Source organism: Geotrypetes seraphini, chromosome 8, assembly GCF_902459505.1.
Source record: "Geotrypetes seraphini chromosome 8, aGeoSer1.1, whole genome shotgun sequence".
Taxonomy (NCBI): domain Eukaryota; kingdom Metazoa; phylum Chordata; class Amphibia; order Gymnophiona; family Dermophiidae; genus Geotrypetes; species Geotrypetes seraphini.
In genome coordinates this window covers 173,431,367-173,575,545 of record NC_047091.1, presented here as the reverse complement: position 1 = coordinate 173,575,545, position 144,179 = coordinate 173,431,367, and positions in this window count along the sequence as shown.

Here is a 144,179-nt window from a genome sequence, read left to right as displayed (position 1 = left end):
TAAGAAGTGCATGTAGGGTCAGGCGCTGGAATGTGAGAATCTCGAAATGCTCACACCCATTCCATGCTTGCCTGACTCGCATCTGCCAACCACAGCGCTGTTCGCACTAGTTCTCTTTCTTCAAAGGTGTGAGAGATTGCAGCCAAGCGTTGAGGAAATCTGACAATGCTCGTTGACTTAGGGCCTTAGGCCAAGTAATCAACTTTTACATTATCATCTCTTGCCTTGTCTTATATCATGTACCAGTTTCAGTCCCTGCCTAAAGTCTTCTCATCCTGGCACTGCTACGCTTTGGGTTGCAAATTCTGTGCAGAACTCTTAATGCTGTCTTCTCTTGGAACTATGCATATGGTTTAGATCAGGAGTGTCCAACCTGCGGCCCCAGGACTACATGAGGCCCCGTGAAGTATTTTATGCGGCCCCGGTCAAGGGCGATGCAGTGTTTTCCTCTGCTGCCCCCAGGTATTTACCGTCTTGCCGGCTCCCTCCTCTGTCTTGCTGCAGCGTTTGCGCATTTGTGCGGCCCCCAGAAACATTTTTTTTGGCCAATGCGGCCCAGGGAAGCCAAAAGGTTGGACACCCCTGGTTTAGATCTTTTCAGTGATCACACTTAAATACATTGGATGAGAATTACTTCCCTCATATACAAACATCTGTGACTGTTCTGTGGATTACAGCCATTCTAGATTTTGTGAACCAGATCAAGAAATTCTAGCCACTATCTAGCCGATATTCAGAGAGACAGAGAGATGCCAGACCACAAAGGGGGAAGAAGGTAGCATGGAATATTTCTACTCCCTGGGTTTTGGCCAGGTACTAGCGACCTGGATTGGCCACGGGCTACTGGGCCTGATGGACCATTGGTCTGACCCAGTAAGGCTATTCTTATGTTCTGATGAGTTAACCAGCCGGGAATGGTCGCCAACCAGTTAACTCACATCTTCGTGGCTAATCTGGCATTTTCAGTGGCATTTAATTGGTTATAGCCCCTGTAAATGCCTGGTTAGCACCGAAAAATATGTTGAAGGTATTCTGGGGCATTTGGGGGGCATGACCGCTTAAGTCCCGATACTTGGAACTTAAGCGGTCAGGCTTAGCGGGTAAATAAGACCACATAAAAAGCAGGCTTATCTTTGCCTGCTATGCCATGGCCAGTTAAGTTTGAATATCATCTTAAATGGCTATGCGCTAGCTGGCATTGAAAAAACCTGGATATTCAATACTGGTCACCAACAATGACTTGGAACTGAATATCCAGGTTGAACACCTGTGGTGGTCATTCAATGTGCAGTGTTAGCTCATTTGGCATTCAGTAGTCCCACCTTTTTGATATAGCCTTCAATCCATAACCCTACTCCCCACTGCCCACCAACCCAGCCAGCAGATTAACCGTTCCCCTTAACTGTATCCATGGCATCCTGTTTGTCTGTCTTAGCTGTTTACATTGTAAGCTCTTTGGAGCAGGGACTATTTTCTTACTCTTTGTGACTCTGTACAGTGCTGCAAGCGTCTGGTAGCGCTATAAAAATAATTCATAGTAGTAGTAGTAGTGTGAAGAGTTTCAGTCTTTGGGAAGCAGAACTGAGCTTGTGATGTCATAATGCCTCATTCCACCAATAAGAGCCAACCTCCTCAGTGATGTCACAGTGGCTTGATTGTCCTGTACTCCCCTCTGCCCTTCAACCCAGCCAACAGATTAACCGTTCCCCTTAACTGTATCCATAACATCCTGTTTGTCTTGTCTGTTTAGATTGTAAGCTCTTTGGAGCAGGGACTGTCTTCCTTGTGACTCTGTACAGCGCTGCGTATGTCTGGTAGCGCTCTAGAAATAATTCATAGTAGTAGTCGTAGTAGTAGTATATTTGTTCATACCTGTAAAACTCTCCAGTGTCTTGCCAGGAAGGATCATCATCCATTGTGTTTCACAAGTCTTTTTTTGACTGTTCTTCAACCAAGTTTCTGGGTCTATTGAAGGGGTTCTCAACCCAGTCTTCGGGACGCACCTAGCCAGTCTGGTCAGGTCATGTAGCGGCCAATATTCATCCAGTGGCGGTGAGCATCTTTTTAGTTGCTGTCGACGTTATTCCCAGACATTCAATGCCGAGCCATGTCCGGGAACTGGCATTGAATAACCAGGTTTATACGGCTAGCGATCTCTTATGCAGTAAAGAGTGATATTCACGACTTAACTATGTAGCAACACCGCATAAAGATAGGACTGACTTTGCGCACTCCGATTTTATCACGAAACGTAGGGCTTTCGTTGCTGAATATCATCACGTAACTACATAAGCGCCAACTCTAACGCTGGACTGCCCAAAAAATAGCCAGCTTTGAGCTAGTGCCAGATTAGTTGATTTTGGTGCATGTTACATGGAGCACTTAGCTTCACCCACTTCCAGGAGACATTGACCTGGCATAAGTGATTAGGCCTAACTTTTGGTGCACCTAAGTTAAGGCTACCAACTGGATCCAGATTCCAGGGACGGGGTTTAAAACCAATGCATTCTGGGACCTGTAGTCTTGCTATTTGAAGGGAATGCAATGGGGAAATCAGTACGAAGAATTATTGCACGCAATGGGGGGAGGGGGGGAGAACCCAGGACTGGATCAACCCTGTCCTGAGAATCCAGATCCAGTTGGCAACCTTAATCAAAGCAGGTTTATGCCAATATTCTAGAATGTCTTAGGCACACCCAATTTATTTTGTAGAATTGGAGATCATCGTGAAGCCCAGTGGCGTACCAGGCTTGAACATCCCCCCACCCCGCCCCGCCCGCCCCAGGCAGTGTGTGGGATGGCCACAGTTATAGCATGCTCTCTGCTCCGATGGTCCCCTGCCCCAGAACAGAAAATTGACGTGGGAGGGGGCAGGGCTGCTGTGTGCAAACGGATCGTGGCCTTGAGACTGCTCCATGCACCCTCACACTGCTTGCACCGAGGGCAAATCGTCCGCACCACCCCGCCCTTGGTACGCTAGAGGTGATGCCTAATTAACCAGGTGCCAATAATGAGTTACGTTCTTATTTTAAAACCATGTCTATGCAGTTTTTCATGCTGATGTTTAATTTTATTAAAAATGTAGGGCAGGGGTGCCCAATACTTCGATCGCGATCAACCGGTAGATCGCGGAGGCAAAGTGAGTCGATCGCGGAGCCCATCCCGCGCTCCGTAACAGACTCGCGTTGCCTTCACAATCTACCGGGCCGATCAGCCTTCCTCTCCCCGACGTCAATTCGGCCGTCGGAGAGGAAGTTCCGGGCCAGTCAATCGCTACCTGGCTGGCCCGGAACTTCCTCTCCGACGGCAGAATTGACGTCGGGGAGAGGAATACTGGTCGGCCCTTGATGCAGGGAAGCAGGGAGAGCTTAGGGCGGCGGTGGCTTTGGGGCCTGTTCCCCAATGGCGGCGGCAGTAGCTTGGGGGAGGGATGGGAGAAAGAAAGAAAGGGGGCAGTCAGGGAGACAGAAGGAAAGAAGGGAAACAGAAAGAAAGAAAGGGAGCATGAAGAGAGAAAAAAAGAAAGAGAAGCAGGGAGAAAGAAAGGGCAGGGAGAGAGGAAGAAAAAGTTGGGGGAGGGAATGAGGTCTGGAGGAGAGGAAGCATACAGGCTGAAAGAAAGGAAGAAAGATTGAATGCACAGTCAGAAGAAGAAAGTGCAACCAGAGACTCATGAAATCACCAGACAACAAAGGTAGGAAAAATGATTTTATTTTCAATTTAGTGATCAAAATGTGTCCGTTATGAGAATTTTTATCTGCTGTCTATATTTTGCACTATGGCCGCTTTTTACTAAACCGCAATAGCAGTTTTTAGCGCAGGGAGCCTATGAGCGTCGAGAGCAGCGCGGGACATTCAGTGCAGCTCCCTGTGCTAAAAACCGCTATCGCGGTTTAGTAAAAAGGGAGGGGGGGTATATTTGTCTATTTTTGTATGGTTGTTACTGAGGTGACAGTGCATAGAGTCATCTGCCTTGACTTCTTTGAAAAAACCCCGGAATATAAATGATAATTCACATTTTCTCTGCATACAGTTTTTAAAAAAATGTTATTGTTGGTAGATCATTTTGACTTGGTCATTTTAAAAGTAGCTCGCAAGCCCAAAAAGTGTGGCCACCCCTGATATAGGGTTTTCCTTTACTGCTTCTTGCAGAAATCAGGGGACGCTGAGACTCATGTGCTCCAGATTTAGAATTGCAATTTAAAACTGGGGAGGTGCAAATGGACGATGCCCTGGGGTTAAGCATCAGTTTGGGTTTGACTAACTCGCTTCAGATTTTTGTTCACCTTTACTGACCCTGATTTAACCTGGCTTGGATGATGATCCAAGAGTCCTGGAGCAGCTTGGGCACGCTTGGTTTGCTTCTGCATACGTTTTAAAGTGAGTAATCTCTGATTTCACTCCAAACCGAATCAGCTTTTCCGTGTGATCTGGCACAGGCTTGCCCTACTGACAAGGTGAAGGAAGATTTCCTGTAATTGAACAAGTAACTAGAACCCTTGATTGTATTTTTATCCTTTCTTGAGGTGGCTTAAATGTATGAATGGATTATACCTAGGGTTAGCAGACGCCCAGATTTTCTCAAACATGTCCTCCTTTTGAGGACGTGTCCGGGGGTCTGCCCTCGTTTTGAAAAGCTTTCCTTCATGCAGGAGGACACCCGCGCATGTGCATGGCCAATCAGGGACTTTCTTAGGCTACTTCCTACGGAATATTGAGGGTCTGATTGGCTCAGACACCTCAGGCCCCTCCCAAGGGAGGCGCATTAGGCATCTGAGCCGATCAGGGCCTTAGGCCCTTTCCCGTGCATCACATGATGCACTGGGTCAGGGCCTAAGGCCCATTGGCATCGTGGGCTGGGCGGAGGAGCAGGAATTCTTTGCAGTTCCTTCTGCTCCTGACAATGACAAGGTATGAGCCAGGGGAGAGGAGGGGAGTGGGCATTGTGGTGGCAGGAGGGAGTGGGCATCCTTCCTGCCATTTTGGCGTGGGGGGTGTTCGGCATGGGGGGGAAGTATACGGCACAAGGGGAGGTGTTCGGACGGACGGTGGGTGGGGGGGGGCTTTTTTAATGGGACAGATGGTGCGCATTTATGTTGCGTAGAACATCTGGTCCCATTTTTTAAAAAGTAGAAGCCCTGACAGTATGCAGCCCCGCTTTAAACCCGCAGGCTCGCACTGCAGGGAAAGCGGCAGAGATCCAGAGCTTGGAGCAGAGAGCAGGACATGATCGGGGCAGAAAACAGGGCTGGAAGATTGGGGCAGAGTGCAGGGCGGCAATGGAGCAGGAGGGGCGGCAGAGACGTGTGCGACTGGTCCCCAGCAGTCGCTTCTTCTCTTGATCGGCCAGCCCAATCGGTGTCCCAGATTTGTATGGTGAAACGCGTCCCTGCCTACTTTGCATGCTGTTTCCCCTCATTTGCATGCACGGATCGGAAGCGGATTGCAGGAGAGGTTGGTGAATCGGGTCGGAGGGAAATCGGGTCGCAAAGGGATCGCAAACCGATTGGTACACGATCGGTTTGCTTAGTGAATCTAGCCCTCTGTTTCTAACGGCTCTTATTATATAACATTGTGCGCACATTTGCATACAAAGGACTAAATTTAGTAAATGGCGCCCACATTACTGCGCTGAAAAATGCATGCTGCGCACTATTCTATAAATGGTGCTCCAAGTTGGCCGCTGTTTGTAGATTAGCACGCAATGCCGGGAGTTGTGTCCAAAGTTGAGGCAAATCCTCTTGTCTAAGTTAGGCGCAGGTCCCTGAATTCTAGAATACTCTGTGCATCTTTAGTGTACGCCCATGACCCGCCCATGTCCCTTCCATGGCCACACCTCCCTTCTTCAGCTACATGGTAAAAAAATTTACACACACCTCTTTGTAAACTATCACAAAGCAAGATGTTTATGTATATCCAAAGTGTTGCCAATTAACTCCGACAATTGATTCTTAGTGCCTAATTAAGGACACAAATAGGTTTGCTACTCAGTTAAATTGCATGTGTAAATTCCCAAATTTGCATGCACAATTTTAAGTGCCTTTTATATAATTTTTTTGGGGGGAAGGGAGGGGGGGGAAGTATTTATTTGTGATATCTCATATCTAAGTGGTTAATGTGAGTGTAAGCGAAGGGCATAAGAAGTGATTTAATTAGAACCAGCGGACCAAGCCGATAAAAAGTTGTATGTGGAGAAGTAGAAACAGAAGACATTTACAGTGTCATTCAGCCCCAGAGAGACACTTTTAAGAGGTTTCTTGTGCTGCTATCATAAATATTATTTTATAGATGTTTTGAAGGAACTGTCGTAAAATCTTTCTAACTGATTGTACATTTTGCATGAGAACATAAGAACATAACATAAGAACATAAGCAGTGCCTCTGCCGGGTCAGACCACAGGTCCATCCCGCCCAGCAGTCCGCTCCCGCGGCGGCCCAAACAGGTCACGACCTGTCTGTATCACCAGAGGGGGCTCCCTTGCCACCTTGGTTTCTCATTTAAGTCCTGTCTTCCTATCGAAGTCCTAATCCTCCGGTCTTGCACATGCACGACCTGGTTTCTATACTCATTACCTGGTTAGCTTTCTATACTTGTGTTACATCCCAGTTCCTCCCTCAGTATCCTATGATCCCTTTATCCTTCAGGAATCCGTCCAATCCCTGTTTGAATCCCTGTACCGTACTCTGCCTGATCACTTCCTCCGGTAGCGCATTCCAAGTGTCCACGACCCTTTGGGTGAAAAAAAACTTCCTTGCGTTTGTTTTGAACCTATCTCCCATCAGTTTCTCCGAATGCCCCCTCGTACCTGTTGTCCCCTTCAGTCTGAAGAATCTGTCCCTATCCACCCTCTCTATGCCCCTCATGATCTTGAAGGTCTCTATCATATCTCCCCTGAGCCTCCTTTTTTCCAGAGAGAAGAGCCCCAGCCTATCCAACCTCTCGGCGTATGGGCAGTGTTCCAGCCCTTTTACCATTTTCGTAGCTCTCCTTTGGACTCTCTCAAGTAGAGCTACGAAAATGGTAAAAGGGCTGGAACACTGCCCATACGCCGAGAGACATGGTTTTTTTTTTTTAAGAGACTTTGAGACAATTCAAACTTTGGAACATACTCTCTGTAGCAGTGTCCGGCAAACTTTTTTACTCGGTGGCACAGTACGCTCCGGACCGCGGCTGGAGGGCACTCGGAAATGCGCGGATTTTGACGCGATGACATCACATGCGTGCATGACATCATCATGTCGACATCTGCGCATGCGTAAAGGCCCTAAAGGCCCAAGCCGCCAGTGTGTGTATGTGTGTGTGTGGGGGAGGGAAGGGGTGCTGGAGCAGGAGAGGCACGGAGAAGAGGAAAGGCACCGGTGAGGAGAAGAGGTGTGGGCGCCAGCTGACTGCCTACAGGTCGCGCCTCTCACCGGGAGAGGCATGCCCTGAAGGCAGCCAGTGCCAGCGCCTCCCGTGGCACACCTGGAATCTTGCCGCAGTACACCGCTCTATAGGTCAGAAGTTAAATAAAGGGGGAAGAGTCTTTTTAAAAAAAATTCTTTATTCATTTTCAAACTTACAATAAGTGTGATAATATGTCCAAACAAATTAACAATAAATATATCACTTAATAATCATCAATGGTACACATGATATGCTCTTATCTCCCACCCTTCGCTATCATATAATCAATACCTTATACAATAAGTGTGATAATATGTCCAAACAAATTAATAATAAATATATCACTTAATAATCATCAATGGTACACATGATATGCTCTTATCTCCCACCCTTCCCTATCATATAATCAATACCTTATACAATATGTAACAATAAAATTACTCCCCCTCCCTTCCCTCACAATTGAACTTGTATATTTAAGGGGAAAAAAAAATGTCATCTAATCAGTACAATACTTTGTTAATGGCTCCCACACATCTTGAAATTTCCTGAAATGTCCCCGCTGTATTGCAATAAATCTCTGATATCTAACAAATTGGGATCCTACTCTTACTTAAGATATACCACATAAGATCTACTTTATCTTTCTTTTTACATTTCTATATTTTATTTAATTCTTAACATTATATTTTTATTTAATTTAGTTTTTTTCCATTACATTATTATTTAGAATGTACATTTTGCTTTAAAAGTACCTATCTTTACCTATCTTATCTTATTGCATCTTTAATGTATATTTGCTGTAAACCGCTTCAAAATAAACTTACATTACATCTACTGATGATAAAAAAAATATACAAGGCTGGGGGAAATCCACATGAGAATTGTTTCCTAGAAAACTTAAAATGGTGTGGTGTTTCAAGTTTCTTAGGTTTTTATATACCGCCAATCAAGATTATCTGAGCGTTTTTTTCACAATCAGATACTCAAGCATTCCTAGACGACCGCAATTTGGTGCCACTCGATGTACCTGCGTCAGCACCGAGCGCGCTGCAGGTGCCCAAACCGAACTCTGTTTCGATTAAGAAAAAGTGATGATGCGACAGAACGCTATATGTCGTGGCGCATCTCTGCACGCACAATAAGGCACCGAAGCATTTGATGGACAGAATTTCTGCCCTACGAACCACAGCGCATGATGCGCTCGGCGACTCACGATGACCTGCATATCCCGACCGTGAAACAGCTGCAGCTACCTGCGTCTAGAGCTCACATGTTTTCGTGTGTGGGTCCTCGGGAGTGGAATAAGCTTGCGGGATATCCGCGACAGCAAACAAGTTTGAGTAGTTTTAAGAAAATGTAATTTTAGGAGGCTTTACATTACCATTGTTATGTTTTATTTTATTTTTTTTGTAAATCTTTATTCATTTTAAAGCCAAAAATAAGTGCAACATATGATACAATCATTTACACTATAACAGCACTTAAATTCAATCAGAATTATATTCTATGACAAATTCATATATCCAAGTTTCCAAGTTTATTAGATTTTAATATACCGACCATCAAATAAATATCTGGCCGGTTTACATTACAATAAAACATATAGATAAGAAAGAGGAATTAATATAATCAATATTTAGAAGTACATACAGTGTATGTTAAAACATAAAACATAGACGAGACAAACTTGATTGTGAGGGAAGAGGTTTGTAGGAGGGTAAAGTTTGTTAAGAGAAAAGGGAGAAAGAGGGAATGGGAAAAAAACATTTGGGTAGGGAAAAAGTCTTTTAGAAATAATTTTTGAAGGTTAAATAATTGAGAATAACAGAGAGAGTAGATACTAAACTGAAATGAGTGCATCACGGAATAGAAAAGTCTTTAGGCCTATCTTAAATTTATCCAATAGTTGTTCGTCGCGAAGAGGTTGTGGTAAAGAGTTCCATAGCATTGGAGCAGAGACAGCGAAATTTATTTTCCGTGTGTAGTAAAAATGTTTAATAGAGGGGATCAGAAGGAGATTTTGATTAGTGGATCTCAGAGTACGAGATGAACATTGGGGAATGAGGAGTTTATATAGAAATGAAGGCAGATGAGAGGATTTTATTTTAAAGGTCAAGAGAATAATTTTATATGTGATTCGGTGGGCCACAGGAAGCCAGTGGGCATCTTTCAGAACTGGAGTGACGTGATCAAATTTACCTAGTTTATAAGTGAGTTTTATAGATATATCATCCCCCCCCTTCTACTTATCCAAAAATTTGCACTCAAAATTAAAAAAAATCTTCCCTCCCACCCACTCACCCTGGACGTGTATTATCAAAAGGGGAAAATCAACAATCATTCCTTATAGAATTTTGTCAATGGCTCCCAAATATCCATAAACTTCCTATAATGTCCCTGTTGTATGGCCACCATACGTTCCATTTTAAGAGTGTGACATAGAGATTCCCACCCAAAAGTATAATTTAATCGATCCCAGTTTTTCCAGTTCCTCAAAATAAGTTGTATGGCAACCCCTGTCATTATAAAGAGAAAATATTTGGCTTTTAGCCCTCATTAACGTACCAAATAGGATGTTATCGTATGTCAATGCCACTGGATTTTCCAATATTTTGTTCACTTGATCTCAGATGGATCTCCAAAATGTAAGTATCAAGGGACAATAGTACAATAGATGATCCAATGTCCCAACCTCCAATGTCCCAATTGTTGTAATGTATGTGATTCTGTTTGTGTATGTACTCTATTGTGACCCGCCTTAGGAAAGGCGGAGTATCAATAAATACAGTACCCCCTCCAAATCTGCAGTTTGAGTACTCACAGATTCGGTTATTTGCGATGTTTTTTTTAGAAATGCTGCATCCTGGACCTTCCCCAGACCTTACCTGGTGGTCTAGCGGTGACACGGGGCAGGATCGATCTTCCTACGCTCCTGCCCCATGCAGAGCCGTCATCAAAATGGCTGCCACGAGTTCCCATTGTAGTCTCTCACGGCAGCCATTTTGATGATGGCTCTGCACGGGACAGGAGCGTAGAACGATCGATCCTGCCCCTTATCGCTGCTAGACTACCAGGTAAGGTCTGGGGAAGGTCCGGGACACAGGAGGGAGGCGGGGGTGGGTCAGAGTCAGCCCTGAAAGTTATCCGCAATATTTCAATATTCGCGGGCCGGCTCTGCCCCTAACCCCCACGAATATTGAGGGTCTGCTGTAAATACAAATATAAGATTCATCTAAAACTTAGACTTTTTTTTTTGTATGCAGAATTTTGTGACGCTCCTTGTTGGCTTTGTATGGTGCCTTCTTTCAACAGTGAGGCTCATTTAGGGATCCAGCATTCGTGGTGACATCTCAAGCTGCCAATAGGAAAGGAAAATATTAGTGGACGTTTGTCAAAACATTTGCCGTACAAATACAAAGTTGCCCATGTGTGATTAAAAATAAAACTAAAGCGATGCCTTTATCACTAGGCTATTGCAGCTTGTACTCTAAAATGATATCACGAGAAAATGGAACATATCTTTAAAAGAGAAAACAAAATTCCTTGGGGTTCTTTTACTAAAACTGCAGGAAGCGCTTAGCGCACGTTAAACAGACTTATCGTGGGGCCTTCCAAAACCAAGGCAAACTGCCGGGTTTTGAAAATCTACTATTTTTGCCCATAAAGTGTCAAAATCTCTGAATGTTTAAGTGAAAAATATATAACTAATAAATTATTTAAACTCATCACATAGCACCCCGACTTGTCAACTTTCCCAAGTAATGGATTACTAACGGCACCTTTTACACAGGTGCGCTAGCGGTTTTAAAATGCCGCACGCGCTAGCCGCTACTGCCTCCTTTTAATTTTTTGGCTAGCGTGTGCCATAGCACGCGCTAATCTTGTGCGTGCGCTAAAAACGCTAGCGTACCTTAGTAAAAGGAGCCCTAAATGAACTAGGATCATACGAAGGCCATAAGCTCAGTGCATAGGACCTCTTATAACATATACCGTGGGCTCCTTTTACAAAGCTGCGCTAGCGGTTTTAATTGCCCCGCGCGCTGGACGCTAACGCCAGCATTGAGCTGACGTTAGTTCTAGCCACGTAGTGTGGGTTTAGCACACACTAAAATTCTGCGTGCGCTAAAAACGCTATCGCAGCTTAGTAAAAGGAGCCCTGTATGTTATTTCAAGTCCTCATTCTGACTTAAAGCAATGCCATATAATCATCTACATCAATCCCACCCTTAGATCTCCCTAACTTTATTAATTTATTTATAACTAGTCTTTAAGCCTGCTACATTAACGGGTGCTAGAATATATGTCTGTCTGTCTTTCTTTCTGTCTGTTTCTCCCCTTTGTCTGTCTGTCTTTCTGTCTCTCTCCCTGCCCCTGTGTCTTTCTTCCTTTCTTTCTCCCTCCCTCCCTCCCGCTGTCTGTCTTTCTTCTATCTGTCTCTCTCCCTGCCCCCTATGTAACAGCAGCATTTCCCTTCCCCCCACTTCCCTGTGCAGCAGCCGCAGCAGCAGCAGCATTCCCACCTCTCCATTTCCCTATGCAGCAGTATTTCCATCCCTCCACCCCATTCCCTGTGCAGCAGCAGCTTTTCCCTCCCCCCCACATCCCTGTGCAGCAGCTGCAGCAGCATTCCCCCCTCTATTTCCCTGTGCAGCAGCATTTCCCTCCCCCCACTTCCCTGTGCAGCAGCAGCAGCATTCCCTCCCCCTCCATTTCTCTGTGCAGCAGCATTTCCCTCCCCCAACCTACTTCCTTGTGCAGTAGCAGCAGAAGTATTTCCCTCTCCCTCCACTTCTCTGTCTTTGTAAAATATTCCTTAAAAATAAATATATTTTTAAAAAATTTACAGTTTTGCCTTGCCTTAAAGAAAATTTCTCCAAATGTGTGGGATCCAGGAAGACAAAATTCTCCATTTGATAAGAAATCCCACTTCTGCCGACATCTCCTTTGCCCCTCTGACTGATGAAAACTTCTCGTCTCATCCTAATGTCCTTGGATTCACTTAACACTTCCTCCAACTTGCTGTGTTACCTAGCTAATTCTTGCCTTCTCTGCTCATAGATGATGGTTGCCTTGCCCAAAATTGTTTGTTTACCTTCAGGGGGACAGACAGCCTGGAGCCTGTGTAAATAAATGTGCAAAAGGAGAAAAAAAAATCTTCTTGAAAAGATAAACAGTGGTGGCAAACGCCTGCAATTAGGCAGAAGCCAGACTGCAGAATTTATCCTTTGCTTTTCAGGTGCAGATTTATGGTTCTGTAGATGTTAGCCTATTGTCTGTTAAGGGGATTATATTAGAGAATGACACTGGGACAAATTTGTCCCGGCCCCGCAGGAACTCAATTTCCCCGTCCCCACAAGTTATGTTGCTGTCCCTGTCCCTGCCCCATTCCTGTAAGCTCTACCTTAACCGCACAAGCCTCGAACACTTATGATTTTAAAGTGTTTGATGCTTGTGCAGATGAGGACAGAGCTTAAGCATTGGTGGAATGAGGCATTATGACATCACAATCTGAGCTCTAGAATGTTGCTACTTAGGATTTTAAAGTGTTTGAGGCTTGTGCAAATGAGGACGGAGCTTAGGCACTGGTGGAATGAGGCATTATGACATCACAATCTGAGCTCTAGAATGTTGCTACTTAGGATTTTAAAGTGTTTGAGGCTTGTGCAGATGAGGACAGAGCTTAGGCACTGGTGGAATGAGGCATTATGACATCACAATCTGAGCTCTAGAATGTTGCTTCTTATGGTTTTAAAGTGTTTGAGGCTTGTGCAGATGAGGACAGAGCTTAGGCACTGGTGGAATGAGGCATTATGACATCACAATCTGAGCTCTAGAATGTTGCTACTTAGGATTCTAAAATGTTTGAGGCTTATGCAGAGCTTAGGCATTGGTGGAATGAGGCATTATGACATCACAATCTGAGCTCTAGAATGTTGCTACTTATGGTTTTAAAGTGTTTGAGGCTTGTGCAGATGAGGACGGAGCTTGCAGGAATGGGGCAGGGACAGGAAAAGAACTCGCGGGGTTGGGATGGGAAAAATTTGTCCCTGTGTCATTCTCTACTTGGGAGAAAATTGAATAAATAAATAGTGTGATAAGCTTCAGCCTCATAACCAGAGCTGGTATTGTGACATCATAATATTAGGCAGAGCAACTTCTGCCTATTGCTTGCGCCACCCTGGTTCCCCTCTGAATCACTTCCAGGTCACAGGGCCAGGAAGTGACGTCAGAGGGAAATCCAGCGCTGGTGCAAAGAGCATACTGGTGAAGCCTCTCATGCTGGCTAAGATTTAGAGATACAGGGGGAGGGAGAGCATGAGTGTGGAGTTGGGGGCGGAAAGAAACGGGGTGCAGGGAGGAGGGTGCAGGGTGGGGTGCCATCGCCCCAGGCGCCTCCTTCTGAAGCAAACAAATACTGTGCCACTGGATTCCGTAACTAAAGCGTGCAGGTCAACGATGCGCCGATAATGGCGTGCCGACACCTGCACGCAGGACAATTACGCACCGCTATTTTCAGAGCTTTTATAGCTTACCGGTAGTGTTCTGAGGAGGGTTAGGGGGTGGAACCCCCCAGTACACTTGTAAGTGGTCGTGCTCCCATTGGGGGGGGGTTAGGAGGGGTTCCCCCACTACACAGAAAACTTCCATTCGCTCGTTGTTCGGGAGTTTTCAGTGTAGTGGGAGGTTTCTCCCCAGACACCTCCTCATAACGCTACTGGTAAGCCATAAAAGCACTGGAAATGGCGGCATGCAATTGTCCTGCGCACAAGTGTTGGCATGCGATTGTCGGCGCACCATTGACCTGTGCGCGATTGATGTGCCACCGTGCCACTAATACCTGTTTCTGCTACTCATTTTGGAATGATATTGAGGCCTACATCCCCCTATATCCCGTTTAAGAGATCAATCTACCTGCTTTAAATATCAGCAGCAGTAGAAAAACAACTGCTTTTACATACAAGCAGCAGCGAGACCTACCGCAACCACCAAGAGCCCACAGACCCGATCCTGCCAGGAGTGTGAACTCCTCCCCCTGCAGTCCATTGGAGAGATCAATCTGCCTGCTTTTAAATATCAGCAGCAGTGGAGATCAACTGCTTTTACACCTAAGCAGCAACGAGACCAGCCACAACCACCGAGAGCACACAGACCCGATCCTACCAAGAGTGTGAACTCTTCCCCCCATGCAATCCGCTAAGAAGATCGACTGTCGGCTCCGGGCGGCTTTCCCGCAGAGGAGAGAATCCTGCATTCACCGTGGGCCTCATCTGGGGCAGCCTCCTTGGAGCGGCTGGGGCACGGGCAGTGTGTCTGGGAGGGAATGCATGGATGGGAGAACATCGCAGGGGAGGAGACATAGGCATCCTGGGACTGTCTGCCAAGTCTCTTCCCTGAAGAAGCCCTTTCTGGAAATCTTTAATCTTATCTATTGTTTTGCCTTTTGTCTTTGTTTTGTTCTATTTCTATCATTTAAATTTCTCCAGAATTCTACTGTTCAACGGCTCCCCCTTCTGCTTCTATTCCTTTCTCTCCTCTCTTCTACCTTCCAAAGTATTTAGATCAATGCTGTCTTGTTAAAATGTTTATTTTATTTTTATTTTTCCTCCAACTCTTCTTTTCACTTCTCTATTACCCTCCAGGTACTTTAGTTAGATTGTGAGCCTTCGGGACAGTAAGGGAATTTTTCAAGTACCTTTCTTATTTCTAATCTTAATGTATATTTTCTGTAAACCGCTTAGAACCTAACGGATGTAGCGGTATATAAGAAATAAATTACATTACATTACATTACAGTATCAAAAGCTGCTGAGAAATCCAGCAGTACTAAACCCAGAGGCAAATCTCATGCCCTGGTGTCTGTGATGATCGTCTAGTAGGGTATAAGGACCGTTTCTGCTCCATAACTGGGTTTGAATCCAGACTGGCATGGATCTAGCCAGTTCCTCTCCACCTCAGTGTCTCTCAAACTTTATTAGCTCTGGCATGCTAAACCGGTATTTTCCGCATTATATTGCCAGTTTTTTGCGCATTATATTCCGAAATACTGCCGGTATTTTCTGCATTATATTGTAAATGCTTTCTGTCTTTATCTGTTTTTAAGTCCATTATTCTAATTTGTATTTTGTCTGTATCCCATGTATTAGCTCACCTTGTTGTGAACTGCCTAGAACTTTTTCGGTATGGCGGTATATAAGAATAAAATTATTATTATAATAATAATAATTATTATTATTATTAAACTGAGCAAATGTTTTTTGGAGCCACACTGTAACTGAAATTATAAAATTGGAAAACCAACAAAAAATTAAATGTGAAAGCTATTTATTTAAAGTTCTTTAAACTCTATCTGGGTAATTATAACAACGGTGAAACTAAAGTAGATAGAATTGCTATATCAATGCAATGGATGAGCTTGGTTTTGAGTGCAAATTAACTCGAAACACAGCTCAATTGTTGGTATGCAAACACGCGTTTCATCACCCACCATCTGCAGTCGTTCTCTTTTTTTTTTTAAATTAAGTTTTTAAGGTAGTGGTTGGATACTCTTACCACATGCACGGAATTGTAGACCAGCCCTTGCAAATATACTGGTTGTCAGTCAGTCAGAATCCAGGATTTCCAGTTCATTGTTTTAGTCCATTCCATATAAGTTTACAATCTGCAATAACTGTCAACTAGATAGGCTATTTATTTGCAGATAATGCCCTCTCTGAAGGAGCTCGCCTATGGTCTTTAAATGAGACAGAACATTAACTGGGAGCAAATGTCCTCTCCAGAAGAGACCATGACAGTTATGAGGTAACTGTGATCGTTTTAGGTGTGCTCATAAAACCTAGCACACGCTGTAACTATTTCACTTCATCAGATTTCTTGGAACTGAACTTGGCATTTACCTGACAACCAGATGCCTGTTTCCAGATGGGACCATGTCTCAAACTAGAACTCCATGACGCTTGTAGTGCATAGCTTTACAGTTTATTTGAGTATAATTTCTGAAGCAGTAAGTGATTTAGTGGTAGATAAACTAGTTGGGACCTGGGTTGACCACTGTTGGAAACAGGATACTGGCCTTGATGGACCTTCGGTCTGCCCCAGTTCGGCAATTCTTATGTTGATATAGATGTATGAGCCAGGTATAAGATCAAGCCATTGTGACATCACTGATGAGGTTGGCTCTTAGGCATTGGTGGAATGAGGCATTATGACATCACAATCTCAACTCTAGAATGTTACTACTCATTGGGTTTCTGCCAGGCACTTGGAACCTGGGTTGGCCATTGTTGGAAACAGGATACTGGCCTTGATGGGCCTTCGGTCTGCCCCAGTTCGGCAATTCTTATGTTGATATAGATGTATGAGCCAGGTATAAGATCAAGCCATTGTGACATCACTGATGAGGTTGGCTCTTAGGCATTGGTGGAATGAGGCATTATGACATCACGATCTCAACTCTAGAATGTTACTACTCATTGGGTTTCTGCCAGGTACTTGAAACCTGGGTTGGCCACTGTTGGAAACAGGATACTGGCCTTGATGGACCTTCGGTCTGCCCCAGTTCGGCAATTCTTATGTTGATATAGATGTATGAGTCAGATATAAGATCAAGCCATTGTGACATCACTGATGAGGCTACCTCTTAGGTATTGGTGGAATGAGGCATTATGACATCACAGTCTCAGCTCTAGAATTTTGCTACTCATTGGGTTTCTGCCAGGTACTTGGAACCTGGGTTGGCCACTGTTGGAAACAGGACACTGGGCTAGATAGACCTTCCGTCTGTCCCAGTTTGGCAACTCTTATGTTCTTATCTTATTGTTTTAATTTCTTATTGCACTTTCTACCCAAGTAAGACTGGGGTAGATTAGCCAATCAGTCTTGGAGCCAGTTAGCAACTGTTTTTTTCTTGCTCTGCGTTAAGATTATAGAAACATAGAAACATAAAGGCCAAATGGCCCATCTAGTCTGCCCATCTGCAGTAACTATTATCTCCTCCTCTCCCTATTGGCTAAGGTTCTTAACATTTGCATCTCCTCTTCCTATAAGCTAATGCTATGTGCACCTGCATTGTGAGGTCATAGAACTGCCCATCCACAGTAACCATTATCTCTTTCTCTCTCCAGGAGACCCAAGTGCCTATCCCAGGCCCTTTTGAATTCAGACACATTCTCTGTCTCCACCACCTCTTCCGGGAGACTGTTCCATGCATCTACCACCTTTTCCGTAAAAAAGTATTTCCTTATATTACTCTTGAGCCTATCACCTCTTAACGTCATCCTATGCCCTATCGTTCCAGAGCTTCCTTTCAAATGAAAGAGACTAGACTCGTGCGCATTTACATTACGTAGGTATTAATAGATGGTGGATGTTGAAATGTGTGTTTGCTTGTCGACTATCGAGCCGCGTTCTGAATTAATTTGCACTCAAAAACAAGCATTGATTAGCAATTCTAGTCGATCTACTTTAGTTTCATCGTTGTTACAATTAGCCATACATAGCTTAAAGAGCTTTAATTAAATAACTCTCAAATTAATTTTTTTTTGTTGGTTTTGCAAACTTTATCATTTCAGTTATAATGTGCCGTGAAAAACATGTGCTCCGTTTAGCGGGCCAGAGCTAAAAAAAAGTTTGAGAGACACTGTTTTAGATGATGGCAGACAAAGACCTCCATGGGCCACTCGATCGCTCAACAAGATAAACTTCTAGTACCCCTGTATGATCCAATAACATATGCAGAATTGATTTTGAGGTCTTCTCACGGCACAAGGTAGCCGTGATTCTACAAACGGCGATGTTGTGTGATTGACACGTGATCGGCAGCCATTTTTTTCGGCACCCACCGATACCGGCACCGTTTGTATAATTCGGCCCTCAAAGTCGTGCTTGAAATCTACACATGAAGTCATTGAGATACAAAATTTAACAACAGCAAAATTTTCTTTGATGAACTGTTTACATATGTAATTATATGAACATATTATAAGTTATGCGTCCTCGTATAATGTGCAATTAACTGCAATTACTCTACTTTTTTGCTCTTTTTTCTGTAAAATGTAACTTTTATTATTTAGATGTGTAAATTCGCAGCTCCATTATTTATGTTGGAAAATCTCTGGCTGATTACATTGTGTATTTGAGCCAGGCAAAGAATATACAGAGCAATCATCTCCTTTTGGCTGAGGAATTCCCCCACCCCACCTCCCGCAGAAGTCATTTTACACTGGGAAAGGAGCAGCTCTAACTTATCTGAGGTAGAAACCAAAATCAAGCTTCACAATTAGAAAATTACAACGCAGCGATGGCGGGACTTAAACCTGTGATCAGGTTCTTTGCTTTGGTTTGAATCTGGTTACTATAACCATTAGGCTATTCCCCAATATTTTATCGTGCGGATGTCTCTAAGCAAACATTAAGTCACTCCATTCATAGTTTGAATGTTTTTGTTTGTAAATTAGATGTTCATGCTGGACACAGTCAGTACTTGAACATCCATTTTTTAATGTATTTTACGTATACATTATCTTCCGGCTCCACTCTTCAGCTTGAGTTTTCAAGCAAAGTTCTTGGCATCATCATAGACTCCTCTCTCTCCTTCAGTGACCACCTCAATTTCTTGGTAAAAAAATGCTTCTTTAGTCTTCATATGCTGAGGAAAGTGAGATCGTACTTTCATCATTCTCACTTCGTCGTCCTTGTTCAATCCACCATCCTCTCTAGACTGGATTATTGCAACTCCATCTATTTAAGCCTAACTAAAAAAAAACTCCATAGACTTCAGCTAATCCAGAATGCCGCGGCCAAGCTTATTTTCGCAAAAGGCAAGTTCGACCACGTCTCCCCACTCCTGTCCAAACTTCACTGGCTCCCAGTTCACTCCAGAGTCCTCTTTAAATGTGCCTGTTTAGCTTTCAAGATCCTACATGGCATCCTTCCTCCCGTTATCCCACTCTTCTGGAACTCCTCTAACCCTAATTCCACTAGATCCTCCCAAAAACTGAAACTATCATTCCCCTCTGCAAAACTAGGAACATCCCTCCCCTTTAGAACCACAGAACTCTGGAACAACTTCACATCCCCACTCAGAATTTCAAGATCCCTTCAATCCTTCCGCAAACACCTAAAAACTTGGCTCTTTTCAAAAATCTAACACCTCCCGCTCTTTGGTACCCTGTCCCTCTTTATCTTCCTAGCTCCTTTCCTATAACCCTTCATTGTAGCTCCTTTTCAATCTAACCCTGTAAACCGTGCCGAGCTCTATGCTTGTGGAGATGGTGCGGTATACAAACCTAAGGTTTAGTTTAGTTTAGTATAATAGGGTATATGTCAACAGAGCCAGCTCTATAATACATGAGAAATGGGCATCTTTATCTGCCATATAGACTTGGATGTCTATATTATATTAGTTGGACATCCTTTCTATAATTCTGTTTTGCATGTTTAAGCTTGTGTATTGGAAATATTTTTTTTTTTTTTAACTCAGAGAATAGTTAAGCACTGGAATGTGTTGCCAGAGGATGTGGTAAGAGCGGATAGTGTAGCTGGTTTTAAGAAAGGTTTGGACAAGTTCCTGGAGGAAAAGTTCATAGTCTATTATTGAGAAAGGCACGGGGGGGAGCCACTGCTTTCCCTGTATCGGTAGCATGGAATATTGCTATTCCTTAGGTTTTGGCCAGGTACTAGTGACCTGGATTGGCCACCGTGAGAACGGGCTACTGGGCTTGATGGACCTTTGGTCTGACCCAGTAAGGCTATTCTTATGTTCTTTTGTGAGCCAAGTATAGGACTATCAAGCCATTGTGACATCACTGATGAGGTTGGCTCTGAGGCACTGTGGAATGAGGCATTATGACATCACAATCTCAGCTCTGGAATGTTGCTCTCATTGGGGTTCCGGAATCTTGCTCTTCTTTGAGATGCTGGAATGTTGCTACTCCTTGGGTTTTGGCCAGGTACTAGTGACCTGGATTGGCCACCGTGAGAACGGGCTACTGGGCTTCGTGGACCATTGGTCTGACCCAGTAAGGCTATTCTTATGTTCTTAACCTGCCAAATTAAGGGGTCCTTTTACCAAGGCGCGCTAACCGATTAAGAGCACGCTAAAGATAGCCCTCGCTAAATCAGTTAGCGCACCTTAATAAAGGACCCCTAATTTTTGTCTTGGGATAGTTAGGGCTTTTATGATAGTGAAGTATTTTTTTTTTTTTAATACAGTCAAACCTTGGTTTGCGAGCATAATTCGTTCCAGAAGCATGCTTGTAATCCAAAGCACTCATATATCAAATCAAATTTCCCTATAGGAAATAATGGAAACTCAGACGATTCGTTCCACAACCCAAAAACTTTAATACAAAAAACTATACGTGCTTGTATTGCAAGACCTCGCTCGTTTAGAACAGTCACTACGCTCCCGCAGCGTCCGAGAGAGAAGAACCATCGGCTCAGTTGTGATGATGTGACGCGTGTATACTGTATGTACTTGTATTGCAAGACCTCGCTCGTTTAGAACAGTTACTACACTCTCGCAACGTCAGAGAGAGAAGAACCATCAGCTCTGTTGTGATGATGTGACACGTGTATATTGTATGTATTTGTATTGCAAGATCTCGCTCATTTAGAACAGTCACTACCAGTGCTCCCTCTAAGCGGGCGGGTGTTGTGAGCAAAATTTTTTTCGCTGTGCGCTAAAAATATCGGGCGCCAGCAAGTTATGAGCCAACTCGCCCGATTCTCCTCTCGCCGCCCTGCCCGCCGTGCGCTGTGACGTGAAACTTGTGCGCTGGATGTAATATTTTGTGCGCCAGCGCACGCCAGCGCAGCTTAGAGGGAACACTCTTGCAGTGTCAGAGAAAACTATCTGCTCAGTTGTGATGTGCGTATACTGTATGTACTTGTATTGCAAGACCTTGCTTGTATATCAAGTCAAAATGTAATAAAATGTTTTGCTTGTCTTGCAAAACACTTGCAAATCAAGTTACTTGAAACCAAGGTTTTACTGTACTTTTATAAATCTGTTTATTTTTGTTCCTCACTTCAGACCTTGTTGATAGAAGCAGGTTATAAATCCCATTTTAGACTCTATTAAAATTAAATTAAATGGAGGTTCATTATTTGAACTTCACGACTAGTTGGGTAAGCAGCTGTTATCTACAATTCAGGGCTCATTTTTGACTAGAGATGCAACATTGTTTTGAACAAAGAGAAAAGCTTTCTAGGCCAGCCATAAAAACAACTACAGTATATAACAAGAGCAATTTTGAAACAAGCCAAGTATGCATATTAATTAAACACATTTTCAATGGGAAAGTATCTGCATCTTTTTCTGTTGAAAATTACTCACTGGAAGCTACACACATGTATGTTTACATATATCTGCCCTTTGACATGTATAAATTTTCCATTTTATTTTGCATGTATGAGTTAGGAAAGTTACATAGAAACATAGAAACATAGAAGATGACGGCAGAAAAGGGCTATAGCCCATCAAGTCTGCCCATCCTACTGACCCTTCCTCTTAAGTCTATACCTAGTGACTATTTCTTCAGATTGACCCTCTTAGGGATCCCCTATAGGCATCCCATTTATTCTTAAAGTCCAGCACACTGCTGGCCTCGATCACCTGCGCTGGAAGCTCATTCCAACGGTCAACCACTCTTTCTGTGAAGAAATACTTCCTGATTATCTCCATGAAATTTCCCGCCCCTGAGTTTGAGCGGATGCCCTCTAGTGGCAGAGGGTTCCCTGAGAAAGAAGATATCATCTTCCACCTTGATACGTCCTGTGATGTATTTAAATGTCTCAATCATGTCTCCCCTCTCCCTACGTTCTTCTAGAGTGTAGAGCTGTATTTATTTAAGTCCAAACCCTGCTCCAGCACTGTCCCAGGAAAGACCTGTGCCAGGATCAATAAACTTTTGCATAGACAGAGGCCAAATTGTATAAATGGTGTCCCGATTGAAAGCGGCAGTAGGCGTCCTACCACTGTCTAGCTAGCCAATCAGGACAGATGTTTGAGGCAGGCCGCATACACTGTAGGTGTCTGTCGCGGTTGAGGGAGAGGCATGGGGATGGAAGGGGCCTTATGAGCCTTGGCCAATCAGGGCCGTAGGCCCCTTCACGATGCACCCCAGGATACACCGGAAAGGGGAAGGCTAAAAGCCAAATGGCCCATCCAGTATAAGTTATATTTATTTATTTCATTAATTCAGATTTGCTCTTCCACTTACCCAACAGAGAAACAAAGTGATTTACAGACTCATGTGAAAAGTAAGAAAAGAATTATAATACATTGAAAGAATAGAAGTCATTCATACTCAAAAAAAGAGTGAATAGAACAGAGGCTAAGGGAAGGAAAAAGGAGTGGTAAAGCAGGTGGAGGAGGAAATAGGTGTGTGTGTGTGTATGGGGGGGACGGGGACGGACGGACGGAAGGAAGGAAGAAGCGTTCACGGACATATGTAACTCTAATACAATTTACATATTTATAACCTTAACAAAGTTCTTTGAGGTTTACAAATGATAAGAAGTGGAGACAATATCCAGAATTACAAACATAGGGGCGTCTTTTAATATGGCGCACACTCTAAATGCTAGCGTGTCCATAGACTACGATAGGTATGTTAACATTAAGAGCCGCTAAATCGGCTATTGTGCCTTAGTAAAACATAGTGGTCTCAAATTTGCGGCCCAGGGGGACCCAATGTGGCCCGCCAGGTACTATTTTGAGGCCCTCGGTATCATAAAGAAAGATTATGGAAAACCTGTGCCCCAAGTGTCCGGCGGTCGCGTTCTGGAATGTTGCCCGCCTCACTGCTGTCACCTCACGCACGCGCTTTCCTGCGTCTGTACGCGACTGTCCTCTCCACTCCACCTCACAATCGCGTACAGACGCAGGAAAGCGCTTGCGTGAGGTGACAGCAGTGAGGCGCGCAATATTCCAGAACGTAAGGTGACCGTTGGAGGCAGTGCAGCTTGTGCGCGTGTACGCCATCTCGTGAACTCTCGTGAAATTCGCCACCTCTCCTGGCAGTCAGGGCAGGATTAATTATTCGAGGGCCCCTAGGCACCCAAGTACACTGGGCCCCCCTGGCCCTGCCCTGCCCATGCACCGCCCCTACCCCACCCATGTCCCACCCCCCATTTATCTATTTTCTTCTTTACTTCTTTATTTCCACTTGTATTTCTTTTTTTTTTTTTAAATTCAAAACAAAGATTAGTATACCAGTGCACAGTTTTTCTTCTATGCAACTCCCAAACTTCTCTGAACAAATCCCCCCCTTTCTTCCCTTCCCACCTACTTACCCAGGAATTTAACTCTGAACCCTTTCCATGCAGGAGATCGATCACACCGCCCTCTCCCGGCATCGCCATCAACCAACCTGAATAAGTGACGTTGGAGAGGGTGGACTGGCAGATGCAAAGAGTTGCTGCAAGGTCCCGTGATGACTGCGTCTGCCGGTCCAACCCCTCTGACGTCATTTACCTCTTCCCTGAGCAGAGCCGGCAGATATAGTCATCACGGGATCTTGCAGCAACTCTTTGCATGTGCCGGTCCACCCCCTCCGACGTTACTTATTCAGGTTGGTTGATGGCGATGCCGGAGGAGGGCGATGTTGTCGATCTCCTGGGGGGGGCAGCACTGCTGATCTTTCCGGGGGGGGGGGGGCAGCGCTGCTGATCTTTATTGGGGGGCCCCGTTGCCAAGGGAAAAAAAAATGAGTCCTCTGTTTCATCGGGCCCCCCTGACAACTTCGGGCCCTAGGCACGTGCCTACTTGGCCTATTGGTTAATCCAGCCCTGCTGGCATTGGCTGCTTGATATAAGATGGCCATCATGTCCGGTGCTGGAGGAGGTGAGAGCTGAAGGCAGCTGCGGATGCAACCGCCGGAGACTTAAGACACAAGTTTTCCATAAATCTAATCTAATCTAGTCTTAGATTTATATGCCAGGTCAACTCCCGATGGAGCTCGACTCGGTTTACAAGTAATTAAAGACCAGCAAAAAGCAAACAAGAGCATAGGAGAAAGTAAGTATTGTAGGGCAATCAATTCATTTAATCTTTAGGTAAACAGTTCAAGTATTGTGTACATAGAAAAGTTTTTAGGACTTTACGAAATTGTTGTAACTGACCTAACAATCTGACAGAATCAGGAAGCCCATTCCACATTTCTACCAATTTATAAGGAAAAGATCGACTGAGTTTCCCGGCCGATTAATTCCTCTGAAGGAAGGGAACAGTAATTTGCATCTCTGTGTATTCCTCAAATGGCATGATCTAAGGGTATTCCAGTATAAAGGGACCAAAGGATCAAATATTCCATAGAGAAGCTTAAAAATGACACAAGTGCATTTAAAGTGGATGCTAAAATGGATTGGGAGCCAATGAAGCTTTCTCAACAGAGGGGAGACATGATCGTACTTTCTCTTCCCAAAGATGAGTTTAGCTGACGTATTCTGTATTAACTGAAGTCTTCTCAAACTACCCTGTTTGATACCTAAATATACAGAATTACAGTAGTCCAACTGGGCAAGTCCAACAGACTGTACCTGCACTGAAAAATGATCTTGATGAAATAACAATCTAACTTTCCTTAACATACCAAAGAGTTTCTCCCAAAATAATTGGTCCAAAATCTTGCCTCTTGTAGTTGATACTTTGATAGTTTTTCACTTTCTGCATGTTGCTCTGCTTTCAGCTGTGTAGAGCTGAAATCATCAGAAGCAGTTAAGGAAAGATTTATAAACCATAGTTTATACAGCTTTCCTTAATTGCATTTGATCATTTCAGATTTCAGATAGTCAAACAAAAACTGTAGACAATGTACACGATGCAGGCAAGAATTTATTGTATCAAATTTAAAATGCAGTAATATAAAAACCTTTTTACCAACCAAGAGACCCAACACGGTCCGTGTTTCGGACAACATGCCTTCATCAGGGATCCATGGTAAATAAGGGCGAATAAATGGCAGATGGACTTCAATGTAGGAAAATGCAAGGTCATGCATTTAGGGAGAAAGAACCCGATGTTCAGCTACCAAATGGGGGGATTAGTGTTAGAGAGAAGTAGCCTTGAAAGAGATTTGGGTGTACTGGTGGACACAACAACGAAGTCAACAGCACAATGCGCAGCAGCCGCGAAGAAGGCAAACAGAATGTTGGGTATTATTAAGAAGGGTATTACGACCAGAACGAGAGAAGTCATCCTGCCGTTGTATCGGGCAATGGTGCGCCCGCACCTGGAGTACTGTGTTCAGTGTTGGTCACCGTACCTTAAGAAGGACATGGCAATACTTGAGAGGGTCCAGAGGAGAGCGACACGAATGATTAAAGGCATGGGAAACCTCTCATACACTGAAAGATTGGAGAAACGGGGGCTCTTCTCCCTGGAAAAGCGGAGACTCAGAGGAGACATGATAGAGACCTACAAGATCATGAAGGGCATAGAGAGAGTAGAGAGGGACAGATTTTTCAAACTTTCAAAACATAAAACAAGAGGGCATTCGGAAAAGTTGGAAAGAGACAGATTCAGAACGAATGCTAGGAAGGTTTTCTTTACCCAACGTGTGGTGGACACCTGGAATGCGCTTCCAGAGGACGTAATAGGACAGAGTACGGTACTGGAGTTCAAGAAAGGATTGGACAATTCCCTGCTGGAAAAAGGGATAGAGGGGTATAGATAGAGGGCTACTGCAGATCCTGGACCTGTTGGGCCGCCGCGTGAGCGGACTGCTGAGCACAATGGACCTCGGGTCTGACCCAGTGGAGGCATTGCTTATGTTCTTAAGGTATAAAATATACCGCAAGAAATTAAGATAACAACTGATAACGCCCCGCACCGACCAAGATCTACCTTCCGAGTGGGGGGAAAAACCGGAGAACATGAAAAAAGCGAAAAACACTGCATTTTAAATTTGGTACAATAAATTCTTGCCTGCATCGTGTACATTGTCTGCAGTTTTTGTTTGGTTTTCCTGTTCCAGTGGTTTTCCTGCAGATTTGGTTGGACCTTTTTTTTGTTGCTCTTAGATTTCAGATAGTCCACATTTTGGATTTGTAGGTTCTTACCTCATGCAATGTCATTTCTTTAATATGACATTAACCATTTTTTTTCTGCGGCCCTCCAAGTACCTACAAATCCAAAATGTGGACCCCGCAAAGGGTTTGAGTTGGAGACCGCTGCTTTGACATGTATTCACTAAACAAAAGTGTTTTCAAAGCCATTTTAAAAACTTTTCTAATTACTCGCCGAACTTACACGATCTGGTAAATTTGTCCGCAGTTTAGCGGCTTGATATGCAACTGTGGAAGTGAACTCACCCATGCCCCACTCAGGCTCTACCCACATATATGTCCCCCCCCCTCACAGTTGCGCACTCTGCTGCTTGCGCAGTAAAATTGCAGAATACCGCCTAGCGCCCAACCGACCCTTATGTGTGCAAATATAACATTCATAGTAACATAGTAGATGACGGCAGATAAAGATCCGAATGGTCCATCCAGTCTGCCCAACCTGATTCAATTTAAATTTTTAAATTTTTTTCTTAGCTATTTCTGGGCAAGAATCCAAAGCTCTACCTGGTCCTGTGCTTGAGTTCCAACTGCCAAAAACTCTATCAAAACCTACTCCAACCCATCTACACCCTCCCAGCCATTGAAGCCCTCTCCAGCCCATCCTCCCCCAAACGGCCATATACAAACCATGCAAGTCTGCCCAGTACTGGCCTTAGTTCAATATTTATTATTCTTTTCTGATTCTAGATCCTCTGTGTTCATCCCTCGCTTTTTTGAACTCCGTCACCATTTTCCTCTCCACCACCTCTCTCGGGAGCGCAATCCAGGCATCCGCCACCCTCTCCGTAAACTAGAATTTCCTAACATTGCCTTTGAATCTACCACCCCTCAACCTCAAATTATGTATCCTCTGGTTTTACCATTTTCCTTTCTCTGGAAAAAATTTTGTTCCACGTTAATACCCTTCAAGTATTTGAACGTCTGAATCATATCTGCCCTGTCCCTCCTTTCCTCTAGGGTATACATATTCAGGGCTTCCAGTCTCTCCTCATACGTCTTCTGGCGTAAGCCTCCTATCATTTTCGTCGCCCTCCTCTGGACCGCTTCAAGTCTTCTTATGTCCTTCCCCAGATACGCCAGATACATGTAGAAGTTCTAGAATTCTATTATCTTTACATGAAAATGGCGCCTATAGTTAAAACAGTACAGTTCTAAAATGCGGGGGTTAATTGAAAGCACATATTCCATCGGCGGTTCTAGGAAAGGTGCTTTCTCTGCATAAAATGCTGCTTACGCTATAAATATGCCTTTTAAAATTAGCCCCTAAATAACTTGAGATGTAAGTAAAATGCAGATTAAATTCTCTCTCTCTCTCCCTTTTTTACTGCTCAATTATGCATCCTAATTTAATATCCTAACCAACTACACTCCATGTTGATTTTTGTAATTTGCTACTTCAAAGAGAAAAACACAAAACTGTCATTTCTCTAATTGCATGCATTCTTCACCCCTATTAAGTTACTCTTTTAATATCTCTCCATTAAATAAATTTTAAAAAAATCTGAAGATATAATGTAGCCACATAGCAGAACCCCTTTTCCTAAGCCTTATGTTTTATTCAAATCTTTAGGTTACTTTTTTTTTTTGGGGGGTGGGGGGAGAATATCTCCTAGTTCCAACATGCTTGTGAGATCAGCACAGTCGTACTTGAGAAAGATGGTGGCGTTTCAACACTTCATCATCTGAGCAGCGGAAATCTGTTGAGATGCAAACTGGCTTTATAATTGCTGAGAAAGTTGCAAATTTTGGGTCTAATTTAAGCCCTTTCGGGCGACAGCTTCGATGGGTACAAAAATGAGCGGCAGTTCACCGTCTCCCCTGAAAGTGATTAAACCTGTCATATGACTTTTAGTCGCAGAGTTGTGGGAAGATGTACAGGAGTTCTGAAATGGTACACATAGAGCAGAGCACTCTCCGTCCCCGCGAGCACTGCCTATACATCTCATTTCTCGGTCCCTCCTGCTGGCTTATCATTCAGCTGAATCAGTGCCCCTGTCATTTTAATATACAATAATCTTTATTTGTATACCGCCAATACCTCCATGAAGTTCACAGCGGTTTACATAACTAATTATGGTGATACAAATTTAAAACTAGTGTTAGGAATTATTAGTAACAAATTCATGAAATAGATAGGTCTTTAGGTCTTTTTTTGAAACATTTAAAATTAGATCGCTGGTTAATATTAGTTGGTAATGCTTTCCACAGTTTTGCTGCTTGATACGCCCAAGTGGGGTTAAAACTTCTATTGTATCTAATGTTGCTAATACCTGGACACCGAAAAGTAATCATTGTTTCTTACGTTCAAAGATGGATTATTAGAAAATATAACGAGATGTAGCTTATAACCAGGAGTTGCTCCAAACCATATTTTAAATAGAAAACAGAAAATTCTGTTGGTCCTGTAGGGATGGGATTGATACATTAATGTTATTTGAAGGTCCTTATTGTGACTGCTTGTTAGAATAAGATCTGGTCGACAATCTCGGCTTTGTTTTCTATCCGAGAGCCTTTAACTTATTCAATAATTATTCTGGGAGGTTTCGATTTACAGTCTATGTTGAGTTCCTCTGAGACAAAATTATTGAAAGCCCATCCTACTGGAACAACCGACTAGCTCAATCCACCTCAACCAGACACTGGAGAACCTACTCACTATTCACACACCCGCCAACCCAAAATGTCAAACGAAGAAAACTATATGACAATCTAATGGCCACCAAAGCAGCAAAACTAGACAGACAAATCACCAATCTGCTGTCCTCGATCACAGACTACAAAACCTTCAAGAAAGAAACTAAAGCTCTACTCTTCAAAAAATACCTAAAACCTATATAACAAGACCAATTCCTTCCCATACTCCACCACCTCACTCTCTTACCCCTTTCAAATCTAAAAAGTTTTAAACTACCCAACATATATCACCTCAAATTCCCGACAATCTCTTGGTAATTCATATGTAATCCCTATGTCAATTCTCATGTAAAGTTATAACTCTTGTAACTTCCTGGTAAATCTTATGTAATCCGCCTTGAACCGCAAGGCGGAATAGAAATCACTAATGTAATGTAATGTAATGTAATGTAATAATTATTACCATTAAAACTATTTTAATTAACTGGAAGGATTTTTCTAATTGGAATATAACACATGGGGCTCCTTTGATCAAGGTGCGCTATAGGGGTTAGCGCGTCGGACATTTCATCGCGCGCTAACCCCCGCGGCACACCAAAAAACGAATGCCTCGTCAATGGAGGCATTAGCGACTAACGCGGCAGGCGGTTGAACGCACGGTATTCCGCACGTTAACCGCCTACCGCAGCTTGATAAAAGGAGCCCATGGTGGAATACTTTGGGCTCCTTTTATCAAGCCGTGCGAGTGGTTTAACGCGCATAATAGCGCGCGTTAAACCACCGGCCACACTAGCTGCTGCCGCCTCCTCTTGATCAGGCGGTAGTTTTTAGCCAGCGCGGGGGCTAGCGCCCGTTAACCCCGCTAGCACGGCTTGATAAAAGGAGCCCTTTATTCAATGAAGGGGTCCTTTTACTAAGGCGTGCTAGCCGTTTTAGCGCACGCTAAATATTAGCATATGTTAAACGCTAACGCGTCCATTATATCCTATGGCCGCATTAGCATTTAGCGCACGCTAAACTGGCTAGGACGCCTTAGTAAAAGGACGCCTAAGTGTGGTAGTTTGAGACAGTTTAATAAGGTATGGAATTGTCTAGTCAAAGTTACAGAATGCTGATATATTTAACCTTTTCCTATCGTAATAAATTTTACGTTACGCTGGTTTTGTATTATTCACCGTTATCATTTATGGCTATTGTAAACGTAATGTAAATAAATCATAAGTCTGTAAATTCAAATATTTTCTGTTCCTGGCTCTTTATTAGTCCATACAGACTGTTTATCCATGATGGCAACGACATTTTTGGAATGTCCCGTCATCCGGGACACACGATAGGGAAAGGTTAATTTGTATTGTATATTGTGACACCCTGACTTTATTCATTTAGGGCCTCGTCTACCAAACTGCGTTAGCGATTTTAGCGCAGAGAGCCGCGTAGAATGGCCCGCGCTGCTCCCGACGCTCTCTGCGCTAAAACCACTAGCGCGGTTTAGTAGAAGGGGGGTTAGATTACCGATGTATTATATTATATTGTTTGTTTTGGTTTTATTCAAAAAATTTTCAATAAAATATTATTAGGAAAAAAAAAATAAAAAGAATAGCATAGAATTTATAAAGTGTTCTCCCTTCTATGGGTAGCCAGTGTAATTCACGTAAATAAGGTGTAATCTTAGCACTTTTCACAGTAGACTCAGCTTTCGCACTCAATTTAGTCACGGAGGAGTAAATTCTATATATGTTGCCAAAAATATAAGCGCCCAAAAATTGGCGCTTAGCATCAGATATAATAAAATGGTAAGCGCGCATGCGCACTCTAAAGTTGTGTTCCCTGATCCGTCGCGATGACAAGAGTGCGCATGCGCGCTTACCATGCATCGGGCTTACTATCGCCCCAGCCAGCCGCCGACCGCCTCCTCGAGCGAAGTGAGGAGCCAGTCAGGGCGGCACAAGGTCCATGCCCGAACCCGGCAATGTCTTCTGCCGTTGCTGCTCCGTGCAACCCCGGCTTCCCCACCATCCCGCGAGCCCCGGCCTTGGCACCGAGTGCGCATGCGCACTAAGGCAAAGGCGGTGCGGAGCGGCGGCTGCCGGGAGGAGGCCACGGTGGTTTGAGGCACCTACAGGCCGCGGCAGCCCTTCCCGGTCAAGGCATAATCTATAAATAGTAGGTAAAAGCACTATGCCTGACAGTATGATGCAGGACCTACTACTATTAGAACAATGGTCATCGACTTGGCAGCTCAACTTCAATGCTAAAAAATGCAAAGTGATGCACCTGGGTAAAAGAAATGTGGGCAGGACTTACACGTTAAATGGTGAGACCTTAGTTAGGACCACGGAAGAACGGGATTTAGGAGTAATCATTAGTGATGACATGAAAACTGTCAATCAAGTGGAAAAGGCTTCCTCCAAGGCAAGGCAAATGATGGGTTGTATCCGTAGAGGTTTTATCAGCAGGATGCCAGAGGTCATAATGCCACTGTACAGGTCCATGGTGAGACCTCATTTGGAATATTGTGTTCAATTCTGGAGACCACATTACCGGAAAGATGTGCTGAGAGTTGAGTCAGTTCAGCGGATGGCCACCAGGATGGTCTCGGGGCTCAAGGATCTTCCGTATGAAGTAAGGCTGAATAAATTGCAGCTGTACTCACTTGAAGAACGAAGAGAGAGAGGAGACATGATTGAGACATTTAAATATATCACGGGTCGTATCGAGGTGGAAGAGGATATCTTTCGTCTTATGGGACCTTCGTCCACCAGAGGGCATCCGCTGAAAATCAGGGGAGGGAAATTTCATGGTGACTCCAGAAAGTATTTCTTCACTGAGAGGGTGGTCGATCATTGGAATGAACTCCCACGGCAGGTGATTGAAGCCAACAGCGTGGCAGATTTCAAATATAAATGGGATATTCATGTGGGATCTCTAATGAGGTAAGGGCAGGAGGTTGGTGAGCAAACTCAGGGAGAAGGGTCACTGGAGTGGGCAGACTTGATGGGCTTTGGCCCTTTTCTGCCATCATTTTTCTATGTTTCTACTTTTACGTGTCTATGGTTTGCTTGGTGGGAATTAGTAATCAAGGTATTACATAATGAATCACATTGCTCAACCGAGTGATGGTAAGACATGGATGATATTTCTAGCTACTTTCATTCTCACATTACATCAAATGGTGCACAACTGCAGACTCAGTATGGGATGAGCTTGGGAGGCAGAATTCGTAGCACAGCCAATGTAGTGTGGTACTGAGCCACTCACCTACCTATGAAGAAACAGTTTTCACGGGTGGCTTTGGTATTTTGGCTCATAGACCTTCTGATATTTTGATTTCCGAATGAGAGTGACTTGGTGATCAGGGTCATCTCCATCACCAGGCAAGGCAATAGAATGTGTGTGTGCTGCTGGATAAGGGGAGCAGAGAAGGGGTGGTGGAGGACACAGGGGAGGTAAAAGGAATGGAGAATGGACAGGGGGAGCAGGCAATGGGTGGTGGTGGACAGCCAAGGAAAAAACAAGACAAAAATAAAGAAAGACAGAAATACAGAAAGCGGCTAAGGAGAGAGAGAGAGAGAGAGAAAAAAAATAATAATAAAGACAGACACACACACATATATTCTAGCACCTGTTAATGTAACTGGCTATAAGACTAGTTGTGCTATAAGCTACCTCTGGAGTTAGGCGCAGTTTATAGAATTGCCAGTACTGACCGTTTTTGTGACTAACATAGACGCAGGCTTTTATGCCAGTGAAAATTGGGCCTATATGCCTGCACCTGAATTATGCAAGGATCGGGCCTATATGCCTACGTTTCAGGAATGCTCATGACCCGCCCATGCGTCTCTCCTGGCCACGCCCCCTTTTGCGGCCTGTGCACTAGAATTTAGGTGCACCACTTTACGTAGAATACGCATGGAATGTTTACGCCTAAATTCTAATTAATGCCAATGATTTCTTGTTAATTAGCAGTTATCGGTGCTGATTGGTTTGTTAACCAGTTAAGATGCACATGCAAACCAGCAATGCGTGCAGGTTTGCATGCACAAATTTGGGCACAGTATGTAGAATCGAGGGGAGTGCCTTTCGGGGTAGACATGGTGAGAGCAATGTTTCAGTGTGTGTAAGGTTACCGGACGTCCGGATGTACCTGGACTTTACAGGACTTGTCCCGGCATCCGGAAAGCTTTTCAAAACCCAGCATTTTGGCCGCCCTGCCCCCCCTCAACTTGCTCTCATACTGAGAGCCATGTTGGGAGGGCATGCACGCATGCATGGATGCTAAGCGGTGACATCACGCACATGCATGTGACATCATCACATCTGCACATGAGCAGATACTTTCCCAACATGGCTCCGAGCATGAGAACAGGTTGAGGGGGGCGGGGCTGGGGGGGGTCGAGACTGGGGTGGAACGGGGGTGTGGCTAACGCTGTAAGTACCCTACGCTTACAACTCCCACTCTGACCTATTACAATTGGCTCCTTCTGCCTCGACAATTCCCCTCCCTTCATGCGCGCACTTATCGTTGCGCGCATGCGACAGAGCAGGACTGTCTGCATGCCAATGTCCTTTACGCTACTGACGGTGTCCCGTAGAATCACACCTATCGAATTAGGTGCACAACTTTCAATTAATTCCAATTAGTTCCAATTAAGAGATGTTGAGGGCCCGTATGGTCAATCTGCCCCTGGATCCAAGTTTGTTCAGTAAAGGAGGTGACGATGCCCCTGTTTAAAACTCTGGTGAGACCTCATTTAGAATATTGTGTAGAGTTCTGGAGGCCGCACCTTCAAAAAGATATAGACAGGATGGAGTCGGTCCAAAAAGCAGCTACCAAAATGGTCTGTGGCCTTTGTCATAAGCTGGGGAGAGACTTCAAGACTTCAATTTTCCCGGCCATGCCCTCCTTTTGAGGACATGTCCGGGGATTTGGACAGCTTTTCAAAACCCGGTACTTTGTCCGGGTTTTGAAAAGCTGTGTTGAGCAGAGCGGAAGTCTGCGCATGCGTGACCGTCACGTGATGATGTCATGCGCACGTACGTGTGCACATGACATCATTATGTAGCATCCATGCATGTTCGGCCTTCCACTCTGCCCGACGAGAGCAGGCAGCGGGAGTAGGGTGGGCTTGGGGCGGGATTAGGGCATGGATGAGTGGAACTAGGCGGACCTAGGGGTGTGGCTAGGGGGTCCGGATTTTCCAAAAGGAAAATCTGTCAACCCTATCAATATGCATACTTTGGAGGAAAGGCAGGAGCAGGGTTACCAGATTATCAGGAATGAAAATCTGGACCCATGGCCCTGCCCTAAGGCCCGCCCAATTATGCTTGCATCCTCTCTGTTCCACTCGAGCCATGGCCCATTCTGCCCCCAGCCCAAACCTCCCAACCTGTTTGCTTGCTGGCAGGTCATCTGCGAGGCCTCCAGAAACAGCGGCATCGCTATGAACAGGCTGCTTCATTGCCTTCCCCGCTGGGGCCTTCCCTCTGCCGCGTCTCTGTTGATGTCATCCGTGACGTGCCAGAGGGAAGCCACGGGGCAGAAGAAAGGCCCCGGTCGGGAAGGCAGTGAAGCAGCCCGTTCAGAGTGCTGCCACTGTTTTTGGAGGTCTCGGGAGCTGCTGCACAAGGGGATGGGTTAGAGGCGAGGAAAGGTGTTGCACATGGGGTTGGGGGAGGAATAGAAAGGAAAGAGGAATAATTGGGGTGGAGGAGAGGAAGGGAGAGATGATTGTTGTACATACAATAAATAAGACATTCCCCCCAAATAAGCCCTGGTGTGTTTTTTTGGAACACAAATTAATATAAGACTCTGTCTTATTTTCGGGGAAACACGGTACTTTATTTCCTTGCAATACTGAAGTAACATAACTAGAGCCTCCCTCCTCGCCCCTCCCCCCCAAAAAAAATACACTAAAATAGTTGCAAGCCCTTTTTTATTGGTCCAACTAAACAAATATATTTCTTGCGTCAAAGTGTTATCCCCACTTCATCAAAGCGATTAAAAATAAGCTAATGATGGCCTTGCGTATCGGATTACATCAAGAACCGGTGTTTGCTTAAAGAAAAGGCAGCGAAAAGATGGAGGAGTTTTTAAAGTCGACAGCTTGTTTCCCTTCTTGACCTTTCTTAACCTAAATGTTTTATACATTATGCAACAAAATAACATAGTAGGTGCCACCTTTTTTTTATAATATATTTGTGAGTAGATTTCAGACACCTCCCTCCGAGTCATCATAAAACCAAATAAAAGAACAGTGTCAAAGTACACCAGTAATTTGTAGGCCGGATTAGGTCATTAGAGTCATGACAACCACTTCATGTTTTCCTTACATTATAGCAAATAGACCTAAATAAATCATCAGTCAATCAAAAGGCGTGTGTGGCACATTGGTTAAAGCTACAGCCTCAGCGCCCTGAGTTTGGAGGTTCAAACCCATGCTGCTCCTTGTAACTCTAGGCAAGTCACTTAATACCTCCTTTGCCCCAGGTACATTAGAGTGTGAGCCCGCCAGGACAGTCAGGGAAAAAATGCTTGAGTACCTGAATAAATTCATGTAAACCGTTCGGAGCTCCCCCGGGAGAACAGTATAGAAAATTGAATAAATATGACGTGGAGCCACAAAACTTACAAGTCATTCCACACTTTTCTTTTCAATGAGGCAAATGCATCTAGTACATGGGCCCAAGTATAGGGAAACCAAGCCATTGTGACATCACCGATGAAGCTGGCTCTTAGGCATTGGTGGAATGAGGCATTATGACATCACAATACAAGGGGCCACTGAAAAGTTCTCAACCCAATCAATAAGAGAATGGAAACCAAGCCATTGTGACATCACCGATGAGGCTGGCTCTAAGGCATTGGTGGAATGAGGCATTATGACATCACAATACAAGGGGCCACTGAAAAGTTCTCAACCCAATCAATAAGAGAATGGAAACCAAGCCATTGTGACATCACCGATGAAGCTGGCTCTTAGGCATTGGTGGAATGAGGCATTATGACATCACAATACAAGGGACCACTGAAAAGTTCTCAACCCAATTAATAAGAGAATGGAAACCAAGCCATTGTGACATCACCGATGAGGCTGGCTCTAAGGCATTGGTGGAATGAGGCATTATGACATCACAATACAAGGGGCCACTGAAAAGTTCTCAACCCAATCAATAAGAGAATGGAAACCAAGCCATTGTGACATCACCGATGAAGCTGGCTCTTAGGCATTGGTGGAATGAGGCATTATGACATCACAATACAAGGGGCCACTGAAAAGTTCTCAACCCAATCAATAAGAGAATGGAAACCAAGCCATTGTGACATCACCGATGAAGCTGGCTCTAAGGCATTGGTGGAATGAGGCATTATGACATCACAATACGAGGGGCTGAGTGTGGCACAGTGGTCAAAGTAACAGCCTCCACGCTGCTCCTAGTGACCCTGGGCAAGTCACTTAATTCCCCCCATTGCCCCAGGTACATAAGATAGATCGTGAGCCCACCAGGTCAGACAGAGAAAAATGCCTGAATAAATTCATGTTAACCGTTCTGAGCTCCCCCTGGGAAAATGCTATAGAAAATTGAATAAATAAGTGAACTAATGCAGGCCTTTTGGGATACAGGGGTGATATTCAGGAGAACTTACTGGGTAGGAATGGGTCCTACCCAAAGAAGTCCTGTTAAACGTGTCCAACCTTCATACGATCTGGGTAATTCCAGGTGATCTGGCGTAGAGCTTGGATGGAGCCAGAATGTATCTGGTCAGCAATGAGACCCAGTCCATTGACTCCCAAATTCTATATTGGGCGCTAAAATTGTGTATGGAATCGAGCATGATTCTATAATGCTTGCGTAACGTTAGGCACTGATATCAAGCCATAGACTTCATCAGGGCCGATATTACTGATATTCAGCACTTTATAATTGGCTTTAATTGGGTTTAATTGAAAATTAGGCACCTAAACTCAAAAAAACTTGACTTTATAAAAAGTAGGTACCTAGCCCAAAGCTCCTATAATAAAAGTGGACATGGTTAGGGGCGAATCATGGGCGTGTTTTTGAATTAGGCACCTCTTTTTGAATTAGGTGCCGTTAGGCTCCATTATCAGCGTTTAACTTTAGACCAAGAAAACCCTGGCACGAAGCGTGAATCTACAGTACAACGGGCACCTTTTATAGAATCACGTTTGACGCTGCACTAATCAGTGCTGATACTGGAGCCTAACTTTAGGTGGACATTATAGAATCGGGGCCTAAGGGCTAGATTCACTAAAGGATAGTGAGTCAATCGCTATTGGCCGATTCCTGGTCGCTTTTTAAAACAGCGATTGATTCGCTATCAACTTTGCATGCAAATGATTTGTATGGAAGTGCAAATCATTTGCATGCAAACTCCAACTCAAAAGCAAAATAACTGATCGATTAAAAAAAATAAATAAATAAAGCCCCCCCCCCCGACAAAGTGCTTCTTCCCTCCCTGAACCCCCCAAAAATGCCCCCCACCAAACACCCCGCTTAAGACAAAAAGGCTCCCTCCTGCCATTGCAAACCCAGACGGGCTGGCCAACTCCCTCCCCGTACCTTTAAAAATGTTGGGAGCAGGAGGGGCCAATCAGGGACTTCCTTAGACTCCTCCCTAAGGAAGTCCCTGATTGGCTGAGGCGCCTCAGCCATTCAGGGCCTTAGGCCTCTCTCCATGCATCACATGATACACCGGGGCGTGGCCTAAGGCCACAGTTCATCGGAGGAGGAGGCTTGGAGAAGGAGGGATTGAGCACCCTTCCTGCTCCCAACGTTTTTAATGGCACGGGGAGGGAGGTGGGCCTGGCCCGGCTGGGTTTAGTGATGGCAGGAGGGAGTTGGCATCCCTCCTGTCATATTCATTCGCGTGTGGGGTCGGTGGGCAGAGGCAGATTTGTTTTTGGTTCGGAGAGGGGGGCAGTGTCGGGTTAAAACCATGGGCTTCCAATGCATTTTGCACAATATATAAAAAAGGAAAAATTCTTTTTTTTTTAGATATTCTGCTAAAAGCATTGCAAGCCCATGGTTTTAAAGGGCAGGAGAGTCGGCAAGGATAGAAGCAACTGGTCTTCAGCAGTCGCTTCTTTCCTGATCGGCAAGCCCAATCGGTTTAGTATAAATTGTTTAGTGAATCGCTACCTTCCCAAAATGTGCATGCCATTTCTCTCATTTGCATGCGCGGATCGGATCGGGAGGAAGGTTAGTGAATCGGGTCGGGGAACAAGCGGGTCGCAAACCGATCGGTACCCGATCGGTTTGCTTAGTGAATCTAGCCCTAAGCGACAATAATTGACCTCAACAAGGGCTAATTGGATCTAGTGCAAACGACTGACACCCCTATTCTATACATTTGGCAAACCAGGAGGGATGCAAAAGTTAATCCTGGCCCACTGCCTCCTCTGATTGGTGGTGATGAAATAGGATAAGTCAGGGGGGCAAGATACACTGGGCATGATTATAGCTCTGTATGGTCCTGGCCAGCTCTGCAAGCTTCTATGGCCGGCATCGTACATATTACGTATTGCAAAGCGAACTAACTTCGGCTGAAATCAAACCTCACGATCCTATGAATCGCTCGTTCTTTAGACCCAATGCTTCTCAACTGTAGCCTCGGCTCAAAAGCATAACAATGATGCCAACTTTGCATGTTTACACAAGCCAGACCTTGGCAACTACTTGTGATGAACTGTGATGTACGCGGTAGAGGCTCAGATTACAAACTGCTGTACATAGCGAGACACGTCCTGACCAAACCCTCTCTCACCCTTTCCTTAGAAACGATTAGACAATAGCTTGTGCTTTTCTGCAGGCAGGAACTGAAGCTGCTTTCTCTGGAAGCCCTTTGCAGATTTCCACAGGACTTTTTATACATGTGTTGGGGGTCATTAAACTAAACTAAAGCTTAACTTTGTATACCGAGTCATCATTCTGAGTAGAGAATGACACGGTGACAAAATTCATCACCGTTACCGTCCCCGCGGATAACCGCGGGAAACTATCTTCATGTCATTCTTTAAGGAGAGAGGGAAGAATAAATAGCCACAACCACTGACCCACAAGCTTTGCTTTGAAGAATGCTGGTGTAGAAGGACTGAGGTTGAAATAGACACTACAGAATGACAGTCTCTGGTATCCAGAGCAGATATTGTGATGTCATAATGCCTCATTCCACCAGTACCTAAGAGCCAATCACATCAGTGATGTCACAATGGCTTCATTATCCTTGGCTCACATAAGAATCAGAGTATGAATGGCCACAACCACTGACCCGCAAGCTTTGCTTTGAAGAATGCTGGTGTAGAAGGATTGAAGTTGAGATAGACACTACAGAATGACAGTCTCTGGTATCCAGAGCAGATATTGTGATGTCATAATGCCTCATTCCACCATTGCCTAAGAGCCAATCACATCAGTGATGTCACAATGGCTTCAATAAGAATCAGAGTATGAATGGCCACAACCACTGACCCGCAAGCTTTGCTTTGAAGAATGCTGGTGTAGAAGGATTGAAGTTGCGATAGACACTACAGAATAACAGTCTCTGGTATCCAGAGCAGATATTGTGATGTCATAATGCTTCATTCCACCAGTGCCTAAGAGCCAATCACATCAGTGATGTCACAATGGCTTCATTATCCTTGGCTCACATAAGAATCAGAGTATGAATGGCCACAACCACTGACCCGCAAGCTTTGCTTTGAAGAATGCTGGTGTAGAAGGATTGAAGTTGCGATAGACACTACAGAATGACAGTCTCTGGTATCCAGAGCAGATATTGTGATGTCATAATGCCTCATTCCACCAGTGCCTAAGAGCCAATCACATCAGTGATGTTTCAATGGCTTCAATAAGAATCAGAGTATGAATGGCCAAACCTCTGACCCGCAAGCTTTGCTTTGAAGAATGCTGGTGTAGAAGGACAGAGGATGAAATAGACACTAGAAAATGACATGGGTTTATTTCCTGCGGTTATCCGCAAGGACGGGGACGGGGACGGTGATGAATTTTGTCACCGTGTCATTCTCTAATTCTGAGAAAGCTTGGCTCGGCTTACAGCAATTTACTGAATCCCTCCAATATAAGGCCATTACTTCCATAGAACTTTTTATACATGTGTTTTTATCCACGTGCTCTTGTATTTATTGTGAATTGATCAAAATAAAAGTTTGTTTGTCCCAAGGCTGACGCGTTCTATCCCACTCCCCACTGATTTCCTCTGTCTTGGATTTTACGCAGGGTTTCTGTCCCTTTCACTCTGCTCATAATCTTCAGAGGAAGCACGCCATCAGTATGTGATGCTGAGAGGCCCAAACAGCAGATCCAGCAGGTTTCACTTCCTTAGTTTAATCCTTGTTTAAAGGTTATCCGTTAAAGTTAAATAAAACTACGGGTGTTTCCACAGTGACATCAATTGAAACGTCTGTGTCCTGACCTTAAAAGCAATGTCACAAGCATAATATTTAAAGTAAGACTTGGAAGGCTAATTATAAGGCACTTCATTGTAACAGTTGCTAAAGAGTTAGCAAAGAGCCCAGTTTCACTGGGATTTTAATTTCATTCCTGGAAAGATTAGTGCCGTAGCTCTGTCCATTGGATATTTTCCCTCTGAATAAAATCAGTCGATCAATCTGGCTCCTTGTGGATCGATTTTTTGATGGTCTGAAGCTACAGCTCTGGATTTTCTTTTTGCTGCTGAGTTCTGCAACTGACTTTGGCTATGATCAGTGACCTTGGGCTCTTTGCCCTTCCTAATGTGTTCAGATAACGTGCAGATGGATTTTAGCTCTTTGAAAAAGTTTCAGGAAGAGGCTTCACACGAGGCTTCACGGTAGCAGAACGAGACTTGGGGGTAATTGTCAGTGAGGACATGAAGACTGCCAATCAAGTGGAGCAAGCTTCATCCAAGGCAAGACAAATCATGGGGTGCATACGAAGGGGTTTCGTCAGCCGTAAGACGGAAGTCATTATGCCATTGTATAGATCCATGATGAGGCCCCACCTGGAATACTGTGTGCAATTCTGGAGGCCGTAGTATCGCAAGGATGTGCTGAGACTGGAGTCGGTGCAGAGAATGGCCACCCGGATGGTCTCGGGACTCAAGGATCTCCCATACGTTGAACGGCTTGACAAATTACAGCTATACTCGCTCGAGGAGCGCAGAGAGAGGGGGGACATGATCGAGACATTCAAGTATCTCATGGGCCGCATCGAGACGGAGGAAGATATCTTCTTTTTCAAGGGTCCCACGGTAACAAGGGGGCATCCGTGGAAAATCAGGGGCGGGAAACTGCACGGGGACACCAGGAAATTCTTTTTCACTGAAAGGGTGGTTGATCGCTGGAATAGTCTTCCACTTCAGGTGATTGAGGCCAGCAGCGTGCCTGATTTTAAGGCCAAATGGGATTGGCACATGGGATCTATTCACAGGGCAAAGGTAGGGGAGGGACATTAGGGTGGGCAGACTAGATGGGCCGTGGCCCTTATCTGCCGTCTATTTCTATGTTTTTATGTTTCTATGAGCTTGACCTTATCCCAGGTCAAGGAGTGAAGAAGTTTCTGTCTGTTTTGTTTTTGTTTTTTTTTCACTTTTGTCCAAAAAGTTTGGCTCTCAACCAAGTCCCTCAGGACACACCGAGTCAATCAGGTTTTCAAGATATTTAGATTTCCCAGACGTCTTCTTTTTGAGAACATGTCCAGGTGTCCAGATGGCTTTTCAAAACCCGGCACTTAAAATATCCACTTCCTATCTAGTTTTAGGGTAAGGTTTACATTATGATTATCGGAACCCTTTATATAACTAGATATCTGGAAGGCCCTGATTTGTTCAGACTCCTCAGGCCCCGTCCCTTGGGAGGGGCTTGAGGCGCCCCCTCCCAAGGGACGGGGACTGAGTCTGAGCAAATCAGAGCCTTCAATGTATGTATACCTTTCGCATTTCACAGTTGATGGGGCGGAATCGTCCTGCACGCACTTGTCTGTGCGCACAATTGTCAGGGCGTATTTGTCGGAGCGCATTTGTGGGTGTGCCGTGCAGGGGGGGGGGGAAAGAGAGTGGGAGAGGGGCACCACCACCCCGGAAGCCACTCACCCTTGCTACGTCACTGCCCAGACACTCCTGCTTTGGGCTCAGGCCCACCCAGTAGCTGCACATCTCTGATGGGGCTGGCAGGGATCCACAGACCCCACCAGCTGAGAACACCCAACACCTCTCCTGCTTGTATCTTTTAAAGAGCAGATCTTCCATGGCAACGAACAATGTGACTGATACACACTGCTCTCAGTGGTTCCACAGCCTTCCTTCTGATTCAACTTCCTGTTTCCGTATAGGGGAAATACGTCAGAAGGAATGCTATGGGGCTGACATGAGTAGCATAAACCCGTCACCTGTTTGCTGCCGGCGAAGGTCTGCTCTTTAAAAGGTACACCTGAGGGTGGAGTTGAAAGACCAGATTGCCTGTTGGGGAAGGGGGGGGAGGAGGTTGAGAGATTGGATCACCTATGGGGGTGAATATGCTGGCCACCCAACTTGGTCACAGGCTTACCCAAAACTGGGTGTCTGGCTACATCCCTGATCCACTCATCCTCCAAATAGCATAGATATTACAATAAACAAGCATTGCCAAGGGCCACATGCTCAGAGAGGTCAGGAGTGTTTGGAACAGTCCTGGATTTAAATCCACTCCGTCCTGGTGCATTATGGGACTTGCAGCACTAATTTCAATGGGCAGGATCAGACCCTACGAATCTCACACCGCTTCGGGGCTGTAAGTTCAAAACCAGGATTGGCCCTAAAATCCTCCAGCCTGGAACTGGGTAACTTGGCATCTCCGTGTGCTGCTGCTCCATCTGGAATCCAGTATGGGCCATATTCTATGTATGGCGACAAAAAAAAATCAGCGCTGACTAGAAGAGTGGTTCGCACGATTCTGTAAAAGGTACGCACATATGGCTACAAGATGTCCGGATTTATCCGGATCTTTTTTAGAGGACTCCCCGGGCGTCTGGAAGGCTTTTCAAAACTCAGCACTTTGTCCGGGTTGAAATCAGGGCTGAGTCTGAAGTGACGTCAGGCGCATGCGTACAATATTATCACTTTGCATCTGCGCTCCACGCTCAGCCCGAAGAGACGAGGTTCGCGTGGGGGCTGAATAGGGCGGGGCTGAGACTGAATGGGGTGGGCCTAGGGGGGGTAGAATAGGGCGGGGTCACACATCCTCTTTTTCCAGATGCAAAGTCTGTTAACCCTATACGCACCTTAAATGCACCAGTGCATGTCACAGTTTTTAGCTGCACCCATTAAAGCCAAGGAAAACTAGGCCTAAATACAGTCTAGCTGCCTAAGTTGTACGTGCTTAGGGCATATTCTTTAACAGTATGCATAATTTTTAGAAATGCCCACAATCCACCCATGCTCCTCCCATGGCCTTGTTCCCTTTTCAGATCTGCACACCAGAACAGACACTGAGCGCATTATAGAGTGAGACATAAGAACATAAGAGTTGCCGCTGCTGGGTCAGACCAGTGGTCCATTGTGCCCAGCAGTCTGCTCCCCCGGTGGCCCTTAGGTCAAAGACCAGTGTCCTAACTGAGTCTAGCCTTACCTGCGTACGTTCTGGTTCAGCAGGAACTTGTCTAACTTTGTCTTGAATCCCTGGAGGGTGTTTTCCCCTATGACAGACTCCGGAAGAGCGTTCCAGTTTTCTACCACTCTCTGGGTGAAGAAGAACTTCCTTACGTTCGTACGGAATCTATCCCCTTTCAACTTTAGAGAGTGCCCTCTCGTTCTCACTACCTTGGAGAAGGTGAACAAACCTGTCTTTATCTCCTAAGTCTATTCCCTTCATTATCATGAATGTTTCAATCATGTCCCCTCTTTTCTAGGGAGAACATAAGAACATAAGCAATGCCTCTGCTGGGTCAGACCTGAGGTCCATCATGCCGAGCAGTCCGCTCACGCGGCGGCCTAACAGGTCCAGGACCTGTGCAGTAATCCTCTATTTATACCCCTCTATCCCCTTTTCCAGCAGGAAATTGTCCAATCCTTTCTTAAACCCCTGTACTGTACTCTGCCCTATTACGCCCTCTGGAAGCGCATTCCAGGTGTCCACCACTCGTTGGGTAAAGAAGAACTTCCTAGCATTCGTTTTAAATCTGTCCCCTTTCAATTTTTCCAAGTGTCCTCTTGTTCTTTTATTTTTCGAAAGTTTGAAGAATCTGACCTTCTCTACTCTCTCTATGCCCTTCATGATCTTATAAGTCTCTATCATATCCCCTCTAAGTCTCCTCTTCTCCAGGGAAAAGAGACCCAGTTTCTCCAATCTCTCAGCGTATGAGAGGTTTTCCATCTCTTTTATCAAGTGTGTCGCTCTCCTCTGAACCCTCTCGAGTAACACCATATCCTTCCTAAGGTACGGAGACCAATATTGGACGCAGTATTCCAGATGCGGGCGCACCATCGCCCGATACAATGGCAGGATAACTTCTTTCATTCTGGTTGCAATACCCTTCTTGATTATGCCTAGCATTCTATTTGCTTTCTTAGCGGCTGTTGCGCACTGTGCCGTCGGCTTCATTGTCATGTCCATCATTACCCCCAAGTCCCTTTCTTGGTTACTCTCATTCAATAAAATCCCTCCCATCGTATAGTTGTACCTCGGGTTTCTGTTTCCAACATGCAATACTTTACATTTCTCAACGTTGAACTTCATCTGCCATCTTGCCGCCCATTCCCCCAATTTGTTCAAGTCCCTTTGCAATTCTTCGCATTCCTCTTTAGTCCCAGCTCCACTAAATAGTTTTGTATCGTCCGCAAATTTTATTATCTCACACTTCGTGCCTGTTTCTAGATCATTTATGAATATATTAAATAGCAGCGGCCCGAGCACTGAGCCCTGCGGAACACCACTCGTGACCAGTGTTCCCGCTAAGCTGCGTTGGCCTGCGCTCGCGCACAAAATATTACATCGCAGCGCAAAGTTTCTCTTCACAGCGCACACACGCGTCGGTAAGGTAAGGGGACGCATTGGGGGGATTGCACTTCCCCACAATTGCCATGCTTCGGTTCCTCTTCTTCCTTCCTTCCTCCCCCCCCCCGCGGGACCCTGCGGCACCATCAACTCTTACTCCCTCTAATGTCGGCCCTGCAGCTCCAGACTTCCTCGCACCTTCTCCCCTCCCCCTTTGGATCGCTATTATTTTAAATGTTATAGCCGCGGAGCTGTATCCATCAGTGGAGATGTCTAACCTCGGCCTGCCCCGGAACTCTTACTGCAACAGTGACTTCCTGTTCCTGCCTAGACGGGCGTCTGCTGCAGTAAGAGTTCCGGGGCAGGCCGAGGTTAGACATCTCCACTGATGGATACAGCTCCGCGGCTATAACATTTAAAATAATAGCGATCCAAAGGGGGAGGGGAGAAGGTGCGAGGAAGTCTGGAGCTGCAGGGCCGACATTAGAGGGAGTAAGAGTTGATGGTGCCGCAGGGTCCCGCGGGGGGGGGGGGGAGGAAGGAAGGAAGAAGAGGAACCGAAGCATGGCAATTGTGGGGAAGTGCAGAGCTGCAGGGAAGAGTGTTGCGGTACCCAGCTGGAGGGAGAAGGAAGATGAGGGAGGGAATTAAAGGAGATGCCAGGGCTTGGAGCGTAGGAGGAAGGTATGCCAGTCTAAGGGAAAAGGAAGGGGGAGATGTGAGAGCATGGAGGGGGAGCGAAAGATGGAAGAAAAGGAAAGGAGAGAGATGCCAGAGAATCAGGGAAGGGGAGATACCAGACTATGAGGAGAGGTGTGGGAGAGGGAAGGCGAGGAGAGAGATGCCAGACCAATGGGGTGAAAGGAGAGATGGAAGGGGGAGGCATACAGTTTCTGGAAGGGGCATAGAAGGAGAGAAGATGCCATATAGGGGAAGAGAGACGGCAGACAGTGGATGGAAGGAAGAGAGTTACAAGAAGATGAGGAAAGGAGAAACCACAGAAGACAAAGGTAGAAAAAAAATTTCTATTTATTTATTGCTTTAGGAGACATGTGTCACTGTTTCTGTGAAGCATTGTATGCAGAGTCCAGCTTCTTGCTGGTTCAATTTAACCTTTGTCTATGTATTTTTATTTTATCCCCCCTTTTACAAAACTGTGAAGCGTTTTTAGCACCAGCCTTGGTGGTAGCAGCTCTGATGCTCAGAATTTTATGAGCATCAGAGCTGTTACCTCCGTAGCTAAAATCCACACTACAGTTTTGTAAAAGAGGGAGGGGTTAGTTTGTGATTACATATTCCTTACTAGGCGAAGGTGTTTTCTGTGTTCTGTGTGTTCGAAAGACATGGTTTTCTGTTAGGATTGACGGTGTAGGATTGATCTGTGCTGGTCTGGCTTGTTTAGTTTTACAATGGGTGTATTGATGTACTGCTCACTGCAATATGTAAGATGCTGCCTTTTCCTAGGTACTCATGTGTGACGTGTGGTTTGTTACTAAAAATCATGTTTTTCTTACAGATGGGGGGGGGTGCCAAAAAATGATGGGCCCCGGATGTTACATATGCTAGGTACGCCACTGTATGTAAAGATACCAGAAAGCTGGCGTAGCAAAAACTTCTAAGTTTTGAGTATTTAACCCTCCCACAATCTCACGGGCACTCGTTTCAAGTTTATTGAGATTTTGATTTAAACGCAATATCAAATATTTTCAATGCGTATAACAAAAATAAATTTGGGGAAATAAATAAAACCATTTGAACCAGTGTTCCCGCTAAGCTGCGCTGGCGTGCGCTGGCGCACAAAATATTACATCGCAGCGCACACGTTTCTCGTCACAGCGCACGATCGGAAGAGGCGTACGGCAGATGGCAGGGCGGCGAGAGGAGAATCGGGCGAGTTGGCTCATAACTTGCTGGCGCCCGATATTTTTGGCTCACGGTGAAAAAAGTTTGCTCACAACACCCGCCCGCTTAGAGGGAACACTGCTCGTGACCCTCATCCAGTCCGAGTAGTGGCCCTTCACCCCTACCCTCTGTTTCCTACCCGCCAACCAGTTTCTGATCCATCTATGTACGTCTCCGTCCACTCCATGGTTCTTCAGTTTCCGGAGTAGACGTTCGTGAGGCACCTTGTCAAAGGCTTTTTGGAAATCAAGGTATATGATGTCTATGGGGTCTCCTCTGTCCATCCGTTTGTTAATTCCTTCGAAGAAGTGCAATAAGTTCGTTAGGCACGATCTCCCCCTGCAGAAACCATGTTGGGTTGTTTTCAAAAGTTCGTTCCTTTCCAAATGTTCATCGATGTGTTCTTTAATCAGTGCTTTCGCCCAGTTTATCTAATCTCTCACTGTAGGGCAACTTCTCCAGCCCCTTAACCAAATTGTGCTCGTAACATCTAATTAATACCCATTAGCATCAATTATGAGGTGATAACTGGCAGTTATTGACACCCATTGGTCTCGTTAAACAATTAAGCTGTGCGCACAAATAGGCCGTATTTGCACCGATTTGCACGCACCACATGATCCAGAATTGGTGTGTGGGTGTGTGTGTGGGGGGGGTATGTGCGCTTCCTGAGTTGAACCAGTTGGTGCTGCTATGGAGCAATGGCCGTGATTTCCTTTCCCCAGCTCATCCTTCTAACCTCTTAAGCCAGGGGTGTCCAATGTCGGTCCTCGAGGGCCGCAGTCCAGTCGGGTTTTCAGGATTTCCTCCATGACTATGCATGAGATCTATTTGCGTGCACTGCTTTCAATGCATATTCATTGGGGAAATCCTGAAAACCCGACTGGATTGCGGCCCTCGAGGACCGACATTGGACACCCCTGTCTTAAGCGCTCTGGACGGCTACCTGTGAAGCATCACCAACTCCGGCTGGCTCAGGAGCTGAAGCTGAGTCTCGGAATCGAGCCTGGACCTCCTCCACCCTGTAGGACAGCACCTGGTTTTTGCCACAGGGCATCTTCGCTTCTTAACTTGTTTTCTGAAATGCTACATCTGCGTGATTCATATCACAGGCTGCATGTTTTTACAAAGCATAACAGGCCACACATTTTAGAATGGGTGTAACCTTACAAAATGGAAAAGAAAAATGGCTTGGCCTAATAACAATAGTGGAATTTTTTTTTTTTTTTCTCTTTATGGGACTTACTTATTGCTGGTTGAACACCAAAAAAATAATCCTGACTGATTGCAGCGTGTGCGTCTTGCAGGTCTAAGGGTAAGCCTCCGTGACTGTTTCTGCAGTTGTGTTCCTTTTGAAAGGAAAACTGGAAAGGGTTCTTGGAAAAGTTCTTTGTGTGGACCTCACCTGTTTCTGGCATACGTGTGTAACGAGGCTTTTTTTTTTTTTTTCCTTCTTCTGATGTTTCCTGTTAAAGCATAGCAATGAATGAGCAGACGAACTGTGAAACCTTTTTATGTGGCTAACAGAGAAACTGGCGTCTACATAACTTTTTAGGTGGTTTGTTTTGCTTGGGGTTTTTTTTTTTTTTAACCCGCTTATCCTATAAAACAGTGGTCTCAAACTCGCAGCCCTGAGGCTCACCAGGTACTATTTTGAGGCCCTCGGTATTATAAAGAATGATTCTTTATGGAAAACGTGCGCCTTAAGTGTCCGGCGGTCACGTTCTGGAACATTGCCTGCCTCACCGCTGTAACCTCACGCAAGCACTTTCCTGCATCTGTACGCGATTATAGTTTATAAATCTTTCCTTAATTGCTTCTGATAATTTCAGATTTCAGATAATCCACATTTTGGATGTGTAGGTACTCACCTCATGCAAAATTGTCATTTCTTTAATAAGACATTAACTATTTTTGTCCACGGCCCTCCAAGTACCTACGCATCCAAAATGTGGCCATGCAAAGGGTTTGAGTTTCAGACTAGAGAATGACACGGTGACGGTTTACCCGCGGCCACCGCATTTAAGCCGCGGGTCACCGCCGAAAACGGGGAAGAAAACTAGCAGTCGCTGCGGTGACGGGGACAAGGCCATTCACCGACCGCGGAAACGGTGAACAGATTTGTCCCCGCGGGCCAATGTACCCCCTTCTAGGAACCGCTATTTACCGCCCGACGCCCGATTCACCCCCCCAGCAGGACCGCTCGCACCCCCACCCCGAACGACCGCTCGCACGCGCTCCCACCCGCACCCGCGATCGGAGCAAGAGGGAGCCCAAGCCCTCTTGCCCGGCCGACTCCCCGACGTCCGATACATCCCCCCCCCCGGCAGGACCACTCGCACCCCCACCCCGAAGGACCGCTGACTTCCCGACAATATCGGGCCAGAAGGGAGCCCAAACCCTCCTGGCCACGGCGACCCCCTAACCCCACCCCGCACTACATTACGGGCAGGAGGGATCCCAGGCCCTCCTGCCCTCGACGCAAACCCCCCCTCCCCCCCCCCAACGACCGCCCCCCCCAAGAACCTCCGACCGCCCCCCCAGCCGACCCGCGATCCCCCTGGCGACCCCCACGACCCCCCCACCCCCCTTCCCCGTACCTTTGGTAGTTGGCCGGACAGACGGGAGCCAAACCCGCCTGTCCGGCAGGCAGCCAACGAAGGAATGAGGCCGGATTGGCCCATCCATCCTAAAGCTCCGCCTACTGGTGGGGCCTAAGGCGCGTGGGCCAATCAGAATAGGCCCTGGAGCCTTAGGTCCCACCTGGGGGCGCGGCCTGAGGCACATGTATAAATATACATAATAAAAGTACATAAAATACATGTAAAAACACTCACAAAATAAGCGACCAGCGCTTACACCAAAACAGATGCCTTAATGCCCATATTTCATATTGCAAATAAATCTCTCTTCAATAACTTCTTAAACCCATCAAGATTACATTGTTTTCTGATATACAAAGGTATAAGATTCCATTCCTGGGGTCCCCAACAGGAAAACATAGCCACACGTGAAGAATTCAGTCTCAGTTCCCTTACAGATGGCACAGACAAATCGCCATGATGGACAGAGCGCAATTTTGATAAAGGGACAGCCTGAATTGTACCCACCAAACTTGCAGGAGCCAAACCATTCAAACACAAGTATACCATCACAAGCAGCCTGAAATATATACAATCTTCTAACTTCAACCAGTATAGCTTCACGTAGTATTCTTTCCAATCCTTTCCAATCGGAAGAGAATTCTAACTACCGAATTTTGGTTAAGAAATTGCCTGCATCACGGTCCTTCCTAGACTCTCTTATAAAGTTTTGTCTTCTGCTGTTTGGCTAGGATTAAAATAAGAGAATTGACCCAATGACCTCCACAGACAAATCCAAGAAGAAACAAAAAAAAAAACCCAATGTGGAGAAATGATGTTCCTGAGATGGACTTTATTAATATTAAAATAAAATAATATTAGAACTTGGCAACCACATAAAAAACCTCTAGGACGCAGTCCGCTGAAAAGCTTTGGACCCTGGACCCAACACGGTCCGTGTTTCGACAGAATGTCTTCTTCAGGGGTTCTATGAAGAATATTATAATGAGTTTCATGCCATAGTATCCTGTGTGCATAAAGACAGTGCGTGATAATTGAAATGAATGCAATGCCATGCTTCATGTGGTATTGTGCAGAAATGAAAGATGTGATGACTGGTGGTAAGATACTTCAAGATTGTACTGATTGTAATGTGATGCTATCTTTTTGTAATGTATATTATCCATATTTACTTCCTGGTCTGCACCATATGTTTCGTTTTGATTGTGATTTTCTAAAATTTAATAAAACATTTTTGAACTTAAAAAACCCTCCAAAAAACACTGTATAAGCATTCTACTAAATTTTTAAACTTTGATCAAATGTCAGCGATTTGAGATTCAACAGCCCAGTCCTTTCCTGGTTCCAAGGCTTCCTGACCACTCGGCCCTGAGATACGTAAGGATGGAGAACTTTCTGATAGCTGACACCCTCCAAGCGGGGTCCCCCCCAAGGATCCCCACTTTCACCATCAGTATTCAACCTCTTAATACATCCCTTGGAAGCCGACCTCTCACACAAATAAAACATTTCACCTATCTGGACGGCATAACAATCATGCTACTTGTAATGGCCGAATTAGTCAATACCCTCACCGCTGTCCAAAAATGTATCCACTGCCTCAAAGTAAATAAGAACAAAGCCAAACTCCTTTGGTTAGGACCTTCGACTGACCCACGCTACGCTCCAAGGATCACAGCAGACAACACAGACTTTCCATTAGAACTACAATCCTGAATCTTAGGAGTAGAAATAGATAGGGTTACCAGACGCCTGGATTTACCCCTGACATGCCCTCTTTTTAGAAGACTGTCCAGGCGTCCAGATGGCTTTGCAAAAACCCAGCACTTTGTCCGGGTTCTGAAAAGCTTCGAGCTTGAAGCCGCATCTGACGTGATGCCGTCGCACCTGCGCATGCTCGGAGGCCCTCCAAAGGCGGCTCTGAGTTCAAGGAGAAGAGGTTCGGGAGCTGGGGCAGAACGGGGCGTGACTTGGGTGAAACAGGGCGGAATTGGGCCAGCCTGGAGGTGGGACCACGTGTCCAGGTTTTACAATCCTAAAATCTGGTAACCCTAAGAAACAGATAACTACCTATCTAGGAAAAGCCACGTACAATCGATAATAAAATAGTCTTTCCTTGTGATGAGAAAATACTTCAAAATAGAGGCTTTTGGAATTTTAGTGCAATCTCTAATCCTAACTCAACTAGACTACTGTAATGCAATGCTAGTTCTTTGCTCTAATATGTTACTATCGCATCTACAAGTAGCTCAAAATGCTTAGGACTCACTGATTAACCAAGTGTTAACCAGATAGGATGTACTAATGTGGAAACACTATCTGTAGAAAAAAGCCAAATTCCTTTGGTTAGGACGTTCAACTGACCCATGCTATGCTCCAAGGATCACAGTAAACAGCATAAACTTTCCATTAGAACTGCATGATGAGAGAATTGGAAACTACTGTTAAAAACTTGGAGGTATAAACACAAAGCTTGCCCTTTCTTTTAACCATGAAAGGTAAATTTTTGGTTTAAAGAGAACATGGGTAAGATAAAACAATGGAGCACTGATGCTCAGTTAAGTTTTTTAAAGCACTGAAATCCTGACCTTATCCTCAATGAGGACCATATTTCCCCAACGATAGGCCATGGCTTATACACTGATTTTGCAAACCTGCGCATTGGGTGCGGCTTTCTTAAATGGGGCGGCCTATCTATGAACAGCGACACTAAGGCCTCCTTTAATGAAACTGCGATAGCACATTGAGTTCCTATGAGCATCAGGAGTAGCGCAGGCCATTCAGCGCGGCTCCCCACGCTAGAAACTGCTATTCTCAGTTTCGTTAAAGAGGGGGTAATTCCCCACCCCCTGTACCTTTTAAAATCCTGGCTCACTCCTGTCTCTCCCTCGCTGGATGGGTGCCGACTGCCTCCTCCAATTTCGCAGCCAGTGGCTCAGGGCAGGAGCGAGATTTTCCCGCTCCAGTCTGGCCCTGCACTGCGTCCTGAATGGCTGCCGTTAATCCTTGCGAGTCTCGCGAGAACTGACGGCAGCCATTTAGGAAGCGGCACAGGGCCAGGCTTGAGCGCGAAAAGTTCACTCCTGCCCTGCGCCGCTGGCTGCGAGATTGGAGGAGGCAGCCAGAAGCCATCCAGTGAGGCAGAGACAGAGCGAGCCAGGATTTTAAAAAAGGTACATCCGCTCCATAAGATGCACTTCAGTAACGCCGCGGCTAATTACATGGGGCGGCTTATCTTAGAGTTTTTAAACATAAATGAGCATTTTCTGCGGCTTATAGAATGGAGCGGCTTATCATTGGGGAAATACGGCACTCCTTGGCATCGGCTGTAATCTGTAGAAAGATGGTCCTGCCACTGTTGTAGCTGACAGTTCTTGAGTTAATTTTTAGATATTTTAATTTTAACTGTGTTTACTTTTTATATACATGTATGATAGGTGGGCAATGTTGGATGCTTATTTTAATAAGGACTTGTAAACCCGCTTTGATCGTTTTTATTAGTAAGTAGGTAATATACAATAATTTTAATAAAATAAAATTATAAAAATGGAGGAATATAGCCTGAGAGACATGACAGGGGCATTTTCGAAAGGACATTTAAGTCAGAATAGAGCTTGATGGTTGGTTCTTTTGACTTTGTCCTGTTCTTGGTTGTCTGTTATTTGCAATCACAATAAAAAAGATTTAAACATAAGTCAGAATAGAGATGCCTAGTTCATAATTTTCCCCCCAAATAATAATAATAATAATAATAATAACTTTATTTTTGTATACCGCCATACCCAAGGAGTTCTAGGCGGTTTACATTAGATTAACAAAAAATTACAAGTGGTTTAAAAACAATTGAACAATATTGGAGGCAAGCAATAAATAATAAGTGGTTCGAAAACAATTGAACAATATTTGGAGCAAGGAGGTAGAATGAAGTTAGGAGAAGAGAGGGGGGTAGGTTAGGGGGGGAGGGGGTGGGTAGGTTGGGAAAGGAGGTGGAAGGGGGCAGGAGGAGATTGTTGTTCATTGGAGAGGGGTGTTAGGTGTCTTGTCCATGGAATAGGTGAGTTTTGAGAGATTTTCTAAACCCAAGGTAGGTGGGGGCCTCAAGGACAATTTGGGCTAGCCATGGGTTCAGTTTGGCAGCCTGGAAGGCAAAAGTTTTATCAAGGAATCTTTTGTAGTGACATAGTTTTAGGGAGGGGAAGGCGAAGAGTTGAATTCTGCGGGAGTACTTGTTTATGTGATTCAGATAGAAGTGAGGGTTTAAGTAGCTTGGGGATAGGCCAAATACTGTTTTATAGCAGAAGCAGGCAAATGTCCATATCACAGCCATTTCTGAAATTTCCTGTTTAAACGCACATGAGAACATCCAAAACTGAACAGCTGTTTTACAAACTGAATGGTCCAAATTATGAACACGAAAAATCCGGGGATAAGAACGTCTGGCAGCATTTTTATAGAAATGGCCACACGGACATCCTTGCAGTGCAAAGGAGCAGCTTGGTGATCGATGCAGACATCCTGTTCTTATCTACAGGCTTGTAGAAAGGCATACAGTATACTGGGCTTAAAGCTGTATATATGTTTATTACTGCACCTGTCCTTGAATCTTGTACAATACTTTTCCAGCCTTGGATAAAAAAAGATAAAGGTTATTTCACTTATAAAAATGCTCCCTAATTTGAACAGTCAGTTCTTTACAAAAACAACTCCTCAAAGAAATGAAATCAATAGCTCTGGAAACCTAAAAAAACAAAGCAGGAAAAAAAAAAATAGTGTCAGTCAACTACAGAACCAAGCCAAATCATTAGAAAATCCACTAGAATAATCAATTTTTATTGTCAAGTGCATGCACTTTTGTGTGAAAAATGGAATGAGTTATTTGGGAAAAGGATTCTAGAGATGGTGGGACCTCTGCATTTTATAGAAACATGGTGGCAGATAGAGGCCAAATGGCCCATCCAGTCTGCCCATCCGCAGTATCCATTATCTCTTTCTCTCTCCGAGAGATCCCACGTGCCTATCCCAGGCCCTCTTGAATTCAGACACAGTGTCTGTCTCCAACACCTCTTCGAGAGACTGTTCCACACATCTACCACCCTTTATGTAAAAAAGTATTTCCTTAGATTACTCCAGAGCCTATCACCTCTTACCTTCATCCTATGCTCTCTCATTGCAGAGTTTCCTTTCAAATGAAAGAGACTCGACTCATGTGCTTTTATGCCACGTAGTTATTTAAACGTCTCTATCATATCTCCCCTCTCCCGCCTTTCCTCCAAAGTACAGTGGTACCTCGGTTTACGAGTGCACCAGTTTGCGAGTGTTTTGCAAGACGAGCAAAACATTCACAAACTTGGTGCCTCGTAAACCGAGCTTGCCTCGCTGTACGAGCACCTCCCGCGGCGATCCGGCATCCCCCCAGCGATCCGGCATCCCCCCCCCCGCTCGCATTGCCCCCCCTCCACCGCGATCCTACTTCCCCCCCCCCTCCGAGCAGTCAATGACACCCTTTACCCGACTTGGCACCAATGCCGGTGCCCGAAGATCCTCCCTCTTCTGGCGCGGCCTGGGCTGGGCGGTGCGTTGGAGATCCTCCTTCTTCTGGTCTGGGCTGGACTGGCTTTGAGCATTTGTGCATGCTCAAAGCCTTCTGATCTCGCTCTCAACCTCGGAGAGAGCGAGACCAGAAGGCTTTGAGCATGCACAAATGCTCAAAGCCAGTCCAGCCCAGCCCAGCCCAGAAGAAGGAGGATCTCCGACGCACCACCCAGCCGCGCCAGAAGAGGGAGGATCTTCGGGCACCGGCACTGTTGCCAAGTCGGGTAAAGGGTGTCATTAACTGCTCGGGAGGGGGGAAAGTAGGATCGCGGTGGAGGGGGGGGCAACGCGAGCGGGGGGGATGCTGGTTTGCAGGGGGGGAAGCTGGATCGCGGGGAGGGGTTTGGAACAGAGTCGGATTCCTCAAGGGGGGGAGAATGGAGCAGCGCCGGTAGCCTCGTGGAGGGGGGGGGAGGAGGTGGAACCAATCAAAGCAGTTTCCATTACTTCCTATGGGGAAACTTGCTTTGATATATGAGCAATTTGGTTTACGAGCAAGCTTCTGGAAAGAATTATGCTCGTAAACCAAGGTTCCACTGTATACAGATTGAGATCTTTAAGTCTGTCCCCATACGCCTTATGAAGACCACACACCATCTTAGTAGCCTTCCTCTGGACCGACTCCATCCTTTTTATATCTTACTAGCTGATGCCCCGGCGTTGCACGGGTATTTAATTATAGCAATAAAACTGTAAATGGATTAAAATAAAGATACTTTATAGTGGTGAATGAAATTATTTTTTTACAGCTTTATAAAAAGTACAATATTCAAATTATAATGTGAAATATTTGACAAAATGAATACAATACAACTAACACAAAACTTGATTATAAACTACATTTTTAGTTTCACCTCCAGGAGCAAGAACATATAAATTCTTGGGTGAACCCACCCTTGAGCAAGCAACATAGAGTTGTCCATGGGAAAAACAGGGGGATCTTAAATGCACTCGACAGTATGTAATAGTCTGTCCCTGTGATTTGTAGATTGTGATAGAGAATGCAAGTCTCACTGGAATTTGCAATCTCTTAAACTGAAAAGGAAGATCTGTTGGAATAAGTGGCATCCAAAAGTTTCAGTATTGATTTAAACAACTCAATATGTGGAAACTCAGGTTGAAAAGAAACTCCATGCAGTTTTTTCCCGGTTCAGAATGGAACCTGTGTTCCTAGTTCAGCATATGTGAGTACTCATGTAATGTAATAACATTATGAACTGGGGTGCATGAAGGAAACAGTTACAAACACAGTTAGAACATAGAAACACTATATGTATGGTGTCCGTGGTAGAATAGAAACGATGTCCCTAGTGGTTATAGTGTCATAGAAAGTGTTTTATAGTTGGAATTACTGTGAGAATGGCAGCTTTTTACATTTTTACCATTGACATGAATGGGTGAAATCTGATTTTCTGTTTGTAGCTCCGCCCACGTGTGCAGGTGGGCCGCGAAACCCCCAGAACATATCACCCCAGGTAGTGAGGGATCTGCATACCAAGTTTCGTTCAAATCGGTCAAGCCGTTTTTGAATTACTGTGAGAATGGCAGCTTTTTACATTTTTACCATTGACATGAATGGGTGAAATCTGATTTTCTGTTTGTAGCTCCGCCCACGTGTGCAGGTGGGCCGCGAAACCCCCAGAACATATCACCCCAGGTAGTGAGGGATCTGCATACCAAGTTTCGTTCAAATCGGTCAAGCCGTTTTTGAATTACTGTGAGAATGGCAGCTTTTTACATTTTTTCCATTGACATGAATGGATGAAATGTGATTTTCTGTTTGTAGCTCCGCCCACGTGTGCAGGTGGGCCGCGAGACCCCCAGAACATATCACCCCAGGTAGTGAGGGATCTGCATACCAAGTTTCGTTCAAATCGGTCAAGCCGTTTTTGCGTGATCGCGGCACATACACACACACATACACAAATACATACCTCCGATTTTATATATATAGATTGAAGGTGTGGCCTCTAGAATTATACACCTTCAAAAACCTGCTTCTTTGAGAAATTGACCTTGCTCAACACATTCCTTTTAATGCTGCTTTTAATTTCTAGTATTTTGTCCTTATTCACTTTGTGTCCTTAATTTACTCTTTCTAAGTTTTTCGTAATTTTTTTTGTAAACCGCCTTGAGTCCAGTTGGAGATAGAGCGGTATATAATACACCATTAGCATTACCTTCTTATGCCCCCTCATTCCAGAGCTTTCTTGAGATTGAAAAAAAAATGGCCTCCAGGCTGTGCATTTATTCCATGTTGTTATTTAAACGTCTCGATCATATCTCCATTCTCACGCTTTTCCTCCAAAGTACACAAATTGAGGTCTTTAAGTCTACCCCATACGCTTTATAATAAGTCTTTGTGCCCTTGTAAAAAGTCATCGTAGCGATTCTCCTGTGGCAAATGCACCGAAGCCCGTAGGAACTGAATGGGTTTCAGGGCAGGGAAATCACTACCTTGGCTTTGTAGAAAGGGCCCTTTATGTCGTAATGCTCTATGGTCTCCATCGTCCTCAACATATTGAGATAGGGGGGGGAAGAGAAGGGAATGGGACTTGTATACTGCTTTTTTTGTGGTTGCACATTCAATGTGTTTTTACATATATACAGATATTGCTAATACTGGGCCTCTTCTCACTTGAAAAGAGGAGACTGAGATGGGACATGATTGAAACATTCAAGATGTTGAAGGGAATTGACTTAATAGAGAAAGAGAGATTGTTCATCCTCTCCAAGGTGAAGAGAACGAGAGGGCACTCGCTAAAGTTAGAAGGGAAAAGATTCTGCACAAACGTAAGGAAGTTCTTCTTCACCCAGAGAGTGGTAGAAATCTGGAACGCTCTTCTGTAGGCTGTTATAGGGGGAAACACCCTTCAGGGACTCAAGACAAGATTGGATAAGTTCCTACTGGAACAGAACATATGTAGGTAAGGCTAGACTCAAATAGGGCACTGGTCTTTGACCTAAGGGCCGCTGCATGAGCGGACTGCTGGGCTCGATGGACCTCTAGTCTGACCCAGCAGCAGCAAATCTTATGTTCTTTTGTAGAGTAGTTCTATTATTAAGTTTGAACTTACTGATTTTAATTTTACTTCATTCATTGCATTTATGTTAATATTTGGTCTTTTTCCTACTGTTATGCTGTTAACAAAATGATAAGTTTTATATTGAATTATACCTGCTGTACAGTGCCTTGGGTGAATCTTTTCATAAAGGCGGTTAATAAATCCCAAGAAATAAATACCGTATTTGCCGGCGTACATGACACACTTTTTTTCCCCATCAAAATACGCTTAAAAGATGGGGTGTGTCTTATGCACCCCATAAAAAACATTAGTTGACATTTCAGTCAGTCTAAAACTTCTGGTTTATATTAATATACCGTCACGTTGTTTCTGCTCTATCTCAGACGCTGCGAGGTCTGCGTCACGTTGTTTCTGGGTTTTGAGGATGAAGATTAAAAGGTACCTAACCACAGATCCCTAGTTGCATTTTTTTGTAGACATAAATAGCTATAAAATTAGTACAGTAAACCATTATGGAAATTCATGAAAAAACATAGAAAACATTTTTTTTTCTTAAAAATGTGTATAAAAAAGGGAGTGCATCTTATACACCGGCAAATACGGTCAATAAATGAATAGTGCTTCCAAGCCTGGTAATTAAAAACAGCATTCTGTTGCACTTTCTGTTGTGCCTCTCCCCAAATATCTCAGCTAAATGGTGTGAGTAAAAAGTTTAATGATGCAGTGAACAATGCTGGAGCAACACGTGTGAATGGATTTAAAAGGCACGCTAAGCTTTCATGCGCAACGTCCGAGGTTTTAGAAGTTATTGCTGTGCAGGTTTTGACAAGCAGATCTGTGGTAGGCATTTTTAAGTCAATCCCTGGTTCTGTTTTTACATTTGGTGCAGTTTGGCACATGAGACTACATTTAATTAAAAAAAAAAAAAAAAATTAGATTGCTTTTTTTTACTGTAAGAAGAGTGATGTCAGGCTCATACCATAAAGCAGGGGTAGGGAACTCCGGTCCTCGAGAGCCATATTCCAGTCGGGGTTTCAGGATTTCCCCAATGAATATGCATTGAAAGCAGTGCATGCAAATAGATCTCATGCATATTCATTGGGGAAATCCTGAAAACCCGACTGGAATATGGCGCTCGAGGACCGGAGTTCCCTACCCCTGCCATAAAGATAGTGTTATATTAGTTCCAACACCTATCTGGCATTTAGAAAATTGTTAAAAAAAATACTTGTTAAATATAAATATGAGAGAATGAATGTGGAACGTATGGGGGTTAGTAGTTCAATTAATAAAGTGTGGAGCCCATTGACTACATTTGTTACCTCGCAATAAGGGTCATATATCTCTCCTTTTCTTAGATTTCCTTACACATCCAGGGTGGGTGGGTGGGGGGGAGGGAAATGTATTTTGAGGATTTAAATTACTTAATTATAATATTGTAATCACATCATATGTCATATTGTATTAATAATTGGGAGCAGGGTGGGAGAAAATGATTGTTTTATGTATTACTTGTGTAGTTAGTGTGTTTTATGCAGTATTTTATGTTCAATTAATTGTATTGCACTGTCAAAGTTTGAAAATCAATAAAGATTAAAAAAAAAAAAAAAAAAAACTTGTTTGGTAAATTTTCTAACTAATGGATTGCAATTCACTGTGAATGTCCAGTATCTTTACTCTCTAAAGGTAGCTGCAGTATACAAGCATATTGTTATGTTATATTGACCTTCCTAATTAATTCACCTTTATGTCGATTGATTTTACTGTCAAACAATTTTATTGATGACTGCAGAAAACAAATAACAATAACATCATCTAATCTAATCTGGTATGTCTGAGCCATGCTATGCCTAAACAGGATCAAGGCGACTTACAATATTTTGAATTATTGAATGGATATATTACATTTTAGTAGTTTGAGGAGGACAGAATTATGAATAGGGTAATAATGTAGATATCGAAACAAATGGTTGTGTTCATCATCATTTATACTGAATCCCTCCCCCCCCAACCATAACTTTCCTCCCCCAATGACCAGTCACTGTGGCAACAATTTCCCCACTAGTCAACAGACAAAGTCACAATAGGGTGCACTATAGGCCAGCGGGTGCCAATGAAGTGAAATGTTCCCTGACCCCATACATATCAGTGGAGCAGGGAAATACTATGGGCTCCTTTTATGAACCCGCGTTAGCGGTTTTAGCGCACGCTAAACCCGCACCAAGTGGCTAGAACTAACGCCAGCTCAATGCTGGCGTTAGCGTCTAGCGTGGCCGGCAGTTTAGCGCGTGCTATTATGTGCTTTAAACCGCGAACGCGGCTTCGTAAAAGGAGCCCTAAATGTCAATATGTACACCCTAAAATAAAATGGACCATAAAGAACTGCAAAAATAACCCCCTTGAACAACCCCCTCAGTCCCCCCAAGCCACCTCAACCCCCCCCCCACCCCAAACAGTCCTTTAGCAATATCACTTACAAAAATGTTAAAAAGAACAGGCCCAAGAACTGAACACTGAGGTACACCACTGGTAACATCCCTTTCCTCCAAGCGATCTCCATTGACCACTACCCTACCGTCACTTTGGGGCTTATCCCGAGGGCACTCAGTTTATTTATTAGAACATCTGCGTGGAGCACTGTCAAAGGCTTTGCTAAAATCTAAATACACCACATCTAGCGCACTCCCTTTACCCAATTCTCTGGTCACTAAGTCAAAGAAATTGATCACATCGGTAGCATGGAATGTTGCTACTCTTTGGGATTCTAGAATCTTTTGTTCCTCTTTGGGATTCCAGAATCTTGCTATTCTTTAGGATTCTGAATGGAATGTTTCTACTCTTTGGGGTTCCGGAATCTTTTGTTCCTCTTTGGGATTCCAGAATCTTGCTATTCTTTAGGATTCTGATTGGAATGTTGCTACTCTTTGGGGTTCCGGAATCTTTTGTTCCTCTTTGGGATTCCAGAATCTTGCTATTCTTTAGGATTCTGAATGGAATGTTGCTACTCTTTGGGGTTCCGGAATCTTTTGTTCCTCTTTGGGATTCCAGAATCTTGCTATTCTTTAGGATTCTGAATGGAATGTTGCTACTCTTTGGGGTTCCGGAATCTTTTGTTCCTCTTTGGGATTCCAGAATCTTGCTATTCTTTAGGATTCTGAATGGAATGTTGCTACTCTTTGGGGTTCCGGAATCTTTTGTTCCTCTTTGGGATTCCAGAATCTTGCTATTCTTTAGGATTCTGAACAGAATGTTGCTACTCCGTGGGTTTTGGCCAGGTACTAGGGACCTGGATTGGCCACCGTGTGAATGGGCTACTAGGCTTGATGGACCCTTGGTCTGACCCAGTAAGACTATTCTTATGTTCTTATAAGGGAATTTCTACGTACCTATCTTACTTATAATTTTAATGCACCAATATATTCTTTGTAACCCGTTCTGGGCTCTTTTGGGAGGACGGGCTAAAAAATCGAATAAATAAATAAATAAAAATAATTTATGTAGGTCCCTCTGGTTTTTAAGTTCCTAAATTCATTTGTGTACATTTTGGTACCTAAAGGATAGTATATTGGCCCTTTGACTAAAGGGCGTTTAAGCTTTAATGCATGTTTAGCATGCAAGAAATCACGTACTGCAAAATGTGGTATAGCATTTTGCGGTACTTTGCGCAGTAAGCACATTTTGGCGGACAAGTGCCATAAGCAGGAAACGGGCATAGCAGCAACTTGTTATGATTAGTACGTCCTACTTGAATAATGCAGAATTAACGTGGGAGCCCATACCTTAACACAGTGGTCTTCTCTCATTTTTAAGTCAGGGCCATTTTGGATCTAAATGAGCTGAAGAAGAGCTGGTCAGTGTGTATCAGTGACATTCACCCAGTTGGCAAAGCGAGGATGCGAGGTGCCTGGGGCAGTGGCGTCTCCGTCCCCCGCCCCTTCCCTGACCCCCCCCTCCCTTCCCTCGTACCTCTAGTTCACCATCAGCAACAAGAACTTCAACGTTGGCTCACCCTCTGACATTACTTCCTGTACGCGGCACCCAGAAGCGACGTCAGCAGGAGAGACAACAACCATTGAAGTTGGTGCCAATTAGCATCAGTTAAGACCGAGCTCTCAACTCCAGTTAATGTCCAAAATGATTGAATTAAGTTACACGCACAACTGACCTCATTCTATAGCTTGCGTGCGCAGATGTGCATGCTAGTTGGAAATTTGAACGCACAAGTTGCAGGAATTAGAGGGTTAATGCCTCCGAAGCAGTAAGCGCATCCATGTGAACTGCACAAGTGACAGCGCCTGGTAAGTTGCATGTACTAACTGCAATGTGATGTTGGTACTATTTGGGTTTTGGCCAGGTACTAGTGAAGATGGGCTACTGGGCTGGATGGATAATTGGTCTGACCCAGTATGGCTGTTCTTATGCTCTTATGTGTGCCAAGTATAGGCCAATTAAGCCATTGTAAGATCACTGATGAGGTTGGCTCTGAGGCACTGTGGAATGAGGCATTATGACATCACAATCTCAGCTCTGGAATGTTGCTCTCATTGGGGTTCCGGAATCTTGCTATTCTTTGAGATGCTGGAATGTTGCTACTCTTTGGGTTTTGGCCAATTACTTCTGACCTGGATTGGACACCATGAAGACGGGCTACAGGGTTTGATGGACAATTGGTCTGACCCAGTAAGGCTGTTCTTATGTTCTTACATGAGCCAAGTGTAGGACAATGAAGCCACTGTAACATCACTGATGAGGTTGGCTCTGAGGCACTGTGGAATGAGGCATTATGACATCACAATCTCAGCTCTGGAATGTTGCTCTCATTGGGGTTCCGGAATCTTGCTATTCTTTGAGATGCTGGAATGTTGCTACTCTTTGGGTTTTGGCCAATTACTTCTGACCTGGATTGGACACCATGAAGACGGGCTACAGGGTTTGATGGACAATTGGTCTGACCCAGTAAGGCTGTTCTTATGTTCTTACATGAGCCAAGTGTAGGACAATGAAGCCACTGTAACATCACTGATGAGGTTGGCTCTGAGGCACTGTGGAATGAGGCATTATGACATCATAATCTCAGCTCTGGAATGTTGCTCTCATTGGGGTTCCGGAATCTTGCTCTTCTTTGAGATACTGGAATGTTGCTACTCTTTGGGTTTGGCCAGTTACTTCTGACCTGGATTGGGCACCATGAAGACAAGCTAATGGGTTGGATAGACCATTGGCCTGACCCAGTAAAGCTATTCTTATGTTCACACCCATTCTGCACTCATAACTCGCCCCAGTTCTCACCCTCTAACACAGCATGCATGTAACGTGTGACTGTATACACACCGTCATGCCAGCATGGTATTTCCTGTGCCTCATGCGGTCACAGCACATACTAATTTGCATGTTAACCGTTTAGTAGAGAGGTCCATGTGTTATTTATTCTCTCACTTGAAATAGATTGCTGAAACAGCTTCATTTGTGCTTTGCCTGTCTGTCATAGGGTTCCAGAATGCCATAGCTTTGTTTTATTCATTCACACTTCTTATTTACTCTAGACTATTTTCTTGGAACGAGCTGATGACACCTAATAAAACCTAAGGCATGATTTCTCAATTTATTTCACACTTTTTTTAAAAACTTATAGAGGCACATGGGGACATGGGAAAAGAACAACTTGATTTCGTTAATGCTATAAAGTGACTCAAGCTTCTCAACTACTGCAGCATCTTCACTGTCATAACTGTGTATTTGGTTAGCAAATTGTATTCAGTACATGGGGTACCTCAGGCTTTTTGGGCTGACTCATATATTACATATTCTATCTCCATGCATATATAGGGCTAAATTCTATATATGATGCCCCAAAATTGGCACAAACAAAAGAAAATTGTTAGATACATATAATCAGAGGTAAAAATATTCTATGGTGTTGTGATAAGTAGCGGGAAGATATTCAAGGAAAGAAAAAAAAGTCAGGAGAGAAGAGGGAAAAGAAAGAAAAAGAAGGGTGATGACGGAGGGTGAAAGGTAAGTAAGAAAGCAACAAGGGGTGAGAAAGAGAAGAGAGAGTCCCCCAGAGGCCAGAAAGAGAGAGAGGAAGAAGTTGGAAAGAGAGATATAAGATATAAAAGACATTAGGCATTAACTTATGAGCGGTAAGGCATTAGAGAGAATTCAGGTATTCGGTGAACTTAGCCCATTTAATATGGACTTTAGCGTTCAGGGGAATAGCAGCAGAGATCAGCATTTCACGCTTGTGTTGTAGTAGGACAGATTGGTACCAAAAGTGCACGTTTAAGGAATCAAACAATTTCCAGTTAGATAATATGAGTTGTTAAATAAGGCATAATGTGGTGCAGTTAAGTCGAGCAAAGGAGTCTCAGATTTCAATATGACCACTATAGGAGAAAAATTGAAAGTAAAATTAAAAATTTTTTGAATAATTGACCAGACATCCGTCCAAAAGTTTTGTAAGCAGGGGCATTCCACAAGCATATGCAGTAAAGTACCTGGATGCAATTTACAGTTCCAGCATTTGTTAGCAGGCAGCAGACCTGAGACGTGTAGTTTTTGAGGCGTCCAAGTGGCTTTGTGATTTAGAAAGAACATGGATTGCATAGTTGGCAGATGGAATAGTTCGGATAGTTTTAGACCAAAAAACTTCCCATTGTTTATCTTGTAGATGGCAATTTAAATCTAATTCCCAGGAGTTTTGTACGGGGATATGAACGTCAGTTCGGGAGTTCAGAAGTATTTTATAGAGATGTGAAGCAACGTGGCCTATTACTAGGAGTTTGGGAAACAGCGTAAGTATAGTAGGGGTTCTTAAGATTTTCAGCTGTAAGACTTTAGATTTTTTTTATCATGGAGGTGAGTTGAAGCCATTGATAGAACGATGAGGCCGGAAGGGCGAATTTGGCTTGCAACTCCGAGAAGGTCAAAAGTTGTAGAGAGGGGGTACAGATGTCTATCAAGTATTGTATCCCAAGTCTGGACCATTGAGGCCAGATTATTGTTTTTTTATTTACTAGAAAAGACGAGTTATACCAAATGGAGATATATGCTGAAGTTCTGACGGGTATTTCTAACAGCTCATCAAATTCAAGGAGACAGGTAACAGATTGGGATATGATGGGGGTTACAGATGAAAGTAAAGCATCAGAAGTTAATAGCGGGGCCAACGTCAGATATGCCGGGTAGAGAGCACGTTCAAGTTGGAGCCATAGGGGGACGTAAGCATTCGAGGTGGAAAACCAGTGGGTGGTCTGTTGTACTATAAATGCCTTATGATAAGTTAGAAAATCTGGAAGAAAAACCCCTGCTTTGGTCTTTGGAGCTTTAAGTTTTTTAAGAGCTATTTTAGGTGGTTTGTTATTCCATATAAAGGTATTTATGTGTTTATCAATCAGTTTGTAAAAGTGAGGTGAGAATATGTGGGGGGTCATGCTGAGTACGAAGTTAACTTTAGGAGTTACTACCATCTTGATTGTCTCTATCCTACCCCACCAGGAAAGGTGAAGGGGATGCCAAGATTGTATTAATGATTTAAGAATAGCTATGAGATTATCACTATTATGTTTAATAGTAGCAGGAAGGGATGTATAGAGGTTAATTCCCAAATATTTTATATGTGACGGAGACCAAAGAAGGTCAAATGATTGGATCAATTCAGGACGTGAGTACTTGTTAAGAGGTAGTACTTCCGTCTTCTGCTTATTGATTTTGTAGCCAGAAAATGAAGAGAAGACCTGAATTAGATTAAAGAGAGCAGGTAGGGATTTTTCTGGTTGGGTGAGATATAGTAAGACATTATCAGCATATGCTGAAAGTTTATATTCTGTTTTATTAAGCAGGATACCGGAGATATCTTTATGAGAGTTAATGGCTAAAAGAAGGGGTTCGAGGGCCAAATTGAAAAGATATGGAGAGAGGGGACATCCTTGACGAGTACCTCGCTGTAGGGTAAAAAAAGGCGACAGTATGTTATTTGTAATAACAGAGGCTCTAGGATTAGAATAAAGGATTTTAACATATTCTAAGAATTTAGGAGGAAAACCAAACCATTGCATTGTTTGAAATAAGTGAGACCACTCTACTCTATCAAATGCTTTTTCAGCATCTAAAGAAAGAGCTATACAAGGTTCATGAGAAGAGTTAGCGATGGAATTTAAATGAAAAAACAGGCGAGAATTAGTCTGCCTGGCATAAAACCAACCTGATGTGGGGAAATAATTTTACTAATATGATGTTGCAGCCTAGAAGAGAGGATTGTAGCAAAGATTTTGTAGTCAACATTTAAAAGCGATATAGGTCTATAATTGGGGATTTGCTGGGGATCTTTGTTGGGTTTAGGGATAACTGTGATAACAGCATCTAAAAAGTGACTGTTGGAGATCCTCTGGGGATTAAGAGAATTAAATAGAGACATGAGTATAGGGGATAGTTTTTGTTGGAAGGTTTTGTAGAACTCTACCATAAGCCCATCTAGGCCAGGTGATTTCCCAGAAGAGAGATGTTTTATAGATAGCACTATTTCAGAAACGTCAAATGATCTTTGTAGAGATTCACATTCCGATACGGTAAGTTTAGTAGAGTTCAAAGAAGTCAAAAATTGATTAATAATATCCGATTGATCAGGGGTATCTGAGGAATAGAGTTGAGAGTAGAAAGAATGAAAAGCCGCCGAAATAGAAGAATGAGAAGAAAGAAGTTGTCCAGTAGAGGTTTTTATCGTCGGGATCTGTACTTTAACTCTTTTTCTCTTAAGGTAATTAGCCAGCATTTTACTGCTTTTATTCATTTCTACGTAATATTTGGTAGAAGTAAAAAAGATATCTTGCTGTGCTGCAAGGCTAACTAACTTATTGTATGCATATTTCAATTTGTATATTTCGGGTAGAAGAGTTTTATCATTAGAAGCAAAGAAGAGTCGTTCTTGAATTATAATTTGAGATTCAATGTTAAGAAGTTCCTGCTTTTGTTGTTTTGTTTCATATGCTTGAATAGAAATTAACTCACCTCTAAGAGAGACTTTAAAAGCCTCCTATATAGTTAGTGCATCCATTGATTCAGTCATGTTGAATAAAAAGAATTCCTCTATAAATTTAGTTAATCTTTGTTTAGTAGCGTCATTCATTAGCAGGGAATTAGACAACTTCCAAATAGGAGATTTGGTCGTATTAACGGAGGACCATTGCAGTGTGATAGATATCGGGGCATGATCTGAGACAACTATAGTATTAATCTTAGAGGCAGTTAGACATGGGATCAGCGAGGAAGAGATAAGAAAGTAATCGATTCTCGAATAACTACAATGAGGCGCGGAGAAGTATGTATAGTCCCTGTCGTCTGGGTGTTGTAATCTCCATGGTTCGGTAAGATTTTAATGTTTAATAAGGGAATGTAGAGCAGAGGCAGCTTTAGTTGGGGTGATAGAGGAAGGAGAGTGTCTATCTAACCATATATCCAGAGGTAGGTTAAAGTCACCAGCAATAATAATAGGAAGAGGGTCGAAGTCTGAAACAGACTGAAAAAGTTGTGTAAAGAACTCAGGAGAGTCAATGTTTGGAGCGTATACGTTAACAAGAAGTACTTCTTGCAAATAAATTTGTGCTTTAACTATTAACCATCTACCCTCTAAATCATGTTTAGATTCTAGGAGTTGGAGAGAGACATTTTTATGAGATAAGATTACAACACCATGTTTTCTGCCAGTTGCTGGAGATTCAGCAATGTAGTTTAGTCCATCTTTAGGGTTCAAAAAGTGGGAAGTATTGGAAATATGGGTCTCTTGTAAAAAAAACAATTGAAGGTTTAAATTTTTTAAGATGAGTGAAAATTTTTTTCCGTTTGATTGGGTGTCGCAAACCGTTTACATTCCAGGATACATAATTGAGCGTGGCTAAGGCATTAGAGGTAGACATAATGCAAATAGGATATGTTTAAGCCTATACAATCATGACAATTAGAAGGAGGAGAGAAAGAGAGAAGAAAAGGTAGGCCTCCAGGGGACTATGTCAGAAGTAGGCATAGTGAGCAAGAGCTCAGCCAGGCGAGAATAATTGAGATATCAGGAGGAAGCAACAGAACAAGAGACGCTCAAAAACAGAAACATCCTCCAATAGGTATAACTAAGTATTCAAGAAAGCCAGACAGAGGAGAAAAGGGAAGACATAGAAAGAAGATTGGGAATGGTGGGAACTAGTGATAACATAGTTCCAGTAGAAAATTAGTGTTGAGAAGTCATAAGTTAGAAATGATTGTGAAAGCAATCTATTATGATAAGTATTGAAGAAGTGCGATGTGGACAGAGCGTGATAATGAAAATAATCAGACAAGAAGATGTTAAGGAAGAAGCGTGGATTAATAATATCATCAAGTAAATAAAGTACCAGGAGATCAACAAAGAAAAGTATGAGCTAGTATATAAGGACAGGAATGTTCAAGAGTTGCAGAGAACCTACAGCATGAGAAGTAAGAGATAAATTCAAAGAAATGTGCAATGTAAAAGAGTAATTTAAATAATCACAGCTATTATGTGAAAATAAATCATAGATAATATCCTAATTAAAAATGTGAAGTGCTCAGACCTTATAACCTGTGTTTTTAGTGTTATCACCAAAACGAGGTTAACAAGGGGACCATCATTGCCTTCACAGTCCCCTAACCACCTGTAATTTATAGAAAAAGAAGATGTACTTATCTTTGCCAGGTGCTGGTTGGTAATGTTAATCCTCATTCAAACCAATGTAAAAGAGTCACATATAATTAAGCAGCGAAATGTTCAAACAATAATGAAAAGGTATATAATCATATTTTGTAGCAAGGAATATCATATATTAAGATTCACATATTATAGACCAATAAACAACATAAAGGAATGGAGAGAAAAAACAGCACATAGCAATCCCCCCCCTTTTTTATTTTTTTTTGTTGAAATATGAAACCGGTTTTTAAATCCATGAGTCAGTATGTTATGAAAAAGGAAAAATAATATATAGGAAGTATTAGCAATTCATTTTGTAGGATGAGTTCAATAAAAGATAATTACAGAAAGTATATAACTGAGTAAGTAATCAACAAATGCAGGTTGTATTCAGTAGTGTGGTGACAGGAAGCCAGTAAAGGGGCTTAAAAGAAAAACTGCACAGACTAATAACATAAGCAACTACAGTGTGATTTCTGAGAGTAGGAGAACAGAAGTGTAATTAATACAGAAAGACAGTAGTTGATAAGTTATACAAAAATATAAGCCATAGGGGACTAAGGAGAAAAATTAAGGTGTGCTAACCGATTAATTAGCGCACGCTAAATGCTAACATGTCCATAGACCAGGGTTAGGCAATTCCGGTCCTCGAGAGCCGGAGCCAGGTCAGGTTTTCAGGATCTCGACAATAAATATGCATGAGATAGATTGGCATCTCAAGGAGGCGGTGCATGCAAATCCATCTCATACATATTCACATGGATATCCTGAAAACCTGACCTGGCTCCGGCTCTCAAGGACCGGAATTGCCTACCGCTGCCATAGACTAACATGCATGTGTTAGCATTTAACATGTGCTAATTCAATTAGCGCACCTTGGTAAAAGAGGGCCATAGATATCATTACTTTCAAACCATAGATCCCCAGATGGCTTCAAAGAGCTGAAAATTCATGCTCAAACATGATCCCACTTGGGGTTTTTTTTCCCAATTTTTCATTTCAATTGTTATAAATTTAATACTTTACTTGTAATCATTCATACAAATATCTCTGTGTGCTTACCTTCAAAAGACTTGACTTCGTGGCCACCTCTCCCGATGTGAATTCCCGTTTCAAGGGTCTTCTTCAAGGTCAAGGCCTCATTATGGCTGGCAAATCAGATCACGCCGTGGCGTCCCAATCGTTTCCTCCTCCGCCAGGATCAGGCTACCGCAGCGTGATCAGATTTGCCAGTGATAATGATGATCGACCCTGCTTTTCAGCGGCCCCCTCATCAAATTCTTATAAAACATACCCCTAATCAAATTTGGAATTATTATGAGATCACAATAACCTATCAATTAATGGAAAACAAAGCAATTAAAGCATGTAGATTTACAATTTTGTAATTACACATAAGAGTTTAAACTTATAGCAAACTAATGCAAAAAAAAAGGTGTAAAACCTCATCAGTGGCGTAGCGAGGGTGACTGGTACCCAGGGCGGTAGCACCCCTCTCCCCCTCCCCTGCGCACACCCGTGCCCCACCCCCGTAACTTTTTAAATTCAGCGCAAGCAGTGAAGAACTTGCTGCCCGCATCAGCTTCGGAGCTCTCTGTGATGTCACTTCCTCCCAGAAGTGACAGAGAAAGCGCTAAAGCCAACGCGGGCAGCAAGATCGTCGCTGCTCGAGCTGAATTTTAAAAAAGGACGGGGAAGGGACGCAGGCACACGGCAGGGGGAGGCAGAGAGGAGGAGGGGTACCAAAGTCCCAAAGAAGACCGCGCCCTGGGTGGACTACCCCCCTCGCACCTCCTTTACTATGCCACTGAACCTCATCAAACTTCCTAACTCAATAAATTATTTGAGCTGTTGTATTTTGTAAAATCTGCATTGTATAACTCGTGTTTAGTTATACCTAGGTGCATTAACTTACAATAATCTAATTGTGTAAGCATTAATGCCTGAACCAATATCCGAAAATGTACTCTGGTTGCTAGGGCCAAATTATATAGGGAGTCTTTCTATAATTTGGTGCGAGAAGTAGGTACCACAATGGGGTGTGCACAAGTCATTATAGAATACGAGCTTTGGTGCCAGATCAATGGCTAGTGTAAGTGGACACACCTAGGTGTGCCAATTAATAATAATAATAATTTTATTTCTTATATACCGCTATACCATAAGTTCAAAGCGCTGAGTGCTCTTCAACCCTTCCGTAAACATCTGAAAACCTAGCTTTTCTCTAAAACCTAACACTTCCCCTCTTCTGACATCCTAGCCCTCTATCATTCTCCTCTCCTCTGATCTTCATCTAGCCCTTCCTTGGAGTTCCTTTCTCATTACAATTCCTGTAAACCGTGCCGAGCTCCACAACTATGGAGATGGTGCGGTATACAAACCCAAGGTTTAGTTTAGTTTAGTTTAGTCCAGCGTTGTGATAGACTCTTGCCATGCCGACATACCAATACAGTAGTAGAGTTTTGGTGGCTTCACACTTTCCACCATAAATACAGTGGTTAGAGTGACTTAGAGGCCTGGGTCCTCCTCTCTATGGTTCACTAGCCCACCCACCAAAAAAAAGTAGGAATGCACAAGATGTCTTCCAACAAAGGACCTATATTTATGATTACACGATTTAAAAAATCACTCAACGCTGCATGCGTTTCGGCACTAAGAGGGTGCCTTCCTCAGAAGTCTTATGATAGACTGCTTAAATAATGGTCCCCTAATAATCCGAGGAATAGAGTTCAACACACTCTTCTTAACTTAAACGTCTCTCCATTAGTTTTGGATCACTGTACAGTCACATCCACTTAGGTAATCCCAGAGAGGAGTTTTGAAGTGCTTTTGGGGACACAGCTGTCTTGTCACTGTGAACGCCTACCCCACGCCCATTATGTAGGTGGCAAAGGCTGAGGTGCTAACCATGGACTAATCAGTCAGTGTGCAGCAATGGCAACCAATTAGAACAGAACATGCCGACTCTGCACTTCGACACCCACCCCCAGAGGAAAACATTTTTAGGGTGTGGGTAGCCTACACACATGCAAAAAATACCACGTCATGCAGGAGGAGCACGCCCCACAGTAAACCCTTCTTTTGATGCTGTGGTAAGCATGCATTAGATTAGAGATTTAGGCCTGGATTCTCAAACTGGCCGTCGATCGTGTGATGGCGCTGGCTACAGCATCGCGCCTCCAGCTAAAGTAGGCACCGGAATTGTAGGCCAGGGTTTTCCAGGCCTACATTTCCAGCGCCTACCTTTGACCCCCCAATCGCACCTTTTTAGATGGCCTAAAGCACCTACAGAGGTGAGATTCTGGCGCCAACTTTTTAGGCGTCGGTAGGTGCCTTGAAACTAGGTTAAAAATGCAATTTTTTTACTGAGTTTGGACGCCTACTGGCACCTAAAAACCCGGCGCCATTTAGAGAATCCGCTCACACAGAATACGCCCAGAATACGCCCTCCAGACTCACCCGCAGAGCTAAAAAAATATTTTTAAAAATCTTCAGGTTGTGGGTAGCCTACACACATGTAAAAAGTGCCATGTGATGCATGAGCACGCCCCGCGGTAAGCCCTGTTTTGCCGCTATAGTAAGCATGCATTAGATTAGAGATTTTAATGCCTGGCAAAGTTTGCTTTTGCTTCTGAGTTCTGAAGAGTAATTACATTGCAATCACCCCCCAAGGCAGGCACAATAATGCCAAAACAAGTTTAAGTTTCAAGTTTTATTTAAATTTGATGAATCGCTTATTATGTACTAGTGTCTGCTTTGTGCAGGGTACTGTGCAGTGGAGTTTTGTAAATCTGATTAGGATCATCAGCTAGTTTATTATAGAATTTTAAAGTTCTGAAAAAAATGTTGATAAATAATTATTCAGAACAAAGAATTGATCGCATGTTCACTATCAATTATTCACCGTTCGACGACTTGTATCATTATGATTTTGTTGCCATTTGCATCATTTTTAGCATCTATGCAATTGTACGTTATAATATACTGCATGCCACACGATCCCTACGAGATTAAATTACATTCATGACGGTCTTCCAGAAAGTACTTTCCTAAGCAGAATGGAAACCGGTGTTGTCAGAAAACCACATTGTTTTCAATTTCCACAGATGACACCTCATCGCTAGTGTATCCTACACCTGTCGCAACGGACAAATTGCATTAGCTTTCCGCGTAATGTAATATGACTGACGCAATTGAATATGACACCTAATTAACCTAGGAAATTCAGAAAAGTTAAGTTTATTTATGAATTTCTTATTCTTACACATAGTTTCTCACATCCTAGTGCGAGACCCTGAACCTGTTTCCAATTTGCGGTGGGAGGGGGGGGGTGCATCACTGATGTATAGGTGCCATTACGGGATTTATTAATACTTGTTAAATAGCATGTTGAGATACCGTAAGATCATGCAGCATACCTAGGGTTACCAGACGTTCCGGAATTCCCCGGACGGCTTTTCAAAACCCGGCGCTTTGTCCTGGTTTTGAAAAGCTGGTGAGATCGGGGCTGGAGCGCATCTGCCCATGTGCGGATGCGACGTGATGAGGTGGCATGCATGCGCCCATGCATGTGACATCAACACGTTGCCTCTGCGCATGGGCAGATGCACTCCGGCGCCAGCCCGAAGAGACGAGGTTTGTGTGGGGCTGGGTTTGGGGGCGGGACAGGGCGGGGCCATGCATCCTCTTTTACCAGATGAAAATTCTGGTGACCCCAAGCATGCCTGGATATTAACTTGCAGTTCAAACCATTACTTGCCACAATTTGTTTTCTCATCCAAAAAAGACTCAATAAAATGTCTAACCTTGGGCCAGCCTGTGGGCAGCCCAGTGAAATTTTTACAGCATGTCTCGGCTTCCTAAGTTGGTTGGGGATATTCTCAAGCCATCACGGATAACTATTACAGTGTTCTCCCGCGAATTCACGGTTTGTGGTTTGCAGACCCGGTCATTCGCGATATTTTCTGACCGCCTCGTCCTGTACTAAAATCGGGCTACACCAATCAGGAGCTGCGTGTCAAAGCAGCTCCTGATTGGTGCAGCCTGACTTTAGCACAGGAAGAGGCGGTCGGAGCAGACCGCGAGTGATTTCCTTCACTCGCCGGCACTCCAACTGCCCTCTCCTGCCTCCCCAGGTGAAAAACCGTATTCGTGGTTTTTCGATCTTCGCGGGGGTTCCTGGAATAGAACCCCCCGCAAATATCGGGGGAGTACTGCAGTGGGAAAGCTCAACATTGACTTCCGATGGCCAGACTCAACAGCTATGACTGTACACCCTAAAGTTGCCTAAACCTCTAGCTGAGGGCTATTTCTGTAGGTTATAAATACTGTGACATTTCCGCTCCCCGAGACGGTCATGTCAGAGCAAAACCCCGGTCTCAAGCTCTCACTCGAGACCAGGCTCTCTCTGAAAAGGATCAGCAAGAAGATCCTGAAAGCCCAGCTGCCTATCCTGAGCCTTCTAACCTAGAGCAGTGCCCAGAATATAGGATAACTCCACGGACCAGGAAAACCTCCAGCCACACTAGGAGGTTGAATCAAGCTCCCAGTGATATTCTGCCCTGTAGCCTGAGGGGGAGCCCAAGAACACATAAGCTAGGCACACAGACACCCAGTGTAGGGCATGGCCCTAGGCCTTTTAAGCAGCTCTCCAGAGCATTAGAGAGGGCGGCCCAAGAGAGTCTGGCAGAGAGAGTTCTCCGGGCCAGGAAAAGGCCAGACCTCACTCCAGAGCCAATGGAGTGTGAGGCTTCAATACCTCTGGAACCAGCAGAGCAGCTGGATTACCCTGAAAGCATGGACCTGGATGAAGGGTGTATGCCGGAGACCATTATGGGAGAAGCCATGGATGTGGGCTTGACAACTTGCCAATAAACACTGCAGGTACGAAGCTACCCAGAAATAATAGTGAGGAAGAGTTTAGAAGAACTAAATGTTGACTGTTTGTGAGGTACAAACAAGCTTGGAGCAGTACTGCACCAGCTTGATTGTTTCACTACCCTGCAGCTGTGCAGAAGCTCAAGGGGAACTACAAGACTGTGAGCTAATCAGGGCTGACACTTGAGGAGCCTACAGTAAGGCTTAAGCTTTGTTTTTGGTTCCTGCTTAAAGTTTACTTTATAACCACAAATGCAAATACCTGGTGAAGAAACTGGACTGTGTTGATGGGTAAGCCCAGGACTCCAGCTCACGGCTTGATAATTTCTTAAGAGAGACTACTTGTGCTGTGTTTTTGTTTAAGAGACTGTGGGGCAAAGTAGAGAAAGCACTAAGACCTGGACTGGAATTATACTTGACAGAAAGCTTGCCGTGCTTTCACCGGATCAGGTGAAAGTTAAAAGGATTTCAAAATTTTTTTTTTTTTTTTTTCCCTTTCTTTGCCCTGTTTTGGAGAAGCCAGGAAACTTGAACTGTAATAACTGCTTATGTGGTTTCTAGTTGGTGTGTTAAGTGACTGATTAAACTTTACACATTATCTTTGGTTCAACTTGACCCACGGTGCTTTATTTTTGGGGCAAAGCCCGGATAGTGAGACACCAGTGAGGTCTCCCCCTTTGGGAGCCACATCAAGAGTGTACTACCCCCTATCTGGGGTCTTCTTAACCATACCAAGACCCCGGTAGGTGACAATACCCACGTATTGGGGGTGGGGGGTAATATATATATTTATATTTATTTTTTGGGATTTATTAACTGTCTTAATGAAGAGATTCACCAAGGTGATGTGGAGAAGTGTATGGTGCGGTGGTTGGCACTACAGCCTCAGCACCCTGGGGTTGTGGGTTCAAACCCAACGCTGCTCCTTGTGTCCCTGGGCAAGTTACTCAATCCTCCACAGCCCCAGGTACAATAGACAGATTTTGAGCCCACTGGGACAGATAGAGAAAATGCATGAGTACCTGATTGTAAAACCACTTAATAATAATCTTATTTTTATATACCGCCAAAGCCATGATAGTTCGAGGCGGTTTACAACATGAGGTGCTGGACAATCAGCGAAGTAGTTACAATACAAAGTCAGCGAAGTAACAATGCAAAGTCATCGAAAATAAGGTACAGGTTGGGAGGAGAGATACACTAGGTTCATAGATTACCATCGGTTAAACAAATTCGTTTTTATTGATTTTCTAAAATTGAAGTAAGATGAGGAGTGGATGATGACGTTAGCCAGCCAGTCGTTCCATTTACCTGCCTGGGAGGCAAGAGTTCTGTCCAGGAATCTTTCGTAGCAGCAGTCCTTTAACGATGGAAAGAAGAACAAATGAATTCTGAGTGTGGACCTAATAGAACTGTCCAGATTAAATTGAGAAACCAGGTACATAGGGGCCAGGCCAAAAATTGATTTATTAAAGGAAGCAAAGACAAGCTCACCCACCCAGTCCCTGCGGAGCTTAGCATGCTCAGAAGCGCTGAGGTGTGTCTCTTGAAGAAGCAAAACATCCACCTGTAGTTTCCTACAGTACTGAAGTACCTTACTACGCTTAACAGGAGAGTGCAACCCATCTACATTAAAGCTAGCAACCTTAACCCCAGACATAATAACCAGATATATCCAAAAAGCACAAAGAAGACCAAAGATCATACGGGAAGGTAGCACCAGCCGAGCCGGCGCTCCGTCCACTCAAACAAAGAATCAGACTGAACCAGATTCCCAGGATGCAACCCAGTCCCCAAACTACCCATCAACTCAACTGCCCACTTCCTCAAACAAGCCCCCCCCATACAATCAAAGTAGCCCTCCCCCCTCCCTCCCAACAACCCCGCCACCCCTTCCCCCATCCATACTGGCGACCACACCCCCATGTCCGTACTGTTCTATCTACAACTACGTAGTTATTGTTCTTCGCTTAGGTTGCCGTCCGGGTGGTTACCTACTTTTTCCCCGTTGGACAGGGCTTTCCTTTCCCTCTCGCTTGAATTTAATTCGCTATCGGCTTGGTACAAGCTAGGGAGAGACTGGAGACCTGCTGAGGTTTTTTTGTCCCGGATGGCAGAGGGCTGGAGCTCTGAGTTGGGTGAAGAGGTTACGGCAGATGAGTTGTCTCAGTGTTTTGTGGATGGTGCGGGGGCGACTCCTAACGTTGCTTTACAGGAAATTCATCTTAAGATCTTGCATAGGGCGTATATAACCCGCTGCGTCGGACATGCTATGGGCCTGTGGCCTGATGTCTTTTGTACCCGGTGCCCTGCTCTCAAGGGGACGCTGGTGCATCACTTTTTGGAATGCTCTTTGGTGGGATCGCTGTGGGTGCATGTACTTCGAGAGGTGGAGGATGTTTTGGGGCGCTCCCTGGAATGGTCGTATAAGACTCTGCTGCTTGGTGTCACGGGTCCCCTGACTGAGGCTGGTATTAGTGCGCCTCTGCAACGCTTTGTGCTGGTGGCTCTAGGGCTCGTTAAGAAGCTAATTCTACAGCACTGGGTGGGAAGTGTGTGCCCTACGTTCCAACAATGGAGAGCTAGTATGTCCCAGATGGCGGTATGGGAAAGGCAACGCAAGAAGGGTGCCACTAGCTGGCAATCAGTGGCTTATTTGGAGTGCTGGAACTCGTTCTAAGCTGGGTCGGTTTCTAAGGATGCAAGGGGGTGGGGGTGGGCGGATTGGGGGCGGTGGGAGGGAGGGAGGTTTGTTTTCTTGCTGTTCTGTTTAAAAATTGAAAATTGTGGACTTTCATGAGAGAGCTTTGTTTGATTGCTTGATCTCTTGCCTAGCTGTATTGCCTTTCTGATTATTGTTTCTATAGTGTTACTCCCTTTTGGCTTGGTTGCTGTTTGTATCTCTTGTGATTGGTTCCTACAATAAAAATATATTCAAAAAAAAAAAAATTGATTTATAGCAAAGGCAAAAAAATGTAAACAAAGCTCGTGCTTCCAAGGGCAGCCAGTGAAGTTTTTGATAGTAGGGACTGATGTGTTCCCATTTTCTCAACCCAAAGATCAGTTGAACCGCTGAATAGGCAGTACAAAACCTAAGAAACTTGATGTACAGCAGGTATAATTCAACATAGAACTTACAGGGGTCGATTTATTAAGGTGCGCTAAAGATTAGTGCATGCTAAGATGCCCATAGGAATATAATAGATGTCTTAACATTTAGCGCGTGCTAAATTGGTTAGCGCACCTTCATAAAAGGACCCCATCATTTTGTAGACAGCAAAACGGAGTAACCCCCCCCCAATATAAGCATAAATACGTTGAATGAAGTGTGCGCGCCCCTTCCCTTTCCCGTATCTCTTCAACGTTCCCGGCGCGAGCAGCAACCCCAAGCTGCTGCTCGCACCCAGCGTCGGCTCTTCCTCTGACATCACTTCCTCGGTGTGGGTCCAGGAAGTGGGGGAGGGGGAAGTAGCGGGGGGGGGGTAGGATGGGTCCCAGCGCACCACCAAGATGGCACCCGGGGTGGACCGTCCCTTCTTACCATGCCACTGGGGATAATATTCTTCTATGATCGATGCACTAGCACTGAATCAACCTTTTATTGTCTAGGCAGGGAATCATCATTTTGGTGAACAATTTAAACTATGGATGAACATTCATTATTTTAAAGGGACATGCTAATTGCAAGAAATTAACCAATTGATCGCTTAAATTAACCCCCTCTTCTATTAAACTGCGCTAGCAGTTTTTAGCGCGGTGAGCCGCGCTAAATGGCCCGCGTTGCTCCCGACGCCCATAGAGTTCCTATGAGCATCAGGAGCAGCGCGGGCTATTCAGCGTGGCTCTCTGCGCTAAAAATTGCTAGCACAGTTTAATAGAAGAGGGGTTACGTGTTGTTTGCGCATTGAAATTTATAGGGTTCAAGTTTCAAGTTCATAGAAACATGCATATCAAAATCACATGTAGACAGAACAGACTCGACTAATCCATAAACATGAGGTAAAATAGGGGAGAACTACAAAATGTATAGGACAAGAAACAATTATGGTCTGAATGAAGGGAAGGGAAGGGATAAGGAGACGATGGAAGACTAAAGATAAAAGGATTTCGATGTTAGCTGAGAGAATGCGTCTAGTAATAGTTAATATTCAATCCATTAGATATCAAAGGCGTCCCAGAAGAGAAAGCTCTTGGGGGAACATTTGAATCTGTCTAATATAGGTTCCTCCCTGAGGTAACTAGGTGATGAGTTCCAAAATTGGGGGGCCGTAACTGAAAAAATATCAGTTTGTCTTGGATTGATGACCTTCAAGGATGGAATAGATAGCAGATGCCGCTCGTTCGATCTCAAAGTCCTGGCTGATGTATACGGGATGAGTAACTTATCAAGAAATACTGGCAGTTCTGATGATTTAATTTTGAAAATGATCAAAGGGTCTGATATTCTGGAGGATTTAACTGGGTAGAAGAAGATGGTACCTTAGCAGCTATTTTGAAGAGGCAGCCGTGTTGAGGAATGAGTAGGCATTACTCTTGCCAGTGTGTGTGCCCTCAGATCATCAGAGAAGTGTCAAGTAGGCCTCAGGAGGGCCTCGGGGGGTGCTCAAGGCCAATCTTGGTTATCTTTGGGGGTGGTAGTGGTGGTGCATCAGAAGTGGAGTTATGCTGTTTCATGGGAGGGAGATCGAGGGACAGCTGTAATCCCTCTGGTGCTACCTGGAGGTTAGGTAAGTTACTAAAGTTAGGACAGCACCACATTGTCTTAACTGTAGCCAAGGAGGTAACAGGGCGATGAACGGCTTTTCAAAAATTGGCACTTTATCCGGTATTTGTAAAGCTTCCATCTTGGGGCCACGTCGGGAGGGCATCTGCAGATGCGCAAATGCAATGCAGTGATGTCTCACACCTGCGCAAATGCCCTCCCTACACAGCTCCAAGCATGAGAACAAGTTGAGGGGGCGGGGCTGGGGCGTGTCTTGGACAGAATGGGGCAGGGCTGGGTAGAACTGGGCGGGCCTGGGGGGTGGAGCCATGGGTACGGATGTTGCAATAGTAAAATCTGGTAACCCTATCAAAGTCTATTCTTTTGCTCTGACTGCAGCTGGTCTTTGCTGCTCCCCAGAAGCTGCTGACCTAGGCGACTGCCTAATCTAGCCCCATGGTTGAACTGGCCCTGTCCTATGTGCTTCCTTTTAACAGTCATTTTTTTTTTATACATAAGAGACATTTTAATTCAGTCTTTGAAATTTCATTCTGCCTCTCTGGCTGAAGACATTTAACTAGAGGTATTTGACTTTTGGCAAAGCTGATCTGTAAAAGTGTTCTGAAATGAGTCCAAATCCTTTTTTCATGCGCCCCACATCCCATTAGTTGCAGTTATTGTGACTGATGTCTGGTTCACACTGAGATATGGCACTTATGATAATGTGAGGTTGTCATCCTTTCTTTCTAACACCTAGGCAGTGAATATATTCAACAGAAAAAAATAAAATGTTGTAGATCAGGGGTCTCAAAGTCCCTCCTTAAGGGCCGCAATCCAGTCGGGTTTTCAGGATTTCCCCAATGAATATGCATGAGATCTATGTGCAGGCATTGCTTTCAATGCATATTCATTGGGGAAATCCTGAAAACCCGACTGGATTGCGGCCCTCGAGGAGGGACTTTGACACCCCTGCCTTATTGGGTCAGACCAATGGTCCATCAAGCCCAGTAGCCCGTTCTCGTAGTGGCCAATCCAGGTCCGTAGTAGCAAGATTCCGGAACCCCAAACAGTAGCAACATTCCATGCAGAATCCCCAAACCAGGGGCCTCCAAAGTCCCTCCTTGAGGGCCAAATCCAGTCGGGTTTTCAGGATTTCCCCAATGAATATGCATGAGATCTATGTGCAGGCATTGCTTTCAATGCATATTCATTGGGGAAATCCTGAAAACCCGACTGGATTGCGGCCCTCAAGGAGGGACTTTGAGATCCCTGTATGTAGATCGATAACATGCAGATTTTTCATGAACCGGTTGGGACTAACTGTGAAGCTTGGTGTCAACAATGGAAAAGAAGACCTGGCCGGCCTTCCCCTTACTCTCTGAAAGTAATTTTATAACAGCGGATCATAGTAACATACAACACCCCCCCCCTCCCCCGCGATATTCATCCGGCATCAGGATGCAAGGTGGCTACCCAATGCCGGCAGTCAGACCAGATATTCAATGATAGGCTGAATCCAGCAACTGGAATGGGATATCTGGTTTCGTTTTTGACCGCATCAACTTAGCTCGTTAAACGTTTTAACTGCAAAACATAACTGGTTTGGCGCTGAATAACTGGATATTTCACACAATATAACTGGTTAGAGGTTAGCTGATATCCCAAATTGGGTCTTATATGGATGTTTCCAAGAGACTTGAAGAATATATATAGCAAAATCATACAGTTTAGATGACTTTCTTTCATCAGCAGTTCTCCAAAGCAACTGCATTGTGCGGCTGCGCTCGCCTCTAGACCAGTGAGTCCCAACTCTGTCCTGGAGGACCACCAGCCAGTCAGGTTTTCAGGATAGCCCTAATGAATATGCATGGAGCAGATTTGCATGCCTGCCACCTCCATTATATGCAAATTGATTCACATTGGTTGCCTATCAACCACCGTATAATTTACAAAATTTCTCTATTAGTATTTAAAACATTAACTACGTATGAACCACAATTCATAGATAGGTTACTCATTCCTTACAATGCAACACGATCCCTCCGCTCTTCATCACAAGGACAATTAATGATTCCATCCTTGAAGATAATTGGCACCAGACGGTATGACATATTTTCTGTAATGGCCCCCCAAACCTGGAATAATTTACCACTATATATAAGAGAAGTTAAAGATCTTAATAAATTTAAAACTATTTTAAAAACTTTCTTATTTAAAGACGCTTTTAACGTTTAAAAATGCATTATATTTAATTTTTTTATTTTTAAAAAAATTACTATTTATCCAATTTTTCACATTCCCTTTCCGTATGTCTTTTCCTACCCCCCTCTTTTTCCATTTCTTGATTAAATATTGTAACTATTCCCTTCCATTTTTTTCCTTCCTTATGTATCATGTTAGTCTGTTTTGTCTGTTTGTATCTGAACCTCATTTAATGTTTTACTTTTAAAATCCTACTTATTTTATATAAATTGTTAATCGCTTAGCTTGTAATAAGCGATCAATCAAATTTTAATAAACTTGAAACTTGAAACTTGAAATCTCTCTCGTGCATGTTCATTAGGGTTATCCCGAAAACCTGACTGGCTGGTGATCCTCCAGGACAGGGTTGGGAACCACTGCTCTAGCCCATAACGGTAATGTTTTGAAATAAGAATTCTATGAGGGGCAACGCTGGTTATTGCCCCCTGAGGAAGATCTGCTTTGGACAGATCGAAACGCCCGTTTCTCCTGTCAGAAGGGCATTGGGAGTTGTACATTCTCAACTGGCTCATGGGTTATACCATTTGAGATAAGTGTTGCTTTCCCTCAACACATATAATTTGAGGGTTTATATGTAACATTTTCCTGACTAGTGGTTTTTTGACCTTTTGGTTTTTCATTATTATACAATATATTATGATAAAACCCTAGCCGCGCATGCGCACTCAACTGCGTGCTTCTGTGGTCTCTGATCTGTGAGATGTAGGTCTGTGGCCGCAGGAGTGCGCGTGCGCGAGTCCCCAGCCTTACTGCTTCCCAGCCGCCAGCGTTGGACTCCCTGCTCTCCAGATCGCGGTGTCGGCTCCTCTCATGAGCCGCACCAGCGTCGGAGAAGGCTTCCGACGCTGGCGGGGATCGAGAGGAGCCGCTGCGACACTCGCCCAGAACAGGCAAGACCGCGGGCTGGGCAGGGAAGCGCCGAAAGAGACTCTAGCTGCGAGCCGCTCAGTGGGACCAGGCAGGCAGCCACGCGAGGGAGGGAAACAGAAACAAAAAAGGGTACGTGCAGGGAGAAGCTAGGCCTGCCTGCGGGAAACACGATAAGGGAAGGGGGGTCCTTGGAGCAGGCTACACCGCGGGAGGGAAGGGGGAGGGGCCAAAAGGAGCAGGCCACATCGTGCTAAGAGTAGGGAAGGGGGTGGGGGAAAATGCTGATACTGCTGCACAGGGACTTGGAGGGGAAGGGAAATACCTGCTGCTGCACAGGGAAATGGAGGGGGAGGGAAATGCTGTTGCAGCTGCACAGGGAAATGCAGGGAATGAATGACACACAGACAGCAGGAGGGAGGGAGACAGAAAGAAAGGAGGAAAGACACAGGGGTAGGGAGAGGGACAGAAAGACAGAGAAAGGGGGCCAGGGAGAAAGAGAGACAGTGGGAGGGAGAGAGACAGAAAGACAGACATACATATATTCTAGCACCTGTTTATGTAACGGGCTTAATGACTAGTACAATATATTTTGATGATACAGCTCATGAAGCACACACCTGCAGATGTGGTTCTGTAGTTTTTGACACAAAATAGATGAGGTAGGTAGGATGGGACGGGCGTAGGTGATTAAAATTTGGAGTCAGGATGTGCACCTGAAATAATATGGAGATTATAAGAGGGCCTATGATCTGATTACCCACAATTATGCTACGCCTGTCTCTTACCACAAGTAAATCTATAGTTTAGAAAAAGATAGTAGCTTATTTTGTTTCATGTGGGAATAGCTAACATTGAAGACAGACATACTTAACTTAGCCTGCAGTAGGCCTTTTTATATATTCTTCAAGTCTCTTGGAAACATCCATATTAGATCCAATTTGCTCTATGCCATATATCATACTGGATAGGATGATTATACAGTAATATGCTAATATACTAATATTCAAGATCCTACATGGCATTCTTCCTCCCCTAATCCCACTAGCCTGGAATTCTTCGAGACCTGACACTACCAGATCCGCCCACAAACTCAAACTATCTTTCCCCTCGTTAAAAGGCGTCATGTATGCAGGTAAATTAGGGAAATCCCTTTTCTTCAAATTCACTGAGCTTTGGAATAACCTCCCTGCCCCGTTGTGGAACCTAGGCTCATTCCAATTATTCCGAAAGCATCTGAAAACCTGGCTTTTCTCCAAAACGTAAAGCTATCTATTTAAAATGTAACGCTAGCTATCCTCTTCATAACCTCTAATTTCTTATTATGTCCTTCCCTCATTTATTGAATTTACTTGTAAACTGTGTCGAGCTCTATCTTTATGGAGATGATGGAGTATACAAACTTAAGGTTTAGTTTAGTTTAGTTTACAGTAAGGAAGTTCTCTTCTTCTTGGTTAACCACAGATATCCCAGCAGGAGATAACTGGATCACATTAACCCTTTGTTCATTAGATTTCTTTGGCTGCCTATCTCACATCAAAGTCGATTTTAGGTCTTATGTCTAGCACATATATTGCTATGGGAAAAACAGACCCCTTATTTGCACAGGTAGACAACTTTTTGAATGCCATCGAGGTGCCTTAGATCTTTGCAAGATATTAGGCATTGATACCCCTGCTTACCAGAGTGCTTTGGGCAGCCACGAGAGAAAGGGAATATTTTTGGCTAGCCCCATCATTATGGAATGCACTTTCTTGAGAGACAAGAGGTGAATCATTGCACTGGAAATTCAGGGCGATCCTGAAATCGTATTTCTTCAAATGGGCTTTTCATTATGACCAATGGTGTCTTTTTAGATGACTTTTATTGTATGATATTGGGACAGCTGCTGCCTTCAGGAGGAAATAAGTGCAGTGTTTTCCCGAAAATAAGACAGGGTCTTATATTAATTTGTGCTCCAAAAAACGCTCTAGGGCTTATTTTTGGGGAATGTCTAATTTTTTTTTTTCCATGTTACAACAATCATCTCCCCCTTCCTCTCCTCCACCCCAATTTTTCCTCTTTCTTTTCACCTCCTCTCCCCCTCCCCATGTGCAGTATCTTTCCTCGCCTCTCACCCATCCTCTTTTGCAGCAGCTCCGAAGCCTCCAAAAACAGTGGCAGTGCTCTGAACTAGCTGCTTCGCGCCTTCCCGCTGGGGCCGGACCTTCCCACTGCTGCGTCTTTCTATCTCTCCCTCCCATCCCTCTATACAGCGGAACCCCATCAAGCCTCACACCATGAGCCTGACATACCTCCACTCCGGAAGACTCCAAAACAGCAGTGGGGGGAAGAAGAGATGGAAGGGAGAGGCAGACAATTTCTGGAAGATGCACAGAAGAACAGAAGATGAAAGGAAGAGAGTGACAAAAAGATGAGGAGAGCTGAAACCAGAGAAGGTAAAGGTAGAAAAAAAATTCTATTTATTTATTTTTTTGCTTTAGGGGACATGCATCGCTGTTTCTGTGGTGTTGCATTGTTTGCAGGGTCCAGCTTCTTGGTGGTTTTATTTAACCTTTGTCTACGTATTTCTATTTTATCCCCCCTTTTACAAAACTGTAGAACATATTTTAACGCTGGCCGTGGCTACAAACTATACTACAGTTTTGTAAAACGAGGAGAGGTTAGTTTGTGATTACATATTCCATACTAGGTGAAGGTGTTTTCTGTGTTCTGTTTGTGTGAAAGACATGGTTCTTTGTTAGCGTTGACTAGCCTTGTTTAGCGAAATGCATCAGGCATGGTTCTTGGGAGCACCTTGAACTAACCTGATTTGAATCTCCTTATTTTCTGCCAATCTTCTTTTGTTTCAAGTTGGATTCTTTGGTGGACTGCTTGCCTTGTTGTTTCGTTGCAAATTAACATACATGGAGTGGAACGTACTAGAGGAGTTACAGATTTGGTTGTTTATATATATGGGTTACAGTTGGTTGACGTAGAGTGAGGCAGTTGAGAGGCGTTGTAAACCTGGTTATTAATATAGACTTATATTTCGGATAGTATTAGTGCTTTACAATATATTTGAACACTTTTATATACGTATGGAAAGGGTTCAGAGTTAAAGTCCTGGGCAAGGAGGTGGGAAGGGAAGGAAGGGGGGGGGGGATTTGTTCAGAGATGTTTGGGGGTGGCATAGAAGAAAAAGTGTGCACTGGTATACTAAGCTTTGTTTGTTTTGAATTAAAAAAAAAAAAAAAGAAAGAAATACAAGTGGAAATAACGAAGTAAATAAGAAAACAGATAAATGGGGGCGGGACATGGGCGGGGTGGGGGCGGCGCAAGGGCAGGGTAGTGGGGCCCAGTGTACTTGTGTGCCTAGGGGCCCTCGAAGAATTAATCCTGCCCTGTGTGCTAAAATAATTTATTTTTGTGTGTAAACCAAAACAAGCCACTCACTAAACCATCTTATACCCCACAAAGGAATTTGCTAGCTGCAAGGGGTTCCAAATGGTTCTCTTGGCACTATATAAAGCATTGCTTGCAAGCCTGGCTATTCATTCTTCTTTTTCTAGGAGTGACTGCAAAGAGTTAAATTTATTTGTTTCGCAGGGCAAACTAATGGGTTTCCAATCTTTTGCTGTTTTAACAGCAGAGAGAGAGAGAAGTTGAGCACAGCGGCCTGATTAAGATTACTGAAGGGGAAAAGGATGGAACGCTTGTCTGGCCCTTCCTCCCCCTCCCTAGGTCACTGACTGTAAATCGGTCCCGCCTTTCTGGGCCAAGAGAAAAATACCAGTAGTCTGCCAAGCAAAACAATAGGTCTTTCCACTGCTGATCCTTGTCCAGACAGTCTGGGCCTAAGTCCAGCTCGGGGTGGTTTTCTCAACTCTCTGAAAGTGCTGGGATAAGCACTCATGCTTTCCCCCTGCTAGCGGTTTCGAAGGAGAGAAAGCAGAAGCGACAAAGAATAATGAAATAGAGGAATGTCTGTGACATTTTTTTTTTTCTAAAGGGGGGTGGGTGGGGGGACGTGGAGTTTTCAGTCAACCAAAAGACTTATAGGGTTCGTTCTAAGGCTAAGCTTGATTTCTTAGAAGAAGCAGCTAGATAAGAAAAACATTTCAGTCAGATGGAATACAGTATTCACTCTCAGACAGTCCAGCCTCACTTCTAAACTTTTCACTATTCCGCTCCTTAAAATTCATTTTTCGTCAATGGTTGGCTGGAGTTATATATAGAATCTGGCCCAAGATGATAATGTCAAGGTCTCCCCTTCCTGCAGCACCTTCCTCACTCACCAAGAGCAGACAACCTCCCAACTTCTCTGCACACACCCCCCTCCCCCCCCCATGCTATATGTCTAATATTTTCACTATACTTCCCGCTATGGGACTGTCGTGCTACCGGGGCTTGTGTGTATCTGTGAAGCCGAAAGATAAGCCTTCGGTAGTTTCACTACCAGCAGGGCCTCCCAAGGCAGACAGGTTTCAGCGGCAATGCCAGACGTACCACCCCTCTGGGCAGTGGCAGATGGGCAATGTTGGAGGTGGAGAATCACGTTTGATGCGTCAACGGCGATAACATTAATTTTATACTGTGCAGAACAAAGGCCCGGCAATCTACTTCTGTATTCTGCCACGAAAACTTGATATCATCAAGTCGCTAGAACTCGAACACGAGTCGAAGGCACCTAACACATGATGGATTCAAGTTCTTCCTATGTCCAGTATATATCACATACTATTCTGTCTAACCTCATGTGCTATTGCATTTCCCAAGCATCATGTGTAACTCCTGAACTGTACATCACCTTGAACCTAGATAGACACAGAGCGACCCAGAAATTGTAGATAGAAGTCTAGGATGATACGCAGGGCCGGATTTAGATGAAAAGAGGCCCTAGGCTATTCCACTTATGAGGCCCTTTCACCTCCCATTTTTAAGTTTGTAAATTACATGAGAGATAATAGAATACATCATTACTGTGATATATATCAATATGTTAAATGAAACATGTTGTTATTGGTACTAACCTTTATAAAAAATGTGACACGGATCTTGAGGCCCTAGGCTGAAGCCTAGTTAGCCTATTGGAAAATCCGGCCCTGATGATACGTAAGTTTCTTTTACACTGTTCTGCACAGAAGATCAAGGTTTTGAAATCTTTTCCCTAAAGTATTTGCTCCATGAAAACGAGGGCCTGAGATTCTGTATTTAGAATAAAAAAGATACTTTCCCTTAAAAATGTGATATGTGCATAGACAGCTGGGGTTTTTTTTTTTTTGTACAAATGCAGAGTGAATATTTTGGTAATCTCAGTGAAAGCGAACGGATATCCAGACCATTATTTGGACAATGATTTAGCTAAAAGATTGGTTTTTTGGGGTTGTTTTTAAAAATATATATATTTATTGAAGGAACATTGCACAGAAGAAATATGCAAAAGCCATACAAGGAAGATTCGTAGGCAGTACAAGTAACCCACAGTAATCAGCATAGACAAACTGAGATGCAAATCTGAACAGCTTCCAGGCAAGTTCCAATATTTAGTGATATGAAATCCCATCTCCCCCCCCCCCCCGACCCTTCCAACCCCCCCTCCCCCAACACGTCCCGGGACTCTGACCAACTCTAGAAAGAACTCCAACACTCCAAATAGGTCGTAGTGAAAGGTCACTTGGACACACAAAGTCAGAGGCGTGAAGAAAGTACAAGAGGTTTATTTACAGCATGCTGGACTCTAGTACAGTGAACAGCCTGCTTACTAGAGTGTTAGAATCAGGAAATGCATGGACTTTTATGCCCTTTTCACTACACATATGCAAACTAATACATGCAAAAACTACAACTTCTCATTTGTTACTTCTATAACTTTTCTACAATTATTATTGGTCCTAAGCCAGCACTTATGATAGGTTCAGGGCTACAACTTATAGTCCTATAGGAAACTAGCTCATTTCTCTGCTTATCTAAATCTTACAGGTCTAAATGTTACATGTACAGAAGGGCAGGGTACATCATGGCTCAAACTCTTATCTATTTAGCTTACAATGTGGTAAGGTAGGGACATACATTTTAGGCAGATGAGGTCAGTAGATTGTACACTGTTTTCAGCTATGTAGGCCAGAGCAATATTTTAAATAACAGTTAACCATTTCATGACCCTACAGTAGCATTTCAATTAGTTGCGCTCTTTTTACGCAGTCTTTCCCTAAGTACTCTGATTATATCTATAAATTCATATATAAATCCCAAACTGGATCTTCCTTTGCAGCCTGTACCTATGCAGGCCTCTGTCTGGAAAGATACTGTATATAATTGTCAAAGATCATTTAATCAGCCTGTTAGATTCAGACGGAATTAGAAAAGTATTAGCTTGGATTCTACTCCTACATGAAAACTGCGCCACTCTTTCCTTCCCCTCAAGACTGCCAGTGGAATGCTGTTTATATTCACTATATATGAGGGTGAATCAAAAAGGAAAGGCAATTGTTACATTACGCGATCACCGGAACAGAGCTAGCGAAATGCAACCTATGTACTCGTACATTGCCTGTTGGATAGTTCGTCCACGCACAGTGCAGCGCTCGGCCTTTAGTCGTGCGGCAGCCACGAGGCCAGAAACATGGACGCTCCGTCGCAAGATTGCACCGTCGGCGAACAACGGTGCGGTAGTGCGCTTTCTCTGGGCAGAGGGAGTGAAGCCTGTGGAAATTCACCGTCGGATATTGACTCAGTCTGGACACGGCACCAAGACTCAACAAAAGGTTTTATAAGTGGGTAGAAAGGTTTAAAGTGAGAGCAACAGGTCTAACTGACGAAGGTCGTTCTGGTCACCCAGCAACATCGCACCCCCAAGAGCACATGCTTGTTGAAGGCCCTCCAGACGCGGCTGGAGCTCGGGGCTTTCCATAACCCGGACAAACTGCCGGGTTTTGGAACGTCCATCCGGGGACCCGGACAGTCCTCTAAAAAGAGGACATGTCCGGGATTTCCCGGACTTCTGGTAACCCTAGGGAAGTGGGAGGAGGTCCCCTTGAGAGGGATCCCCTGCTGTTCAAGTAAAGCTCTGCAGTGGGGGAACTTCTCAGCTCCTAAAGTAGTTTGCCCACTAATATAGTTCACGATAAATAAATGATTTGGCTAGTCCCGGTGTCTAAGGATATCATATCTTGACACATCCCCCCCACCACCACCAAAAAAAAAAAAAGGTCTCAGCTATTTGAGGTTTCCCATGCCAGAAAACCAAACTTTTTTGGGTAACGCTTTGGCTTTGCACAGCACAGAATATTTAAGTGACTCATACAACCATCTTCCAAATATGTGTCCCTTTTGCATACCACCTGGAAGTCGGGATCTTTGGCAGAACGCAAATGGCAGGCCAGCATTTACTGTCAGCTGTGTTATTGATTCGAGAACACCCTGCATGCTTCTCAGTCATTTACGAAGAGCCGGCTTACAAAGAAATCATGCCAGCTACAAAGGGTGAGCAGAAATGGATCGAGGCCAGCCCGTGACCACAAAAGTGCTTTCTGAACGCTCACACAATGCAGTCGGAGCGATTGTCTAACAATATTACGCTTGGCAGTCATTCCTTCGACGCGAGTGCCAAGTCACTTGGAGCAAGACTTGAAGTCTGCCCTAACAGGTTTTCTCATTCCAGTGCATTGAGCTCCCCGATAAGCTGCTTTTCCCATTAAACTCAGGAGGGAATGCACCAAATTGAATTCAGAAATTTAAGACAGGTATAAATATGCAAGTTTCCTTGAAGTCTCCTTCAAGATTTGCATCGTTTTTATCCGGGATGTAAGCACTCTGCGTGAGATACATCTGAATGACTTTCCGAAAAAAGATCTGCAATGAAATATTTGGCCTGCCTGAATTATAGTAAATATGTTTTATCATTTGTTCCACTAGCAGGGCTAATGGTTAGAGTTGCTTTCTTTGTGCAATGCAGAGCAAAAACATTTCACAAACTGAAAATTAAATTTAGTTACAAATCATCCAAAATTCCTCAGTGTGTTTGATATTTATCATCTTTCTGTTTTTTGGGGGTTTTTTTTAACCAGAAATAACATTGGCTCCCAATACAGGCCAGGATTTAATTCAAATTATAATATGTTTGTTATAAGATCATGTTTGCTTTAATTCCTTCTTACTTAGGGTTACCAGATTTTCTGTTTGGAAAATCCAGACTCTCTAGACTCGCCCCCCAAGCCCGCCCAGTTCCATCCAGGATATAAACATAACATAAGAACATAAGCAATGCCTCCGCTGGGTCAGACCTGAGGTCCATCGTGCCCAGCAGTCCGCTCACGCGGTGGCCCAACAGGTCCAGGACCTGTGCAGTAATCCTCTATTTATACCCTTCTATCCCCTTTTCCAACAGGAAATTGTCCAATCCTTTCATGAACCCCAGTACCGTACTCTGCCCCATTACATCCTCTGGAAGCGCATTCCAGATGTCCACCACACGTTGGGTAAAGAAGAACTTCCTAGCATTTGTTTTGAATCTGTCCCCTTTCAACTTTTCTGAATGACCTCTTGTTCTTTTATTTTTTGAAAGTTTGAAGAATCTGTCCCTCTCTACTCTCTCTATGCCCTTCATGATCTTGTAAGTCTCTATCATATCCCATTTAAGTCTCCTCTTCTCCAGGGAAAAGAAACCCAGTTTCTCCAATCTCTCAGCTTATGAAAGGTTTTCCATCCCTTTTATCAGACGTGTCGCTCTCCTCTGAACCCTCTCGAGTAACGCCATGTCTTTCTTAAGGTACGGCGACCAATATTGGTCGCAGTATTCCAGATGCGGGCGCACCATCGCCCGATACAACGGCAGGATAACTTATTTCGTTCTGGTTGTAATACCTTTCTTAATAATACCTAGCATGCTGTTTGCCTTCTTAGAGGCCGCTGCACACTATGCCAACAGCTTCATTGTCATGTCCACCATTACCCCCAAGTCCCTTCTTGGGTACTCTCATTCAATAACATTCCTCCCATCGTATAGTTGTACCTCGGGTTTCTGCTTCCCACATGCAATACTTTACATTTCTCAGCGTTGAACTTCATCTGCCATCTCGTCGCCCATTCCCCTAGTTTGTTCAAGTCCCTTTGCAATTCTTCGCAGTCCTCTTTAGTCCGAGCTCCACTAAATAGTTTGGTGTCGTCCGCAAATTTTATTATCTCACACTTCGTCCCTGTTTCTAGATCATTTATGAATAAATTAAATAGCAGCGGCCCGAGCACCGAGCCCTGCGGAACACCACTCATGACCCTTCTCCAGTCTGATAGTGGCCCTTCACCCCTACCCTCTGTTTCCTACCCGCCAACCAGTTTCTGATCCATCTATTTACGTCTCCGTCCACCCCATGGTTCTTCAGTTTCCGGAGTAGATGTTAATGAGGCACCTTGTCAAAGGCTTTTTGGAAATCTAGGTATATGATGTCCATCCGTTTGTTAATTCCTTCGAAGAAGTGCAATAAGTTAGTTAGGCACGATCTCCCCCAACCAAGACCGTGGATAACTGAACCATTTAGGAAATTGAGACAAGAATTAAGACAGGCTGAGAGATTGTGGAGAAGAACAAAAGACGCCGACGACTATGAAAGTTGTAAGATTGGACTGAATGAGTATGTAACCTTTTGTAATGAGGAAAGGAATACGCTTTATAAGAAGAAAATGTAGGAAGTACAACACAGCCCTAGGGAATTATTTCACACTGTCTAGTATTTAGTTAATGGAAATGAAGAGCATAATGAGCTTATGTTTGATCCTAATGAGTATGCAGAATTTTTGATCGAAAAGATTGATAGAATGTTTATGACAACTATGCAGTACGATTTGGTGGAAGAAGATCGGAACGGCGAGACTATGTATGAATGGGATAATTTTGAAGTAGTGGATGAAGAAAAAGTAAAGAGAGTGGTTAAAGGATTGACACCAACAAGATCAATTTGGGACCCTTGTTCATCAGCATTGATAAGAATGGTAATTGATGATGTAGCAACACCGTTATCTAAGATTGTGAATAAATCTTTGCAGTTAGGAATAGTGTCAGACCGTTGCAAGACTGCAACAATAAAACCACTCTTAAAAAGACAGGATAACGATCAAAAGAATATGGCAAATTATAGACCTATTTCTGTGATGCCAGTTATATTAAAAATGATTGAGCAGGTTGTACTGAAGAAATTTGAGGAATTTGTGGACGAAAATGGAAGTCTAGATGTACATCAGTATGGGATTAAGTAGGGTCACGGGGTGGAAACCTTGCTATTGTCAACTTTTGATGTTCTCTGGAGAGGTAAAACTTTCTGTGTGGTTTCACTAGACATCGCCTCAACGTTCAATACAGTCAATCCCTTGGTCCTGTTGAGTAAATTGCAATGGAATGGTGTTGGCTGTATAGTGTTAAAATGGTTCCTATCACTATTAACAGATCGTAGGTTTGTGGTGAAGAATGGTGAGAGTACTTCCACAATACTTCCAGCAAAGAGGGGTGTGCCGCAAAGTTCGGCACGCTCAGTTTTTCTGTTTAATGTGTATATTGCGTCATTAGGAAAGGTCCTGATGGAATTGGATGTCCAATACCGTATTTATGCAGACAATATCTGCATTTTATTTCCTGTGGAATCAGGGATTGATTATGTACGAAAAAAATTGACAGAGTGTATGGATAATATAAAGGAATGGATGAATGAGAAGGTTCTGAAGCTAAATATACAGAAAACAGAATTGATGTTCATTGGGAATGATGAAGACCTATTGAGGGTGAAAGATGTGGAACTACGAGATACATAATTAGTTGTTACTTCTGGGATGAGATTACTATGTGTTTACCTTGATAGTCACCTGTCAATGGAGAATCACACATTGCATGTGATTAAGGGACCATTTATGGAAATGAGGGTCTTGACAAGAGTCAAACCTACAGTATGTTATCAATATTAGATTTTCAGACTGTGGTCCAAAATCTTGTTATCAGCAAATTATGTAATGTTCTAGTATTGGGCATTACAAAGGCAAGAATTCATGCCCCACAGGCAATACAGAATACAGCTGCCAGACTAATTACTGGGTGCATCAAAATATGATCACATCACTCCTGTGTTAAAAAAAATGACACTGGTTACCCATTGGATTTTGAATCAAGTACAAGATTTTGACAATAATACACCATGTGCTTTATGGTGTGGCAATGTGGTACTTCACCAAAATATTGAGAAGATATATTCCAAATCAAAATTTATGATCAGAATTGACCATGAGGTTGATTAAAAAAAGAAACCAGGATGTAAAATAACCAGCATGGCTGCTGTATCTGTAGCAAGCCCAAGACTTTGGAACTCAATGAAAGGAACATTAAGATTATGTACAGACTTTAAATCCTTTAAAAAGTTGTTAAAGACATGCCTACTTGTGAGATGTATTTGGGACAAATTGAAAAGTAGTAAATCACCTGGACCAGATGGTATACAGTACTCCCCTGATATTTGCGGGGGTTCCGTTCAAGGAACCCCTGCGAATGTTGAAAAACTGCAAATACGGTTTTTAGCAGGGGGAGACAGGAGAGGGCAGCCAGAAAGGCAGGAGAGGGCAGCTGGAGCACCGGCGAGTGAGGAAATCTGCTTTAACACGCAGCTCCTGATTGGTGAGGCCCGACTTTAGTACAGGAAGAGGCAGTTGGAGCACACAGTGAGTGATTTCCTTCATTCACCGGCGCTCCGGCTGCTTTCTCCTGCCTCTCTGGCTGCCCTCTCTTGCCCAGTCATTTGTGGTCAGAAAATGCCACGAATGACCGGGACCATGAATCGCGGACCGCGAATTCCCGGGAAAGCACTGTACATCCCAGAGTACTGATAGAATTGAAAAGTGAACTTGCAGAGCTATTGCTAGTAATATATAATTTATTTTATAATCCAGCATAGTACTACAGGGGTCCAACATAATGCCAATTTTTAAAAAGGGTTCCAGAGTTTTGGTGATTTGTCGCTGTGCAGTTCACTAGTTTGTTCTATTATATTTTCTAGACTTACGGCCTCTTTTACAAAGCCGCATTAGCGGCTGTGCTGCGCTAATGGCCTCGAAGCCCATAGAGATTTAAAGGGCTTCGGGGCCGTTGCCATGCGGCAGCCACTAGCACAGCTTTGTAAAAGAGGCAGTTAAAGTGATCCAAGTCATCATTATTAAAAAGGGCCTCTGGTGTGGGTATGTCCTCCAACATACTCTTTAGTAAAGATCGAGGCAAAAAAAAATTAGGTTTCTTGACATAACCTTATTTGCCCTAAACACTCTTAATTTTTTTTTACCCCTTGGTCATCTAAGAATACAGCCAACTTCCTCATGCTTTAGATATACTTGAAAAAAATTTATAGAATTAGTTCTCTCGGCATTTAATGTTCAATAATTTTTTTTCAATATGTTTTTTTTATTGAAAATGTTTTATATTACAGACATACACGCCAAACAAAACAACAGTGCAAAGTCAACAGCAGACAACACAAGAACCTCAATGTTGGTCCTTCACAGAGGCCTAAAGGACCCAACCCCCTCCCCCCTCCCCCGCCCAAAGGACTGCCCAACCCAACCCCCCCCCACCCCAGCACTCCAGTGTCAAAAGTTCAGGAGAAAACTTCTGGCTCTATGGGATGTTCAATCATTTTTATTGGCGGCAAAAATCCATGCAGGACTTACACCCTAAATGGTGCGATCCTAGCAAGGACTGTAGCAGAACGTGACTTGGGGGCGATCGTTAGCGAAGACATAAAGACTGCCAATCAAGTGGAGAAAGCTTCATCCAGGGCTAGACAAATCATGGGCTGTATCCATAGAAGTTTCGTCAGCCGTAAGCCCGAGGTCATAATGCCGTTGTATAGGTCCATGGTGAGACCCCATCTGGAATACTGTGTACAATTCTGGAGGCCGCATTATCAAAAAGATGTGCGGAGAGTTGAGTCAGTTCAGCGAATGGCCACCAGGATGGTCTCAGGACTCAAGGATCTCCCGTATGAGGAACGACTGGGTAAGTTGCAGCTGTACTCACTCGAGGAACGCAGAGAGAGGGGAGACATGATCGAGACGTTCAAATATGTCACGGGCCGTATCGAGGTGGAAGAGGATCTCTTTTTCCTTAAAGGACCCACGGCGTTAGCGGCTTTATCGCACGTACATTTTTAACGCGCGCTAACCCCCGTGCTAGCTAAAAAAACTACCGCCTGCTCAAGAGGAGGCGGTAGCGGCTAGCGTGGCCGGCAAATTAGTGCGCGCTAATATGCACGTTAAACCGCTACCGCGGCTTCGAAAAAGGAGCCCTTAATTTCTTTTCAAAGTATTTCTTGGCTGACCCTATTACTGTTTTAAATCTAGCTTGCTGGTCCTAATGCTTATTGCTACTATAGTGGCCCCCCGTGAATTCGCGATTCGCGGACGCAGTTATTTGCGGTATTTTCTGACTGCCTCTTCCAGTCAGAAAATACAGGGAATGAGTCCGCGAATCAGCCTTCTGCACGGCCGATTCCTCCTCCTCTCCCCCTCCCCGGAGCATACCGGGTATGATTCACTGCACCCGCCGGCGCTCCAGCTTCCCTCTCCTGCCTTTTTATAGACTCATGCTTATTACTTATATAGCGCTGTAAGGCATATGCAGCGCTGTACATTTTGACATTTATAGTCGGTCCCTTCTCGGAAGAGCTTACAGTCTAACTTGGACAGACAGATATGACCTAGGGTTGGGGATGCAGAACCCAAGGTGAGAGGAGTTAGGGGTCGAAAGCATTCTCAAAGAGGTGGGGCTTTTAACTGGGCCTTGAACACTGCCAGAGACGGAGCCCGCCGTAGGGATTCGGGCAGCTTGTTTCAAGCAAACGGCGCAGCGAGGTAGAAGGGACTACAATCAGAGAACGGAATAAAATGGCAGATACAGGCCACTCATTTTTTTTTTAATCTACTCTTTCCTTCCTAATCCAGGATCACAGCTTTCGTTTTGATCCGCAGCTCTGTCAATTTTGGCCACGAATTTGGTCTTGGAGGATGAAATGTATGGTGTCAGCATCTATGAGACAAACTTGGCTTTTTCTGTTGCATAGAGCGTTGTGGACCCCTGTTAGGTTGCAAAAATTAGATAGTTCTTTGTCTAATAGATGTTGGCATTGTCATCTGGAAGCAGGAACTTTAGATCATTTATTGTTTCATTGCCCATTTATTATGAATTTTTGGAAATCAATTTGGGACCAAATTATTAATTTATTAGATAACCCAGTGGCATTATCCTATGATAGTGTGATATTTGGTATGGAAATGAGAGCAAAAAGTCAGATTTCTGCGAACAACAATAAATTATTACTTATAATGACTGGTGTTGCCATTCAGCAAATTACATATAATTGGAAGGATTGGAGGAGATTAAATTATAACTTTTGGTGGAACTCTTTATGCCATATCTATAAAATGGAAAGATTTATTGCATTACAACGGGGTTATTTTAAGAAATTTCAGGATGTGTGGAAACCATTAACAAAATATTATAAAGATTGATTGAAATTGTTTCCCTTATATCTATCAATTTAAGATGTAGGGAGGGGGGTATTTTATTATTACATGTTTTATATGATAATGGATTATATGGGAGGGAGGGATGGGAAAGGGGAAGGGATAAGAATTTATGTGATGTACCAATGATTGTTTGTAAGTGATGTATTTATTGTTAATGTGAATGAATATATTTAATACTTAATGTAATTTTGAGAATGAATAAAGAATTAAAAAAAAAAAAAAATTTTCGCCACCACCAATAATCCTTTGCGCTCCATCCACACTTTCTTGAATATTAGGTTGTTTTTGCTCATTCAGAAAACTGTTCCATACATTCACCAAAATTTCTACACCTACAGCAAATATTTCCCGCGTTCAACACGTTTCAGTCTTCTATCACGGACACCTTGCTAGGAGGCTTAAAAAGAGTTTGGGGGATAAAATCAAGCCTGTATTTCCTGTGCTCTGTAGTATACCGTATTTTCACGTAGATAACGCACACCCGTGTAAAACACGCACACGGGTATAGCGCGCGGGGAACACAAATCTATGTAAAAAAAATTTAATATAGCGCGCACATGCGTATACCGCGCATGCTAAAACCTTTTTTCAATCCGATCCGGCATCCCCCCTATGAACCGGCATCCTCCCCCCCCCTCAAAGCCTAGTCCAGCCCGGCGCAGGAAGAAGGAGGATCTCTCCTGCACCGCACCGCCCAGCCCAGCCCAAACCAACCCAAACCCAACGAGGGAGGATCTTCGGGCACTGGCACTGGCACATCCTGTGCATTGGTGCTGGTGCCGGTGCCCAATCAGGTAAGACATGTTTTGCGGTGCTGGGGGGGGATGTAGGATTGCGGGGGGGGGGGGGGGTGACGCGAGCGGATGGGAGGATGCCGGTTCGCAGGGATGCCGATCGGATTGAAAAAAAAAAAATTGTACAACGCGCTCACGCGTATAACGCGCAAGGTTATGCACGGTTTGTAAAAATCGTATATAACGCACGCGTTATATGCGTGAAAATACGGTAATCTAATAGATAGGCAAAAAGGAATCATGAAAAAGAATAATACCCTGAAGAGAGACAACATGAAGTTCAAAAAAAACAAAAAAAAAACAACCCAGTCATAAAATCTGGTCCACCTGCCCTCCACCCATCAATCTCTGGGAAACACTTCCTATTGAAATGACAAGCTGAAAAATCAATTGCTAGGCAGTGAAATGCTTCCCTTTTGTCACCCCGGTCCCGCGGCTGACAGTTACCTTTCAATCCTATAATTGTGCGGTAACTACTGATTTTCATTCAATCATCTATTCACCCTGTGTATTAATGAAAAGAAAGAAAGGGCGAAGGGGGGAAAAAATGAAAGTGTGAGAATAGCCTGTAATAGCTGACAGACAAGGCTTCCCTATTCTCATCCGAGAGCAGGCTCTTATCAGCTCCTCGCAGTAACGTTTGCCTGTTTAATTCTTTCCCGTTTACAACTTTGTTCAGCCATCTAGGCTTTTTTCCCTTCTGGGATGGGGAAAAAAAAAATCACATTTTAAAAAGTGTAGCTGACCTTTTTTTCTTCTCTTTCTTTCTTTTTTTTTTTTTTTTTTTTTTCTGAAAAAGGAAGTGAAATGAGTGGATAAGGTACCAGCATCAGTAGTGGTAGATTTTAGTTTTTCTAGGTGCAAAGCGTGGTATTCATGTAGGCCCAAAAAAGATACAAGGTGAAAAAACAAAATGCTGCAGTTTTGCAGACTATAGTTAAGAAAATAATAATAAAAAATAATAATAAATAAAAATCATAAATCATCATAATAATAATAATAAATAAATAATAATAATAAACTTTATTTTTGTATTCCACCATACCAATGAGGTCTAGGCAGTTTACATCGAGAAAAGCTGGACAATCAGCTAATCATATAAATGCACCACATATACATATCATAAATACAATACTATTAAGATATAAATTTATCAAACACTTAGACATCCTAAACGCCAGGACCTGGGCATGTTGGCAATTGTTTGGAAAGTCCTCCACTTGTACACTTTTATGGACCGTGGAATGGCTGTCAAATTCTTTTGAGATCTTTTTAAATCCCTTACCAGACTTATAAGCTGCTATAGTCTTCTTTCTGAAGGCCTCAGACAGCTCTTTTGATCTCACCATGGGTGTTCACTCTCACCGCAGAAGTCATGAGCACACCAAACTAAATGTCTGAGGTTTAAGTAGGACACACCTCCTTCAAAACGCTGAGTAACGACGTTCCAATCATGTGCACCTGATGTGATACACCTTTGAGTGATTTAAGCCACTTTAAGTGGGAGGATATGTGGGGGTGTCCTAATTTATTCCTCAGTTAGAATACACATTTTTGAGGCTATCTTTTGTTTCATGAGTAAATCAAGGAAAAGTTTTGTTGTTTACCTGCAATTACATCACTTTCTTTTCCAGAGATACATTTAAAAAAAAAAAGATTTGACATCGATATGTGAACATTTCTTAAGGAAGAACTGAATAGTTCATGGGGCGTCCTAATTTTTTTCACATGACTGTACATAGATCATAAAAAATAATACAGGGGCACTACAAGTGCCCAGAGAAGCAGAGCAACCAATAAAATGAACAATGAGGAAAAAGCCTCAGATCTCAACCTCCACCCTACAGAGACAGGTGACAGGTATAGCAGGATAAAAAACCTCATAGGCATAAAAAAACCTCCTCATAAAAAAATTAAATTGGTGCTCTGTGCAAAGCAACTAAATCCTCTGAAATTTAAAAAAGTAACAAATAAAAACCTGCCACTTCTTTTTCTATAACCTCACCAAATTTCGACCTTTCTTCACTGAGCACACTACCAAAACCCTTATCCACTCCCTCGTCACCTCTCGCCTAGACCAGGGGTAGGCAATTCCAGTCCTTGAGAGCCGGAGCCAGGTCAGGTTTTCAGGATCTCCACAATGAATTTGTATGAGATGGATTTGCATTCACTGCCTCCTGGAGATGCAAATCGATCTCATGCATATTTATTGTGGAGATCCTGAAAACCTGACCTGGCTCCGGCTCTCGAGGACCGGAATTGCCTACCCTTGGCCTAGACCAGGGGTAGGGAACTCCGGTCCTCGAGAGCCATATTCCAGTCGGGTTTTCAGGATTTCCCCAATGAATATGCATTGAAAGCAGTGCACGCAAACAGATCTCATGCAAATTCATTGGGGAAATCCTGAAAACCCGACTGGAATATGGCTCTCGAGGACCGGAGTTCCCTACCCCTGGCCTAGACTATTGCAACCTGCTCCTCACTGACCTCCCGCTCAACCATTTCTTTCCCCTTCAATCCGTTCAGAATGCAGATTCCCGGCACTTTCTTCGCCGTGTTTCGCCTCTCCTTCAGGAACAGGCCAGGTCTCCCACCGTGTTATTCGCGGTTTCTCCATATTCACGATGGCTTTTAATAGAAAACAGCTTATGGCTTATTATACACGTCTGTCCTGTTCTATTTTATTATATATTGGTTCCTGTTTTGGTAGGACGTTTCCTACTGTATTTTCATATACGGTAATGATGACTCTATGTACCAAGCTGTTACTGCTGTTTTTGATCACTGGTCATTGTTGCTTGTTTATTGTATTGTACTCATTAAAATGCTAATAAAAAATGATTGAACTAATAGAAAACAGCAAATAACATATGAAAAAGTTATTCGCGGTTTTTCCGTATTCGCGGATCTGTTAATCTCCTATCACAGTGAATACGGAGGGAGAAGTGTTGTCGTACATGGCTTAGCTGCATTAGAAAAGTCTGTCCCGCTGACAATGGCCAGCGTTTCATATCTGTAGCTGCTTCAGGGCGTGACACCTGTGTTGTCAGAAGCCACCTCGGTGGAGTCTGTCAGAAGGAACTCGCATAACTGGAATTACAGACCTGGCTGGATGGTTAACTGCAGTACATTGCCGAGGAGGAGTTCTAGGTTCGATTTCTAACACCTATTTATTTATTCATCACACTTTAGATCCCCATAAAATTGGTAGAAACCATTCAATGCGGCAAACTACCATAAATGCATACAATTAGCATTTAAAACAGGCACAACAGAACAGAAGGCATGTGTTCTTCTGTTTTTCGAACCAGCTGAGGCTTGGGAATCTTACAGAGGTGAAATTTACAAGCCACAAAGCAGGGCCTCTAATTCCTTATGCCGATGACATCCAACTAATCCACCCTCTCAACCCGGAAAATTCAGATGAGATAAAAATTATCAACGACAAACTTGAACTAATAAAAAACTGGTTAAATAATAATAAACTGGCTCTAAATACTCAAAAATCAAAAACAATGCTTTTTACTTGGAAAGGAGATATAATTCAAAAAATACCATTCATAATAGATAATACTCTACTTGAATCAGTATCTCAATTGAAAATTCTAGGAATATTAATTGATACAGACCTTTCATTTCACAGTCATATAAGTGAAATAGTTAAATCTTGCTTCTACAGATTGCGGCTTCTCCGATCTATTTCCTCCTTTCTAGATTCTAAATCAATCAATATACTAGTACACTCACTGATTATCTCAAAACTAGATTATTGTAACTCTCTTTTGATTAACATAACCCAAAAAGAAAAGAGACGGCTCCAAATAATCCAAAACACCGCAATCAAGTTAATTCATAAAGCAAAAAAATTTGATCATGTAACCCCACTTTTTATTAAATCACACTGGCTCCCTATCTCTCATCGAATCACCTTTAAAGTTATATTTTTGGTTTATAAAACATTAATCTTCAATGAACCTCTATTCATATCAAAAATGATTGTCCCTTACAATTCTTCTCGTTCCCTACGATCGTCTTCAATGAATCTACTTTCAATCCCGTCTTTGAGGGTTATCGGCACAAGACGAAATGATATGTTTTCAGTCGTAGCACCTTCCTTGTGGAATGCCCTCCCAAATTTTATTAAACTTAAAAAAGACATCACTTCTTTTAAAAAAAATTTAAAAACATATTTATTTCAAGATGCATTTGATTTATAACAAATATATTCCAATTTCCTGCATTTTCATAACAATTAACTAAAATTTTTTACATTTCTATCCCATTCTTACCTAATGTATTTCCCGTTTTATGTAATTTCACTAAACATTACAATTGTAACTTTTTCCCCTCTTACCCACTCATTCATGTATGTCCAATCCCTCTGTCTAATGTATTGTCCTACAATATTAAATGTATTACCAAAATCTGTTGGTTTTTAATATGTACATCGCTTAGATATTGTAATAGGCGATCCATCAAATGTAAATAAACTTGAAACTTGAAACTTCCCACAGCGTGTATCCTACAAGGGGACATGGCCTTGGACAGACATGGGCGTGTCAGAGGTGGTGTGAAACGTTACACGCCCAGTTCTAGAATACTGGGTAAGTGCACCTAACCTGGGTGCCAGCATTAGAGAATGACACGGGGGCAAATTTTTCCCCGTCCCATCCCTATGAGATTTGTCGCTGTCCCTTTCCCTGCCTCATTCCTGTAAGCTCTAACTTAACCGCACAAGCCTCGAACACATGATTTTAAAGTGCTTTGAGGCTTGTGCAGATGAGGACGGAGCTTAGGCGTTGGTGGAATGAGGCATTATGACATCACACTCTGAGCTCTAGAATATTGCTACTTATAGTTTTAAAGTGTTTGAGGCTTGTGCAGATGAGGACGGAGCTTAGGCATTGGTGGAATGAGGCATTATGACATCACACTCTGAGCTCTAGAATGTTGCAACTTATAGTTTTAAAGTGTTTGAGGCTTGTGCAGATGAGGATGGAGCTTAGGCATTGGTGGAATGAGGCATTATGACATCACAATCTGAACTCTAGAATGTTGCTACTTAGGATTTTAAAGTGTTTGAGGCTTGTGCAGATGAGGACGGAGCTTGTAGGAATGGGGCAGGGACAGGAAAAGAACTCGCTGGGATGGGACAGGAAAATGAGTTCCCGTGGGGATGGGGAAAATTTTGTCCTTGTGTCATTCTCTAGCCAGCATTTACACCAGGTTTCACCAGCTCTAAGTCTGGTATGGGGTTTGCGCCAAAAGACATGCATGAAGAGATTGGAAGCAGTGGCGTACCTAGGGTATATGGCACCCGGGACCCATCATTTTTTGACACTCCCCCATCTATATGAAAAATATGATTTTTAGTAACAATCCACATATCGCACAAGAGTGTACCTAGGAAAAGGCAGCATCTTAAACACTGCAGTGAGCACTAGAACACCAACATATACATTGTAAAACTAAACAAGCCAGATCCCGCACAGTCAATTGATCCTGCAGTCAATGCCAACTGAAAACTATGTTCTTTTCATACACACAGAACAGAGATACACCCTCGCCCAATATGGAATAATCACAAACTAAAAATAGAAATATGTAGACAAAAGTTAAACTGAACCGCCAAGAAACCAGACCCTGGATACAATGCAACACCACAAAAACAGTAACACATGTCCTCTAATACAGTGCAAAATATAAAGACAGTAGATGTAAATTTGAAAAAACTGATACATAACAATCACCACTTTACAAATTAACAAATAAAAATAAAACAAATAATGAGAAATAAAAAAATACCATTTTATTGAACTAATCCCCGTAAGCTCAGTCCCCAACCCCGCATACCACCGGATTCCATCCACACAAGCCTTGAATTGTTTATATTAAAGTATAAAAAGAAACAATATTCTGTTCAATTGTCAATTTATAAATCAGCGTCTTCTCCCCACTCTCTCTTCCCCATTTCCCTTCAGCGTCTTCAGCCCACTCTATTTCCACTTTCCTTCAGCGCACGCACATAAAAACAAGCAAGTAATTTATATCATTTTCATTCTATTCATTCATAGAAATTAAAGTCTAAATAATGGCAGTCACATAACAAAACATGATTTTAGAAAAATAATTCCCTGCACAGTCAAGCCTGCAAGGATTACTAGATGTCTTTCAGCAGCTCCCCTCCCTCCCTCCCCCTTACCTTTGTGGCCAAATCAAAATGATCTACCAACAATAAAATTTTAAAAACACAAAGCACGCTGTACGCAGAGAAAATGTTAATTATCATTTATATTCCGTGGGTTTTCAAAGAGGTCAAGGCAGATGACTTTATGCAATGTCACCTCAGTAACAACTATACAAAAATAGACAAGTATTCCCCCTCCCTTTTTACTAAAACGCGATAGCGGTTTTTAGCGCAGGGAGCTGCGCTGAATGCCCCACTCTGCTCTCAACGCTCATAGACTCCCTGCGCTAAAAAACGCTATTGCGGTTTAGTAAAAGGGGGCCATCGTGCAAAATATAGACAGCATATATAAATTCTCAAAGCAGACACATTTTGATCACTAAATTGAAAATAAAATCATTCTTCCTACCTTTGGTAATTTCATCAGTCTCTGGTTGCACTTTATTCTTCTGACTGTGCATCCAATATTTCTTCCCTTCTTTCAGCCTCCTGTATGCTTCCTCTCCTCCAGACCTCATTCCCTCCCCAAACTTTTTCTTTGTTTCACCCTGCCCCTTCTTTCTTTTTCTCTCTCTCCATACCCCCTTTCTTTCTGTATGTCTGTTTTGCTCTCTCTCTCCGTGCCCCATTTCTTTCTTTGTTTCACCCTGGCCCCTTCTTTCTTTCTCTCCATACCCTCTTTCGTTCTGTATGTTTGTCTTTCTCTCTCTCTACGTGCCCCATTTTTTTTTTGTTTCACCCTGCCCCCTTTCTTTCTTTCTGGCTCCCTGTCCCCCCCCTTTCTTTCTTTCTCCCTGCCCTCCCCTATGCCACCACCATTGGGAAAATGCTGCCACCGCCACTGGGGAATAGGCTGCCACTGCCGCCATCGGTAACAGGCCAGCGCTGAGTTCGCCCTGCTTCTCTTCTCCGCGGGGCCGGTCAACTCTCGCCACCCGACGTCAATTCTAACATCAGAGAGGACATTCTAGGCCAGCCAGGCAGCGATTGGCTGGCCCAGAATGTTCTCTCCGAGGTCAGAATTGACGCGGGTGGCGAGAATTGGTCGGCCCCACAGGGAAAAGCAGGGAGATCTCGGCGCCGGCCTGTTCCCGATGGCGGTGGTGGCACTCAAGTGGCTAAAGAGCTGCAGTTTGCGGCCTAGGGAGAACACTGGAGGGTGGCCAGCTGTGCACTCCCTTGGGACGTAAACCCGGGGCGGACCGCCCTCCCCCCCCCACACACCTTGGTATGCCACTATCTGTACCTCACTCCCTCCCTAAGACCAAAAATTCTCCTTTCTTCTATTCCCCATGTACACAACCATCTCTTTCCCTCCCTTCCTCTCTCCCAAGTCCATGCCTTCTGTGTCCAAAAACCCATTCCATCCCACATCTCAGCATCTCTTTCCCTCCCTTCCTCTCTCTCAAGTTCATGCCTTGTGTCCAAAACGCACTCCCTCCCCCCTTTTGTGTTCCGCGTTTGCCTCCCAGCCCATCTTTGCAACTTTCTCATCAAAATGGAGCTCGAGCCGCGAGGCTTGTCTTCTGTTTCCTGCTTGCCCTGCCGTGCACAAATAGCCGACCGGAAGTATTCTCCGACGTCAGCGCTGACGTCGGAGGGCAGGCTTTTCATAAGCCCTCCCTCCGATGTCAGCGCCGACATCGGGGAAGATTTCCGATTGGCTATATGTGAGCGGCAGGGCAGGTAGGAACAGAAGACGAGCCTCGCGGCTCGAGATGTATTTAACTCCGCGGGTCCCCCGTCCAGCTCTCTCCTGTGCACCCCCTTGGGGTGTGCACCTGGGGCGGACCTCCCCCCCCCCCCAGGTACGCCACTGATTGGAAGACCTGAATATGTATCCTCTAGAGGAAAGAAGGGACATGGGAGGTATGATTCAGACGTTTAAATATTTGAAAAGTATTAAAATATAAACATTCTTTTGCCAGAGAAGGGAAAATGGTAAAACTATTTATTCAATTTTCTATATTGTTCTCCCAGGAGGGCTCAGAATGGTTTACATGAATTTATTCAAGTACTCAAACATTTTTCCCTGTCTGTCCTGGTGGGCTCACAATCTGGGACAATGGGGGGATTAAGTGGCCGAGGGTCACAAGGAGCAGTGTGGGTTTGAACCCACAACCTCAGGGTGCTGAGGCTGGAGCTCTAACCATTGCACCATACTCTCCCCTAGAGAGCATGAATTGAAGTTGCCTGGTGGCAGACTTAGGAGTAATTTTAGGAAATTCCTTTTCACAAAGAGGATGGTAGATGCCTGGAATACCCTCCCGAGGGAGGTAGTGGAGATGAAAATGGTGACAGAAATCATAAAAGCATGGGATGAACACAGAGTATCTCTAATTTGAAAAGGAATGGAAAAAAAACCCCAAAACTTAAATGGTTGCATGTGTGTTTGAGGTGTCGAGTGGTACTTGGATGGCGACTCCGCCTGTAAAGAAGTAAGGCTGGTTCTGGGCAGACTTGCATGTTCTGTGTCCTGTATACGGCAATTTGGTTTAGGATTTCTCTTTTAAGAAATTATCCAAGCCTTTTTTAAACCTTGCTAAGCTAACTGATTTCACTACATTCTCTATCAATGAATTCCAGAGTATATGACTTCTGTGTGCAGTTAATGCAAAATATTAATTACAGCTTATTAAAAGGTGGCTCTTGCATCTTCAAAGCCTGGAATTCATTTTTGGAATTGCTTATCAGAACACATCACACGTTATCTCCTGGCATCTCTACTGTGCTTAATAATGAGCTCAGAACTATTTGAAATTATTTAAATAGTTATTTGAATTATTCATTGAATGTCTAATTAAGTCTCTTAAAGCTCAATAAACAACAGAACAAATGGATTTTTTTTTCTAAATAATGTATTTGCATTACTAGTCACTACAAAAAAATTGAATGAATGTGACTCTTTCAAAGGCCTTATTCCCAGAGAGTGGCAGAATGACTTTTCATTGTGACATTTATAAGAGAGCAGATATAAAAGCAATTCTCAAATCACATATACAACTGTACAAAACTATAGAAATGATAAAACCAGCCTAAAGGAACAAGAAAAATCAAAATAGCATAAGAATAGCCTTATTGGGTCAGACCAAAGGTCCATCAAGCCCAGTAGCCCGTTCCCACGGTGGCCAATCCACGTCCCTAATACCTGGCCAAAACCCAAAGAGTAGCAACATTCCATGCTACCGATCCAGGCAAGCAGTGGCTTCCCCCATGTCTTTCTCAATAACAGACTATGGACTTTTCCTCCTGGAACTTGTCCAAACCTTTCTTAAAACCATCTACACTATCTACTCTTACCACAACCTCTGGTAATGCATTTCAGAGCTTAACTATTCTCTGAGTAAAAAAAATATTTCCTCCTATTGGTTTTAAAAGTATTTCCCTGTAACTTCCTCGAGTGTCCCCTAGTCTTTGTAATTTTTGACGGAGTGAAAAATTGATCTACTTATGCAAAATTTTAAATAGTTGAAAAGCAGAAGAGAATTAGACTGAATGCAGTAAGTCAGTGTTCTGCAGAATGTGAAGGGAGGGGAAACATTCCCAAAAGCAGGTTTTACCAGATTCCAAAAATAATACACATAATGTAAGTTTTAAATCTCCGTGGGCCCTTCTACCGAGGCTCACTAAGACATGAGCTCAGAATGTCCTAATGAGAGACTGTCGCACATGCTAAACCCATTTCAAGCCAGTATATAAGAAGCTAAGGGGGGGCAAGTTCAGGACTAATATCAGGAAGTTCTGCTTCACACAGAGAGTGGTTGACATCTGGAATACTCTCCCAGGGGAGATTATTGCAGAATCGACAGTCCTAGGCTTCAAGGGCAAACTAGATGCATATCTCCTTGAGAGAGGCATATAGAGATATGGTTGGCTATAGGGTAAGCCAGGTGTATACCTGGCAGGGCCTCCGCGTGTGCGGATCACCGGACTTGATGGACCGAAGGTCTGATCCGGAGATGGCGCTTCTTATGTTCTTAACATAAGAATAGCCTTACTGGGTCAGAACAATGGTCCATCAAGCCCAGTAGTCTGTTCTCACGGTGGCCAATCCAGGTCATTAGTAGCTTGCCGAAACCCAAAGAGTAGTAACATTCCATGCTACTGATCCAGGGCAAGCAGTGGCTTCCCCCATGTCTTAATAACAGACTATGGACTTTTCCTCCAGGAATTTGTCCAAACCTTTCTTAAAACCAGCTAAGCTAACTGCTTTTACCACAACCTCTGGCAATGAGTTCCAGAGTCCTTTTTTTAAAAAAAAATTTTCAGGTCATGTGCTAATGTGAGTATCAGCATATAGCACTAAAGACCCGATTCCAGAATCATCTATATGCTGATGATTCCCATATCTACCTCTCTACACCCTAGATTTCACCTAAAAATTCAAGAGAAAGTCTCAGTATTTTATGTTCAATTAATTGTATTGCACTGTCAAAGTTTGAAAATCAATAAAGATTTAAAAAAAAAAGTCTCAGCCTGTCTGGCTGATATTGCTGCCTGGATGTCACGGAAATACATGAAACTAAGCATGTCCAAGACTGAACTGTTCCTCTTTCCTCCTAAACCCTCTGCGGCCCTCCCTCCATTCTCCGTCTCTGTAAATAATACTGTTATCATTCCTGTCTCATCTGCTCGTAACTTTGGAGTCATCTTCGACTCTGACTTTTCATTTTCTACTCACATCCAACAGACTGCTAAAGCCTGTCGCGTCTATCTCGACATCACCAAAATTCGCCCCTTCCTCGTCTGAGCACAATACACAGACCCATGTCCACACTCTCGTAACCTCACGCTTAGAATACCGCAGTCTGCTTGCAACAGGTCTCCCGCTGAACCGCCTCCCCTCCCCTGCAAGCTGTATGAAACTCTGCTGCACGACTTATCTTCTGCCGACCTCTCACCACGCTCACCCCACCCCTCTCCTCAAATCGCTTCGCTGGCTCCCTATCCGCCTTCGCGTACAGTTCACACTCTTATTACCAACCGATAAGCAGTGGCGTAGCGAGGGTGAGAAACGCCTGAGGCAGTGAAGCCCCTCCCCCACTCTCATCTCTACCCCTCCCACGTCCACCCCAACCCCCCCCTGCCATGGGCACGCCCCCTCCCTTCCCGTCGGCTCTCCCGACGCGGTCACGAGGAGCACTTTGAAATTGAACAACTAGAGCTACAGGGAAAGGGAAGTGGGTGTGCGCGGTGAGTGGGGTGGAGAGGAGATGGGGTGCTGGGTCCTCCATTTATGATGTCACTGCCTACAATTGTGTTTATTCTGCAGCCCCCCAGTATCTCTCCTCTCTTGTGTCTCCGTATATACATCCCCCAAGAACTCCGTTCCTCAGACAAATTGCTCTTATCTGCACCCTTCTCCTCCACTTCCAGGCTTCGTTCCATTCATCTCGCTGCCCCGTATGCCTGGAATACACTAGCCGAGTCTGTCCGCCACGCCCCCTTCCCTTAGTCAAAAGTAGGCTGATAACCCACCTTTTTGAGACAGCCTTTGACTCATAACCCTACTCCTCTCTGCTCACCACCCTAGCCAGCAATTTGGCTACCTCATCGACCCTGGCATCCTATTTGCGTCTTGATTGTTTAGATTGTAAGCTCACTCGAGCAGGGACTGTCTCCTTTGTAGCTCTGTACAGCATGGCATACGTCTGGTAGCGCTTTAGAAATAATTCATAGCAGTAGGAGTAGTGTGAAGAGTTTCAGTCTTTGGGAAGCAGAGCTGAGCTTGTGATGTCATAATTCCTCATTCCACCAATAAGAGCCAACTTCATCAGTGATGTCACAATGGCTAGATTGTCCTGTACTCCCCTCTGCCCTCCAACCCAGCCAGCTGATTAACCGTTCCCCCTAACTGTATCCATGACATCCTGTTTGTCTGTCTTGGCTGTTTAGATTGTAAGCTCTTTGGAGCAAGGACTGTCTTCTTTGTGACTCTGTACAGCGCTGCGTACATCTGGTAGCACTTTAGAAATACGTAATTAATAGTAGTAGCAGTGGCGTAGAAAAGAGGAGGCAAGGGGCATCCTGTTGGTGGAGGTGCTGGCAACCGTGCTCCTTCCCCCCCCCCCCCGCCTCTTCCCATTACTCCCCTTCACTCACATGCCCCCCCTTCCCCCATACCTCTAGTTGAGGCTGTTGTTCACGGCGGTCAACAGCGTGCTCTTCGTGCCCCCGCCAACTCTCCCGCTGACGTCACTTCCGGGTGCCGCGCATAGGAAGCGACGTCATTTGGAGAGCCGACAGGGGTCGCAAGCGTTGTTGACTGCCACGAGCAACAACTTCAACTAGAGGTATGGGGGAAGGAAAGGGGGATGAGCGTGGCAGGTGGGATCGGGGAAGGAGCAGGAGGGCGGAGATGAGGGGGGCCGCCACTGCCACGGACGCCACTCACCCTCACTATGCCACTGAGTAGTAGATTATATATATGGCGCCTAAAATTGACTAGTGCGGCGTTGAATGCGATTTTATAAAAAAGTTAGGCGCACTTTATAGCATCACACCTCACGCCACCTAAGTGACCTTAGGCATCACTAGGCATTCTAACTTTTAGGCGCACCATATTTATGCCAGGGTTTTTCGTGGCCTACATACCTCCATCTAAGTTAGAGGCCTACTGACGCCTAAGTCCAAAACAGACGCCTACATACAAAATACGCCCACGATCTGCCCCCTAACCACACCTACTTTGTGGTAGGCCCCTTGGACTAGGCACTTACGTCAAAGAGTTAGGTGCCTACTAAGGCGCCTACATCCAATTAAGTGAAATTTTTGCCAATTATGGGTGCTAATTATCAATTATTGGCGCTGATTAAGTCTATTAAACAATTAAGGGCTCCTGTGTTAGGCTTTTTATCTCCGGCCATGGCGGTATTATCTCCAACGCTCATAGAATTCCTATGAACGTTGGAGCTAATACCATTGTGGCCAGCGATAAAAAAGCCTATCGCAGCTTTTTAAAAAGGGGGGGGGGTAAATTAACACAATACAAATTACCCCTCTCCGGACACAGTGACGGAGCTTGCCCAACATTGGGCTGATCAGCACCTACTGGTATCCACAGCAAATATGGCCATGGATACAAAATACCAGCCAAATTTTACCACAAAATAACACACAGGGGCCCTTTCACTAAGGTGCTTTGAACCCTAATGCGGGCTTAGCATCCCTAAAAAAAAAACTTACCATGAGATGTTCTAAAGCAGCCATACCCAAGCCAGTCCACAGAGCAAACCTAGTCCCATCAGGTTTTCAGGATATCTGCAATGAATATTCATGAGGTAGTGCATGCAAATCTATCTCATGCATATTCATTGTTGATACCCTGAAAACCCGATGGGACTAGCACCCCTCACTGGCGTCTCGGGGCCCTTCTGTAGGGCCTTCGCGCATGCACGGCCATCGAAGTGATGAAGTCACACATGCACGTGATGTCATTACGACGCCATCTGCGCATTTCCAGGTGCCTCGAGCCACAGCCACTAGCTTTAGTGTGCCGCGGCTTGAGAAAGTTTGCGGGACACTGGTTTATATTAAACTGTATCTTCTGTACCTGCACTGCCTCGGGTGAATCTCTTCATAACCCCCCCCCATAAACACACACACACAATTTTACAAAACCGTAGTGTGTTTTAAGCGCCGGCCACAGCAGTAACAGCTCCAACACTCATAGAATTCCTGTGAGTGTCGAAGCTGTTACCGCCATGGCCGGCGCTAAAAACTGCGCTCTGGCTTTGTAGAAGGGGGGAGGGGGGAAAGGTGGCTAATAAATCAAAATGAATAAACTGTGTGCAGTAGAACCCCCTTATGCTTTCCTAAGAAACACTCCTCAGTGGTTAAGCACAAGGATGCTTCTCTTGGGAAATACAGATATCCTTATACGAGATGTCTATTTGTTATTTTCTTCCACATATAGGGACAGTGCTAGCATGACTCAATATATAGCCACATAAAAAGCATCTGTATTTCTGTATGGATAGTGAGGAAGGAGAGGAGAAGTCCTGTAAGCTCAGGTGAAGACCCCTGAGAATTTCCCTGTTATAGCAGGAACAGGCCAAAGCAAGGCCAATACAGTTAAGACCTAAAATGGTTGCTGAAAAAGCAAAAAGTGCTCTCTGACTAGAAATTGTCAACTTTGAAAGACACTTCTGCTTTCTTAGAAGCAGAGTCAACCAGAAGGCACAGTTGGAGAGAAAAAACAATTCTGGTGAAAAATATAGTGGTATGATAAGTTTATGGAAGTTTCACAAGAAGAAAGACGAACCAGGAATACGAGTGTGCAAGAAGGCTAACCACAGAACTGAAAAGCCGTTAGGCCAAGTGCTCGAGGGAGGTTCTTGATATATTAAAAGGACATTTATGGGGAAATAAGGGTAGAATTAGATGGAAAAAGGCGTGATACAGTATCACTCAATTATGTTAACCAATCCATAGATTAATAAATGAGATAAGGACTATGATTAACCAATGAAAGTGTGAAATGTAACATGCACCAACATGGGCCAGAGCTGTCAGAATCATATAAAAGAAAGCTCTTTGAACCAAGGATTCAGAACTCATCGGCAGTTCTCCATCAGTCTGGCCAGCCTGGTGTATGCTCTATTACTCTGTATGCTGTGTGATTTGTTCCTGTAAGCTATTGCTATTTGATTATTAAACTCATTTTATTTGGATCAGCTTAAAGAGAGTCGAGTGGTCTGTCAGTGGAGGCCATAATAGCAGGCTCTTCAATAGTGGCCCGGGTGTCTTGACCTCAGGAAAATAGAAGGCTGAGTGGAGATATGATTGAAGTCTACAAAATACTGAGTGGGGTAGAACGGGTACAAGTGGATCGATTTTTTGCTCCATCAAAAATGACAAAAACTAGGGGGACACTCGATGAAGTTCCAGGGAAATACTTTTAGAACTAATAGGAGGAAATATTTTTTCACTCAGAGAACAGTTAAGCTCTGGAACGCATTGCCAGAGGTTATGGTAAGAGCGGATAACGTAGCTGGTTTTAAGAAAGGTTTGGACAAGTTCCTGGAGGAAAAGTCCATAGTCTGTTAATGAGAACAACATGGGGGAAGCCACTGCTTGCCCTGGATCAGTAGCATGGAAGATTGCTACTCTTTGGGTTTTGGCCAGGTACTACTGACCCGGATTGGCCACCGTGAGAATGGACTACAGGACTTGATGGACCTTTGGTCTGACCCAGTAAAGCTATTCTTATGATGCTTGGATGCTACCTTCAGAAATCTGCCTTACAACTATTTCTGGATGTTTAAAACGCACTTTAGTTTAGATTGTAAGCCCATTTGGAACAGAGAGGGAAGTTTAATGTGCCTTTAATACAATATATACAAACTGTGATCCGCGTAGATTTTAAGCGGAAGACAAATGTTAAAAATAAATAAATAATGAAAGGAAACGATTGAGGACACTGAGTTGAAAACAACATCTAAGCCACAACCTACATGGCGACAATTAGCTGTGTCCTAGCATGAACCATGGAAAATAATCTAACATCATTCAAAAGCAAATTAAAATGCTTCCTATTTAAAGATGCTTTTAACTGAAGTTTTACTTTATCTTAAATTTAATTTTAACTGACGTCTTAATTTTAATCTCTTTTTTACTTTTTTAAATTAATTTCCCTGCCCTTTTGTTCTTTCCATTAATGTCTCTTCCATTTACTATAACTATTGTATTTCTCCCCTCTTTACCTTGTGTGTCTTTTGTTCGTTCGTCCACAACAACTTTGTATGTATTATAGTTCGTCTGTAGTTTTCTTTTTTTCTTTAAAAAAAGTATGTATTAATTGTAATATTGTTTGTCTAAAGGAAAAATTTTTTTTACTCTGTACAACGCTTTGTAGAATCGATAAGGCGTTTAATCAAATAATTAAAATAAACAATAAACAATAAACCAATCAATTTTATGTTACATAGTAGCACTGCAAGAATTATCAGAGTGAGTTCAGCCAAACACTGTTAATCTGGAAATCTTCAGTAAAATGAAGTGATACAGCTTATAAAAACCACTTTTAAAGATATGTAAAACCATTGTTGGCATGCTACACAGCATCAGTGACTCATTTTCTGAGGCTTAAAATATAATATAAAACTCCTTCCTAGCACACTTTGAAAGCCTCGTGAGTTCATTTATCCATAAAGAAATAGAAGAAGACCTATGTAGTGCAAGGCTTCCTCTATAATATTACCAAAATCCGACCCTTCTTCTCTGAGCACACTACCAAAACACTTATCCACGCCCTCATCGCCTCGCGCTTAGACTACTGCAACTCGCTACTCTCAGGCCTTCCGCTTAGCCATCTCGCTCCCCTCCAATCCATCCAGAATTTGGCTACACGATTTATAAACCAAGAGAGCCGCTTTACTTCCATTACCCCTGCTCGTAAAGTCACTTCATGGGCTTCCCATCCATTTCAGACTACAATTCAAACTCCTCTTACTGAACTACAAATGCACTCACTGCCCCTCATTATCTCTCTGCACTCCTGCCCTCCTAAGTTCCCTCCCCCACTCCCCCCCATCCCCGCAAGCTCCGCTCAACTGGTAACTCCCTCCTATCTGTGTCCTTCCCTTCAATTGCTAACTCCACCTTCCGTCCCATCTGCCTTGTTGCGTGCCGTATGCTTGGAACAAGCTGCCCCGAATCCCTACGGCGGGGTCCGTCCTTGGCAGTGCTCAAGGCCTAGTTAAAAGCCTACCTCTTGCAGAGTGCTTTCGACTCCTAACCCCTCTCACCTTGGGTTCTGCATCCCCCAACCCTATATTGTCTGGCTGTGTCCTCTTCAGTTTTGGGTAGGGTTGGGACTATTGTGTCATCAGGCCAGTGTGGTGACCCGTTTGTGCACCCTGTGCTGTTAACATGGCAGTTCAAACACACTACACCAGGGGTCTCAAAGTCCCTTCTTAAGGGCTGCAATCCAGTTGGGTTTTCAGGATTTCCCCATTGAATATACATTGAAAGCAGTGCATGCACATAGATCTCATGCATATTCATTGGGGAAATCCTGAAAAACCGACTGGATTGCGGCCCTCGAGGAGGGACTTTGAGATCCCTGCACTACACTAAAGTGAAAAACCCGAACAACAACACACTAACCCCAAATGAAACTGCCTAGAAAAAAAAGGCAGAATATAATGGAGGAAAAAGACCTCAATAACTGCACAAGCTCAAGAGTGATCGTAACAAACTTCCAAAGTATAGGGACAGCCACCCTTGTAGCCAAGGTTTAACTTTATCAACATAACAGACACACACAAATATTTTTAAATGTATATTAATAAGTGTGGAGGGACAATTTTGATACGGTATCTAAATCCGAGTTTAGACATTTTGCGGAAGAAGCACAAAAATCCAGAACCAAATGTGCCCATTTTCAAAACTGCAAAATATCTTGCATGGGTTTATTTTTTTTTTTGCTTTGAATGGATGTGTTTGTGCTTTATGCATCTATCTTTTTGAAGAAAAAAAAAAACCAACCCAACACATCAAGACGCACAGAACAAACCATTGGGATGTAGGAGGGGCCAGCACTTTTACTAGACTGGCCACACAGACATCTCAGCAGAGCAGTGGGACACAGGGGGCACTATAGTCAACTTCACCTAACCCTCTATGGTGCACATCTCACCATAACCCTCTATGGCAGGGATAGTCCGGTCTTCGAGAGCCGTATTCCAATCGGGTTTTCAGGATTTATTATTATTATTATTTCCCCAATGAATATGTATGAGATCTATTTGCATGCACTGCTTTCAATGCATATTTCAATGCAATGCAGTTCCCTACCCCTGCTCTATGGTGTATGGTGAGCCCTCCAAACCCCACCTAAAACCTACTGGAAACAACTGCACACTACACCAGTAGTTCTTAAGCCACCTTACATGTGGGATTTGGGTGGAGTTTGGAAGGCTCACAGATTCCACCATGAGTGTAATGGTCAGAGTGAAGTATGGGACTGAGTCACTATCGCTATGGTTGACTACACTGCCCAAAACTTGCAGTTGAGTAGATAGGACTCAAAATGTATGAAGGGTAGAACATTTTTATAGTGGGCCAACCCTAAAGTATATATATTGCATCATTTTTAAAATCAAGTATTATTCAAATTAGTATTCTTTTAAGCGCTTTTCCTTTAAAGTTTATTTCTTGGGTAGTAATAAAGTTTGTTCAAGATATTTGAACTAGGAGAATTTTAAAAAGGATTGATTTTGTTTAAGTTTAGGGAACGTGGTTTCCAGGTGGACTTTTTCCAAGTTCTCAAAACCCCTAGTAATCTGTCCCTATGTCTAATTTCAATTAGGTTTATATTTTTAAAAATTTTTTTTGTAGATTGTCCCTGGTGTGTGTGGTGTTTTCTACAACATTTAATACATGTGATGCATAGCATAGGCCTTTTCTTGTTGGCACAAGTCCTAGTTATAAAAGTGAAAATAATATCCCACGTGATAAAAAGAAAAAAGAATATTAACAACATATGGACATAGCTGCAGTTTTCCAGGCTTTTATAACAAATATTTCCTGTTGGATACAGGTTATGTGGTAAAGATGGGAGAAAAACTGGTTACCAGGATTACATAAAATATTGATAAAATATTGACTCCAGACTTGCATTCTAATATGGTTTCCTGGGCTGACCTTCCAAGCTTTGCAAAAACAAAGATTCTGATCTCAAGTGATATTGCCAAATTAGGTTTCACCAGTGAGGAATGGTATACTCTTGAGCTATATCAACTTCTATAGTGACAACATCCTCTTATGCAGAACTTATCCCCTCTTTTACTAAGGTGTGCTATGCATTTTAGCGCCCGAGAAATAGCGCGCGCCAAACGCTAACGCATGCATGTTATCCTATGGATGCGTTAGCGGTTAGCGCACACATTGATTTAGCGTGAGCTAAACGCGCGCTAAAATGCTTAGCGCACCTTCGTAAAAGAGAGCCTTAAACTTTGGCCAGAGCTGTCCAGAGCTCTGTGCCAGCAAATATTGTGTCTAGCAATGTTGGCATTTTCCAAACTTCACGGGCCAGCTGTGTTGACATCACAAAGCATGAGGTAAGCACAGCTGGGCCAGAAGTTCTGAAGAAACTTGTTTATGGTGCTTTCATCAAGCGGCAAAATTAAGTAGAGGCTAAGGAGGAAAAACGCCTTCCCTCCCCCACCCAATTTCATCAGGGGAGGAGATGATCTCAGGGGAATAAATCATATGAATTTAAGCCCTGCCGTGTGAAAGATAATGTTATAATAAGAAGCCTAGACAGGGAAGGCTTATGAATGCACTTATTGTATACAGGGCAGTATATGCATCTAGAGAACATAGTTATCAACGTGGGTTACCTTTAAGATGATTATTTTACCACTAACTCATGCTGTGTTATCACTGGTCTCATTTAACCCCTCTTTTACGAAGGTGCGCTAAGCTTTTTAGCGCATGCTAAATATTTACACGCACTAAACATGCGCTAAACACCAATGCGTGCACGTTATCCTATGGACGCATTAGCCTTAATGTAATGAGACCTAGGCCCTGTTTTACTAAGGTGCGCTAACGCGTGCAAGCTAGTCTATGGACGCATTAGTGTTTAGCGCGCATTAATCGGTTAGAGCACCTTAGTAAAACAGGGGGCTAGTTACTACAGTACTAACTGGGGTTAAAAATAGAATAACACATCTTAAGGTTAGCCCTTGTTAATAACTTTCCCCTTTAATTAAAGAATAAGAAATGCCTCCAGAAATTGAAATCACTGCTATAGTAATAAAAGTGAGCCAAGTAAAGGACAATCAAGCTATTGTGACATCACTGATGAGGTTGGCTCTTAGGCATTGGTGGAATGAGGCATTATGACATCGTCATCTCAGCTATGGTTACCCGAGACTGAAACTCTTCACGCAAAGGGGGGACGCTACCAATGTGGGCTACCGTTAAGAGGTTTTATTTTACAATTAGGGGTGCTATTTTAGCACAGGTCCCATTTTACGCAATGAAATCTAGTGACTAATAACTGGGGTTAATAGTAAAAAAAAATCCCAAAAACTCCATGTCTTAATGGCAGCCCATGTTGATAACGTTCCCCCTTAGAGAAAAAGAAATGTCTCTTGAAACAGAAATCACTGCTCTATGTAATAAAAGTGAGCCAAGAACAGGACAATCACACCTTTGTGACATCACTGAAGAGTCTGGCTCTTATTGGTGGAATGAGGCATTATGACATCACAATCTCAGCTCTGGTTACCACAGACTGAAACTCTTCACACTAACGGAGAAGTTATCAATGGGGGCTGCTTTTAAGATATGCAGTGAGATCGACCTATTAATAATTGAGGTTAATTGTACAATAATAGCATTCCTCATTGATTACTTGCCCACACTCTTTATGTGCTTTTACGTTACTTGGGAAACTAAAGAAAGTCACCTACACAGTTATATGAGTAAATAGGTCCCATTGCATAACACTATACCTGTGAAAATCAATGCAACTTAGGGGTCCTTTAACTAAAGCTCACTAGTGCGTCTTAGCGCGCGCTAAATGCTAATGCATGCTAACACGTTAGAATTTAGTGCACGTTAGAATTTAGCGTGCGCTAAGACGCACTAGCACGCCTTAGTAAAAGGACCCCTTAGTGCAGGGGTGTCCAACCTGCGGCCTGAGGGCCGCATGCAGCCCCGTGAAGTATTTTGTGCGACTCCGGTTGAGGGCGATGCAGTGTTTTCCTCTGCTGCCCCCGGGTGTTTACCGTCTTGCCGGCTCCCTCCTCTGACTTGCTGCAGCGTTTGCGCGGCCCCAGAAACATTTTTTCCGGCCAACCCAGAGAAGCCAAAAGGTTGGACACCCCTGCCTTAGTGCATGAGAACATGCATGAGGCCTTGGAATAAAATTAGCCCTAAATGAAACAATGTGCCCCAAAGTGAATGCAAATAAGTCAAATTAAAATGCACATCTGCATTTGAGAGAATCTTTAGAATCACAAAACTATGGTATCATATGTACTAATGTATGCATCTATAGGCACATAAAACTGTGGAAACACAGTGACCAACATTTAACTGAGAAAACCCCCTCAAACAAACAGGAAAATAGTGGCAGCTTTTCATTTGGAGGAGGGGCCAGAGGCAAAATTTATTCCTACCAGCTGGTGGTCTATTTTTCCCCAATACCATTTCCTTGTATACAGATAAGTCGTTATCGTAAATAGCCATGTCTTTTTCAATTTGTACTTAACAGTCAATCCCATTATCTCTATATGATACTATCACAGTGGAATGAAAAATGCATTACTATAATCCCTGGAGGATCTTCATATATCAATATCAAATGGTCTGAAATTGACCCATTATTTTAAAAAAAAACCCCAACAACTAAAAGTCTTCAGATGGACAGCCCTAAATCTAAAAAAGGCAAATTTTAGAGATAGTCACGTTATGCATAACTCTTTCACAAGCAGAGGAAATAAATGTTGTGTTTTCATTATTTCGGAATCTGTTAGTATCTATTTTAAAAATAGTATCTATGTTATTGCTATTAGAGAATGACACGGTGACAAAATTCATCACTGTTCCCGTCCCCACGGATAACCGTGGGAAACCATCTTCATGTCATTCTTTAAGGAGAGAGGAAAGAATCAGAGTATGAATGGCCACAACCACTGACCTTCAAGCTTTGCTTTGAAGAATGCTGGTGTAGAAGGACCGAGGTTGAAATAGACACTACAGAATGACAGTCTCTGTTATCCAGAGCAGATATTGTGATGTCATAATGCCTCATTCCACCAGTGCCTAAGAGCCAATCACATCAGTGATGTCACAATGGCTTCATTATCCTTGGCTCCCATAAGAATCAGAGTATGAATGGCCACAACCACTGACCCGCAAGCTTTGCTTTGAAGAATGCTGGTGTAGAAGGACCGAGGTTGAAACAGACACTACAGAATGACAGTCTCTGGTATCCAGAGCAGATATTGTGATGTCATAATGCCTCATTCCACCAGTGCCTAAGAACCAATCACATCGGTGATGTCACAATGGCTTCATTATCCTTGGCTCACATAAGAATCAGAGTATGAATGGCCACAACCACTGACCCTCAAGCTTTGCTTTGAATAATGCTGGTGTAGAAGGACTGAGGTTGAAATAGACACTAGAAAATGACATGGGATTATTTCCCGCGGTTATCCGCGGGGACGGGAACGGTGATGAATTTTGTCACTGTGACATTCTCTAATTGCTATATCTTCTCAATGTTTGCTGCACATCAGCAGATCAACCAAAAGAAAGTGCATTGGTTTTAACATTCTAATAATTAAATTGATTCCCCAGTTTTAAGGAATGTGATTTAACTGCTTCATGGTTAGCAGCTACATCACATGATAACTGGCATTTTTCAGCACTGACTGGCGAAGTTTAGCGGCCAAATCAAACCATGTACATAGCCGTCCTATCTTCGGCTGCTATAAACTCAACCAGCCTTAGCCAGTTAATTTTTTAGTGGCCAAACCCCCCTTCCCTCCCCCTCCCCAGTATTCGATGCCGGTCACAGGAAACCGCTTGACATTGAATATCCGTGGTTAGTGCTGACTATGGGAGTTATACAACTTGCTGCCTGGTGGCTGAATGTTGGTCCCCAGATGATTAAGGTAACTGCAGCTACGAGTCTGTAGGTTAACCCAATGCCCGTAGGCGCCAACTCTGTGGGTGCTGTTGGTTCTAGAACACACCCAATATTTTTTTTACAGCACTGTCTAGATATCAGAACTGAAATCAGGATCAGGTTGAAAGAAAGAAGTACTAAGGGGTGAGGAGAGGGATGGAAGTAACAGGAGAGTTGAGACTAGAAAGAAAATTTTTAGATTTTTGTGCTCCTGATTCAAATCAATGAGCCACATCCCATAACCGAGTGAGCCCAAGAGTCGATGGGTGGGTGATATATTACTAATTGGTCTGGGTAATTTTGGGGTAGCTTCTGGTATCTGCTCTTTTCTTCCAAGCCTGCAGTCACGGGGGATAAATAAGGTATTTCATTCAATGAAGGGGAGAAAGCTTGGAAGAATGAACTGGTAATCTCTCATCTAAAACTTTCTTTCTCTTGGCAGCTCTGATATTGACAGGAGCTGTGGTCAGAGATTGAACCAGAGGAGAATGGAGAGGAACATTCCTCATTCCACATGAGGTAGAAACAGTGGGGGCACTGAGTTAAGTGAGCCTAAAAAAGTAGCACAGCGGCAGAAGGAAGAGGTAGCAGGAGACCATTGGCAGTGTAGGGCTATTTCTACACCTCCATTTTGTGCAGGGCCTGAGTCGCAAACACCATTTTCTTTCGCTCTTAAAGCACCTTGGGATTTCTGCAAGCTGTGTGTGTGAAGCCAAGGTCACCTTGTATCAACACTGAAACACTGGACGCCTTTACTTTCCCCAATGGAATGTGTGAGAAAAGGACTAAATTTGCAGAATTGTGATCTGTCACTGCAAGTCTTATCTATTGGCTGATTTGTATTACATCTGATATTGTCCAGCAGGCTTCATGGCTGAAGCTATCTGACCCAAAAGTTACCGGGTTTATTTGCACTATAAGATGCACCTGACCATAAGATGCACCCTAGATTTAGAGGAGGAAAGCAAGAAAAGAAACATTCTCAATCAAATTGTGTACTAATATATACCAGGCACCCAACCCCACACTCTTTACCAGGCTCTGCACCCTGTCCCCCCTCCCTGCCAGGCTCTGCACACTGTCCCCCCTCCCTACCAGGCTCTGCACCCAACCCCACACTCTTTACCAGGCTCTGCACCCTGTCCCCCCTCCCTGACAGGCTCTGCACACTGTCCCCCCTCCCTACCAGGCTCTGCACCCAACCCCACACTCCTTGCCAGGCTCTGCACCCTGTTCCCCCTCCCTGTCAGGCTCTGCACCCTGTCTCCCCGCCCTGCCCTGTACCCTGTACCCTCTCTAGTGGTAGGCCAGGACAAAGTACAGGGCAGGTCTAAGTGGTAGGCAGTCCCAGCCCCTAGGCAGTCCCAGCCCCCCGACACCTTCAAATTCTGGTGGTCCAGTGGTGTATTGGCAGGTGCGAGCTTTCCGAACTCCTGCCCCTCTCTCGCTGGGCAGCTGCTTCCTCATTATCTCGGGACCAGTGGCACACAAGACAGGAGCAAGCTTTTCATGTTCCAGCCTGGGCCCACGCCGCTCCCTGAATGGCTGCTGTCATTTCTTGTGGGACTTGCAAAAACTGATGGCAGCCATTCAGGAAGCGGTGGAAGGCCAGGCTGGAGTGCATAAATCTCGCTCCTGCCTTGTGCGCCGCTGGCCACGACATAATGAGGAGGCAGCCATCAAGCGAGGGAGGGGAGGAGCGCAGAAAGCTCGCTCCTGCCGATACACCGCTGGACCACAAGAATTTAAAGGTTTGGGGGGGGGGGTATATTTGCTCCATAAGATGTACTTTTATTTCCACCCACTTATAGTACAAATGCGGCGATCAGACTTCTAAAGAACCTCCATCCCCACAACCTGGTGTCTCAGGCTCAATCATCGGCTCACTGGCTGCCCACAGCCAAACGCTGTGCCTTTAAAGGTCTGATGTTAGCATTCAAGTCCTTACACAATATGGCGTTGGGTTATATGACGGCCAAGCTTCCTCTGTACATGCCGAACAGGTCCTTCTGCTCCCAGGATGAAATACGCCTCAAAACACCCCCTGGTCAAGCCCTTCAACAGCAAACCACCAAATGACGTTCCTACTCCCACTTCATACCGACCCTCTGGAATCGACGGCCCCCGCAGATAAGATCTCTTGAAGGACTTCTCAACTTTAGGAAAGCAATAAAAACATACCTGGTCACCTAACCCCCACGACCGACAGACTACAAAGAAATGTATATTGATACAAGATCCTCCGTATGTGTCACATTAGGATAAAAAAAACTTGTATTGCTAAATCTTGTACTGTAACTATGACAATTTTAACCTGTAAACTGTATATTTCAGATATGGGTATTAGATCCCTAGTATGTAGCATGTTAGGACAAAATGTTGTTCCAGAAAAAAAACACCAACTTGTATCATAACTATGTCAAATTATAACCAGTTAACTGTATATTATGTATGTTAACCTGTAACCCGTCCTGAGCTCTTTGGGGACGGCAGGATTGAAAATGAATTAAATAAATTAAAAGGAAGACAAAGGAAGAAAGAAAAGGTAGTAAGTGATTGGTGCCTGGAGGAGTACCATATAAGACTGTGCAGGAAGAAAGAAGCTGAAGTGCCTGGAAATAAACCCCCACATACCTCTTCCATTCCCTGCCACCTGACCCTCAGTAGCTCTACTATGCAACCCATGTATGATGTGGTCACCCTGACTCTATGTCTTTACCACACACAGGCTAACAGCAGCAGGCTGAGGAAGAGGGCCAGGAGGTGGACCTGGAGGCCGAGGAGGGCCAGAAGGTTGAGGAGTGCCAGGAAGCCAAGGAAAGCCAGGAGGTGGACCAGAAGACCAAAGGCCAGGAGGAGGAGGTGGAGATTGACCAGGGAGGTGCCATGCCAGGTCACAGGAACATTTCAGGTCAGATAAGGAGCAACAGACCAACCATCCAATTACAGACCCATTGCCTCAATCCCATTGTACATCAAACTGATGGAAGGTCTCGTAGCCAAAACTTTAGCCTCTTACCTAGAAAATCACAACATACTCCACCCCACACAGTCAGGATTCAGAACCAAATGTCCCCGCCCTATTCCATCCTGTTCCGCCTCCAGCCCGACCCCTCAAAAGCCTCCTCTATGTATTTTCACAACCTCCAGGCCGCATCTGGAAGCCCTCCAGCATGCACGGATGTGTGTGATGTCATCTGCGCTTGCTGGTTGAAGGCCCTCCAGATGCGGCCGGAGCTCGGGGCTTTCCAAAACTCAGACAAACTGCAGTTTTGGAACGTCCGTCTGGGAACCCGACAGTCCTCTAAAAAGAAGGCATGTCTGGTTTTTCCCCAGACATCTGGTAACCCTAGACAAAAGGTCCATCAAGCCCAGAAACCTCCTAAAAACGCTCCTCTTCCCCAAACAGGATGACCCACCTGAAAATCTCCATGAAAAGACTCCCGATTCATTGACACTCTATTCCAGGGCTGCCCAAGTCCGGTCCTCGAGATCTACTGGCAGGCCAGGTTTTCAGGATATCCACAATGAATATGCATGAGAGAGAAATTTGCATACCAAGAAGGCAGTGCATGCAACTCCATCTCATACACCAGGACTGCCCAAGTCCGGTCCTCGAGATCTACTGGCAGGCCAGGTTTTCAGGATATCCACAATGAATATGCATGAGAGAGAAATTTGCATACCAAGAAGGCAGTGCATGCAACTCCATCTCATACATCAGGACTGCCCAAGTCCGGTCCTCGAGATCTACTGGCAGGCCAGGTTTTCAGGATATCCACAATGAATATGCATGAGAGAGAAATTTGCATACCAAGAAGGCAGTGCATGCAACTCCATCTCATACATCAGGACTGCCCAAGTCCGGTCCTCGAGATCTACTGGCAGGCCAGGTTTTCAGGATATCCACAATGAATATGCATGAGAGAGAAATTTGCATACCAAGAAGGCAGTGCATGCAACTCCATCTCATACATCAGGACTGCCCAAGTCCGGTCCTCGAGATCTACTGGCAGGCCAGGTTTTCAGGATATCCACAATGAATATGCATGAGAGAGAAATTTGCATACCAAGAAGGCAGTGCATGCAACTCCATCTCATACATCAGGACTGCCCAAGTCCGGTCCTCGAGATCTACTGGCAGGCCAGGTTTTCAGGATATCCACAATGAATATGCATGAGAGAGAAATTTGCATACCAAGAAGGCAGTGCATGCAACTCCATCTCATACATCAGGACTGCCCAAGTCCGGTCCTCGAGATCTACTGGCAGGCCAGGTTTTCAGGATATCCACAATGAATATGCATGAGAGAGAAATTTGCATACCAAGAAGGCAGTGCATGCAACTCCATCTCATACATCAGGGCTGCCCAAGTCCGGTCCTCGAGATCTACTGGCAGGCCAGGTTTTCAGGATATCCACAATGAATATGCATGAGAGAGAAATTTGCATACCAAGAAGGCAGTGCAGGCAACTCCATCTCATACATCAGGACTGCCCAAGTCCGGTCCTCGAGATCTACTGGCAGGCCAGGTTTTCAGGATATCCAGAATGAACATGCATGAGAGAGAAATTTGCATACCAAGAAGGCAGTGCATGCAACTCCATCTCATACATCAGGACTGCCCAAGTCCGGTCCTCGAGATCTACTGGCAGGCCAGGTTTTCAGGATATCCACAATGAATATGCATGAGAGAGAAATTTGCATACCAAGAAGGCAGTGCATGCAACTCCATCTCATACATCAGGACTGCCCAAGTCCGGTCCTCGAGATCTACTGGCAGGCCAGGTTTTCAGGATATCCACAATGAATATGCATGAGAGAGAAATTTGCATACCAAGAAGGCAGTGCATGCAACTCCATCTCATACATCAGGGCTGCCCAAGTCCGGTCCTCGAGATCTACTGGCAGGCCAGGTTTTCAGGATATCCACAATGAATATGCATGAGAGAGAAATTTGCATACCAAGAAGGCAGTGCAGGCAACTCCATCTCATACATCAGGACTGCCCAAGTCCGGTCCTCGAGATCTACTGGCAGGCCAGGTTTTCAGGATATCCAGAATGAACATGCATGAGAGAGAAATTTGCATACCAAGAAGGCAGTGCATGCAACTCCATCTCATACATCAGGACTGCCCAAGTCCGGTCCTCGAGATCTACTGGCAGGCCAGGTTTTCAGGATATCCACAATGAATATGCATGAGAGAGAAATTTGCATACCAAGAAGGCAGTGCATGCAACTCCATCTCATACATCAGGACTGCCCAAGTCCGGTCCTCGAGATCTACTGGCAGGCCAGGTTTTCAGGATATCCACAATGAATATGCATGAGAGAGAAATTTGCATACCAAGAAGGCAGTGCATGCAACTCCATCTCATACATCAGGACTGCCCAAGTCCGGTCCTCGAGATCTACTGGCAGGCCAGGTTTTCAGGATATCCACAATGAATATGCATGAGAGAGAAATTTGCATACCAAGAAGGCAGTGCATGCAACTCCATCTCATACATCAGGGCTGCCCAAGTCCGGTCCTCGAGATCTACTGGCAGGCCAGGTTTTCAGGATATCCACAATGAATATGCATGAGAGAGAAATTTGCATACCAAGAAGGCAGTGCAGGCAACTCCATCTCATACATCAGGACTGCCCAAGTCCGGTCCTCGAGATCTACTGGCAGGCCAGGTTTTCAGGATATCCAGAATGAACATGCATGAGAGAGAAATTTGCATACCAAGAAGGCAGTGCATGCAACTCCATCTCATACATCAGGACTGCCCAAGTCCGGTCCTCGAGATCTACTGGCAGGCCAGGTTTTCAGGATATCCACAATGAATATGCATGAGAGAGAAATTTGCATACCAAGAAGGCAGTGCATGCAACTCCATCTCATACATCAGGACTGCCCAAGTCCGGTCCTCGAGATCTACTGGCAGGCCAGGTTTTCAGGATATCCACAATGAATATGCATGAGAGAGAAATTTGCATACCAAGAAGGCAGTGCATGCAACTCCATCTCATACATCAGGACTGCCCAAGTCCGGTCCTCGAGATCTACTGGCAGGCCAGGTTTTCAGGATATCCACAATGAATATGCATGAGAGAGAAATTTGCATACCAAGAAGGCAGTGCATGCAACTCCATCTCATACATCAGGACTGCCCAAGTCCGGTCCTCGAGATCTACTGGCAGGCCAGGTTTTCAGGATATCCAGAATGAACATGCATGAGAGAGATTTGCATACCAAGAAGGCAGTGCAGGCAAATCTCTCTCTCATGCATGTTCATTCTGGATATCCTGAAAACCTGGCCTGCCAGTAGATCTCAAAGACCGGACTTGGGCAGCCCTGTTCTATTCCATGTTGTTGCTCTAAGACTATGAACATTCTTACCTATTTATTTACCTCCCTCCTTATAAAATCCTGCTTAAACTCCCTCTCTGCAATCTATACAATTTTCAGTTTTTTTCTCCATTGCTGTAGCTTGCTGACTCTCAGCCATTTTTCCTGTAAACCGCCTTGAACCGAAAGGCTTTTGCAGTATATAAATAAAGATTTATGTTATGTTATCCTGTTTCCAACGGTGGCCAATCCAGGTCACAAGTACCTTGCAGAATCCCAAAAACAAATTTAATGCTGCTTATCCTATAAATAAGCAGTGGATTTTCCGTAGCCCATTTTAATAACGGTTTAAGGAATTTTCTTTTAGGAAACTATCCAACCCCTTTTAAAAACCCTGCTAAGCTAACTGTTTTTACCACAATCTCTGACAATGAATTCCAGAATTTAATTACACATTGAGTGAAGAACTAGTCGGTTTTTTTTCTAATTTAATCTATCCTTTTTTTCGTTACTGTTATCCAAATCTAGCTCCTATTGGTGATGACCCAGTCTATAAATCTAAGTTTTAGTTTAGTTTAACTATTTTCTCCGGTTCATAGACAGTAACGCGGAAGACAAAGGCGCGCGCCGACAACTGAGCGCAAGATGGAGGTGCGCGCCGAAGAAAAAAACAGTTTTTAGGGGCTACGACGGGGTTTTTTGTAGTGAAAACGTAACTTTTTCCCTAAAAACAGGGAAAAAGTTAAGTTTTCAGTAAAATGTGGGGGGTTACAACCCCCCAAAGCCTCCACAACGCCCCCACAACGCGGCGCGATCTGTATAAAGTAAAGTGGGGGGTTCCCCCCTACACCCCTTCCTGTCGTAGCCCCTAAAAACAGTCTTTTTCTTCGGCGCGCGCCTCCACGCTGCGCTCAGTTGTCTGCTCGCGCCTTTGTCCCGGCGCGCTTTTGACTTGACACCATTTTCTCCAATTTGTTTTAAATGTACTTCTTAGTAGCGTCATTGTGTATTTTTGGAAAGAGTAAACAAGCGATCCACTTCTGCCTATTCTGCACCACTCAGTATTTTATAGACCTTTATCCTATCTCCTCATAGTCATCTCTTTACCATCTATTGATAATTGTGGGATACAGGATGTCTACAATCAGGGGCATAGCTACCATTGAGCGAGACCATCAAATGCTTAATGGTTGGGGCCACCTGAAGCTCACACATCTAACCCCTCGCCTCTTCCCCTGTGACAGGCATTACTCCAGCTCCAGTTCCTCAGCTCCCACAGGAAGTTGTCCTAAAGAGATGGAACATGGCAGAGGAAAGGCCCCAATGGCTGCAGAGGCAGCTTTTAGACTCTGCCTGCCATGAATTGGAGAGTGTGGATACCTGAGGGGAGGAAGCTGAGGAACTGGAGAGATGCTCATCTGGCCAGTGGAGAATGAGGGAAGCAGTAAGGAAGAGGTTCTAGACCTGAGGAAGAGCAGAGGTAGGAGAGAAAGAGAAGGGGCCTGGAGAAAAGGGCAGAGGAAGAGATGGGGCAGATGCTGGAAAGTAAGAGAGAGAGAGGGATCTGAAGGAAAGAGAGGAAAGAAAGAAAGCGAATGCTGTAACCAGTGGTGTAGTAATGGGGCGGGGTTTCGTCCTCCCCGGGCGCCATCTTGCTAGGGGCGCAGGAAACCCTCCTCCCCTCTGCCCCTCGCTCCTCCCCTTGCTGCACGTGCCCCTTGCAATGTCCCGTACCTTTTTTTTTTTTTTTACTTTTCCAGCGCAAGCAACATTGCTGCCCATGTCAGCATCGGCGCTCTCTCCGATGTCACTTCAGTGTCTTGCTCCTAGGAAGAGACATCAAAGGGCGAGCCGACACTGACACAGACATGCTGCTCTCTTGGAGTTAAAAAGGTATGGGGAACGAGAAGGGGTGCATGTGCGTGGCAGGGAACGAGGAAGAGGGCGAGGGATGGGCGCCTCTCACCCTTGCTACACCATTGGCTGTAACCAGGCTACTGGGGAGAGGACCAATGAGGAGAGATAGAGAGACTGCACTAGAAAAAGGGGGAGAGACACTGGACCAATGGAGGGAGGTGGAGAGAGATACCAGACCATGGAAAAGGGGAGTTCAGGAGTCAGGGATGGTTTGCAGGAGGAAGGGAAAAGAGAGGTGGGACATGGGGAAGGACAGGGACATAGAAGAGATGGTGGTCGTAGATGGAACAGGGACAGGGACACAGAGTGGCAAAACTGGACTCAAAGGAGGGGAGATGCTGAACAGAGAGGAACACACAGAAAAGATGAATGCTGGACATATAAAGAGAAGAAACGTTAAAAGAACATGAGATATGGGAGGGTGGGGAGGAGATACTTTATGTTTTCTTATGCTTAAGAACAATTTTTGGGTATAAGGAGGGAGGGATATTTGATGTGAATTAGACTTTGATGGAATATTAAGTGATGTTAAAGTGTAAAGTGATTCTATCTTATGTTGCACTTATTGAAAGTTTTAAAAATGAATAAAGAATTTAAAAGAAAAGAAAAGAGAAAAGCAGAAGAGAGACACCAGGATCAAACAATGCTCAGATAACAAAGGTAGAAAAAAGGGTTTTTTTCTCTCTCTGTTTATTAATTTAATATGTTAGTTGTAGGAAATTCCCCCACCGCAATCCTTCTACCTTGGGAGCAATGGTGTTATAGGGGGCCCATTCAGTCCTAGCTATGCTACTGTCTACAATAAGTATGTATATCTTATTAATTCATTTTTGTGGGTATCCTAGAAACCTCACTGGCTACCCATCTTCTGAGGAAGGGGCTGAGCTGCCCTGCATGACTAATGCACATATCACCAATAGTTTAAAGCCACAAAAGTGAAACTCAAAGCACTAACCTGTTAAAGAAAAAAAAAATAATAAGCGGTAAATCTCATTGTACATTTCTAGCTAGTGGCCATAGACTTGACACCGAGTACAAATTCTCTCCATATATATCTCCCAGTTTGTTCTTTCTGCACCATTACAAAGACATGATAAATGCCAGTGCCGTTTTTCAAGTATTAATGGTACGATCAATCTTGCCCATGTTAAATCAGAGAAATTAAAAATAACAGTAGGATGTTAAATTTAATTACTCCTTTAAGCATCGTGCTCAGTAATCTGGCGTGCAACCCCCCCCCCCCCCCTCTCCCATGTTAGAGAACAGAAATTCTGTTTTTTAAGGATTTAAACATGAAGAATGTGAAGTAGATACCGGTTGGTTTAGTCTTTGAGGCTGGCAGACTGGGAAGAAGAAAAACAGAATTTGTGACATCAACAGGGTTCAATAAGCATAAGCCTTTGTGTAGATTTCGACGTGAAATTAAAAATCTGGAATGTTCAAGACTGTACTTCATTACAGCAGCAAGAGCCTCGATGACTGAACGAAATCATTTCAGAGTTAAGACATCTTAAAAGAACGACACGATAAATCCTACATACATGGCCCCATTTAGTATTAAATGGTCACACTTTTTCCCTTGGCCGACAGTGTTAATGTGGAATTGTTTTTATAAGCCAAGATTGTGTTTATACGTCAGGAATGGTATCTCTCAGCATAACTGGGAGAAGAAGAGGAACAAACACTTGGTTTGCAGAAATAAAACAAAAACAAAGACTTTTCTAATTATATTTTGCGAAACCTAAAGATGAAGAGGATTTTCCAAACCTACAGCAGTGCTCGGACAGATGTGCCTTGCACGGGAAATGTGCATGCAAAGATGCTGCAAGTTTTATTGACCTTGACAGTCTGAGAGTCATGTAATGTAGAAGAAGAAACTTTTTATTGACACGTGGAGGGGCATAATAATAAAAAAGTCTAAGTCAGTTTTAGGCCTAAGGTACTAGTCGCCCAAAGTCGGCAGCAGGAAAATGTCCATTCTCAAAAAGTACGTCCAAAATGGGTTTCTTTTCGAGAATGGTCTACCTATATGTCCAGGTGTTTAATCGACCAATGAAAACAAAAACAAAAACTGTGGATACAGATGTTCTGGAGATAATTTATTATGCACTGACATATAAAACCATGAAAATTCAATTAAAAAAATACAATGATAAAAATATGGTGATAAAAATCCACCCGGACTCTACACGGTCCGTGTTTCGGCGAACACGCCTTCCTCAGGGGTCCAATGGTTTGCAACCTCACATATAAAGAATTGGACTGAAAACAGTCTATTGTCTTTAAACCTGTGAGCAAAGAACACCACAATTTTTTTGCTACTTTAGCTTGTCTGCGGTGTTCTTTGCTCACAGGTTTAAAGACAATAGACTGTTTTCAGTCCAATTCTTTATATGTGAGTTTGCAAATCATTGGACCCCTGAGGAAGGCATGTTTTTCTGACACACGGACCGTGTAGGGTCCGGGTGGATTTTTATCACCATATATTTTAGCATTATACTTTTTTAATTGAATTTTTGTGGTTTTATATGTCAGCGTTTAATAAATTATCTCCAGAACATCTGTATCCACAGTTTTTGTTTTCATCGGTGGATTGTTTTCACTGTGGATTATTGGGTCTCCCCATTTTTCTTTGTTGGGCAGACTAGATAAGCCATTTGGCCTTTATCTGCCATCATGTTTCTATAACCATAAAGCCCTATGACCTCACAATGCAGGTGTAAAGACCCTTAGCCTATAGGAAGAGGAGATGCAAATGTTAAGAGCATTAGCCAATGAGGAGAGAGATAATGGTTACTGCAGATGGGCATTTTTTTTGCTAATTCAGCTTGTCTGCAGTGTTCTTTGCTCACAGGTTTAAAGACAATAGACTGTTTTCAGTCCAATTCTTTATATGTGAGGTTGCAAACCATTGGACCCCTGAGGAAGGCATGTTTTTCTGAAACACGGACCGTGTAGGGTCCGGGTGGATTTTTATCACCATATTTTTTAGCATTATACTTTTTTAATTGAATTTTTGTGGTTTTATATGTCAGCGTTTAATAAATTATCTCCAGAACATCTGTATCCACAGTTTTTGGTTTTGTTTTCATCGGTGGATTGTTTTCACTGTGGATCATTGGGTCTCCCCATTTTTCTTTGTTGTGTTTCAGGTGTTTAATCGCCCAGACTGCCTCTACGTCTATATTTTTGCCATATTCTCTATCAAAAATTCATCCCAAATGCCCAAAACAAGACCTTTTAGACATGGGAGGGGCCAGTCCTTTGCCTAAAACCACAATTCTCTAACCGGCGTCTCTGTCATAACTGCGCCAGTTAGAGAATCAGGGAACCTATCCCCCCCTACCCCCAAATGTCCGCGTCAGGAGAAGTGCTCAATTCTTCCTGCTGCGCTGCCAACCCACAAGACATCCCCCAACAGGAGGGATGCCTAGTCCCTCCTGCTGGAACCCCCCCCCCCCCCGCAAAGATGCTCGGTAGGAGGGATGCCCAATCCCTCCCTGAAAGTTAGGCCGCTGAACCCCACCCAAGCCCAATCTGACTCTCCCAAGCCCACCTGGACCCAATGTACCTGGTTGTAAGTTAATAATGATAATAATAATAATTTATTTCTTGTACACTGCTATACCAAAAGTTCAAAGCGGTTCACAACAAAGGATACATACAGCTAATATTTAAAATACAGAATAAACAATTGGAGTATGATACAGAATAAAAACAACCAGTAAAAAGGGTACATCAGATAAAATCAGTAAAAGTTAAGACAATAGCTCAATTGGTAAGTAAAAAGCTGTTGAAATTAATAATAGATTTGACAGTAACACGACTAAAAAGAAAACATGTCATACAGGCGTTATTTTAGTGATTTTCTAAAATAAAAGTAGGAAGTGGCCGGACGAATGCTTTCTCCATCCTGCCAGCAGGCCCACCTTCGGGAAAATCTGGTAACCCTATATAATGATAATTATACAGTGGTAGCATATGTATTTCTGGTGACCCGTCAAAAGCGTGCAGGACATTGCTGCGCCGACAATCTCGCCCCGACATTTGCACACCGGGCAAATGCGCGCTGCTGCTTCTGCCGCTTTCAGGTTTTCCCCTTTGCGTTATGAGGGGGTGTGTGTGGTGGGGAACCCCGACTACACTAACAACTCCTCACGCTCCCACTACACTTAAAAGTCCTGAAAAGCAGAAACAGAAAAGAAAATGTGAGTTTTTAGTGTACTGGGGGTTCCCCCCCCCCAACAGGAGCACGAGGAGTTGCAGGTGTAGTGGAGGGTACCCCCCCCCCCTCAGAAAGTAAATGGGAAGGCCTCAAACCTGCGGAAGCGGCGGCGCACATTTGTCCTGCAAGCAAATGTCAGGGCAGGATTGTCGGCACGCCAATGTCCTGCGCGCTATCGACGGTGTACCACATTTCTTCAGTCTTCTGTTTATTCTTTTCTTTTTTGGGTATTGGAGTGGATAAATCTTGACAGCATGTACTGTATCATTCAATGTCATTCAATGTCCTATTTTTAATGTATACAAGTATTATAAAAATTCAAACATAAAGGGCAATTTTAAAAAAAAACTATTTTAACTGGGCTCATTTTCGAAACCCTGTGCATTATTTTGCACACAAAACTTACCTACAGAAAAAGCAGGTGCTGTACAAATCTCTGCAGGTGTTCGGTTTTTTTTTCCCAGGGCAATTTTCAAAGGAAATGTTTTTTTTTTCCCTTGGAGAACTGTTGCAAAGTCTGTGAAAGTAGCCACGGGCTTTGCATCTGTCCGCAGAATTTTGAAAATTGTCCCCTCAATGCCTTGAAAATGTTGCATCCGGGTACAAAGATGCAGAATATTTCCTTTTAAAAAGGCAATTATGGTATATGAAGAAAATACAACTAGAAGAATAATCATGTGTGATTGACTTAATGGATTTTCTTCTAATCTGCATTAACGGGCTTCTGTCTACGTGTTATGCTCTGGGTTAAAAGAAAACGTACAGTAAAAAAAAAAAGGCAAAATGATTGTAAATTCCACCAGGGGAATTCTGCCATGAATACGGTTCACCTTTTGCAGATTTCTCCCGCCCTACCTCAGAGGATATCTGACCTTTGGAGAGAAATAATGAAAAGAAGAAAATTCCTTGGAGAAAATGATGTGGTCAGGCCCCAGTAATGAGATCGGCCTGCTTTTATGTTGCCATGGCAACCAAAGTCATTTCATAATACAAAATACATGAATGGGAAAGCAGGGCCCGTCTTTTCTGACCAGACTAAGCCATTTTACACCTTTTAGCCTTTCTGTCAGTTGGACGAGAAAATAATGGGCATGATTTTACTGCTATATTCTTTCTCATGCATCTAATCGAGCATTTCTGCATTCCACTAAGGCCCTTACTTTTAATCACTTTATGCAAATAACTTCATATAATATCATGCTGTCTCACTGTTGCCACCCCTCCCTCACCTTATCGAATGAAGAGAAGACGACTCAAGTTAAACCACAACAAAGAGGAAATGTGAACAGATCTGGAAAGGCTAGATAAATTTGGCAAGGCCGTGCAGCGGTGCACAGAGCTGAGCCGTAACATGGCTGCAATCCCTCTTTCTCTGGGGTGACATCTGGACGGATTGGGGTTTCCATACAGAGCAGATACAGACCAATGAATCAGACACTTCTCTATTGTGTCCGCAGTGAAACACAGCCCCGCACCCACCCGAGGAACCGTTTAATTCTCGTATCTAACTTTCTTTGGCAATAGATTTCAGCAGCGTATGGATGATTATGTATAAAAGAACATAAGAATGGCTATACTGGTTCAGGACAATGGTCCATCTAGTCCAGTATCCTGTTTCCACAGTAGTCAATCCAGGTCACAAGCACCTGACAGAAACACAAATACAATAGTAGCAACTAGAGAATGACACGGTGACAAAATTCATCACTGTTCCCGTCCCCGCGGATAACCACAGGAAATAATCCCATGTCATTTTCTAGTGTCTGTTTCAACCTCAGTCCTTCTACACCAGCATTCTTCAAAGCAAAGCTTGTGGGTCAGTGGTTGTGCCCAATTATACTCCGATTCTTTCCTATCTCCTTAAAGAATGACATGAAGATGGTTTCCCGTGGTTATCCGCGGGGATGGGAACAGTGATGAATTTTGTCACCGTGTCATTCTCTAGTAGCAACATCCCAGAGCTGAGGCTGTGATGTCATAATGCCTCATTCCACCAATGCCTAAGAACCAACCTCATCAGTGATGTCACAAGGGCTTGATCAATAATAATAATAATAATAATTTTATTCTTATACTAGCTGATGCCCCGGCGTTGCACGGGTATTTAATTATAGCAATAACACTGTAAATGGATTCAAATAAAGATACTTTATAGTGGTGAATGAAAATATTTTTTTACAGCTTTATAAAAAGTACAATAATCAAATTATAATGTGAAATATTTGACAAAATGAATACAATACAACTAACACAAAACTTGATTATAAACAACATTTTTAGTTTCACCTCCAGGAGCAAGAACATATACATTCTTGGGTGAATCCACCCTCCCACGTGTGCAGGTGGGCCGCGAGACCCCCAGAACATATCACCCCAGGTAGTGAGGGATCTGCATACCAAGTTTCGTTCAAATCGGTCCCACAGCTTTTTACATTTTTTTCCATTGACTTGAATGGGTGAAATCTGATTTTCTGTTTGTAGCTCCGCCCACGTGTGCAGGTGGGCCGCGACACCCCCAGAACATATCACCCCAGGTAGTGAGGGATCTGCATACCAAGTTTCGTTCAAATCGGTCCCACAGCTTTTTACATTTTTTCCATTGACATGAATGGGTGAAATCTGATTTTCTGTTTGTAGCTCCGCCCACGTGTGCAGGTGGGCCGCGAGACCCCCAGACCCCCGGTAGTGAGGGATCTGCATACCAATTTTCGTTCAAATCGGTCCCACAGCTTTTTACATTTTTTCCATTGACTTGAATGGGTGAAATCTGATTTTCTGTTTGTAGCTCCGCCCACGTGTGCAGGTGGGCCGCGAGACCCCCAGAACATATCACCCCAGGTAGTGAGGGATCTGCATACCAAGTTTCGTTCAAATCGGTCCCACAGCTTATTACATTTTTTCCATTGACTTGAATGGGTGAAATCTGATTTTCTATTTGTAGCTCTGCCCACGTGTGCAGGTGGGCCGCGAGACCCCCAGAACATATCACCCCAGGTAGTGAAGGATCTGCATACCAAGTTTAGTTCAAATCGATCAAGCCGTATTTGAATTAATGTGAGAATGGCATCTTTTTACATTTTTTCCATTGACATGAATGGGTGAAATGTGATTTTCTGTTTGTAGCTCCGCCCACGTGTGCAGGTGGGCCGCGAGACCCCCAGAACATATCACCCCAGGTAGTGAGGGATCTGCATACCAAGTTTCGTTCAAATTGGTCAAGCCGTTTTTGAATTACTGTGAGAATGGCAGCTTTTTACATTTTTTCCATTGACATGAATGGGTGAAATCTGATTTTCTGTTTGTAGCTCCGCCCACGTGTGCAGGTGGGCCACGAGACCCCCAGAACATATCACCCCAGGTAGTGAGGGATCTGCATACCAAGTTTCGTTCAAATCGGTCAAGCCGTTTTTGCATGATCGCGGCACATACACACACACATACCTCCGATTTTATATATATAGATACCACCAAAGCCATGATAGTTTGAGGCGGTTTACAACAAGATGTGCTGGACAGTCAGCGAAGTGGTTACAATATAGAGTTATCGAATACAAGCCATGATGTTTCAAGTTCAAGTTTTATTTTGATTTGATAAATCGCTTATTCAAATCACTAAGCGAGATACAGCAGGATAAAATAAACATACATTTCGACATACTTTTTAAAATTGACAGTAATGGGTTAGACAGGCAAGTTTACAAAATAATTGATACACAAGGACTGGAGGGGTAAAGTTGCAATTCAATGCTTAGAAATAAAGAGTAGCCCGGGAGCTTGTCTAGCGGGCGGATAGTAACACGGGGCTGGGAGGCCCTCGTGTTGCCCGCAAGGCATAATGGGAGGACCGTTAGGAAGAAAAATTAGAATAGGCTCTAGGGGAGGGGTTCGCGCCAAAAGGCGAGTTTTTAATAGGTTAGATTAGGAAAAGGGGGCGGTTTGAGGGGCACGAAAATCGGGACCTTGGAGGACTCGAGTTGTTGAAGGTCCTCCAGGGCATTTTTTGTCCCACCCTCCCACCCTTGGTTGGTGGCTCTAGTGGCTTGGATGGCGGGTATCCCGAGCTACTGGGTGCTGGGGCTCATCCGGCGATGAGCAGTGGGCCGGCTGGGAGCCGTGCCTTGGGATCAGGTGACCCGGGTTAAAGGGGCATGAGGTCATGCCACCCCTCAGACGCTTGCTGTTGGAGGCGGGGTCGGGGGCCAATGGCAATGTTTACACGTGGTAGCTCGGGAGGAGCTTGCTGATGTTGATTTTCAATTTAAGGTTCATTATGTAAATGATGTTATTTATGCAAAGTTAATTTATTGGTTATTATGATTTAAATAAAGAGTTGCGGCTATTATACCATAATAAGCGTGCTGATTTTATTTAAGGGAGGGTAAGGAGAAAAGGGGGTTTTGGGACAGCAGCAGGGACTATCCAGATCCCGCTGTTAAGACAGAACCATGGAGAAAACATAGGGGAGGGAATAGTATAAACCTGAAAGGTAAGCACTTTGTCATTTAAGGGAAATTTAAAGATTAAAAGTATCTTTAAAAAGGAAGCTTTTTAAATTTTTTTTTAAATGGCTAAGATCTTTTTCCTCTTTAATGTGTTGGGGCAAAGTATTCCAAAGTTGGGGGGCCATCACTGAAAACATGTCATGTCTTCTAGTACCGATGACTTTCAAAGAAGGAACTGCTTAAAGCTTTTGACCAGCAGATCGAAGGGAACGTGATGTATTATAAGGAATAAGCATTCTATTGATAAATTGGGGTTCACCGGTCCCCCTTAAATTCCATCATCGCCATCCGAATCCCCTTTGTTTGACCACTCTGGGTTGCAAGATGCTTGCTCTCGCGATCTTGCTGTTGAATTGCCCTCTGATGTACTCTTGCTGGCTGTCCGTCGACTGCCTGCTTTTCGCAAACATACTACCTTTTGGGAACAACGTTTCAAATTGATTTTTCGTTTATACATCTCTCCTAAGAGGGCTTATTTGTCCCACTTTCGACTTACTGCTGCCTGCCTTAGCTGCCAGGCTCCGGAAGCGGGCTTGGGGCACATGTTTTGGTCTTGCCCTAAGATTCAACTTTTTTGGACTGCTATCTTTGCTTTTGTGGAGCGCATCTGGCACATTACCGTTCGCCGCTCCCCATTGCTTTTATTTGGGACTGTTCCTCATTACTTTCCTCGCTCGAAAGGAGTTGCAGCCTTTCTCAAGTGGACGGTTCTGATGTGCTCTGAAATGCATTTTGTTGAAATGGCTTGAGGCTGATGCTCCGGACTACTCCCTCTGGCGCTGCCGAATGATTTCACTCCTGATGTGGGAGAGGAGGGATGTGCACGATCTTTCTTCACTCCCAGGCCGCATTTTTCAGTGTACTTGGGAACCCTTTTGGACTACCTTGACTCCTTTGGCTCGTAGCCGGGTACTCAACTGTTGATTTTGTTTTCTGATTCTTTGTTCTGAAGTGGTCCATTACCTTTCACCTTTCTAATTTTTTGCTGCTATGTACTTGGATGGAGGACCCGGGGGGGGGGGGGGGCTTGTTTGGGTTGGGAGGGGGGTGGGGGGGGTTCTTTGGTGGGTATTCTAAAATTGTTGAGCTGGTTTTGTTATGTGACGAGTTGTTTGTTGCACTCTTGTTTGCTCAATAAAATACATTTGACTATAAATTGTGGTTCATTGGAAGACAAAGTTTTAAACACTAACGAGTAATATTTTAAAGGTGATACGGTGATTTATTGGAAGCCAGTGTGAACTGATCAGAAAAGGGGTAACGTGGTCATATTTTTTACCATTATGAATAAGTTTGACAGATGTGTTTTGTATTATTTGAAGACGCTTTTTGTCCTTTTGTGTAATGTTTGTTAATAATGAGTTACAGTAATCAAGTTTAGCAATCACTAGAGAATGGATTAGAATGTTTATTGATTTTGGCTCGAGAAATTTAGAGATTGAGCGAATCGTGTGTAATCTATAGAAGTGGCAACATCCCAGAGCTGAGACTGTGATGTCATAATGCCTCATTCCACCAATGCCTAAGAGCCAACCTCATCAGTGAGGTCACAATGGCTTGATTAATAATAATTTGATGGTGCTGGACAAACAGCGAAGTGGGCACCATACAAAGTCATCGAATACAAGCTTACAGAGTGGAAGAAGTGGAAAATTATAAAATTCTTAGGTTGCAAATAAGAATATAAGAATGGTCAGACCAATAGTCCATCTAGCCCAGAATCCAGTTTCCACAGTAGTCAATCCAGGTTGCAAGTACTTGGCAGAAACCCAAATAGTAGAAACATTCCATGCTAAAAAAAAATGAAATAAACTCCTAGCCTCAGGACCTTCAGATTATGAAACTGGCATCCCGTCTACTGCGCTAAGTAAGCTCCACAGCTGACGGTGTAACAAAACCAAAGGGCTGGCAGCAAGCTTTGCCACATGCAGAACTAGCCCTATCAGGAGGTCCCTGTCTTACCAGGGCTCAGAGATTTGTCTTCGAAGTAGATGCCATGGGGACAAAGTCCAAGACTGAGCCTGCATGCATCTGAAGGTTGCTTGATAGCAGCTGGAATCGGTTCATAGACAATTGGGCGAAAGACAAAGGCGCGCGCCGACAACTGAGCGCAAGACGGAGGCGTGCGCTGAAGAAAATTACAGTTTTTAGGGGCTCCGATGGGGGTTTTTGTTGGGGAGCCCCACCCCCAGTTTACTTAATAGATTTCACGCTGGTGTTGTGGGGGGTTTGGGGGGTCGTAACCCTCCACATTTTACTGTAAACTTAACTTTTTCCCTAAAAACAGGGAAAAAGTTAAGTTTTCAGTAAAATGTGGGGGGTTACGACCCCCCACAATGCCCCCACAACGCAGCGCGATCTCTATTAAGTAAAGTGGGGGGGGTTCCCCCCCACCCCCCCCCACACTGCGCTCAATTGTCTGCGCACGCCTTTGTCCCGGCGCGATTTTGACCTGACACCGCTGGAATCACCTAAGCGGAAGGGAGTGCACTAGCCTGAACACATAAGGCAAGATTCAATATATGGCAACCAAAATTAGGCACTGGGACGATGGAGCTTCCTTTATGGAATACCCGCTTAAGTATGCATGTTGCACCTAACTTCGGGTGAGAGTATTTACTTCTGGGAAAGGCTGGTGCCCAAATCTTGACAGGCGTACAACTCCAGGTACACTTCTCCCTTCCAATTCACGGGTTTAGGACTCACGACTTCGGTTATTTGCACGTTTCTGCCTCCCGGACGATTGCAAGTTTTAAAGGCCGACTCTGATTCACCTCCGCCTCCCGTACCTCTCCAGACCTTACCTGGTGGCCTAGTGGTGAGTGAAGCGGGGCAGGAGCAATCTTCCTACGCTCCTGCCCCACGCAGAACCGCCAACAAAAATGGCTGCCGTGACTTCCCGCTGTATTCTCGGGATACCACAGGAACTTACGGAGGCCACTTTTGTTGACGGCTCTGCACATGGCAGGAGCGTAGGAAGATCACTCCTGCCCCGCTTAACCGCTAGATCACCAAGTAAGGTCTGGAGAGGTCCGGGACGTAGGAGGGATGTTGGGGGGTGGGTCAGAGTCGGTCCTAAAAGTTATTTGCGATTTTCCATATTCGCGGGCCGGCTCTGCCCCTAACCCACGCGAACACGGAGGGAGAAGTGTATTCTATAACATTATACCTAAGGGGAGTCACGTGATGCCATGAGCGAGTGAGGACGTCTCCTCGTTCGCTCCGGGGCAGCCCTGCCGAATCGCGCCAAATTGCTGACACCCTGCCGACCCGATCACTGTGAGAGACTCCTGGTACGATCACAATATATATGGACCGCTACCTTACCCGATCCCAGGAGTCGATGCAGCCGAAATCGGCGAAGAAAACCGGACCACGTGCAAGACCGGTGGAGCCCAAGATGGCGGCGAGTCCCGCAGCGGCGGTATCCAGCCTGACCGAGTCGGCCCTGAGCGATATTAAAACGGCGCTCTCGCAGGTTTTGGGGCCCCAAATGGAGGCACTCACCACCCAAATTGCTAACTTAGAGACTTTGCTGGCTACAGCGGCGGCTCGCACTACAGAGCTAGAAGGAAGAGTGTCTGACTTGGAGGATTCCTCGACGGCGCGGGACACAGACATTAGCACGTTGCAGGCGCAGGTTAGGGCTCAGAATGAGAAGATTGATGATTTAGAGAACAGATCTCGTCGCTCTAACCTGCGTCTGATGGGCATTCCAGAGACGTTGCCGGAGAGAGCCTTACCAGAATTGCTGGAGACCTGGCTGCGGGACGAGTTCACTTTGAGACCTTCGCTGGGGCCCTTACGCATAGAACGGGCACATCGGCTGGGACCACGACCTGGCCTAGACAGGCGCCCGCGTGTGGTGATACTGAAATTGTTAAATTTCCAACACAAAATTGAGCTGCTGCGCCAGTACAGAGCCAAGAAGGATGACCTGAAATATGATGGTCAGCCTGTCCGACTGAGCCAGGACTTCTCCATAGCTTTGCAGGAAAGGCGGCGACCTTATTACCCTTTATGTGCACGCCTGGCGGATCTGAAACAGCGCTTTCAATTCAACTACCCAGCTACGTTGAGAATTCACAGCAATGGAGTCTGGAAAACTTTTCAGACCCCAGAGGAGGCAGATGCTTTCATGCAGCAGCTGGGCTCCCCGAAGCCGGGAGCGGATTAACCTGGGTTTGGATACAGGCTGCATAGGGTTGGTGTTTGCATATGACTCTTGTGCTAACTGCTGTTTGCAGGGACAGTGTTTTTCATGTATTATGGTTGAAGACAGATAATTGAAGGTCAGGGTTGCCCTGGGGGGGTGACAATTTCTGTGACTCTAGTTCCTCCAGATGGGGGTTCTGGGAGTAGTTCGTGGGGATGATGGGATTGGGGATTTCTTGGGGGCAGCAGCGGTATGGTTCGGGGATGTTTGTATGTATATTGCCTTTTCTGTTTTATTGAACGGTTTCCAGCGGAGAGGGTGGTCTGCTTGGGAGAGGCTGGGCGTCCCGGGACTCTTCATACTACTGGAAGTGGTATTATTGACGGGAGGGACAGGGATCCTTACGGGTGATCGTAATTTACGTATTCTTTCCTGGAATGTTTCAGGAATAACGTCTCCAGTTAAACGCACTAAAATACTTTCCCAATTGAAACATCACTCTGCAGATATAGCTTGCTTACAGGAGACTAGGCTTACTGATAGTGAACACCGGAAACTTCAGAGAGGATGGGTCGGAGATTTACACTTTGCTTCTGCACCCGGGAGGAGAGCTGGGGTGGCCATATTGATTCGCAGGGGCTTCTTAGGCTCGGTACGGGTATTGCGACGTGACCCTCAGGGTAGGTATCTATTGGTAAGGGTGGAGGGACCTGGCGGGATATTCAGACTATTGGTGGGATATGGTCCAAATAGCTATCAACATGCATTTTTCCAGAATTTGGTGAATATTTGTGTGCAAGATCTGGGCTGCCCCCTAATTTTGGTGGGCGACCTAAATCAGGTACATAATCCCACTATGGACCGCTCTGGGTCGACGAGTATGCCTAGAGTGAAACAAACGAAGGGCATCCCCTATTTGTGTAGAGCCTTGGGGTTGGTGGACCCCTGGAGACTATTACATCCATCTGAACGGGATTATACGCACCAGTCTAGAGCACACGGTTCTTTTTCTAGACTAGATTACATTTTACTCTCTGAGACTTTGTTTACTAAGGTCTCGGAGGCCACGATAGGCCCTCTGGAGATATCGGACCACAATATGATCTGGATTGATGTGGCACTGGGGGGTCAACGGGGTCCGGGGACTGGATGGCGATTTCCCTCTTATTTACACAAAGATGCTCATTTCCAGGACTTCTTAAAAGAAAAATGGGAGGCTTACTGTACACACAATGCACAACATGTTGACCAACCAACTTTATTTTGGGATACGGCCAAAGCGGTATTACGTGGGGATATTATTGCTTATGTCGCTACTAGAACCCGTAGAATAGCACATCGCATAATATTTTTGGAACGACAAGTGACAATGTTGAAAAAGGACTTGTTGCGTGATCCATCTGAGGCTCATACTGAGGCATACAGGGCGGTGTTGGTGGAGCTTAATTCCCTAATTCACGAACGCACCAAGAAACTTTTGTTTTACCGTAAATTTCAATTTCATAAATATGGTAACAAGGCGGGGAAATTGCTAGCGGCTATAACAAAAAGTTGGAAGGGGTCCAGATACATACCCATGATACGGGAGAGCTCGGGGAGGTTTTTAACTTCGTCGGTGGATATCGCGGGGGGTTTTCAGAAATATTTTGAAGCATTTTATGCATCCCCTGGCGAATACACGGGTCCTGACGTACGGGACTATTTGGCGGATGCGGGATTGCCTCGACTGACAGTGGCCCAGATGTCCAGATTAGACAGGCCGTTACATGTACAGGAGGTGACCCTGGCAATTCAAAAGCTGAGATCTTGTACAGCACCGGGTCCGGATGGCTATTCACCCGAGTTTTACAAGATTTTATCCCCCTGTATAGGTAACTCTCTTTTGGATTATTACATAGCTATACAGGAACAGGGAGTTTTCCCCCGTCATAGTAATGACGCCCTGATTACTTTGATTCCAAAACCATCTAAACCCCCAGACGACATAGAATCCTATCGACCGATCTCTCTACTGAATGTTGATGTTAAGATACTAGCTAGAGTCCTAGCTGATAGATTGGCCCTTGTTTTGCCCTCCATAATAGTGCCTGAACAAGTGGGATTTGTCCGCAACAGGCATTCCACCATTAATGTCAGGCGCATACTTTTAGCTCTTTCCCGTGCACAATTAGAACACCGCCCTGGACTGCTTGTTGGGTTGGATGCAGCAAAAGCCTTTGATAATGTTAACTGGCACTACCTGTTTCAGGTCTTACACTATATCGGGATCCCCG